The 144,179-nt window shown below is 37.9% G+C and overlaps 2 protein-coding genes across 5 annotated transcripts; one reads left to right on the top strand and one right to left on the bottom strand.

Moving 5' to 3' along the window:
* The first annotated feature begins 26,996 nt into the window (after positions 1–26,996).
* On the top strand, positions 26,997–28,187 carry LOC106905024 (rhodopsin). Its single transcript, XM_014969613.2, has one exon. The coding sequence runs from the start codon at positions 27,078–27,080 to the stop codon at positions 28,140–28,142; it is 1,065 nt and encodes a 354-aa protein (XP_014825099.1). The 5' UTR covers positions 26,997–27,077; the 3' UTR covers positions 28,143–28,187.
* A 1,388-nt stretch (positions 28,188–29,575) lies between these two features.
* LOC106905023 (membrane-associated guanylate kinase, WW and PDZ domain-containing protein 1-like) lies at positions 29,576–135,916 on the bottom strand. 4 transcript variants are annotated; one of them, XM_088007265.1, is made up of 23 exons: positions 134,395–135,916; positions 104,400–104,516; positions 71,148–71,267; positions 67,709–67,897; positions 66,094–66,316; positions 65,398–65,480; positions 64,803–64,841; positions 62,157–62,214; positions 61,829–61,941; positions 60,145–60,267; positions 59,451–59,636; positions 58,652–59,263; positions 49,279–49,313; positions 46,194–46,449; positions 43,075–43,166; positions 42,133–42,328; positions 41,690–41,992; positions 38,979–39,182; positions 37,422–37,506; positions 37,247–37,304; positions 35,727–35,870; positions 35,457–35,595; positions 29,576–33,541 (listed from the first exon to the last, which is right to left on the bottom strand). In XM_088007265.1, exons 1-23 carry the CDS (start codon positions 134,690–134,692, stop codon positions 32,442–32,444), a joined length of 4,773 nt encoding a protein of 1,590 aa, XP_087863391.1. In that variant the 5' UTR covers positions 134,693–135,916; the 3' UTR covers positions 29,576–32,441. The 4 variants fall into 4 exon arrangements, with proteins under 4 accessions (XP_087863391.1, XP_087863393.1, XP_087863392.1 ...); XM_088007267.1 differs by having other exon boundaries at positions 38,979–39,146; XM_088007266.1 differs by having other exon boundaries at positions 61,847–61,941.
* Positions 135,917–144,179: the final 8,263 nt, after the last annotated feature.

The raw sequence follows: 144,179 nt of genomic DNA, 5'->3' as shown, positions 1-144,179 counted from the left end.
GTTATTATGTTAAGTTACTTTTTCGCATATATAAAGGTTGCTTTGGACAGCTTTTTTTTTAAATGAAATCATAATTTGAATAATGTGTTTTGTATTTACCCCATGTTACCTTTAATGATCTGAAATATCTGACAATGACAAAAGCAAAAGGAAGCAAATACTTTTCACAGCACAGTATGTATGAGTACTCCAAATTAGTCAGAATCATAAAAATCAACCGAACTTTTCAGAAATTGTTTGAGGACAGTTTATTATTTCATTTGAATGAAATACAGTATTTCATTTTAACAATACTCTGAGGTAACTGCACAAGCGGGTTTTGTGTTGTTGATGGGAGTTGTGTAACATCTGACTGAGCCACCTGAACTCTCAGCATATCAGGACCATAAAAGCAGCTCAGGAGCAAAAATGTACTGTGAGAGCACCGCATGGGGCAGAGCAAGCAGCAAGAGCTCAGAGACACCCGCCCACCCTTCCTGAATCAGCCGTTTCTGTGGCGACCGGAGCGGAGAGGGGTGGAGGGAGGCGCGCGGCGAGATCGAGGAGACAAACATTTTAAAACCTGGTGGGAGAAACATGGAGGAGTGGATGGACTGATGGCGTGGAGGTGGTGGGGTGTTAAATTGAAGGGTGGGGGACCAGCGGGGAGCTAGGGTCGAGTCCTCAGCATCACAATCTGTGACAGATTGACAGTCAAAGGCAAAACAACAGCAGCATTCAGTGAAAGACACAAACACCTCAGGGATTTTTTTTTTTTTTCCCTGTCAAAGGCGGCTCAGGCCATGGCCATGGCTCAGGGGGGTTAAATGTCTTTCTGTATAATCTCAAACAGCAACTCGCTTCTTTTAAAACCTTCACTTTGAAGAAATTATGAAGTGCTATAAATAATGGCAGCATGGGACTTACTTTCAGATTTCAAACAAAAGTGAACTCAACAAGTGGTATGTCACAGGATTCTGAAGTAAACACAGAGCTGCCATTAAACCCACTGAGATTACGCAGCAAACAACATGGAGGAAAAGGTGCTAAATCAGAGCACAGGTTTTTATTATGCGCGCAAACGAGTGCTATGACGCATAGAAAGGGTTAGTTTTTGACATACGTTCAGAAAAGCAATCTTTTGTTTAAATTAGTTATTTAATAGTTATTACATAATAGCCTCAGCAATGATTTTAGTCTTGTACCACCTTGTCTTCTGACTGTGTCAAAGCCACACCAGTTAAGAATGACTGCAGAAGATCTCTTGCGCAGTTTGTACCAAAAGCTTCCACTAAGCTCAGGAAAAACAGTGAAAAACGCAAAAGCCTGTGGCTCCTCCTGACAGTTGTCGCTAAACTCCACGCAGACCCACTGCGGGCTGCTCAATCTGCATTCCAGCAGATACTGTAGTCTGCCTTAAGCACGGCAGCTGAGACGCCACTGTTTACATTGTGTTTTCTCGTGTTTGTCTGCTTCTGAGAACCGGTGAGAGATCAGTGTGGGAGCCAGAACATGTTCCCTGTAAACCCAGTCACACACATGGATTCACACATGGTAAAAAATAAGGATGAAATATGAACATTTCAACTCAGGAGGGTGCAACACTTCCCTCCAAGTCTGAGCGATCATGCACATGTAAAAAATAAAAAATAAGAAAAAAAGAAAGAAAGAAAGAAACACCCACACCTGTCACATCAACGTGCACAACAAAGGTAGATACACCTCATTTTATAGCAAGTGTCAGCAGTCAGTCGTGGAATTGGTTGCAAACAGTCAAAATAATCAGAAAATATATAAACAATAATAATGAATCATCGCCTGAAGCAGCTCATTGCTTAAATCTGATTTCATCCCGACTTACCTGCTTGTGATGCTGATGTCAGACTCCTGGTGGTGTGTGAGAGTGTGTGTGTGAGAGAGAGAGAGGCTGCTCAGACAGTGGCAGAAGTGCGCAGAGACTAGGCTGAGTTGGTCACACCGGCATGAACCAGAAGACTGACTGGTTTCTGCTCTGCACCTCGCAGTTCACTCCTCTTCCCTCCGCGCCTCAGAGACAAACAGCAGCTCTTCCTCCGCTGCCTCTCCCTCCCTTCGTCTTTCACACAGACTGTGGAGCAGCAGCAGAGTGAAGGAAGGAAAGGAGGAAAGGTTGGGGGGCTGCAGATTCTCTGATCAGTCTCTCTTCCTCCCTCTCCTGTAGGCAGTATCTCTCCCCAAGTATGGCTAAAGACAACAATAGCTGAGGGAATGAAGTATTGGGGATGGGGGGGGAAGGGTTAGAAGTGGTTTTATATATTAAGTTGCAGGTACTTGTGTTGTGTATTGTGATGCGAGAAACGGCGTGCTCCATCAACAACACTGCGCACCAGTGCCCATGCAGGCGTATGTGGTGGTGGTGGTGGTGGGGGGGGCTTCACTCCCACCTTCTGCTCCCCCTTTTCACAACCGCCTACCCATCCCTCTTCTTGCCAGCCCCACACCAGCCTGTTGAAATGAGTCATCAGCCGTCAGCCAATCAAACGGTGGCACACAGCTCGAAGATTAGAATAACAGGAGTATTTATGCACTCCCATAAGGAGATGAAAATGAAATGGAGAATTGTCCAGGAGGACCTGACATTCTTGGTGAAGTGATCGAAGCAAACAGTAACAGACTCGTTTTAAATTAAGTGTGTCAGCGCTGCACTGTGAATGTAATTTAATTTTAGTTTGATGTCATACCTGGTGAGCAACAATTGTTTTATTTGGTCAAACATTTCTTAAAGCCGCATATTTGCATATGTATGTATTTGGAAATGTGCGGTGTTGATCGCTACATGACTTGGAAAGCGTGACTCACTGGTATGTGATTCATTCAATCAGACCCTCAGCCACTTTTGAGTAAAACTTTGGCCTAACCCCCCATACATGCCCTAAAAACTGAAGGTAACTGGGGCCTGTAATCTTAGGCTGCTGTGTAATTTAGACCTACGCAATAAATCACAGAGATGTGCGTGTGCTGGGAAGTAGGAGGTATTATTTAGAGCATAAAAAGAACCAGAAGTTAAATTTACTGCTTCCACTTAAACAGGGATTGATGAATGGGACTTTGTCTGAAACCCATTTTCTACCTATTTAATGCTTCTCAGTCATGAGATTACAGTTTAATTTGTTCTCAATTGTTCTTTTCCAGCAATAAGAAGCAATTGTCAGATTTACATTCTGGTTGGTTCATTTGAAGAATAACAAAGATTTAAAAAAAAGTCATAGGTAGAAATGATGAAAAAATAATAAAATAATTACTTGGGGACTGATGTCTTAACTTTCCAAAATAAAAAATAAAAAATCCCAAAGCAAGAACATTGAAAACTGTCTTTGGTAGACAAAATAATATTCCAGTCAGTGGTTTTGGTGAACTATTTTATCTTATTTTATTTTTAACAATTCAAATAATTAAAACAAATCAAAAGGTAATATAATCATAATGCTTTCTATACACAAAAATCAACTTTAGTTAAATTAAATGCACAATCCACAATAGAGATGTGTGGAACAAAGAAAAAGCATAGAGCTGCTTAATTGGCCATAATGCATTAAGCAGCAGGATACAATGTCCACAAAAGGTCACCGAGATAATACCTTGGTGGACACTTTTTCATTATCTTTCACTAACCTCAGCGTTTTCTCTGAGATAAAGAGCAGACCCACTGGGTATCATGGTAGGCCACTGCTAATTAGGACTTTAGGGACATTTTTTTTACACTCTTGGGTTTTGTCTGTTTGCTGTGTAAAATAAGTTATTTCTTATTTCTAATGTGAATGCAGAAAAAACAAACCTGGTGGCTGGCACATTTCCCCATTGCATCCACATGAACGCACAAATGTAGATGTTCTGCACATGATGTTACAAAATAAAAATAACTGTTAACATCACTGGTTATAAAATCATGATTGTTTGAGACGGATTTATTTTGAGTCAAAACTTCAGGGATTTTGGTACGCCTGTGAAGTGTACAGTAAATTACACAATGACTGTAAGCTAATAACCATAATCCCCCAAAATAACTCTTCAACAATTGTGAGCCCTATAAGCTGTGGTGGCCTATTGTCAGGGACACATGTCTTCTGTCCAGCAGGAGAAACAATTTCAGCCTAAAGTGAGAGGGTGGGAATGAATATTAACAAGATCAATAACTGTGAACAGAACAGCAGGAAATGGGAAACATCAGAGGAAGAAAAAAACAGAGGCTGTTTGTCTCTCGAAGGAAAGCTGCTCTGTATCATTTTAAGTAATTTCTTTGGTCACAGACTCAGAACGGCCTTGCAATCCTATGCAAATTATGATGAATATCAACTGTTTCTCAGCAAAGCTATCGCATACTTGGAAAATCTATTATTATTATTATTTTTTTTTTATCCTCAGTTGATGCAGAGGGCGGGTCGGAATGTTCTATTTGTCATAGTTGTTACAGCGTCATTGCATGTTTATATGGACTTTGCAAAGATCCACGTCTGCTCTGTGCAGGTAAAACTGAACACAGAAATCTGAACAAAGTGGGTTATTTTTTTAATAATTATTCTATGTTGCTTGATTCAAATTGAATCTGTCATAGAACCGCATGACTGCAGTCTGCAAGTGAACAAAAGTTTAGTGGTTCAGATTAGTTCCCTTCTAGATGTGTTTATTTTCATCGGTGCAGAGAAAATGTTTGCATTGTGTTGCATGATATTAGCTATTGTTCCTATCAAGTCATTTGAGTAGAATACACTGTAGAGCATGTGCATTTTGTCTAGTGTCAGATATTTGGTGCTGTAACGCTACAACATTTTTCATTATTTGAAAATGGTTTGTGGCAGAATAGGAAATAATCTCAAACAAACGATAAGGCAATGGCAGAATGCTATTTATTTGAAACTCCATCGTCTAAAACACCTTTGCAAAACTAGATATATGCACAATAGTATGATGGTGCATGCTGTTACATCTGAATAGAAGGGAACCAGAGTACTGTGATAAAACCTTAGGTAATACAAAAGCAAAATACTGGATGTCGTCAGCCTGTTTGCTGCACAGCAGAGGGAATTCTTTAAACAAAACTCTGGAAAGCATCGAGAAAAGACAAAAACATTTGCTGTTTAATTTAATCCTCATTTTCAAAATATAAATTATCTGAGTGCACTTTAGAAAATATTTAGGAAGATTATTTCAATGAAATTTAAAGTATGAGCAGTACTGAAGTAATGTAGAATACATAAGGCTTAGGGTTAAAAAAAAACATGCAGAGCAAGATATTAGCCTTGAAGTCTGATGCAAAATTGCAAGAGGGCTCTGCTTATTCTACCACAACACAGGACCTTGTAAGTGCAGCTCTATCCAACAGATAGAGAAAGATGGCATGACAACCACATAATAACTGTGCTTGACATTTACATCGGAGACTTGAAAATATCAGCCGAGATGTGAAGACATTACTCATCCCTCCGGATTGCCTAATATTAATGGAGTATTGTTTCTCACATCTATGACATACAAAAACTTTTGTCAAGTAAATGTCTCAGAAAAATGTCAGGCAGTCTTAGATGTTCCAGATTATTTATTTATTTATTTATTTGTAAGCAGGATTAAAAAGCATTACATAAGGCAGAAATGTGTTTTAAAGCAGATCGTTGCGCCACTCTACATTAAAGGTAGAGGCACTCTTCTTTTGAAACGCTCTAGTTCACAATGATGTCTCAATTAGTGGCAATTGAAAACCCAAATTAGCACACTTGTATCAGTTACTTTGGCAGATTTATTAAATTATTAGCAGATTTATTTTGAATAATCTGCAATGTTGTTTCTGTGACTTTTTATTTTATAACAACATGACTTAAAAAAAAGAAGAAAAAAATAACATATCCAAAGTGTGTGTGTGTTTCCAGGTATTCAGTCTTCATGTGGGACTCTTCTCTCTTTGTCTCAGTTTTTTAACCAAAGAGGATGTTTTTCTTTTTTTTTTTTTGCTCCCCCTGAGGAACACCAAGGCTGATACCATCTTAAAAGGGGAAAAGCTCTGTCCTACATCACTGCTTTCTGCTGGTGAGGAATGACTCAGTGGCTCTGGAGGAGTGTGACACAAGGTTTTATCCCTTGGATCAGTGTGTGGTGACAGGAATGACATAGATGAAGGGAACGGACCCCCAGAAGGCTTTCTGTTAAGGTGTAACCGAGTGTGGGTTTGTAGGTGCCGGTGCCTGTTCCAGCGACACGTATGTGTGTACAATGTATATGTTTTGGCTGCATTTTAAGAGAAATATTTGCATTTTAATGATCCATGTTACTGGGTGAGCACTGAGGTCATGAGGTCAATAGAGGAAGGATATAATGAGAATGATGGTGAAATGTTGCTACAGTGTGTGTTAGCCTGCTTCCTGTTTGATTTGAGCACACAGGTTTCTCAGTCTGATAAATATGATTTCCCAGACTCTGTGTCAGCATGGAAACAAGGTACAAAAACAAAACGTTCTCTAAATGAGAAGCAATGCATATGACAGGCTAAATATTATCAACAATTTTTAAAAAATATGCAAGTGTGCTGGAAATAAGACAAAAGTTTAGGAAAAAATGACAATGAACTTCCATTTTCAGGATAAGAAATACCTTTGCAGTAGTAAGCTCCAACTTTATTTTTGTTTAAGTGATGGAGATGAAAGCTATCTGAAGTAAAGAGGAAAACCATAGCACAGAATAGCAAAGAATCCTACCAGGGCAACACTTTAAAAATAATCGGTGACATTGCAATCCGTGAACAGATCCTCTTTTTCTTAAGCTGCTGATATACTTTTTCTCATCTTGACAAGAATGGTGTTTCTAAAAACCTGTGCTATGTGCGTCTTGAATGTGAAAGAATGAAGTTTGTCTGTATTTTCCAGGACAGACGTTTACTGCGATGAGCGGCGTAAGTGGTCCACTTTGTATTGATTTTTATCCAAATAAGTATCTTTGAATAATTCATTTTTCTAACATCGACTATATGAAGATATCGATCATATTCGCAGCCCTAGTTCTGGGTTATTGGTGCAACATTTTAGGTGTCTTCAAGTTCCAAAGCTCATCCCAAAGAATTCGTTAACAGGTCAAAATAAATTTTTAGCGCCCTCTGTTAGAAAAGTTTTGAAACTTGACATATGTGAACAGCAACTCAGAAAGAAATCCTGACCAAATCCACAGACTGCAGGCGATGACGCAACTTTTTAAGGAAAGTTTTTAAACTCTTCAGTGTTAAGATCTGATTCAGTGCTTACATTTAGAAAAGAGAATACCTTAGAGAATAGAGATGACTGCTAGCCAAAGGAGAACTGCTGCAGATCCTGTCCTTTTCTGACCTTTATGGTTTTGCTTTTAAAATGTTTTAATGTTGTTGCATATTGGCAGGTAAGGCAGCAGTAACATCTTTCTAGCCATAATGTATTGCATTTTTGTTGATGATAGAAATCACTGTAGACATTAAAAACTGATTGCTAAAACACTATTTTTGGACATAATAAAATGACTGCTGGCAGGTAACGTCATTCGCATGCTTAGTTTCTGCTGAATAACTGGTCAGTTGTGACTCATAATTTTCACAACTTACCTCATTGTTCATAGGTTAGACAGCAACAAGATGAGTGATTAAACAAGTGAAGACTTTCTTTTTTTCTGAAGAGACAAGAACAGATCCGAAAGAACCAGAAAACTGCTTTGATTAGCCTTGATTATCTCAGTGGCTCATCATTGTTTCATGAACAAATGCTGAGCAACATCTGTGCTCAAAATCCTAGAACAACAAACACACGGCTTGGTATTAAGAATTATCACAATGTAAACAGCTGCTTAGTGTAAAAGTAGAAATGTATAAAGATAAATGATACAGGATTTGCCCAAAATGAAGAGAGAGAGAAAAAAACACAATTTAAATCTGAGTTATTTTTCTTTCATACAGTTGTTAGATCCAGCAGCCAGCCCTCACTGTAAAGGAGAAAAATTATATACTTTCAAACCTTGTAAAAAAAAAAAGTGCTTACTGCTGTACTTTTTAAATGAGATAATCTAAAACCCTAGAATTTAAATAGTGTATGTCTTTTTTCATCACTACTGTACCATTATAATTTGTTATGTTACCTATGACAAAACCTGCTTTTATTACTAACTGGAAAAAAAAAATGTGTTTGTTGAAACTGTAATAATCATTCCTGGGTACCAAAATGAGGACAAAAATAAACTAGCAAATAAATAAATAATATCCTTCCTCTATTCAGCTGAGACCAGCTGTAATTCACACTATGTTCAAAGGGTGAAAGGCCTGCCATTGCTATAGCAAAAAAAATAAAACGAAAACACAGTACACATACAAAGATACTGGAAAAAACACACATCTCCTTTGCGTAAAACAGACACGCTGTGCTCATCATGCGTTTGTTTGACTCTTCTTTTAATAGATGACCCTCAACATCACATAGTATGTTCCTGCCTGCTCTATTTTGTGATGAGAAAGTGTGAACATTTACAAACTAAAATGGACCTGTGTCCCAGTGTCCCTTTTCCAATTACCGCACCAGTTTTCTATCCCATGATAATTTCTAGGTGTGTGGCCTGGTGTTTTCTTCAAGCTAATAGCCAGAGGTGCATTTCCTTTCCAACGACTGCACAACTGTAAAACCACAAACAGATAAAGCAGACTTTACATTTCCAATGCAGGATTTCACAAAAACACGATGTTTTTAAGAAGTGTAATGTAATCGAGTCATTTTTATAAATAGCCTGTAAGTATAAACACATGTCATATGTTGGACTTTGGCCCTGTCCAGGATGTACCTTACCTCTCAACCAATCACTAACGGAGATAGGTGCCAGCTCTCCCACAACTTCCTATAAAGCTCAGACAACTAGTTAGAAATTATTATTATTATCAGGTCACTGTGCTTGCGCCCCTTCGAGCCGCATGCATTGCTCAGTGTTAGAATTTTGCTTTGCGTTTTACAAAGACCTAGCACAAGTGAAGGAGCTTAAAGGGTTAATTCTCTGTGATATCTATTGATGCTGAAGACCATTAGGACATGAGCCATCGATCCCTGCTGGCTAAATGCACAACTGCACGGCAACAATAAAAGACGAGACGAGTCGCCGAGAGGGCAGATAATCTACTTTTATGGGCCCAAAAGAAACACAGGATGAAAACTTCAGGTGAATCAGATTCTTTTTGCAGTAAAACGAAGAATGCATTTTCAATAACCAAAATAGATATTACACAAACTTCGTTTTGCTCTATGAATATTATCAAGCACCTAGATTTTATATGTATAGCACATTTCAGGAACAAGGATGTTCAAAGTGCTTTACATCATAAAAACACAAATATCAACAATTGAAACATTATATTTTTCAAAGTGCCGTCATTATACATCAAAATCTTGGTTAGCAACCCCATATAGGCAAGTGTTTAGATTTAAAGGAACTCAGTGTTTCGACTGTTTTACAATTTTCTGGAAGTTTTTTCCAGATTTGTGGTGCACAGAAGCTGAATGCTTCTTCTCCATGTTTGGCTCTAGTTCTGGAAATGCAGAGGATACTAGTAGCTTCTTCTTACTTATCAATGTCTGTCCATTGTTTTCATTCATTCCCATGTGGTGTGACATAGTCTATATATGTCACACCAGTCTATATATGAGCACACTGAAAAATAGTGATTCGCTAACTTGAAATAAAAAGTGTGTAATAAAGCAGATTCAGGATATTAAACAGGCTGTTTTCCACAGCTTGAAATTTTAAGAGCTATAGCTGTTTTCAGCAGAAAAAAAAAACATCAGGTAGAGATATGTAATTCTGGGAAGCTACACTTGAAACAAATAATGGTGTATAATCAATCAATCAATCAATCAAATTTTATTTGTATAGCACATTTCAGCAGCAAGGCATTTCAAAGTGCTTTACATAATTTTAAACAGTGAGAAAGAAAAAGAAAGTAATAAAAAGATAAAAAGAAAAGATAAAATCACAGCCTAACAGGACAAGGCCTCCAGCCTTGCAGCACCAGGCTCCGTCCGCCTGTTTCGCGAAAATTTTGCGCTAGGACTTTCGCTGTCCTACGCGGATTTTGTGCATTAATTGGTTACCTGTTAGTCTAGAATTTACAGGGTTAAACAGTGAGAAAGAAAAAGAAAGTAATAAAAAGATAATAAAATCACAGCCTAACAGGACAAGGCCTCCAGCCTTGCAGCACCAGGCTCCGTCCGCCTGTTTCGCAAAAATTTTGCGCTAGGACTTTCGCTGTCCTACGCGGATTTTGTGCATTAATTGGTTACCTGTTAGTCTAGAATTTACAGGGTTTTATATACGCGCAATGACTCCCAGTCACTCGCAAATACATAGAAGGCATCAATTGCCATAAGCAACTGTAAACAGGTGGGTTTTAAGTTGAGATTTAAAGGCACCCAGTGTTTCAGCTGTTTTACAGTTTTCTGGAAGTTTGTTCCAAATCCGTGGTGCATAGAAACTGAATGCTGCTTCTCCTCGTTTGGTTCTGGTTCTGGGGATGCAGAGCAGACCAGAACCAGAAGATCTGAGGGGTCTAGATGGTTGGTACAGCAATAACAGATCTTTAATGTATTGTGGTGCTAAACCGTTCAGTGATTTATAAACTAACAACAGTATTTTAAAGTCTATTCTTTGAGCTACAGGGAGCCAGTGTAGGGACTTTAGAACTGGTGTTATGTGCTCTATCTTCCTGGTTCTAGTGAGAACGCGAGCAGCAGCGTTCTGGATCAGCTGCAGCTGTTTGATTGATTTATTAGTCAGACCTGTGAAGACGCTGTTGCAGTAATCAATACGGCTAAAGATAAACGCATGGATGAGTTTCTCTAGATCGTGCTGAGACATTAGTCCTCTAATCCTGGAGATGTTCTTCAGGTGATAGAAGGCCGACTTTGTGACTGTCTTTATGTGGCTCTGAAGGTTCAAGTCAGAGTCCATCACTACTCCCAGGTTTCGGGCCTGATCCCTGGTTTTCAGTTGTAATAACTGAAGCTGAGCATTGATTCTAGTTCGTTCCTCTTTAGGTCCAAAGATAATAACTTCAGTTTTGTTTCTGTTCAGCTGGAGAAAGTTTTGGCACATCCACACATTTATCTGATCTAAGCATCTGTTCAGTGATTGGATGGGTTCAGAGTCACCTGGTGACATCGTGATGTAGAGCTGTGTATCATCCGCATAGTTATGGTAGCTAATCCTATTTCCTGCTATAACCTGAGCCAGCGGGAGCATATAAATATTGAAAAGAAGGGGTCCTAGGATTGAGCCTTGGGGTACCCCACATGTGACCTTTGACCTCTCTGATGAGAAGTTTCCAACTGAAACAAAGAAATTCCTGTTCTTTATGTAAGATTCAAACCAGTTGAGCACTGGACCAGAGAGTCCGACCCAACTCTCCAGTCGATTCAGTAAAATGTCATGGTCAACAGTGTCGAAAGCTGCACTGAGGTCCAACAGAACCAGCACTGTGGTTCTCCCACAGTCTGTGTTTATATGGATGTCATTGAACACTTTTACAAGGGCCGTCTCCGTGCTGTGGTGAGCACGAAAACCAGACTGGAAGGAGTCAAAGCGATTCATTATTGTTAAGAAGTTATTTAATTGTTTAAAAACTGCTTTTTCAATAACTTTGCTGATGAATGGGAGGTTGGAGATCGGCCTGTAATTCTGCAGTAGTGATTTGTCTAGATTGTTCTTTTTTATCAGTGGTTTGATAACTGCTGTTTTCAAAGTCTGGGGGAAAACACCTGAAGACAACGATGTGTTTACTATATGGAGCAGATCATTAGCAACGACAGGCAGGACTTTCTTAAAGAAATGTGTGGGTAGGACATCCAGACAGCAGGAACTGGAGCTTAATTGACTTATAATTTCTTCTAGGGTTTTATAATGAAGTAGTTGAAATTGGGTCATTTTTCCTGCATTCGTTTTGTTTGGGCACAGCATTGGTACTGGCTTTGGAGTGGATGTGCAGATTAATCCTCTGATCTTTTGAATTTTCTCTGAAAAGAAACTGGAAAACTTGTTGCAGGCGGCATTAGATTGAAGTTCAGGTGGCAGCATCACAGGAGGATTTGTGAGCCTGTCAACAGTATCAAATAAAGCTCGGGCGTTGTTAGTGTTTTTGTTTATGACATCTGCAAAGAAAGCCTCTCTTGCAAGTTTTAGTGTTGTGTGATAGTTACGTAGTCTTTCCTTGTAGATGTCATAATAAACGTGTAGTTGAGTTTTACGCCATTTCCGTTCGGCTCTACGGCAGAGTTGTCTTGCAGACAGAACTGTTTGTGCATTTCTCCATGGAGATTTCTTCCTACCAGACACAACCTTCACTTTAATGGGTGCAATGTAATCAATGATATCTGAAAGTTTGCACTGAAAATCATCTACCAACTTATCTACGTTATTATAGCTTAAGGGCGAGGAAGAAGAGTAGATTTGATTAAATGTTTCTGCTGTGTTTTCTGTGAAAGTACGTTTTGTGATAGTAGCTGTTTGTCCAAGTGGGTTAATGGATAAAGAACTTTCAAAGATAACAGCAAAGTGGTCCGACAGGGCGACATCAGTTACAGAGACATTGGAAATATTCACACCCTTACTGATAACCAGGTCCAGTGTGTGTCCATGAGTGTGTGTTGCTTGTTTGACATGTTGTGTTAAACCAAAACTCTCTAATATATCAAATAGCTTTTTTGCCCCTCGGTCTTGGGGGTTGTCAACATGAATGTTGAAATCACCGACAATTATCAAACAATCGTAGTCAATGCATATGAGAGATAGAAGTTCATTGAAGTCCATAAAGAAATTTTCCACATATGTTGGAGTTTTGTATAAGGTTAGTATCAAAGTTCTTTTGTGGCCTTTTACCTCAATTCCAAGATACTCAAAAGACATAAAATGACCCAGAGAGATTTTGCCACAGTTCATGGTATTTGTAAATATTGAAGCCACGCCTCCTCCTTTTTTATGTTTTCTATTCTCACTTAAAAAATTGTATGTAGGAGGCGCTGATTCAATTAGTACGATTGCTTCATTATTGTCATTCAGCCATGTTTCTGTCAGAAATAAAACATCAATATTATGCTCGGTGATGAAATCATTAATTAATAGAGCTTTAGCACAAAGAGATCTGGTATTTAAAAGAGCCAGTTTAAGTGACTTGGAGGCTGAAAGTTCTTCAGTCTGAGGTTCCTGTATGCAGGGGATCAGTTTGAGGTTTGAATTAAGACCGCTGCTTTTTGTATTTCTGTTTTTTCTAACTTTTCTTCTAGTGATCCGGACAGGTAATGTCCTGCTATGAAATGTCGGGGGGCCAGACACATTCTGGTGGAAGACTGTTGTAAAAATAATATCTGGACCCCGGTCTCAGACCTCAGAAACGCAGAGTGCTGGATCCTCAGGGAGGTCAGAGGCAGGTGGCTTAGATGAAGTGAGGTCTGCTATGTTAGCGCTAAGGAGAGTCGTGCCGAGGCGAACCTGTTGATCTATTCCAGCCTGCTGAGAGGAGAAAGAGTCCGTCCGCCTTCCTTTCTGACCCGTGTCCTCCACCAGCATCTTCAGGCGGCTCAGGTGCAGCCCGACTCTCTTTAGTGATTGACTTCCTGGGAAACTTTGTTCTTGTGAGTGAGTAAAGGAGCAGAGAGGAATGGGGGATGGAGGAGGGGAACCGGTCAATCTGTCACCAGTCGATGTTTTATCAGTTTGTATTGGAATAGTTTGTTCTTGATAAGCGGAGGGTTCCATCAAAAAAAAGACCTTGGAGGTATAAACCTCCAAGGTCTTTTTTTTTTTTCTCTCAAAAGCTCTGGTTGTCTAATCTACCGCTACTTCCATTCTGTAATTTATATGTTTCAGTTTAACTATAACTGCAGCTGAATGATACTTCCCATAACTACTGTTTTAAAAAAAAAGAAACAGAAAAACACAATGACTGAATTCTCAACATCGAACAGCCACATGTCTTGTATTGTGTGTCCACAGACACCTTTAGAAAAACATTTGGGTGAGCACTGAGGAGACCCTCTGCATCTTTATTTTACTTTACTGTGGTTAAAAACAATGGCTAAAGACAATTGAAAACAGTGTAGATTTCTATGCCATAAATTGCCACAAGTGCTGGATTATTATATATCTAACAAAGACACAGGCAAAAAAATAAAAATAAAACTTCTGTACTTAAGCTGTAAATATTTGAATTATTCTACATACAGAATATGTAGAATTCTGTACGTATTCTACGTACGTTTGAATTATTCTACGTACAGCTAAATAAGCATAATTCATATTTCTATACAGTGCCGAATAAAGTCTCTCTGCAGCAGAGTGCTGTAATAGAAGGAGCCACATCTGAGGATTAGATTGCTTATTTTATAATACAGCAATTTGGTTGTTAGCGAGGGCAATAAATCTTCTCTGATTGGTTCTCACATACAGAATGAGCTCCGAGACTGCAACTCAAAACCCTCCAATCCACTCGAGGCGCGATTCTGAGTGGAAAGGCCAACAAAATATCTGTAAACATTTGTGCATTGTGCAGCTGAACCTGTCTGTACTTATGTTTACAGACTTTTCTATGCTTATGTAATTGATAAACTTGGCATAGTTTTATGAATATTTTATAAGGGACAAATGAAGAAACCTTAGCTAATTCACCTGCCCTTAGTCATTAAGGACTGGAAAATTTTTCATTTATACAAAATTTATATTTTGTAAATGACCAGTTAAACTATTATATTACAAATTATATACTACTTATAAAATTCTACTGGAAAGTAATTTTTTTCTATAGAAGAAGAAGAACCATGATTTAGGACCTAAGTAATTAACAAATAATGATTTTATCATTAATTAAAACAGAATATTGTATTCCTTATAGAGTATTGTATGTTCAGACATCAATATAATTAAAAACACCTCTGCTAAGAACGATTAAAAAAAAATCAGTCATAATAAAAAGCGGTGAACTCTGCCTCATGTTTTAGATTTAATTGTCATCACTTTATCATTAAATAATCATCACTTTCAAAGCATTTACTCAAGAGAGGGATGAGGTTAAGTGGATTATCCGTTTTTTCCCCAATTCATTTCTTTCTTTCTTTTACATTTAATGTACCATAAATATTCATGAACTACTTTTCATTAGAATTAGAATTTATTCAAGGATTAATTAATTAATAGGTAATTGTAATTTCTTTTTAGTCCCCGATTTGTCCACCTAATAAGTTCCTTATTTGTTCCCATATAACAAAGCTCTTTCTGTGGCTCAGTTGTAGTGTTTCACACTCTTTACTTTATAATAGGAGAAAGAAAACTGTAATACCTGCATGCTATTTATCTCATGTCTATGGCTGTCAGATATTAAAGCACCAAGTTACTTTACAAGCAGACAGATCAGGTTGCCCTAACCTTGTTAGAGCAATTCTTCATTGGTCATTTTTATATGGAATATACAAGTCCATTTTCTTTTCAGTTGGGTTGTTTCATGGTCCCCATCTTGTTACCACCTCCTTTTCCCCACAAAGACCAGAACAATCCATAGCTCATATCTGTCAAACCAAACACGTCCTATTTTGAGAATGGCTTGAAAAGGAGCCTAAAATTACATACAGTGTCATACAAACTATCACAGACTATATCATTTCTCTTACCTTACAAGAAGACTTCATATTTTTATATTTTTGTTTTTGACAAATACTGTTTGAATGTCTCTAAATGTCAGCAGATGAGATAATCTACAGCTGAAGACTTTGCCAAAAATTGAAGCGCAGATGTTTTATCAAGTTGCTGTTTTAGTTTAAAACTGCCTTTCTCATTTTATTTATTAATAATAATGCAATCTTTAAAATCTAAAAATGTTGCATACATTCTTGTAAGATTTATTTTAACTGTTTAAACCACTATCATGTGTATATAAAACATTTATCTGGAAGTCTGCAGCCTAACTAGAGGTGCGATACTATCTTCTGATAATAAAATAAATCGCACCACAGTTAATAAAAAAACTGTGCCATCCCTTCATCACGACAATAAAGTTTACATTTGAATAACTATATAATTACTTGTACAGTTCCCTTAGGTAAGGTTGAAAGAGCTTATGTTGAAGACAAATCAAAGAATAGACCAGCTTTCAGTTTTCTCTCTACCCCTTCTTCTCTTTTTTTAACTTAAGGAAAATATCATTCTCATGTCGGTGTGTTTGAGATCTTTTACTAATGTGAACAAAGTCATAACCAAAGGAATAGTGAGCTGTTTTATATTCTTTTCTTAAATCATTATATTTTAGTGTTCAGCCGAACACATTGAAATTATACACACAGACTCATCACAAATTGAACATAATGAATGAGCCCGACGTTTGCAGTTGAAGGCCCATTGAAAGCCAGGATAAGGCACGAGTTGAGTCTGTGCTGCTGCCAAGAGCTGAGATGCTGGATTTTTGGAGTGTTTAACTGGGCAGAATGGCACAATGTAGAACCAAGAGATCAGCAGACATTAGCGCCCAAAGATCTGTGACACACACACACACGCACACGCACACACACACACACACACACCCCCACACACACACACACACACACACACACACACACACACACACAGCAGACAGTGACTAGCTTTTTCTCCTAAATGATCAAAAGAACTTTGTGGAGGTGTTGTGTCAGCTGGTTATGAAAGAAGTGAGAAAAAGAAAGAAAAAAAAACATTTAAGTACATTTAATGATTAATAGTGTGGTTGACCAAGATGTTGGGAATCCAAATTTTCAGCTATGTATTTATTAATATTTATAATTAACAGTTTATTATTAATGGAATTATTATTAAAGTTCAAGTTTCTTTAGTTGAATCCAGGCGCCATCGAGTATCTTTGGAGTCACAAGTCAAACTTGTCAGTCTCCCATGAAAGAATGAACTAAGAATCACAGACAGAAGAAACTTTTCATACAACAAGCCATAATCACTGACACACTTATTTCTAATTAAGTTTTTATGGACAAAAACTTAATTATGAACAAAATAGCCCAACTTTGCAGCTGATTTACCCCACAAATAACCTTTTTTCTCTAACTATTAACATGCAGCCAACGACTGATGGAAAAGACAAATGTTTTGTCGTCGGCTGCAATAAATAATGCACATGCACATTTACCCACTCTCGTGGAACAGAATTACTTGGCCCTATTTTGCTTTTCAATAGTAACGTCCCAGTCACATTGCCAAATAAAATTGTAGTTTGTTATGCTCGGGTGACAGGCATGTGTTGTGGGGGTGCCGTCAATTTTCTAAACCACAAAATATTTGACAGCGCTAAGCCCTTCCTCCTGGCTCTGATTGGTTGTTTCACACAAAGCTGTGATATTCTGCAGACAGCCGTAGGACCACAATGAGATCTAGATAAAATTTTAAATAACTTAATAGATCAAAACTGAACTAGGTCATGTCAAAGATTATTTAGCAAAGTTTGAAATTCATGAAATCTTCAATTTATTTGTGAAAATACCAAAAAGAAAAAGTTAAAAAATATTCACATTACAGCCACAATAAAATAGGATAATTTATGAACTAATCAAACCTGAACAACAGCAGTAAACATTTATTAGATTGAACTGTAATCAGTTGTCACCCTCACAGAGGAGGGACTCTGCAATCGGCGGCTTTCAAACCCATGTAAAGAGTACCTGAAAATGAAAGCTGCATGACATCCTAGATATAATAAGCATCATCAGCTTTATGGCGGATGATTGAAGTATGTGCTTTTGTGCGTCACTAGTTTGTTTCACTAAAAATCTTCTGCTTCACTAAAGGAGGTTTAGGACGTCTGATTTTATTGCTAAATGTTAACCTTAACACATAAACAGGTTCAGAGGATATTTCTGCTTTCCTACTCTGTCCTCTGTCAACACGCTGTAGAAATGAATAACTTAGAAAGTCTTGCGTCAACACCGGACCATTTATAGCCATGAGTGCCTTCATGTTTGGACCTGGTGTCAGAGAGAAGCAAAGGTAACATAACAGCAGTCTCATGCTATTGACACATGGCAAGTACACAATGTACAAGCTGAGAAATATTATTAGATGAATGAGTTATCAGAAACTGAAATGGAGGGAAAGTGGTCAGAGAGGTGAAAGTGTGGTAAGTGTGGTAGAAAAACAGCCAGAAGCAGGAGTTCTTATGACCAGCAACTCGAGTTCTTCAGATTTTATACCTTTTAACTAAATTAGAATAAAGATAAGAAAACTAATGCTAGTTTAATGATCAGAAATGAAGATCGGGGTCTCATCTTTGCTTTTAGGAAGTGGAGGCATAATAGGGTTTCGACCCTAAAGCCCAACTGGATTTAGTTTTTGAAACTTTTGGCTACAAAATTGTGTGTGATGGCAGGGTGAATGCTTCTGCCATGTTTTCCATGATAACTTCAGAGTTTAGAGTCTAGTATGTAAATGAGAGCAGTTGTTTTAGGTAATTAGCCTTTAGAAAATATTTTTGATGTCCAAAGATCAGACAGACAGACAGACAGACAGACAGAGAGAAAAATAAACGGTTTGGGTTAAATTTAATTAATTGGCACAGAAAACTGACAGCTAATGTCCACAGATCTACATAACAAATGTTGGCAGATGTTTGATCTATAAATCAAGGTCATGTGAAGAATTTTCTATAATATTCAAGGCTCCCAAGCAGATGGGGTGCAAAGCCTTTCTTGTCTATTCCCAGTCTCATCCCTCAGGAGCCTAATCCATCATCTTCTGCTCTGTCCTGGCCCCGCCTTCTCATTAGGAGGGACATGTTTGAAACTCTATCCCCCTCTTCACTTCTCGAAACTAGAAACAACACTTGACAAATTTGGAGAGTCAACTCCTCTGATGTGCTTTCTCGTTAAATGTTTTTATCGTCTCTTTCTCTCTGCTAATCATGCTGAATTATATCGACTTGATAATTAATGGCTTCAAAATGTACAAGTATGCCAGCTCATGAAAAACTAATCTTTGGTGGAAAATTGGACTGAATTGTGGCAAGCTGTTGAACAGAGCTGCATTAAGTATTTTGCTGCATGTTTAAGGTTGTTGTGTTTGTGAGTGTCAGCTTATGATCCTGTGTTAAGTTATGTTCAGACCTGCTTTGGTTCGTTTTCCTTTCTTTCTTCTGCTTAGACCTGGTGTTAATTTAGTTGGAAGTTTCCAGTTTTTCTTTGTCACATCCTTGTTATTGTCGTCAGTTCTGCTCCTTCTGTTGTTATGTGTCGTTGTTTGAGGTTGGCATTGGATTTCTTTTATCAGTTTTTCCTGCCAAACTTCAAGTGGCCCAGTTATTTGCGTAGGTTCTGTTATAGCATCATTTCCATCACGACTAAAAAAACATTTCGTCATGGAGATCAGGAAAAAAAAATGATGAGATTAATGGCTATAGGAAAAGCACCTGAGCAGATAGTCCAACTATTTAATAAACTATTTTTTTATATATATATTTTTGGTCTAAGATTTTGAAAAAAAGCACTTTTAACACTTTTGTTGGCAGTATGTTCTGTATGACTGTTGTCTATGCTTCATAACCAGAATGAAATTAAATGTTTCCTATAAAAGTTGTTATAGCTGTACTTTTATTATTTTATATCAGAAAGAAATGCTGTCTGACTTTTGTTTTTTTTTTTTAAAATGTCTTAGCAGCATGATATCATAAAACTATAGTATTTTTACTCAAGCAAATAATTCTTTGTGAATTCCATATTAGCTCCTACTCACTTTAGATAAAATAATATATGAATCTTAGTTTGGGTTTTGACCACCATTTCCACGACTTCTACAGTGCAGATCCCTGTTTGCTTTGGAGTCAAATTTGTAAAAAAAAAAAAAAAAACGTCACTTGGCTGAATGGCAAAACAAAAACAAAAGAGAGAGAGAGAGAGCGAGAGAGAGAGAGAGAGAAAATGTCTATGGAAGCTTAAGATCATGGAGTCAGGGCAAAATTGGAGTAAAGCCTAAACAAAATGACTATTTAACAAGTCAGTTTCCCTCAAAGTCCATAGATTAGCCTATGAAAGATGATAAAAGGAATTTAGACAGGCCCAATGAAAATGTGTGGCTTTGAAGCCGTTGTTGTGTGAACGTGTGCAGATGAGAACGTGGGAGGTGTCTTGTGTGTGGATCTGCGCGTGTGTGTGTATCTGAAAGTGTTTGCTGATGAGGGGGACATTTGTGTGCTCAGTTTGAGGTTCATCCACCAGCATCTGGGATGGCTTTCTTGAAAAACCCTCCAACACTGCCAGCCAGGATCAGCCTGGCAGTGTAGTTACATTCCCTCCACATGTGTAAAAATCAGTGTGAGCGTGTGTGTGCGTGTGCGTGTGCGTGTAGGTGCATGTGCGTGCGTGTGTGTGTGTGTATGTCAAACCGAAGCCATTACTCTTCACACTCTGCAGGATTTCAGTGCTCCGCACATGCACCCCGTATTCATCGCCTTAGCAACCAGTCGATTGAAAGATGATGAATCATGCCAAAGAGTGCTAATTTCTTTGCAGTTGTCAAACATGAACAATAGGTGGTATGAAGTAGCCACAGAAACGCCACGAAAAAACAAAGGAGAAAAAAAGTCAAGGCAGGGTAAATCAAGGCTAATCAAGGAACGTGGCAACAGAAAGGAGCGGGAGCAACCCAGCGAATGTGGTTTATGCAGCTGTTATGTGATTACACACAAAGGGTTCAGCTAGCATGTAAAAATAGGTCCAAGTGCCAAGAATAGTTCGACCACGGAGGTTTCATGTGAGATCAGATGCTGCTGATGCAGAATGATGTGATTTCCTGCACTAAAGGAAACATTAACAACACCTCTGACCTCATCTCCTCCGTACTTAAGAAGACTAAAAGGTCCAACATGTCTTTTCTCGAGAAAGATCGGCGTTTTTTGATGAGGAGTGCCCAAGGGATCCATTTAATACACAGTGTCACCACACAGTAATAGCAGCGGTGTGAAGGATACTGATTTAGAAACACAGACATGCATCAGATACAGAACAGCCATTGCTCAGCTGAGGCTCGGCATCCTTGACCATGTGAATAATGCATTACAAGAGAGCCAGCTGGACAGCCACACGTACCCTAGATGGGCTGGTACTAATTCAGCAACAAGATGCAAACATTGCCTCAGTTGATTCCTGTGGAATCGATAATGAAGCAGAATGTTGACAGAGAATTTTAATGGGGGAGTGCTGAAGGCAAACAGCGCCCACTGCTGGTATGTATGCAGAAGTTTGTGCAACAATGGATATGTTTGATTTTCAAGACTTTATTTTCCAGATCTGAAGCAGAACAGGGACAGGTGCAACAATTTTCCAAATAGAGTTTGCGCCTCATCTACTATTTTTCCCTATTGGTTCTTTTATGACCAGAAGTAGTCTTTTTTTCTGGAAAATATGTTCATATACACTTCAAAGTGTTTTATAAGTGTAGCTTGTGACATATAAAACAAGATTCTAAGATAATTTATTTTTAGGGTTATTTTAATACTAAAAATAAAATCCTTCTTTTGGAGACACAGGATCAGATATGCATGCCTCTGTTGAAGTAACAGTGTCACTGGTGTGTTTGTGAACACTCAAATGCAGACAGATGAGGTCGCAAAAATATTTAATGAAAAGAAAACCTAAATTCAAGGTCCAAAATTCTAAGCAAGACATTCAGTCCAGAAAAATGCAGGCAAATCCAAAGAACCATGGGCAGAAAGATGGAAAACTGAATTAACCAATAAATTAGAGAATATTATTTTAACTGTGTTTAATATTCACTTATTAAACACACTGTGTTTAATAAGGTCAGCTTATTACCTTCACTTTTGCAGCCCTGTGTGATGTCCTCCACCCAATACACACCACGTCAAATTAGGTTTTCGGATTTTTTGCACAATTTTCAGAAAGTGTTGAACCTTTTTTAAGATCATTGTATGGAAATGCATACCTTATCTTTTTATCATGACAGTACAGGTCCTTTTGTCTTGTAAAAGACAGAGCTCCTATGCCATTGATAAGTGTACAAAATGTTGTTTATTCACTAGAACTTTTAATGTACTCCTAATCAATTTGTTTTAGCCTAAGCTTTGTGCTGTCCTTCAACTTTACAAAACTCCTTAGTGATTCTGAGAAACTACTCCCAAGCTAAATAGAAGTTCAGCTCATTTCATTTCTCCGTAGGCTGAAAGAAAATCTGATCTGAAAATTTGATAATCAGTGCTTCCTCAGGAGCAAGCGAAACATCTTGTGGATGATTTGTTTATTTAAAAATTTACTGCATACAGCTTATATCTGTATTTTTTTTTTCATGCCCCACAAAGGGCCACTCTAAATGAAGGACCCGATCTCAACATGGCTGCCTTGCGCTTAAAACTAAGCAGCAGTGAAATCTGTCTACTGACACGTCTGATAAGTTATATTTCATGAAACCAATCAAAAACATGTTTTAAATGAAAGAATGTGAAAAAAAGGTAAGAGACTGTGATTTTACCGCAGTTTGGAAACAATGGACTCAAATAATTTAGTCACTGATTAAAATACTTAATATTAAATATTTAAATAAAGTAGACCTGATTATTTTTGGGTGACTGTGTAAATATTGTCTTTTTGTCTTTGCTTAAATGAATATTTAAACAAAGTTAGAATAATTAATTTAAATCATGATCAATGCTGATCAAATCATATTTTCCTTCGAACATAAAACTGATCTCAAGATGCTGGACATTGTCTGATGTTATTTTTGCTCTTACGGGCCTGATGATGTCTAACTCCGCGGTGTGAACTGTATGTGGGAGCTGGAGGTGCAGAATGTGCCATGTCCTGGTCACAGTGTTCCCTCCTCTCTACCGGTCACTCAGCAAGAGAGTTCCTGTGGGCAGAGTGAGAGAGCTTCACACTCTGCCCACTCGTTTGTCCTCTAAAAACCACAGTCATCTTTAACAGCCAGCCAGCTTGTGCCAACGTTTGTCAAAGTTTCTCCAGCAAAATATGGGTAAGATAAATTGTAGGTCTGAGTGAAAGACAACCCTGAAAGTGATACTGACATATCTGAGAAACTTGTGAGTTCTGCCAGCTACATTGTTGTCAGTTTTTACACAACTTTCTTCTAGATCTTGTAATGTTTTCAATTGATCAAACTCAACTTTTGCGGTCTTCTGTCAATTTACAGGTAATAAGATTGCATGCATGTTAAAGGATTTTTAGTAGGATCATGATCCTCCATTAAAATTCTATGAATTGAAAATTTCACAATGTTAAAGAACAGATTAGTCCTCAGGAGATTCCATAGTATTAACAAATGGAGAAAACAGAAAAGTGGTGAATGAAATAGATGTTCTATCAAAACTACTCTAAAAGACATCCAGGTCATAAAATATAAACTATGGCGTCTACTACAGAGTTCCAAGGTGAAAACCAAATAGCCCACAAAAGCCAGTCTTAACATTTGTCAGAAAACATCTCAATGATCCCTGAAAGTTTTGAAAATATTCTGTGGGCTGGCTAAAGAGGAATTTTGGAAGACCTGGACACTTTTGGGACACAAGAAAAAAGCAAATAAAGTTTTGTCCTTGTCAAAGTCCAGATTAACATCTAATTGAGAGGCAGTGCATGACCTTAACCAAGCTGTTCACGCTGCAAACCCCTCTGCTGTTGCTAAATTAAAACAATTTTGTAAAAACAGAAAATCTGTCGAGATTCCTCCACAAATTAAAAAGACTTGTTTCCTGTCATCAACACTGGCACAATTAGGTTGAGAGTGGAATCACTTTTTAACATAAAACCATAATGTTTGGTGATGAATTCTAAATCCTTGCAATTACTTTAACGTCCAGAGGGGGGCAGTAGAGCACCTCTTTCTCTGCATAACGTCTAAGTTAATCTTCGTGGCTTTGTGGCTATAAAAAAAAATCACAGATGCCAACTGCAGCCCCCACTAACATTAATATTAACATTTGTTTTATTTTCCTTACTAATTTCTATCACACTATAAAATGATTGTTAAAGTTCATATTAAGATATCAGTAATCCTCAACTCCAACTTTATTTCCCTTTGATGAAAACAGCATTATAGCATTTAATCATTAAAAATGATTACTAGTTTGTTATTCTGCAGTGGAACAAAAGGTTCTCAAGAGGGAAATATTCAAGTCAGCAAGTCTGCCTTGGGATCTGACTGTTCAGTCCTGAGAAAAGTTACACCTGAGAATCTTCCAGCCACTTTCACAGTTTGAATAGACTACTGACACTTAAGATGTCCAACTTGCATCTGGACCAACAAATTCCAGACCAAAGACCATTTACATGACTGATGAAAGTGGAGATGTTTGCTCACATTGTTACATATTTTGAATTTACATTTTGACAGTAATGTTAAACAAAAACCAGGATTTTAACTGTGAAAACAAGTTGTTTGTGGGTGACTTTAGTGTGTGAACTTGTAACATACTTAGTGAAATATTTGTATTCGTGAAAGAGAAATCAGATTGATTAATATTTACCTGATCTTACGTCGTATGTCCATGTTGTTTTGACTGTGCATAATATTCAACAACAGTTTTCTTCTCCAAATTTCTTACAGAGCACTTTGGTCAAAGTCAATTGTTTTAGAAGTGCATCATGAATTAATTTGAATTGAGTTATGAAGACATGAGATGACTTGCTATAGTCAAGCAAATAATGTTTTTTATAGAACCTGATAATAAAAAAATTATTTGGAGACTATCAGTTTCACTTAATATTCACCACAGAGCACATTTTTCATTTGGTCTCTTGTTTTGGTGCTTTTGGTGTTTTATTTTTAAAGATCAGCAGAGACATTAAACAATGCTCAATCTTGAGGGCAAAACAGCAAAGTGAAAAAGATAAATGCTTTGTTTACGGTTTATCCTTTTATAAAAACAAGTTCACAAGCAGTTTTTATAACCTTTTAACTTTCCCATAAAGAAAGGAAACACGCGTTAAACAAACCAAGAAGAAAAACATAATAACAGGTGGTTTTCTGCAATTCTTTGCATTTGCAAAAGCAATTGGAATGACTTTAGGGAGAGAGACTATTCAGTCTGGCATATTTAATATAGCAACCATTGCATCTGAGTGTAAAACAGAGTTTGTTTGCTTTTTTTCTACAATGACAGTCATAGCTGACATATCAAGTATCAAATGCTCATTACACTGTTTTAATATATTACCTGTTGGTATTCAACATCTCAGTACAGTTCTAAATTCATTTTCTTTACATTACAAATGAGCAAATGATATTCATGTTTCTTGAGAATTAATAAACATAAACAAGCATTTTCAGAATAAAAAGAAAATGGCTAACCCAGTGTGTAATCCAAGAATTACATTTTACAGTCAAAATATCTTTTTAGAGACATTGAACAAATGTTTTGTTTTGCTTCTGGAAAAACTAACACATAAAGAAGAACAAGGCAAAGACGGTATATCGTCTTGAGAAGCTTGCATCCTACAAAGCGAGAGTGACCCTTTGCACTATTAAATCCATTACAGGCTTGTGAAAGGAATACAGTCATAAGCTCCAAATCTCTTTAATACAACACCCATTAGGAAAGTGCTGAGCTCTTTACCAACAGCTAAGCAACACTCTGGCCTCTGCTCTACATTCAGTGGAATACAGGGAACCTCTGATAACAGTCCGCTTGGTTTAGCTGAGTTCAGTAACAACATGAACATATTTTTTAAATGGTACAGAAAACAAAATATAACTATTATCTAAAGATGATGCTTGATGTTTTAAACGGTCACAACAGAAGGAGCTGAAATATCTCCCATTATATGATGTGTATGATGTATTGTTATGTTATTATTATACTATAATAATATGATATAGGACAACATTGGTGCAGTTAGTGCAGTTACTGCCTGCAACTTTTTTTTTTTGCATGTTGTCCCTGTACATGCTTGGGTTCTAAAATGTACTTACGTATGAGTGTGTATCTCACTGTGTGTTTTTTTATAGTCTCTATTGATTAAGGGTGTTTCCTGACGCTGAAGACAGGCCTGAAGTCAGGCACAGCAACCTCCAAATTTTTGTTAATCACCAACTACAATGCCCTCAGCTTATCCAAAATGTTTAAAAAATGTCAAACACGATTGTTTAAGAAAGTGTAAGTGGGGCTCTGACTTCCTTAGGAGTATTTAAGTACACAATTATTGGGCAACAATTATAGTTCAGAATTATTACAACACAACTAAATAAAAAAATACACTTTTTCGCATCTTACTTTTATTATTTGTATCTGTTTAAGAGAGAATTATGAACACACAACTTAAACCTTTCCGATAAACATAACAGACTTTAAAAAATCAGTGACTAATGTAGCCATGGTTCTTTTCTTCCATTCATGGAGTCTATGAGTTTACTGATCTGTTGATGACCAACTTATTGTGCAGCAGCAATCACAGCCTCCCAGACACTGTTCAGAGAGGAGGACTGTTTTTTCACTAAAAGACTCCCATTTGAAAACTACGTATTTTCATGTTTAACTCCTTTATCAGCTAGTCATACATATGAGTACTTCAATGCATTAAGGAACATTGCCCTGCATAATAATAATGATTTTTTTTTTACATATATTTTTGAACAAATACGCAAATTATTTTTACCAAACACATTAAAGATTTTTAGGAAATCGTCCAGTTGGTGCTTAGGATGTATAATTTACCTTCTAGGGACAGGATATCTGAAGTGACAATTTAAATCATCATGTCAACTCAAACTGGTTGTTTACCGTTTATTTCTGTGGACAATATAGCTGGTTTCCAATCAAGGTTTGTAGTAGGTATCTATTGAACAGCTCCAAGACAGGCATGAGCAGCTGTAATCTTAATATCTTGATGAGTGGTCAATTATGTTTGCAGTGACGGCTGGATTAGATATTAACTGTGGCCTAAATCAATTTGTGCTGACAGATTTGGAAACTGATAATCCACGATGGGGCTTTTAAAAGCCCAGCTGAGGCCACCAGATCCATTTGTAGCAAGGTCCATCTCCATCGTAATCTCCAACAGCCAGAAGAAACACCACCAAGGGGCTGAGAGCAACCACAAGCCGCAACCATGAACGGCACAGAGGGACCCTATTTTTATGTCCCTATGGTTAATACCACTGGTATTGTCCGGAGTCCCTATGAATATCCTCAGTACTACCTTGTCAGCCCAGCAGCCTACGCCTGTCTGGGTGCCTACATGTTTTTCCTCATTCTCGTCGGCTTCCCCATCAACTTCCTCACCCTCTATGTCACCATCGAACACAAGAAGCTGCGAACCCCTCTAAACTACATCCTGCTCAACCTTGCTGTGGCTGACCTTTTCATGGTGTTTGGAGGATTCACCACAACGATCTACACCTCTATGCATGGCTACTTTGTCCTCGGGCGCCTTGGCTGCAATCTGGAAGGATACTTTGCTACCCTGGGTGGTGAAATCGGTCTCTGGTCACTGGTTGTTCTGGCTGTTGAAAGGTGGCTGGTTGTCTGCAAGCCCATCAGCAACTTCCGCTTTGGTGAGAATCATGCTATTATGGGTCTGGTCTTCACCTGGATCATGGCCAATGCCTGTGCTGCCCCCCCTCTTGTCGGCTGGTCTCGTTACATCCCAGAGGGCATGCAGTGCTCATGCGGAATCGACTACTATACCCGTGCAGAGGGTTTCAACAATGAGTCCTTTGTTATCTACATGTTCATCTGCCACTTCTGCATTCCTCTTGTCATTGTGTTCTTCTGCTACGGCCGTCTGCTCTGTGCCGTCAAGGAGGCTGCTGCCGCCCAGCAGGAGTCCGAGACCACCCAGAGAGCTGAGAGGGAAGTCACCCGCATGGTCATTATCATGGTCATCGGCTTCCTGATTTGCTGGACACCGTACGCCAGTGTGGCCTGGTACATCTTCACACATCAGGGTTCTGAGTTTGGACCTCTTTTTATGACCATCCCAGCTTTCTTTGCCAAGACAGCCTCCATTTACAACCCAATGATCTACATCTGCTTGAACAAGCAGTTCCGCCACTGCATGATCACCACCTTGTGCTGCGGAAAGAATCCCTTCGAAGAGGAGGAGGGAGCATCCACCACTGCCTCCAAAACCGAGGCCTCCTCTGTGTCCTCCAGCTCCGTGTCTCCTGCATAAATGGAGCAACAGGCACAGGCTTCATAATCCACTATCCAAGAAGAAGACTTCCGCTCCCCCAGGGAAACGACTGAAGACTAACGTCTACAGAAATAACTTCCTCTTTTTTATTTGTACAAACGACTTGGTTCAACCTAAAGACAGTTGCAGGAAAGGTCAGCCCATAACAGAGTTGTTCCTGTATGTACAGAATATCCAACTTACCAGTCTACGAGTATTTATTTCCTCAGAATAAAGGGGAAAAAAATGTTATTCTCTATCAGTTGGATCCTATATGATACTGGCTTATTTTTGAATGTAGAGGCATGTAATCAAGGCAACGTAAAATAAATCGCACTTTGCAAATGACTCATCCTGTTTATGTTTTAATTATAACTTGGGTGGAAAAGTTCATATGACTGTAGTATATTTATTCAAATAAATAAATGTCAATGACCTATTCAAAATGCATTTATGTCTGGAGTCAATTTCTACTTTATTTTTAGCCGGCTTTGGTGATGTCTACCTCATAAATATATTATATTAAATTTTTAAATAACATTTAAAATATTCTTTATGTGGTGCCTCCAAAGCTAATATAATCTAATTTCAGTCTCAGGTCACCTTGGATTTAGATTCTAGCAGAATAAAGGGATTAAGATATTAATCTTAACAAGGATACATATAAATATAAATGGACATGACACAACATGGTTTATCTGATTATGAACGCTGCCTTAGAAATAAAAGGTTAATAAAGATTAAGGATTAATACTTATTTATATTACCAAAAGAGACCTTCAAACAAAGGTTATGCATGTGGAGAAATACAAACGGTGCACAGAAGAATATACTGATATTATAACTAAAATGATACACCAGAAAACTAAAGAAGAGTAAAGAATGGATCATAATTTAACAGATAGTTTTAGACAACAAGAATAAAAATGAAATCATTACTAAAATATGAGCTCATTGCTCTGGGATTACACATGCATAAATTATTTATTCATAGATTAATATTCTTTTTATTCCCTGCATGAATTTTCAACGAGAGGACTTAAAGTAAAACAGAACCTTCAGATCCAAAGAGTTATTGTGAGAATGAATCATTGCTTATCATTTTACACAATTCAAATGTGGGAACTGCATAAAGTTTCTCTTTAACAAAAATTCTATATATGATAAGTGTTGGGTATGATACATCCATTTGAAAGTAAATGTGATGCTTTCAGCAGCAACCCCCCCCCAAAAAAACTACACAAATAGAAGAAAAAGGTTTTCAATGTTGAAGTAATTTCTTCTCAATGGGACAAATTTCTTCCAATAAGACAAATGGATGGCACATTTCATGTTGAAATTTAGTGTGCTTTTTTTTTTTTTTTTTACAGAAAGAGACAAAGAAAATAAAAACGCTTATGTATAGCAAGCAGCTATGTAGAGAACTGAATTCCTTTTGAATTTGTATGCAAAACTTTATTTGATAATAAAAATAGCATCCACAGACTTCTTTTGATAGCTACATATACATTGTAATCCATCTGAAGGAAAAGAAGCTGGATAAGTCCACATCTACTTTTACTTTGACTAATGTTATGTATAGCTTCATGGGTCAAATAAAGCTATGGACAATGTAGTATTTATATATGCATAGTTATATAAAAAAAGATTGGCCCATATACATGTACTGCTTTTATCAACACAGAGACAGCATTATGTCTGGAGCACACTGCAAGAAATAATGCTTGAAGAACACGGACTGCATACAAGTGCTTTATAATACAAAGGCAGGCTAACCATAGAGAGATTCAAACCATTTAACAGCTGTTGATTGACCAAATACAGTCTTTCATTTCTAAAATGTCTTTATATACCCGACCCAGAGTAAATCAACATATTTACCATAAATTGTCAGGTCCATTTCAGAGATATAAACACAATATCACATTCCTCACTGCAGAGGTTCTTCATAAATTTCTGTTTTGTGCAAGAAAAAGGCAACATTTTATTCCTTGACAAGTTCCTAGTAGTTACATTGGGAGAGAAAATCTCTTTACAGGTGATGACCAACCTCCTAACTGTGACTCTCTCTCTCTCTCTCATTTTTTGTTTGGTTTTGTATTTTTATTGAATACAGTACCATAGTGACACCGGTGATGAAACAATGCATTTGTTGTGGTTCATCCAATATATAGTTCTAGTTTTCAAACAAAACATAAAACGGAGAATAATCACATAAAATCGAAAACATGAAAAAGCAGCAGTCAGACTTCAGTGGCGTGACAGTGTGGCTCAGAGTGGCAGAAGTGGTTGTCTCGTCCAGCAGGACTCACTGTACGTTACCGTGCCAACAAACCTCATCAGCTCAATGTGTCAGGGCCCAGAGGATGGACAATGGGTGTGATAAATATGAGAACTGGGCTAGAAATAAGTGTTGAGGATTACAGTGTTTCTTTAGGCCTAACAAGGTTGTTACACTACATTTTAACTTACACATGCATCTTGCACAGGGGTAATTATTTATTTATTTTTTTTGGCATATCTGAACAAACGTACTTTGTGGCAGCTTCAGCTGGCAGTATGGCAAAAATGCAGACTTTTCTAAATTACTACACAGGATTTTTTGAGAAATTTGGGAAACTCACTCTGTCATGAACAGATTTGGATGTAGTTGAAAGAGGCTGATTCAGTTTAGAGAAGGGCAAAACTAGTTATTTGGTTTAAACAAAAAGTCTCAGGCCCCAGCTATACTACTCTAGATATTTTCAGTGCTTTCGTCGTTAAAAAAAGCCTATCTGTATTCAGTAGTACAACTTTTAAATGTTGCAATAACTGTGCTTCGCCAACAGGTGGTGATAATACTAGCATTAATGACCATTTAAAAAAAATTTTAATCCTGGTTAAAGTGGTGCTAGGGGTAAAGATTCTTTTAAAACAACTGGCGTCATATTTCCTTTCACTGAGTTTGTCCTTTGCCCTCAGATCTTCTTCAGCTTATATTTGAAGCTGAATGAGAGGAGAGTTTGGACAAATCAAGAGCAATGTGGGAATAATTACTCCACTGTTACAGTTTGTAGCACAGAAAGGAAGAGCAGGCAATTACAAAGTCAGATGTTAAGTCACAATTTTGGTTAATCACCACATATCCAGTAAACACATTTATAGCACACATTGACTTTTATTTTATATATATTCTTCACTTTCTTTTACCAAAAACTCAACTCCAAACTAAACCTCTCTAGATATATTAAAAATTGATGGGAATAAATAGATCTACTGTGAGATATAAGGTTGAACACATTTGAAAAAGAAAAGCTGTAAAAATTAGTAAATATGTTCTTTAACTTCAGCCTTCTTTTGAAGAAAAGAAAAATTTAATTGGCTCTATTGATGCCGTGGTTTCTAGCAAAGAAATGTGCATCAGGTCTATGAAAAGTGTTTCTCTAGGTCATTGTTTCCTATATAATCTTCGGACATCCAGTGAAGAGGAAGTTTTTTTTTAACCAATCTTCGCTTCAGAGTGCTTTTTTATATGTATTTTTTAATCGGAAACTCTGTGGATGGTAGGTGGAAGCACAGCAGAAAACATCTGTGTTAGTGTAGAAAGGGCCTCAGAGTCACTGAAAATATTAATATGGGCTGTCAAACAATGATGCAACACAAGTTGAAGTACAGCATGCTTACACTTCTACCTCAGCCCTTAAAAGATTTAATTAAGCTCACTCAAGATGTGAGTGAAATTCAAAATAAATAGAGCAAAATTAGAAATTTCATATATTATTACTATTTATAATTTAACACTCTAGTTTCACCATCCAATTTAAATGTAGAGCTTTGCTTTACTCCCACAGTTCTTGTGAACCATCAGTAGCTATAGTGTCAGTAACTCAGGAGCAAAAAGGACACCTAAAATCATTTCAAAAACAAGCTCAGGACTTAGGATTTACCACAAATGGAAGCATTATTCAGACCTCTGAAGGGAACAAATATTTAAAGTCAACAATGCCTACAAAAAGCAATATTACTGATTTCATATGCAGGCACATACAATACCTTTACTACAGTACAACAACCTCTGTTATGCTCAAAATAACAAGAACAATGACAACACAACCAGTATAAACTGATAGAGGGATTGTACTCCTGCTGTTTTTATAAATCTCTAGATGGGACCACAAGTAGTTTAGTCAATCAAATCAATTCATAAACAATTCAACCAAATAAAGAATAAGAGTTAGTATTGTTACAAGTCCAATTCCAGTGTATGTTACGTAGTTTGCACGGACAGAGGAGAGAGCAGCGAGGGTACTCTTCCTCCCTCTAGATACTGAGGTCTTTAGAATTTTCTTTGTACAGCCTTCTCTTGGGCTCAGGGATCTGGTTTGAGCTGCGGCCTCCGGCGATATTGATGGGTCCTGTCTTGTTGTAGGTAGCATTGTTGTGTGCAGCGTTGTTCTTCATCATGCTGTAGTAGTCCTTCAGTCTGGGCGCTGCTGCATAGTTCAGCTCATCCCGGCTATAGTTGCTGTCAGGGGAAGAGTCCCGCTCCGATCTGTATCGCCTCTCCATTGTCCCGTTCATCCGGTGCCTCTCCTCCTTCCTCTCCGAGGAAGAGTCTCTCAGAAGATTGTCGTTCTTGGTAGCTTTCTCATACGCACGGCCTCTGGGGAGAGAATCCCCTCTGTTGTTGACGCGCTCCGGGGTGGACGACTCGCTCACTCGTCCAGCTACCTGGGACTCCTTGAGGAGCTTCCGTTCAAATAGTTTCCGCTCAGGGGTGACCGAGAGGAACCCTCCATCATCGTACTCCTTCTCAGGTGTGTGGTCCCGGTGCGCACGCTCTGCCCTGCGGTCCATGGATTTTGCCCGCCGACGATCTGGAGACGAGTTGCGCTTCCTGGTTGGTGAGCGATCGAGGGAGCCACGACGGTGCAACTGAAACTTTCTGTCCAAGGTAGAACTGCTGCTCGAGAGCTCTCGACCCCGCAGTTTTTCGGCAGCAGCAGCCTTCTTTCCCGAGTTGTCCTTCCTCAGAGTTTTCAGGAGCTTGGAGATACCACTCTCCGATTCAGACTTCTTGACTTTGTGGCCTCGGCTCTTCTTGTTGCCAGCGCTGCTGTCGTTGTTGTTGTCGGGAGACTGCTGTCGGAGGGTACTTTGACTGTGACTGTTATTCCAGGTGTGATGATGATGGGGATTAAACTGCCGGCCGTGGAAGTCCATCAGATCCGAGCCAGCCCAGTCCCTGTTTTTGTCCATACCTCGGCCACGTGCAGCCTCCTCCAGGCGTGATGGTTTGTGAAGGTCTGGTGGATAACTGGACTCCAATGAGGTGTGGTATCGGCTTTTTGGTGGCAACGTTCTCACTTCCGGAGTGTTTTGTGCCCTGGGTGTGGGAGGGTGCCCGTCACTGCTGCCGTCTGCAGGAAAGGAAAAAAGGGAGACGGATTTGATGAATGCAAATAGATTTGAGTTACATTTACTGCATCTTGCACAGATGACTTTTCTGTTGCATTATGTGATTTCTTGCACTGGCACAACACATATCAATGCAGCTATGAATATCATGCAAAGATGCGTTCTTTTAATATGCTGCATGTTTTCCAAATAAACAAGCAGCCTTTTCTAAATTTATATGTTAGATTCAAATTTAAATCTTTGCAAGAATAATAATAATAATTAAAAAAAAAAACACAAATCTTCTCTGGGACTTGAGTTTACATGTTTAAACGGGTTACATCAGCAAAAGCAGGAGCAACACATCAGCAAGTGAAGGGCAGCGGTTATCAATGACACAGCAGGCACCTAGGAGGTCATTCCAAACAGTATGACAAAGGCACACCAAAACAAACCAAAACCAAATTTAAAATGTGCATTTGGCTGAATGTCTGCCAAATAACACAGGTTGCTATGGCAGCAGCATGTGATGAGTGGTGGCATTAAGTTAGTTCCATGAAAAAAAAAAAAAGAAGGTTTTCTTTAAGTGGCAGGAGGGTACTGTTTATATGGACTGACAGAAGCCACATAAGTACAGTTTAATTCAAGCGTGACGAGACATAAAATATGTCTACAGTGTAAACACATCCGCACACAAACACAAACAAAGTAGGATGCAGGTCAGGATGAGCTGGAAGGCTGTATAAAAACTCAAAGTGAGGCGAGGGGAGATGACAGGGAAAGTGAACTGGGACAGAGTTGTCGTTGTTTTTTTGTTTTTTTTTTTACTACAAACCGTTGTCTGATTTTGGCCCATTAGGTAGAAACAGGGCTCTCCCATCTTGTCATTCCTCAATGTACCAACAGCGAGATGAGGAGCCATCATCGCTGGAGAGAGGAGGAAGAGCCCAGCAACAAGAGACGATCAGAGAGAAGGAAGGAGGAGGAGGCGAGAGAAGAAGACAAATAGAACAGACAAGCTGTTTTACAGTACATCCGTTGAGAGAAGACGGGCTTTGGTGTGAAAGACAAAAATATTCTTCATTTCAATTTTTAAAAATTATCCCCAACAACATAAACTTCTGGATTGCTATGAGAAATAATACAACAGTAGAGAACAGAGCTACGAAGAGCAAAGGCATTGTTGAACCTATGGAGCATCTTTACTCTCCAGCTTCCTGTATAAATCCCACTATATATGTTTTAGTCATTCTTTTATCAATACAGATCTCCTCACTTATTGGCTTTAACTTAAAGGTAAAAAGGTAGTGACAATTTGTATTAATCTTTCTGAAATCTCAATCCTTTCTTGAATACATTTATTCAACAATAAGAAAAATGAGAATTCTAAAGAAATATGGATTAGAAGGTTAATCTAGACACACAGTTCAGGTGTGTCTCAATGAGTGCATGGCAAAATAAACTAGAGATACAAGATGATCTTGATTTTAACATGAAATTTCAGTAGTCTCAGATCAACATTGATTTTTGTTTTGTTTTGTTGTTGTTTTTTTAAAGTAATGATCTAGAAAACATACCAAATCAACACATAAAAGGCTTGACAGAGACAAAATCCACCTTCTTTCATGGTCATCTATGCAAGTCCTCAACCAAAAACTGAAGCTGAAGAGAAGAGTGCATAAAAATTCTGGCCAGATCTCTAAAGACTGCAAAAAGAAATGGAAAAATATTCCTAAAAAGCTGGATTTTTCAAGTTTTCTACATGGGGCCGATACAACAAAATATGCATTTATTATCCTGAAATATTGTTAAATATACAATAAAGATGTATCTGTTCAAGGAAATACATATTCTATTCCACTGAGTTTACTACATGAAAAAAAATATCAGACTTCTTTACTGGAGGAGGAGAAAAGCATCTGCTGCATGTTAACCTACCATATTCAGGTACAGATCCATCGCCTCTCTTCAGGACAAGCCGCGCCCTCCGACCTCCGTTCTTGATCAGTTCAATGGCTCGTGAATGCTTCATGTTCTTTGTGCTCTCACCGTTAATCTCCAGAATCTCATCTCCCACCTACAACAGAGAAGGTAAGTAACTGAGACAGCTAAGTGATAAAGTGGCCTCATAAATAATGCGAAAAGAGGAAATTTGGCCTGGCAAAATGTTCTTAGCAGAGAATCAGAGGGAACTTGTGAGTTTCATACCCTCATCTTGCCGTTTCTGACAGCAGCCCCATCCTCGGCTAGTCTCAGCACGTAAAGGTCCATGTTGTACTCCCGGCCTCCTCTTAGGCTGAAGCCAAATCCTTTGCTGTCCCTCTCAAGGTCCACAGAATAGTACTCGGCATCCTGTGGTGTAAGAAAAAGTACATATCTACACACAAGAAACACTAGGAAACAGTGACTTGTTCATTGTGATGAGGACAGCGAGGGACAAGTCCAAACTTCAGAACTAATCAAGTTGTGTTCCACAAAAAAAAAAAAAAAAAAACTCAAAATGGCAATGGCAGTACAGTACAGTGGAATGCATGAATAATTAATGCAGAAGTACATATGAGCAGGGTACAGATCACCAAGCAAGGGCAGCACAAGGGCTGCACCCCAAAGTTTCCACACTCATCCAAAGTTTGCTTCAAACACAAGATTTCTGTGTGAGAACATAATTAGACTAGTCAACAAAATGTTAGAGAAAAGTTCATACCAATGTGGGTATATTTAACGATATCACTATATTCCTTTCCATCTTTTCTTTGATAAAAGCAAAACTCTTTCAGTTCGTTAATAAAGGAACCAAAAAGAATGACTGAGCTGACTTTGAAATGCCATCACTGTGCAATGCAGTAACAAAGTCACACATATTTAATGTTTTCTCTGACATCAGTTGTACCGGTGTGCAAAAACAATGGAATAACTGCTCTCACTTATCAGGCATTTTAACACCTGTTAAATATAAAAACTACAATCTATGTTTTTTTTTTTGTGAATCCAAACAAATGTAAAAAAAAAAAAAAAAGTAGTTTAATTTATGTTGCTGCTAAATAATAAATAAATCATGTCAGTTTCCCCTACAGCTCACTGCCAAGCCTTTATGTGCACATTATGCCTTTTTTTATAATGCTGCTAAAAAGGAAATGAAATGAAATGAAAAGTTCAACTCAACCCGTGGTTTAATTTGCATTCTTAGCCTTCAACTAACACACGTCCATCTCTCGGTGTGTTACTGCCCCCTACTGATTAGTAAAATAAACTGTGGTTGAAAAGGTCTAAGAATATCTATGTCTTCTTTTACCCAGTCCCTTTTTTAAATTACAGATGGACTACGCAAAAGTTATGCTCTTCTCAAGAGACTCACTGTTGTTGTCATAAATCAATTTGTATTTGTTTAGAGAGGTGACAATTCACAAATTTCCTCACCACAAGAAAGATAAACATTATTTGAGTGTTAGATTGGCAAAATATCGCAAAACTAAACAAATTTATACAAAACCAATATAAAAACAGCACCCTTACAAACCAAATTAAACAGTTTATAACCAAAAATAGGTTATTTGGGCTTAGACACACTATAACTAGTTTTGAATGTTTTTCCCAGAACACTTAAATGATTCAACACATTTGTTATAGTTTTAGGCAGACGTACACCACGACTTCATGTACGTCTTAACATATACATGGCAATCACAAGTATAACATCAGTTAACTGCATTGAAAATACTGACACTTACCTGCATTTGAGTTTGTGAAGGAGGTGGTGGAGGAGCACCTTTTGACTTCGAATGATTCCTTTCAGAAAGAAAACAAAAAGATTTCACATGTGGCAATGTACAGTATTTTATGCCACATTAAGCTTTATTATTATTACCTATGAAATTTGAAAATTAAAAATGTATCACCACCTACCTTGACTCTGTGGTCTGAGGTGTGTGTGTGGTGGTGATGGTAGCTATTTTCTCTGCATTAGTCAGCAGAGAAGCATTGGAAGATTCTGAAAATAGGGGGAAAAAGAAGTTAAATTAAGTGGGTGTTTTTATTAAATGCCTCAGCCCGGAGCGATGTCTCAAAAAGGCTCTGTGCTGAACCAAATGTTCAAAAGAGTTTCTTAAATCACCCTTAGGCAGCTGTATTGATCTGATGCTAACTGTGTGTGATGATGTCATCTGCTATTTTGCTCACTGACAACACTGGACCCTTTTGCATGGATCAGAAAACAACACAAATGTAACCAAAGGCTCCCTCTCATTGTTTTGTGTTATTATGACCAGCTTAAGATGCAACATTTTAAAAAGGCTACAGTCTAATAATACTTTCAGTTGGAAGGAGTATAGCTCTAAACTATCAGCCTGTTTCATACAGTGACATGACATACAGTGATTTGCAAAACTATTCAAACCTCACTAACCTTTTCCATATTATGTCATGATGAAAACCCAAACTTCAGTGCATTATGTTGGATTTTTGTCTGATAAACCAATACAATGTGATATATTGTTTTGAAGTGAAAGGAAAGGAAAAAGAAAAAAGAAAAATGTGAGATGATTATGTATTCAGGCCCTCTCTCCCTTATACACCTGCATACAATCCAGTACAAGTCGTCTTTAGCTTTAATGTGCACTAAGTTTATGATCAGCTGTTTTACATAGATTTGTTATAAACAATAGTGCACAAACAACATAATGTTTGTGCTCTACAGGATGTTGTAGTGCATCCTGTAGTGCACAACATCCTGTAGTGTAGTTGTTCTTGATCTGAAGTTGACCAAGAAAAACTTCAGATAATTCAGGGATAATGATTAAAGTAGAGTTAGATTGTAAACTAAAACAGAAAGAGCATTAGTCAGAGAAGGAGCCAGGACACCAATAGAGAAGCTCTAAACTAGTTATAGATATCAACTTCTCACATAGGATAATATAGATAAAAGTGTATTCCTGTGATTCAATGGCCTAGTCAAAATCCAGACCAAAATCCAGTTGAGAATATGAAACCAGACTACAGAATAATAGTTCTCACACTGGCCCTGCATCCAGTCTGACTGTATTTAAACTGTTTTTCAAAGAACAGTTTGTAGTTGTACATTGACAAAATGTTGTTACGTTTAACAGCCGTTAAAACACCTGCAGGAAACACGCAGCTTTGGGAAGTTGACTGCTTGTGCTGAGATATTGTATTACATTCAGTAGTAAAAGTTGGTGAAATTTAGCACCAGAAGAAAAAGTGTTGGTGTTCAATCCAGAAACTAAATGGACAAAAAGCAGAGAAAAGGGAGAATTTACTTTGCTTTACTCCTACATAGTGATTTTGCTTCTTACACAAGGCTCCACACCCTGATAAAAAAAAAAAAAAAAGTTCTCATGTCTCTGAAAAGCATCGGTGCCCTTTACCTCCTACTACAACCATGAATAAGTCACATCGTGATGCATTATCAAACATCCGTGTGATGTCGAAAGATGAGAGCCTTACCATCGCCCGGAATGATCCTGAGTGAGACGGTGTTGCCAGCCTCCTTGATCAGGTTGACAATGTCCGAGTGCGACTTGTTCGTGATGGAGCAACCGTTAACGGCCAGAATCCGGTCCCCGACCTTCAGCTTCCCGCAGCGGTCCGCCGGGCTGCCCTCTATGATGCGGCCTATTTTGTGGGGCATTGCCACACAAGCATTTCCAGCTTTTTATGTTAGATGTTTGTGTTTATGTATTTTTTTTTTCATGTTAAAGACAGTGTGCGGTATAGATTTGTTTGATTGAGATGATTATTTGTGTTGATTTGCATTTAGTGTAAGTGGGAAACAAGGAGAAAACATAATGGAAGAAAGAAAAAGGAGGGTAGATTAATTATTCAAATCACAAAGTCCCAAGTTCACCAAATGAAAGTGAGAAACTATTGGAGTTTGCACACAAATTACTAATTCTTTGATAAAAAATAAATAAAAAAAACAGAAAAGAGAAGTCAAGCTATAATTGATGTACTCCTTAATAAAAATGCAAAGGTTGTCCTCTTGTCCCACAACTTGACATGTTAATTAAAGATCTGTGAATCTGATGTATCATTGGATCAATGGGTATTTATACAATCTGAGCTGTGGTGCCTTGGCTGAGATAATGATAAGAATTTAAAGGGAAAGTTCAAAAGTTTTTAAGTGAGCTTGTGTTAAAATATCATAAGTAGCTCATATCTAACCCACCGTAACATCATACGAAGTACATTTCTAACACTGTACTCCTCAGGACTTCTACTGTTTAAAAACAACTCTGATCTCAGACATTTGCTTAGATAAGTCTGAACGTGACCATTTGTTGCTGCAGCTTTAATCAGATGAAAATAAACTTATGGTTTCAACAGGTGTTTGTTTCAGAAGTAGCCAAAGTGAAAAAGGATTATTTCTGTAATCAAATGATTATTTTCCATCTGTTGCCAACAGACAAGGCATCAAGAGAAATGTGACTGAAGAATCTAAATTTAAAGCAAGCACCGAACGTGCAACAAGTGTATTCTTTTATCTTTGTAAACAAAAGCTCAGAGAGGAAAATCAGAGCTACTGTACCATCAGAGACGAAACGTCCATCTAAAAATACTATCCCTACAGCTGAAAGCAGATAGATCAGATATAATTTCAGGTATGAGAAATAAGAGGTAATAGCCATCTTTCCATTGCTAACAACATTGATAACCAAAGCAAGAACAATATATAACTTAAAAATTGCCAGTTCAGAATTACGTAATTTAAATTCAAAAACAGCAAGTTAATAGTAAACCATATTCAATTTTATCTCTGTTATCCATCCTTTGAAGTGGAGTTGATGAGCAAACGTTGATTTAATCTGTATTTTGTGCAAGACACCATTTGTTTTTTTAGGTGTGATGGTCTGGAAGCTGTAAACAACAATTTGGGTTATTGATAGATTGTAGATTTCTTGTGAGAAAGTTAAACACTGCACATGTGATACAAACTGCTTATAACCTTTTCACAGAACCTCACCATATTCTGAGCTATCCCTTTAAGACTTTATGTCAGACTAGTCAGGTGGGCACCGAAAACATGACAGGACATTGTTGAATCAAAATGAGCTCAGGACTCCTGATGGTAACTTAGGGAAAATCCCTGCTCTCTCCAGTTGTCCTTCTCCTCCTGTTTCACTTTCTCCATCTCTCCTACCGCTTTCACTCAGCAATCTGTGCAGCATCCATATTAATTACATAACCTTTCTTCACATTCACCTCTCCTCTGCCTCGATTGAAAATGCACTTGTATGCTGTCACTTTATTTAAATAATGAGTTATGGGACATTACAGGGCTTGACAAGGATTTAACACCCAATCTGCTAAGCACAACACCAGCTCTGGGTCATGGAGCGAGGGGATCAGCTGGGGGGATGGGTTTTGATAGACTTAAGGGAAAATGGTTTTTGTCCGACACTTACAGGGATCTCAATCAGACGAAACTGCTTTTGTTTTTCGCAGAACTGACAGGCATTAAGAAATCCTGAAGGAACGCTCAGAGTAATGTCACTTGTTAAAAATGAATTCTTGATTTCAGCCCGTGTCCCACACGGTTACAACAAATTAGAGGAGCGAATGCAGGGCGCTATAGCAGCAGCCTTAGTCACGCCAAGCAATAAAGGAGGAGCAAAGACACTAAAACACAAAGGAGAAGAAGGAAAAACAGAAACCGGCTAAAGCCTGAAGAAGATCAGACAAGGTCGTTTTCCAGGACTGTCATTGTTAATAACACATTAATTCTAAAATTGCATTCTGGAAAGCAACACCATTAGCTCCTGGGATCAGTGGAACCTCCTCAGGACACTTAGTGTGGCTAGGGTATCGTCCAGTCTCGTCTTTCACCTATGACACATCGCATTACATCACCGTAACAGCTAAATACACAAGGGTCCTTGATATGACATCTGTGTTCATCACTCAGAGCTTTATACTGAATTTGTTCAAGGACAGTTTGTGCAATTTCTCCTCAAAGCCTGACCGACTTTACCGAATGCATGTCTGGTGTGTTGCTGCGATGCATAAAAGTTTAAGATTGCCATAAGTGGGATTGAGAATGTGGTGGAAATATTGCTGAGGGCCAGGATGAGGAGTACATCTGTGAGAGAGCAGCGTACTTTACAGAATTCTGGCTTTTCTACAGGGTAAACAAATTTCATAGACCTGTAATCACCTACCGAATGTGGTGCCAGCATCAGGCCTGGAGACGGACGACACAATCACAAAACCGAAACCTTCGTTTTCTCCCCGCTGGATCTCCACGTCGTAAGGCTGCAGAGAGGCCGGAATCACAGCGCTCCCGCTGCCGCCTCCACCGCCACTGCCTATGCCGCTGGTAGATCCACTGCCAGAACTGACTGTGTTCAGTGAGTTCTGACTCCCCTGAGGGGTCCGCTTGCCTTCTGTTAGGCTGGGAGCCTGGGTGCTGCTGTGGTGTGAGGAGGCCGGCGATGGGGGAACGTCACCTTCTCCCTTTGACACTGGGGATAAAGAGGGTGAGAGCACAGTGGTCAGATAAATGAACTAAGAAGCAACTGGCAACAATATGTTTACATAACACAAATGTGACCGTGCATGACACATAGATAGATGTACATGTTTAACGAGAAACTTTCATCACCTCCGTATCCGGCGGTCTTGCGTCTGACCGTGAGGTTGACATGACCCTGTTTGGCAGCCTGCTGCATCAGCTGAACCACCAGCTGGTGTGACTTTCCCACTACCGCTGTGCCGTCCACACAGATGAGCTCATCACCAGACCGCAAGCGGCCATCTTCATCTGCAGCCCCGTACTTCACTATGTGCCCAATGTAGATCTGGAGAAAGACAGAAATGTTTCACTCAAGAGACTTTTTACAAGTAAAATAGGAAGTTGAGAATCTCAATGTCCAGAAGCCAACTAAAACAAGGAGTTTAGTTGCATTATTTCACTGTGTTTATGAGTGAAAGGAGAATTTTCTTTGGATTCAGTATTGCAGAGCTTCCACTTATGCCCTCCCCGCAAAGTACTGCTTAACTCAACATGCTAACCTCCTCGGCCTAGGATATACCAATCTGCCGACTGAGCCCAGACTGCTCTGGTCTGGCCCATCATATCAAAGCAGACTTTCTGTTTGTGAAGTGTTTGTGGACCAATCAACAAACCAACTTCCTGTGAGGCAGGCTTGAAACTTTCTACCACTTTACTTTATCCAATTGCAAGCTTTCTGTCATTCTTCAACTTGCTTTCCCTTTCAAGACAAATATATGATGCACAACAGCACAAGGATCGGAGGATACGGCCTTTGCTTCTCCTAACAAGCTGTCTGTAAGGTTCTCTAGAGAGCAACAGCTCCAGTAGGGAGTGGGAGTAATTTGTTAAGACTTTGTGCTATTCTGGTGTAAAGGCAGACAGAACTGAAAAGACAGGAGGGGGAGAAAAACTAATGAAGCAAGCAGCCTCAAACTGAGGAGCATTCAGAAAAGTATTGTTACTTGATGTAAGCATTTATCTACACAGTTCTCTATTAATTTGTAAGCATTTACGGTAAATAATGAGATTTAAAGGTGAAGAGACACTTACAGGTTCCCCAGGCTCATTTCCTCCCAAAATGCGGAAGCCAAAACCAGTATCCTTTCGCCACAGGAAAATGTCTTGCTCCTGGCAATCTGGCACTGAAACATACATAAAAGAATCAGTGAGATGTCTCCTTATTGATCCATTACAAACCTAGAAGTTAACATGTTTGCTAACTTCAACCAGTGCATCATTGTTCATTGTGTCTTGTCCTTTTTTCCTTTTTGCAAAGGCACTGTCATGGAAATATCCAACATACATTTGTGCTTTTTCTTTGCCTTACTTTCTTATAGAGAGTACAACAGGCCCAGTACTTTTTGTTTTTAGTCCTTTCCTTCCTGGAGGAAGTCAATAAAGGAGTCTCAACTAACTCCCTTTCAACCCTTTTTTCCTTTTTACATAGAAAATACACAGTCTGGTTAAGAGCTTCTATCCGTTTGATCTGTGTCTGCTTCTCAACATTTTCACAGTATTGTCAATTTCTTCATATTTTTTAATTATTATTACTAATTTGAACATTATTTAAGTTTTAGGTTTTCATTCTGACTTTTATTTTATCTCTTCTATTCTCACATGCAATTTAGAAAGCTGTTTGCAAATGAACCATTGTTGGCCTTCTGTTTTACACCAAATACATTTTTTTATTGAAAGTCAAAACATACCTAATTCTATTTAAGAACTCATTGGTCAGTTTAGTAACATTATGGTGTGTGATTGGTTGCTTCTATCGTCTTGTGCATGTTCTGTTCAAGATGACCTCAATGAAAACCTAAAAACTCACCTGAAGGAGATGCACTATTAATTTGTATTTACAACACAAATCTGAACTGCACAGATTGATTTTTTTTCTTCCATTTCTGTGTCTTCTCTGCTTTACATCTTACTCAAACATGTGCAGTGTCCCACACGTTCGCATCTTGCCACAGAGTAAGCAGACTGTGGAGGAGGACGCAGGCAGTTCAGTGTCAGTCTGTTCAGCCCACAGGGCCAGCATGCACAGGAGGCACAAGGCCTCTTTTAATGCACCGCCTGCTGTCAGCACGGCTGCCTCTCGAGGCTCGCAGTGAACCCGAGTCCCTCGCCTTCATGGTTAGTGGTTAGTTTGGATTAAAGTCACTGCTGGGGTTCTAATTAACCCTCAGTCCACCTGTGAGGAGTAGTGATCAAAGCTTTGTGTATATATTTTAAAGAGAGAAGCAGCTGGACTTTCTCTTGGTTTCTTTATGAGAAGCCATTGCTTTTCCATTTCCATGGGTCAGAACTAAGGCAGCTTCTTGGTTGAGAAGTGAAAAGAGGTGGGGTATGCCTTGGGCAGGTCACCAATCCATCACAGGACACAAAATACGCAACACAGGACAAACACTCACAAGAAAGGGGCACTAAGCGAAACCAATTAACCTGGCAGTCAGGTCTTCGGACTAGAGGAGAAGGCTGGAGCAGCAGGAGGGAAAGCACTCTTACACAGGGAGATACACAGCAGGAACAAGCAAACTCCTTGAAGAAAGATCCCAGACTGATGTTGACCGTGCAACCTTACTGAGAAAATAATTAATTAATTAATCTTTTAGTATAGGAGCAGGGACACATCTAAAATCCTGAGGGTTTGCTCCACTTGCCCTTACAACTTTCACCAGTTTTTGCTTTTTTTTGACACACATTAGTGTTCAAGATGCAACAGGACACTAATGGAAATCATAACAGCAGGTCCACCTCTAATTTCATCAGAAAAAAGAAAGCTTGGAATGGTCTAGTCAAAGTTCATACAGTGATTGAAATGCTGTGACATAACCTTATGCTGGTTTTGACGCAAACAAACTGCACACTATGGCAGAATTAAAACGATTCTGTAAAAAAAGGCCAACACTTGTATCTGTTTGTCCCTACTGACCATGTCAATCGTTTTCTTTTCATGAGAAACGTCAAAAAGAAGCCAAGCGGTTTTCTCTTTCTGCTCTTAGGATTCACCCTTCCATCACACTCTCCTTCACTGCAACAGTGCTTTTCAAGTGCATACAGTGGATGCACAAATGCATCTGCTGACGAACTCGAGCAGTGGTGGCTGGGATGGGGCAGGACGAACAGCATGGAAATGGAGTCAGGAAATCTAGGGCTGTTAGTAATTCTGTTTTCCCTCTTTCTTGTTTCATTGTGTCTCCTCTTGCTCCCCCGCTGAATCAAAAAAGGGGCTGTAGCTTCTTCAGAGGTTATCAAACATATACACCAATCATCTGCAGCTTAAAGCAACCCTCTCAAGACCCAGTTAATATTTAATTAGCAGCAGTCCTGGTTTCTTCTTGCTGACATTCTTATTAAGCAACTCTGCAACATGCGGCTGGTGCACAACTAGCGCATCTGGCCAAGAACAGTAATTCGACAAGCCAACAACAAACTTGCCGCGCACATCATCCCACTCTGATTACATAATGGCTTTTTGTTGCGACATGAAGCAGGATTTGAGACTTTATAGCACTGCATACTTTTCTGACATATCACCCACAGTGGGTGAAGGTCTGAATGATTTAGATCACACAGACTCTCCTTCTCATCACAATTTCAGTGTTTCTCCATGAATATTGCAGGAACAAGCCATGGACTAGACGGGATATAAAAGAGCTTTATAGCTGTAATCTGAGGTATCAATTGTGTTTTGTTTTTTTTAGTTTGCCATCTGACTAAACTTTTCAATGCATGAGACAATCTCTTTTGCTTCGTCTGACAAGATTATGTTTTATCTTCCAACATGATGTGCGTCCACCTTTGAATTTGTGATCTTTCATTTAAAATATTTGCATGTCAGATTTTGAAGAGGAAGGTATTGACGGTGTGTGTATACATGGTAAATTAAAACATATTACACGCCTTTTGACTAGCTTGCTCCCAAGGACACTTCTCCCTCGAGGCTGCTTTTGTCACAGAATCGGATGTGACGATGAGCAAAAGCTTGAAGCAAGCACAAAAAACTCCTAATATGCGACACGCACATGCCTGAAACCTTTCAGATAAGTTTTCTTGTAGATTTTTGACTCAAACTCGTTAGACCGCACAGCAATGTGTGGTTGCTTTTAAGAAGAAACCTTCATGGAAGATTTATCATGCCTCCAACAGGACCAAAGAAATGTACTCACGTCGACTTTCATACATGCTCCTGGACTGGGCCCAGATCTTGAAAGGGTCTGGCTTCTTCTGGAGGGTGAGAGTGCCATCTGCGGGGTCCTGGGGGGGCAAGACCGGCAGAGGCTGTGTGGGAGCTGCTGGAGTTGGGACCACCGCCTCACTGGGCATGGCAGAGGGTGGGTGGCTAGGAGAGTCGGTGTGGGCGCTGCGATGGCTGCACACGCTGTGCTGGGAGCTGCTCTGACTGTCCTTTCTCTCCAACTGGTGCTGGATGGATGAGGGAAAAAAAGAGAGACGTCTTTGAGTGTAAAAGAACCAGGTGGTGGAAGGAGGGGGGTGAACTTATAGGCATAAGATTAAGAAATAGTGGAGAAAGAGGAGAAAAAAGTAAACAAATCGAAGACAGGAGTGAAAACAGAGGACAGAGAGAGAAAGGAAGACTGTTCAAGGTCATCTTTTTTAGATATTGCTGCAGAACATTTCTCACTAAAAATGTCTACTGAGGTAAAAGGAGGGATGGCATGGTTTCCATGGATGCAGGACAAAGACAGGTTGAAATAAAGTGAAAGAGATGTTGCTTTTTTTTTTCTGAATTTCATTTCTCTTTATTGCAGAAGATAAAAATTTTCTTCCATCTCCAGTACAGAAAAGCAACCAAGATGCAGAATTTACTCAGTGTCACTGCTATGCTTTAAAAGTTTTTTGTACTTTTTTTTTTATAAGCGTCCCCTTTTTTCCATGTGTTTAACCTCCACAGAAACTGGAGTATGTACAGATTACTGTGTTAATATTTGTTGACCTGGCCTAAAAAACACTTTCCAGACATATAGCAATAAGTCCTACTCAGAAAATGTGATTATGACAGTGAAATGGGGGCAGCTCTGACAACCGAATCACTCTTTATTTATTGTAACTAATAAGATGGGGCTTGAAATAGTGGAGAAGTTATTCCACTCATCACACTTTATGAGATGAAGGGTCAAATTCCCATAATGCTTCATAATGAGGACAACAGCCACACAAAATTGACTTTTCATTCAATCACGGGAGACTTGATAATGAGGCGGCGTAGCAGAGAGTCTCTCCTGCATATGGGAGTTTACTGCAAGCATCTACGCAGGTTCTGGACTGAAGGCAAAGAGGATGTTCCTGGCAAATGGAAAGTCACATGCAGCGTGACATTTCACTGACATAACACAGGGGAGAAATCTGGCTTTTCCTTAGACAGACACTAATCTGGAGTGACACTCAGCCATGGCCACTGTTGGCACTCGACCCCCAAACAGAGTCTAGCCCCCTTCTCAGACTGCAACACCATGTGACCTGAAAAGGTAACTTCCATATCCCTGATGGATACCAAACTAATCCTAATCCTAATATCCAGTCAGGTCAGATGGATGCTTTGAATGTCAGTTAAGGGAGAGTGTTTCTTCTGTCTGAGTTGGAGAGAAATGAACTTGTCCCTTACCTCTTCTATAGGCACGGACAAAATCTGACACACACATTAAATAAAGAATACAACTTTCAGTCATTGTTTCTGCCATTACCACTGGTGATACAGACATTGACACACTTGCTTAGCCTTGATTTATAATATTTCAGAAGGTTGGCACATAGTCAAAGGGGGCTCTTTAAGCATTCCCGTTTGCACAGTATCTACATTGTCTAGTGTTCTCTTCAGTTCAGCTTAGGACTGGGATAGACATGTAAGAAGGCTGATTTTGAGTCAGGTGAACCACACTGACATTTATTTGACTAAATGTTTGGTCCATTCCACTGCTGACAGATCCATTAAACATAAACCGCTCATGTTTCTGTTTAATGGTAATATGCGCCAAAATCCATTTCATTAATGCCGTGGTATTTTAAAGAGTTCATACTGTTCTGCACTCCAAAAAGGCCCCAACAGGCCCACAGTTTCATTGATTATCCACCATACGTGGGAATCAGATGGTCTTCAACATATTTATTGTTTGTGTGACAGAAACCACTTTAAAGAGCTTCGTCATGTGTCACCAAAGAAAATTATTTATTTTAAAGTCCCAGCAGCTTTGAGGATACACCGCACGTTGACGTTTGTTATAGTAGGAGAGAAACATTTTTTTTTGTGGCATCATTCCTATAACTTCACTTCTGGCTAATGCATATCACTAGAAAGTTGAAAAGAAGTCTTGGTTACTCCACTATACCATTCAGTTCTCCAACCTATTATATATTTTTTAATCTCTTTTACCATCCTGGTCACTGCGTAGTTTTAAAATAAACAAGACCCCTCATGCAGTCTAGTGGCCATGTGGCTTTATTCCACGTCTTATTTGTACTCTAGAAAAACAGAAATTTATAGATTGACAATTAGCTGCTACAAACTCTGATCAACTTTAACAGAATTCATTGCACAAATTCTTAAATTGTCACTATCACTTTAATTGTGTCACCACTGATTTTGTTTAAAATAAGTGTTTTTTAGTGGTCACATGGTAATGAAAGAAATGTCCTTAAATTAAAGATGAAATTGACAATTGCCCTTGAAGAATTGCCTTGCTGATTCTTTCTCAGATTTTCTCCACCGCCGTTTTTTGCAAACCCCAATTTTCGAGAATGACATTGTTTCTCCTCTTTCTCTCTGTCAGTGTTCCCTCTGTAACTGTGGGTGATCTGGGTGACTCACAGCTGTGTTTCCCTTCCTTACTCTCTTCCCTTTTTATCCCAATCTTCTCTTGTTGCCTCTTTCTCTGAGCTGTGGCTGTCTGCCCTCCTCAACAGCTGGTCACAGTTACACTACTCTGCCCAGGCTACGCTACGCTCAATCAGTCACAGAGTGGCAGCATTTCAGGAAGGGTGGGATGCTAAGACAAAGTAAAGAGGATATAAAACAAAGAAAAGTGACAGAAACAAGATCAGAGATTAAAAAATAAGGATCACACAAAGCTCGGCACAAAGCTTGGCTGGTAATGAAGAAGAGGCGTAGATTTCTGAAGCTTAAGATCTCAGTCACATCTCACAAGTCTGCGCCTTCTGTTCTTAAAATAGCACTTGTTTCGGTGAGGAGCGTGCAGTGGTATGCACACAAAGAGGAGAGTTGAAGACAGTACTCACCACCAGCTTTGGGCTTCTCTTGGCTGGCACCACGCCTGCAAAACATCGACACAAAGACAGGGAGAGCATTAATGACCTGCGGTGCTCTTCCTCAGTCCCTTCTGGTCAGATCCTCCTCAGGACGAATGGATGAACCTTCAGGTTCGTGCTGCAGACTAGAAGGCGACTGGCCTGCTCCTCCTCCCCGTTCTGCCTCCTCTCCTCTCTCTAACTGAGCAACACACTGCGCCGGGCTGCTCGCTGATCTAAGTGATCTCCGCCCCCTTTTTCTATATCCCGCTCCAGTCCGCGCTCCCAGCCGTGCTAACAGAGGAGCGTCACCAATCTGATTGCGTTACACAGGCTGGCCGATGCAGCAGGAGCAGCTACAGGTCTCTCTCACACCACTTCTCCAGGTGGAGTCTCAACTCTTTCTTGCACTGAAGAAGCAACATAAAAAGGGAAAACCTGTCTGTGTGCATCTTCTGAGTGACTCCAGAGCTGCTGCTTCCTCCACTCCCAACTCCACTGCTTTGCTCAGGGCTTACATTGAGAAGCTGATCTTCTCCTTCTGCGCCCCTCTCCTCGCTGCTCCCTCCCCCCTTCTCTTCTACTGTGCACCGTGCCTCGCTGTGCCTTTATCTCTCTCTCTCCATCTCGCTCCTACAACATACTGTAAAGAGTAACCAAGAAGATCAACCTCATTTGTGCCTATAAAATATTAATGCTCTCAGCCAGATGTCAGGGGAGATGACAAGCAGCATATCATTGTAGGGAATAACACACATGCCATTTAACCTTTCCAAATATCTCTCATTATTTAAGGTAAAGCATCTTCTACCTCAAATATTAGGTCTACTGAAATATAACCTGGCTGTTTAACCCACACAGGACTCTTTCATCTTTTCCCAAGGCGACTCTACATCAAGCTTTTTTCTTGGCACAGAACATGGAGACAAAAATAGACAAATGAATGCATGAACGACGTGAGACGGGATAGGGAAGAGGGCTTGCCGTTTCCAAGGTGATCAGGTAGTTTTGTTTTGTTGAGCGGGGGGTGAGGGGGTATAAATAGAACATCGTTTTAATATTAACTGTAGACCTTTCATATAGTGCATCCTGCTTTGTCTTCATGTTTGCTATAAAGAAGTAGTTGCAGATTTTCTTTCCCCCGGGGGTGTACACCGAGTGTAGAGGGAATCTACCATTGACATCACTACACATCACGCAAACATCCATCCCAGGCTCCTTCTGCTGCATTGGCAAAAAAATCATTAAATGTTAAAACTCTCTGTTGCTGCAAAGCCCCTCTCCACTCAATTCATAATTTATTGCCATCTTTTTTTTTTTCTGTTGCACGTTCTCTCCATCTCTCAGATTATGGTGTGCCTCTTACTGGACCAAATGGATAATCTCGCCCACTGAGCAGAGGCTTAAAGCTTTTTTTTCTTTTCTTTTCACAGGCCAAAATTCATGCAGATGTGCTTGTGGGTGCGGCTGACACAGGAAGGACGTCCATCACTGGGTCAAATGTCATGTCAATGTAATTGTTTCCTATAACACCGACTGGTTATGTGACCCATGCATTCTACACTTGACAAAGTGGAAGGTCAAAGTAAAAGACACTCCTACAAGGCAAATATATTGTTGAAGAAGAAAACCTAAAGATCACAACAGTCAAGTCAAAAGAAGAAGAAATGGCTCAAGCAGGAAGTTAACAGTCAGACCAGTGAGGTGTTGTTTGTGAACATAAAGTTGAGAAAAAAAAGCTTTCTTTAACAGCAGTTAATTCTTCTGTATTTCCACAGATCGTCTTATTAAATAAATCAATAACAACTGTAAACAAAGATTCTGCCAGCATGTTTATCCACAATAATCAGCTGTAGCAGCATTCGTTTTTCTCTGTGATTGAGCTAAATAAACCATGATATTGGTTTAGTCAGCCATGAATCAGCTGACTAAATCATTTGTGAGCGCTGAAGCTCAGAAAGATAAATCCAAGAACTGCATCATGCTACTTCATTCAGCTCTGAAGAAGTTGCCATGAACTGATTTATGCAATAGATTTGTGACATCGGCATGTCTTTTTTATGCATGAACAAATAACAGTCCAACAGTTCAATAAAACTACAGTATTTGACTATGTTGCAGCTGCTCACATTAAAAAAAATCTTATCAAAGATCTGATTTTGTCAGAACACAGGTAAGGAATCATGGTGCATTGACCAGGGGTGGAGCATAAAAAAATCACCACAGGAGAAATGGTTGGAGTCTTCTCCACACAAACGTGGGATCTTTTTTTTTTTTTTTTTTTTTCTATGAATTTCCACCAGTCAAATTTGGGGCCAGCAGCTCCAGGGAGGATCAGAATGAGTCAAAAATATTGTATATTGCATTAGCATGTAGCATAAGATTCTCACATGATAATTTAAAGTAAAAATAATGGTTTTACTATGTCATATGTACACCAAAATATTAAACAAAACATATATAACATATTCTAACTGCTTTTATTTAAAACATAGCAACACATTAGCTAACTCTTGTTAAAAATTATACTGTGCAAACAAAAATATTTTGTTCAACATACAGCAAAGACCAGATATCGTCAGGTCTGGAGTTGGTTTGGGATGGCTTCTAGTTTTGATCACTGTCTTCGATTTCCTTAGGCTCATTCTTTGATTAGATAAGCCTCGTTTCCGTTTTACTCTCTTAACCACTCTAGTTTAATTATATTCCTTATACAATATCTGCTTATTATGTCTTAGTATTAGATTCATTTTCCTAGTTACCCTGTTTATTTTCCCTTGTCCCCTGTGCGATTTTATTTCTTTTTCTACTCAGCCTGCCTTCTGCTCTCTTCCCTCACACCTACAACTCGTTAGCTATCAGCCCCGGTCTTTTGATCCAGCATTCATCCCTCACGGTATTTAAAAAGTTTGTAATTTTGAAACTGTAAGGTTTTTAAACTTTGGTATGCCTTTATATTGGTGTGTACAGGAACATTTACTGCAGAGATATGCCTTTTTAGGCTTGTTTGTTTTTGTAGAGATAACCGTAGGGATGTTTTAAATAACGCACTTGTCAAAATGATTGTTGCTACGTAATCCAACACAGCCCTTGCTGACTACGGAGTAAAACTTCATATCAGTTTTATAGGGAATAAAACTGATTTGAAGTAAATATCAGTTTTATTCCCCATCTGTTTCCCAAAAAATGAAGATGATGTTCTACATTTTAACTTCCTGGCTTTCTAAAATTCAGTATTGCAGAAGAGGTGCTGGGATTCTTAGACATGATCTAAATCTAACTGTGGTGAAGAAACAGAGCGGGTTCATGCTTTAGGGGCTGAATTTAATGTCAATCAAGCTGTAAATATAAGTTTTGAATGTAGGTTCAGCTGTCACCCATCTTTGTTGCCTAGCTACAGAAACCTTGACAATTGTTGGCACCACTAAGATGTGGAACAGGGCCTGAAAGAAGTACTTATTATGGAGACTTAGTAGTAACCAAAAGATGTCACGATTTAGAAAATTTGTCTTGCTTTATGTCGCATGTCTAGGTGTTTAAACTCTTTTAATTATGGCTATGAAGTACTTTAGATAGTAGGTGTAGATACTTTTCTGACTTACTAGAATAAAATGTCTTATTTTGAAGGGAGACTAAGTATATCATATTCTAATTCATCCATACTTCCTTTGTCAATGCAAATATTGATTATTATAGACAACTGACAACATTTTTTTTCTGGACACTGATAAACTTTGAAAAGTAAAAAACAAACAAAAAAAATAATTGCAAGATTAGAACACCGAAATAAAAGATTGCAGGTTTTTGCAGGTTTACACGGGGAGTTGAACAGTGTGGCGTGAACTGCACTTTGAAAATGCAGGTACAAACAAACACAAACACATCCTGCAATGGAAATATTTTTTGAGGAATATTGTGGATAATAACTACAGTTTAAACTATTGAGCAACTCATGCTGGTTCTATTAGAATGAGAAATGTAACGTCAAGCAGTTCTGCAGCCTAAGATACTAAACAAAATACCAACAAAAACAGAAAACTGGACACTTGCATAAAGGCTTTTTAATCAAAGTATTCACAAACCTGACAAGGCAAATGTGTGAAACGAAGATTGTTTAGAGACCAATGCTGTGCGGATCTATTTGTTGTAAAGGTGGGGAGAAAAACTACAAAAAATATCTGCATTCATGCTGACGACAGAGGAGGATCCTCTTTATTTCACAGAATGAAAATGTTATTCGTAAAATAGTAGGGAGATGTGTCTGAAACACTAAGGAATTATAGCATACGCAGCATATAACTGTTTTGACAATGCTTTTGATGTAGCATAGAGTAAGGTTCATTTTTATAATGCTTTTTTTTTTCCAGGAATTTATTACCATCTTTCAAGTAATGTCAGAAAAAGATGACATTAATTGATTGTTTTTTCTTATCTCTAAAAAACAAGTTTTTTTATTTTCATTCATAAGTGGCGAAAACGTTAAATATTCAGGCCAAACAACATATAGATGTTGTTGAGTGGGCACAAACGATGTACGCAGGTTTATCATTCTTTCATCCTTTTCAAAGTGAATCTGCAGCAGCTTGAATGAACCTTACTTCTCTGAGCTACTGAGGCTGTGGCCTTGGTGACTCCAAGCTGAGCCCACACGAATTGAGTGAATAGTCCTTCCTCCAGGTTTTCTATCAATTTTGTTAGAGGAAAGAAAAAAAGTCAGTAATGATTTGGTTTATTAAATAAAGCCCGTCAACCATTGTCCTTGCTCTCCATACAAGATTGTCCCAGTATCCTGCTGTCCTTTCCATTCATCTGCTCTAAATTATTTGGTCTTGTTAAGCTGTCGTAACAGTTCATTCCTCCACATTCATTTCCTCTTGATTTTATTCCCCTTCCTTTTGCTTTTTTTTTATTTTCTCTCCTCTTTTTCTCCTTTTCTCTGGGGACAGAAGCACTCTGCAAGATTGTCATAGCAACAACGACAGAAAGGCAAGATGGAGGAGTTATAGCTGGCCTGCCCTCCTTTACAGGGAAGCGCCTAAGTGGGTGAGAACACTTGATGCAATCTTTAATGCTGTAGGTGATGAAACAATTATTTAATAAAAAGAAACTACTCATAATTTATCATTTTATTTTTAATGGAGAAAAAAATAATTGGAATAAAAATCTATCCACTGGTGCAGATTTGCATTTTCTGCAATTAAATAATTTCTAAAGACATATTCAATGATATAAAAAAACCCGAATTTTAAATAGATCAGCATTTTGAAAAGTGTTTATCTTTCAAAAGAAGTCAGCTAAGCTATACACATTAGCCTAATTAAATGTCATTGATTTGCTAAGGTACAATCTGGTGAAGTTAATCCAGAAAAGTGAACATAACTTCTGGTGTCTAAAACTACCACTGTGCGAAAGATGTGAGAAAGAATTTATAGACTGTGATTAAAGCATAAAACAGAAACAAATAGTAGATTATTGATACAGGCAGTCGGGCGACCCCTTCAGGGCATAATGACCTGGGGCGGGGGTCTGCAACCTCGATCTTTCACAGTAGCTCTGGCTAAAATGTAGATTTTAGCTATTTTTACATGGACTAATTAGTTTGAATGACATTAAAAGTACCAGTAATATTTTTAAATCTATTTTTTCTGAAGGTAGGTGCCTTAATTTGTTTTTACCAATATCACCCTTGCATTATATAAAATGTATCCGTTCTCCTTTTGTTATGTTTTTCTTTTTTCTTTAAACCTAAAATCAGAGGTAAAATCATTTTTTAGATTGACAACATATTCCCCATTGTAGCTATTCATTAAACACTAGAAGTTGTCTTTTTAAAAGGATGTAGGATGCAGTTCTTGTGACGAAACCCCATCAGCAGCCAGCTGAAACTGATCTACACACTATAACGTACGATCGATCGGCATTTCATTTCTATTTTTGATTTATATTGCTGAGTTCTTAATACTTAACTTTTTAACTCACTGTTTGTTTGTTTGTTTTTTTTAAACACAGCTACCCAGACATGATTGCAAAACATTCAGGCATCCCTGTTCCTTTATCGTTCCATGATCTATATCAGTTAGTCTTTTTTATTTATTTATTTTTTTTTGCAGAATAATTTTCAGCTCCTGCTCTATTTGTATAAAGTATCGAAGTTCACTTTAGAATGATGCCGTCAAAGTGACAAGGATAGACAGAAATGAATCACAGAGGATGTTTTTAACCTGCTGTGAATCTTTGAAAAAAAATCTTTAACTTATGTGAAGTTCAGGTTTTAAGCATCTCCTCACCAAGTAGAGCTATAGTAGCATGTGTACCTCATATTTTGTATAGACAGCTGTCACCTAAAAAAAATAAAATAAAAAATAAAAAAAAATCTTGCATTTTGTAGTCTTTTTTTCCTCTTAAAAGCTGAGTCTGCTCACTCTGAGTCAGACAGCAGAGATTGATGAATTGCTGATAAACAGATTAGGGCTTTTTCTTCTCTCGATGGAAGCCTACCTTATTCCTCCTCCTCCTCCTCATCCTCTTTCTCCCCCTGCTATCTGTCTCCTGTACATCTCCGAAACCAATCCTCTCATACACGCTTCCCTTTGGTGAACTTCCCGCTCTGCTCAGCAAATCTCACCCTCTCTCTTCTCTAATCCTCCCCCTCCACTCCTTCAAAGCATGATCCCTGCTCCTCTTATTCCCATGCACTCCTCTTACAACTCTGTTTTTAGCTACAGTTGACCAACACACCAGCTCTGGAGTGAGAATAAACTCACAGATGCATCCTCAACCGTAAAGTCAACCAGAAATCTCATTGGCAGGAGCTTTCAGAGAGTTTCATTAAATACAGCAGAAGTTTCTTCTATGATAAATTTATTATTTACAATTATTTTTCTGCTCATGCAATTTACTGTTACTACATATCTAAAGCTGCTGTCTCATCATGTATATTAAGTGTATCAGAAAACACATTTTATGTAGGTCTAAACATGAAGAAATAAAGTTTATTTTGTAAATTGGTTTCCTAGAGTTGTCAAGTTATAGTGAAGGAAATTAATATGGAAACATATCTGAATGCCCTATCATGTACTTCCGGTATTCAGCATGATGAGGTGAGTGAATCTATAGACAAAGCATCTAAATTACACAATGAGAGGTCGTTGCTGTGCCTGCTGAGTAACTTTTGCATATGTCGTGCATATGTTCCACGGCATCTCAGACGCAACACGTGTGCTACATTACAAAAAAGAAAAAAAAGAAAAAAAAAGGGAAAAGGCAGCCTGCTTTGGCTTCAGATCTATTCATAATCATATGTGGCAGGAGTGTGAATTACTTTGAACTGAGTAGTTCTGCACATTACTGAAATACAAAGGCATAAGCAAAGACACAATAGTGTAACAGGAATTATTCAGAGTTACTTATATCTGTAAAGTAATTAAGCTAAGAGGAAAATGGCATGTATGGAGAAAAAAAAAGTATCCCAATGAAAATGAAAACTCTCCACTGCATTTTTTATTTAGTTCTTTATTATTGTGGACACTAGCTAAATTTTTGCCTGATAATTACAGCACCTTACTAACTGATAATCAACTGCTTTCACAATCTGTTTTGGTCTTTATGGCTCTGCAGTTTTTCTGTCATTAGTATTACACAGACCAGAATTGATGGAATTAGCATTAGCAATCCCATCAGTTCAATCCTTCAATCCAATAACTTTGTCTACAAGTTGTAGTTTCATCTATAATTTATAGACAAAGTACACATGGATAGGTTGGAAATTAAACATTTCTGGAAAAACCCACAAAAAATGTCACTGAAAATTTGCACAAAAAGCCCTGCCAGATTAGTTGCTTATTTCTTATATTTGAAATTGAAAGGATCCAAACAAACACTTGGAAATAGGAGTGTCTCCACCCCGACCTCCCGCTTACCCCTAGAAGGGTACTGTGTGTCCCTTATCACCTAGTCACTCACCTGAACACACAGTTATTACAGGTTGGTGTTAAAGCCAGCAGATATGATCTACGAACCTGCCAGTCACCCTGCCAGCTGCGGTGACTTCTGGAGCCTCCAACCCATTTATCCTCTCATTTATTCCCTCTGTGCTTTTGCCCTCAGAGCTTGCTTCTGTACTATTCGTCTTCTCTATCCTTCACACACACCCACACACAGAGGTTCGTAATGATGCTGACATTTAACACAATACAGCAGTTATTCCAGCAGCAGTGCACAAGGTCAACTCATTAGATCTCATAATTGATGTGTGGTGCATATCCCAAGCTGCCTTCAATACAGCAATCACGTGGTTAGAAATTTAACGTAGAGGAATCTGAGGAACCTTGCATGCTTGTGTCTGTTTGAATACTTTATTCTTTAGCTCATGTTTTTTTTTTACTTTTTTGACATCTTCTAGAGAAGAACAAGTGTACTGATTGAACAGGCAAGAAGTACAGTTTGTAGAAACTAGGAGTCTATTTATAAGCCTGGAAATGAAGGCCTTTCCGAAAGCTCCATACATTAAAGTGCCTTACCTCTTGAATGTTTTCAGGTTCTCACGTTAGGGGCACAACTTTAACACATTTTACTAGGATTCTATGCGACCCGTGAACAAACAATAGTGCATAATTGTTAAGTAGAAGAAAGAAAATAGGGAGGATTTTTTTGTTTGTTTAACAAATAAAAGTCTGAAAAGTGGAGCACGAATCCTGTATTCATCCCTTGAGTCAATGCTTTTTTCAGAACCACCTTTTGCTGTTATTGAAGCTGAAAAACTTTTGAGATGTGGCTCAAAGCCTGAAGATTTTCTCTCTTTACTTTTGTAAGACACTGTTATATGTGATTTCAATAGTGAATATAACATGAACCATTATGTGGAAAGCACATTAATCCACAAACGATGAAGACAAAGCTTGATCCACTCTACTTCATGTCAGGTAGTGATTAGGTGTGGAAACATGTGAAACACATCCAACTATTGCAGGGGCAGTTTAAGGTGACAAACATTTACCAGTGATCTATGAGCCTCTGACCTAATGTGCAGCAATTTTCTCCCCATCATTCATCCATCTTGACTCTTTACCCTTCCTCCCACTCTTTCTCACACTCCTGTACCCCCACCCTCATCTCATCCTGCTGCCTCTGTACCTTTCCCCCTCCCATCCTATCCAGTCTGAGCGTTTTCATCCTGCAGCCCACTCTCTTTCTCTCTCTTCTCCATTTCATTGTGTCACTCTCTACTTGCCAACTATTCAGACAGTTGTCTATTCAGCAGATTAAGCTATTGTTCTCTTGTGCACTTCATCTCGCGGCATGTCATGTCAAAACTTCACTTCCTGCAGACATTCATCATCTTCATACACTGAGATGTCACACGTACCTCTTTGCACTAACATGGTGACTTCGCTGCCTCTCGGACATTTGCTGAGCAGATCCACCACTTGGTTGTGGCTCATATTCTGGACATTTCTCTTGTTGACCTCCATCAGGATGTCCCCCTCTTTCAGGCCACGGCACCGTGGATAGTCCACGATCTGCTTGACCCTCTGTCCGCCTCCCGTCAGACTGTCAGCGATGGTGAACCCAAACCCTTTGTCTCCCTTCTCCATGTGGATGGTGATCAGTTCTGGCTGGGTGGCAATGGCTGAAGCCAGGGTGACCACATCACTGGAGTAGCCGTGTGAACCATTGGAGGCTACCTCGGCCAGGGGGCTGTGCGGCCGTGGCTCTCGCATTCCATTGATGGGTCCGGCCTGGTTGGTGGGTGCGTCAAAAGTCTCTTGTCCATTGACAATGATCGGCTCTTTGTCCAAGATCGCCACGGATGTCACTAGGCTGGTGTTGGGGTCATCGGGGTCAAACGGCAGCGGATAGCCACGGCATAAGGATAGGTCCACCATTGAGCCGATAGGGATGGACTGGAAAATCTTCACCACCTGTGCATGAGTGTAGCCCAGCACGATGGTGTCATTCACACTGACGATCACGTCGCCTGCGAAAAGGAAGACGGCATCTTCAGCAATGTTTCTATTGGCCAGTAAAAACTCATTTGTAACTGTTTGTTACATCTCCTATTAGTTACACAGTAGTGACATTTCAAAGGTAAGTTGTTCAAAAACACCTTTGTGGGTTTCTGAATGAAAGCAGTGCCCTCTTTTGATGAAGGCTGTGTACTACACCTGTCTCCATTTTGCCATCCACAGCTGCAGGCCCGTCCAGGACCAGACTTTTGATCTGCAGGAACTCATCAGGCTCGTCACCTCCAACTACCGTGAAGCCGAATCCACGGCGGCTTTTCTTCAGCTTGGTATTGATGAAGGTTCCTTTCAGCTCTGCAGGATTTCTGGTGAAGAAAGGTTTCCCTCCTGGAGAAAGCAAACAACAACTCATAAACTCTGGGTCCAAAGAGCACAAAACTGCATATAATCAACAATAAATTACATAGGGAGCACAAAGTATTTATGAGAGACAATAGAAATTGACTACAATATGGAGGAAGAAGGAAGTTATGATTAATTATGAGTGGAAAAAACATAAATGTATGGAAATGTGTAGTAGTGATGTTGGTTTAAAGGACTGAAGAAAAGCTCAAGGTAGCCATAATATACATATATCCTGATAAGAATGGTGAAATTAAGATAAATTAAGAAAAAAAAAAGTATAAATATAAATAAATATAATAAAACAGCATAAAACAAATAAGCATAGACGATGATTCAAAATCCGATTAAAGAAAAAAAATATGTAAAATATTCTACTGCTAGGTTATATAATTTCATTTGCTGGACAAAACCAAGTAGCACTATAAAAAGTAACCTGTCACACATGCCACGTTAGTAAAATCAAGTAGAAATATCTACAAGTAAGACTCACTCTTAACTCCAACCGGGCCAGGAGGTAGAGCTGGTGGGACTTGTGGTTCCCTGTAGGTCTCCAGGTGGTTTGGAGCATAACTTGCCAGTGGAGCTGCTGCTGATGAGTGTTCCTCTATCCACTCTGCACACACATCGATCATTCCCACTTTAATCCCATACTTACCGTACGCGTGCTGAATTTATTTATATGTAACATGAACACACATAAACAGCACACAATAAACACAGAGCTTAAAGCAAACTCTGCATGTATCCATTTATTCAAGTAACTATTTAAAAAAGTGAAACTTGTATAGGTTCGTTACACGTAGAATTATTTCAAGTGCTTAACTGATTAATTTTGATGATTATGGCTTATAGCTCAATTTTTTCTGAAAAATGTAAACATCACAAAGTCCTCTTTTTAGATGGATGTAAATGTTGCATTTGATCTCACAGTAACAGGGGACGTTTCAACAGTCAGCAATGCTTTGGGAATCACGGTACGTGGTGTTGTTGGTCCAACGTGCTTTAATAAGTCCAAAGTCAGCACAGCTGTTAACAAGAAATGCAAGACAACTTCATGCTGATTAATTTTCCCAACAGGACGTGGCACCTGCCAAATCTTGACAAAAGTAAAAACTGAGTAGAGAGAAACTAAGTATCATGATCCAGAAGCAGATGAGAGTCACCAGAATCCACAGTGCAGATGAACTGAGTGCTGCTGGTAAAGCAACCAGAGTTTCTTCAACAACTCAGCAGAATCACAGGCTAACAGCCTCCATCCCACACCTCACTGATGCAGGAATTCATACACTAGGAGACCTGACAGCGTAATGAATGCACGTCCTGTAGAGGAAATGGATGTACTTTTCAGTAGGCGGCCACTTTTGAATTAAACAAATGAAGTTTTGTTCTCATTTATTTTTTTTAAATTTCTTTGTGGCACTAGTGGCTTTATTGGCATTTACCAAAGAGAAAAGATCTCAGGTTGGGAATTGAACCCAAAGCGGCCATGTCCACTACAACACCAGGGTCCCATTTCTGTTTATCTACATTTTTCATCACATTTAATTCTATAAGCCATTATCATCAAAATAAGCAAAAACAAAAATCACAAATGTCTCTTTTTGAATCCAATTATTGAAATTAGTGACCTTTTTGTAATACTCTAATTTATATACAATAATTACTTTCATTATGACCGAAATTTTACAAAAATTGGAGAGATAAAAAAAGGTATTTTTCACAGGCATACACTAAAATTACATTCACTAGAATTATAAGTACGAGTAGTATTCAGTTCAAACATCACAGTTTTACAACAACAGAGATAAAGTGAACATCCCCCCTTTGTTTATAATGATGTGATACTATGATGATCAAATACAAAATGGTATTTATGGCTAAAAAACACATAAATTAAAACCTGAACTTTAAAGACAACACTAGGACTTGGGCCAGCTTAATTTTGGTAAAACCACAAGTAGCAAAATTTGGAAAACCTTATTATTTTTTTTGTTTTTATTATTATTATTTGGAGAGAACAGGTTAAAAACAACACCAACAAAAAGAAAAAAAAACAAAAAACAGAACAATGAGGAATAATAAATTCTGGCCCAACTCCTGGCAAACACCAGACGAACAAGAAGGACATGACACTGACAGACATGAAGAAAGAAAGAAATGGGCAGGAAACGAACCTCGGATATACCGCTCACCTTCTGGAGGCTGCGGCGGTTGCTGCTGTTCCAGGATTTTTTGACGCCGCGCCTCCAACACTGGGTTCTCATACTGGGTCTTCCTGTTTATATGGCTTTGGAAGACAAACATAGGATAAAGAAAGAAATCACAGTGATATAAAACATAATTGTACCTGTAATGTCAGAAAAAAAAAAGAAAAAGAAAAAAAAAAGCTCCACCAGTATGTTTTTATGGAAAAGAATGACCAGATTTGCAAGAGGACTTTAAAAGTGGCAGAACCCACGTTTGTATTTATGAAGTGATGTGTTAATGAGGTGATTAACTTACTCCACATAATACACTCCATACACCGGGTCATCTATTCTCTCCCATCCTGGAGGCAGCTCTGGAATACAGAGAGCACACAGCATTAGACATAAACACTCCTTTCTCAGTCATTAGCACAGATGAGATAAGACCAGTGGTTGGTTTAGAGTGATCTTTATTTGTCTTTTTTTCTGCTTCCAGCATAGTTTGTCAGAACATGTTTTTTTTTTTAATCGAAGTTGAAATAGTCCAAAATATGACCTCAAAATTACAACCAGTAACAACAAATTACTCTACAACCATTTTACTACTGTATTTTATGAGATCATAGCAAGAACTGATTGGACGCCAAGAACTCTTACAACTTTTAATGGATCCATGTTTTACTTTTATTAGTTCAGTTAAATACACCCCATTTGTTTAAGGACCATTATGTTCTTTATGGCTACAATAATTATTTTCATTATAGCCAAAATTTTACAAAAAACAGAGAGATAAAAAAGGTATTTTACATAGGCATGAACATTGCAGAACAAATAAAGAGCTGGACAAATTATAGAAGATTTGCTTTACTTCAGGGTGAGCATCCTTCAATTTTGATGTGACTTTTTAAACTATGCTTAAATGCTTTATGAGATGTTCAGCTGGAATTTCCCAGTAGCTGCTTAGTATTTTTAACAATTGAGGTGCGTCTTTCCAAGGAACATAAAACCAAAAAATAGTGAGGATGTGGGAAAATATTTGAGCCCACTTGTACAATTTTTGACTCTGTGGTTTTAATCAAAACCAGAATGAGTTAAAACTAATTATTAATTTATTTTTTAACAACTTCAGTGTTGTGTTGTTTTAAGATTCTGCTGAAAGAATATTTGTTCAAATCAGTCATCAAAAGTCCAACATCAAGCTAACATTCATTCAAATTATAAACATATGTAAACCTCTGACCCTGAAATTTCTTTAAAGGTTAACTTATTCACATTTTTTCCCTCAGTCTTCCTCGTTAGAGCACATTGTCCTGACCAGCTGTTCAAGTTTACCCCTGCTATGCACCATACTTATATCTATTGTATCTGTGGCCACACGAGGTGATTCAAAATAATACATAAACTTAGCACACGAAGTAAGGAAATTTGTGTTTTCTTGACTTTTTCTTGGTAGTAAAAATGGTTCTTGGTGTCAAATTATATACCGTTACAAGACATGTTTAATTCAAATGATGCCACAATTGAGAGGTATATCCCTTTGTACTTTAAGTAGCAGGTTTGAGCATGTGTGTTGCATCCTTAAAAAAAAAAAAAAAAAAAAAAAAATGGTGAAATACTTTCTCTCAAAGCCACACAGCTTTTGGTTGAAGCAGTGCGATGTGTGGGGTGGAATCTCCCTCCCTTACAATAAGACAAGTTGTCAATGTTGAAAATGTCAATGCAGATAAATATCAGGATGAGATTCTGTAATCAGTGGCAATCATTGGCTTTATTCTCAGTAACTGAACTAAATATTTTAAGATCCCAATGGCTGCCCCTACAGGTCAGTATTTATCTCAAAGATCCTCCAGAATTTGGGAGTGGGGAGGATGGAACGGCCTGCCTGCAGTCCTGACTTCCACCATGCTGAACACTCCTGGGGTCAGATTGAGCACGCCGTTTGCACAAGACTAACCAACACGACCACATTAGATGACTTGTGACTTTCTACACCTGGTATGATGTTCCGTTTAGCTGTAACACCGTCCTGGAAGGAGCCATTAACTGAGACAATGCTGCCAACAGCTAAATGTTCTCCCTCTTCTGCTAGTAGCTTTTTACTTTTCATTAACATAAGTAGTCCTGTGGTAGTTTTTCTGTTTCTTTTTTGCACATTCTGCTTTGTCTTCTCAAACCACCAGTTGGTTGTAGCAGATGGCTGATCGTACTGAGCCAGGATCTGCTGGAAGTTTCTTTCTATTAAAGTGGAATTTATCCTCTCCACTGTCACTGCATGCATGCACAGTATGAAGGATTACTTTAAAGTCCTCGACAGTGCAAGCGATTGTATACTGTCACTACATGGTAGTCCAGGAGGAGTGAATACTTCAAGTCAATGACTCGATGCAACCAGTTGTGTTCCCTTGAATTGGAAAATGGTTTTCTTTGTCAAATTAAATCACAAACTAAACTTGACTGTGCATGAGGACACTGTACACAACTGTTGTCTTCTAGTGATGCTAATACTTGTTAAATGCATAATCTGGTAATTTGTCAATGAGCTCTGTTTCTTCAAACATCCATATTCACCACCAAACAACAATCAGTAGCAGAATATGCAAAAAAAATGCAGTTTTTCCATAAGTGCAACCTCCAAGCAGATGTTCAACCCACTAATACATTTCCTTACAATTGTGGCACTATTTAAGGTGACTAAAGTAGGTTTTTCATTTATATGAAAAGATTTATTACAACACGTATTAATACAACAAAGAAATAAATCAATCAAACAAAAATGTGCTTTTTGTGTGAAGATTATACGTCACAACAATGTCTCGAAGAACAAAAATACATAAGGAAATAACAGATTACAAAAAAGACAAGAGTTTTAATGACTGCGATTTTTCTATTTCATCTACCTGAATAAGGAAAAGAAATCCTGTGTAATATGTTACAGTTTAAACACAAAATCATAAAACCGTACCTAGATCACTCTCCAGGTCTTCCGTATGTATCCCTTCTTCTCCAATATTGAAAGCAGGATGAAACACAGGTGAAAATAAAATGAGGAATAGAAAAAAATATGCATGGAAGAAAAAAAGTTGGTTAGGAATGGAGGAATCGAGAGCAAATAAGGAATGAGGTGACAATCCAGAGAAAGAAAAACAGGGGAACAGGAGACCCTTAGAAATGGGTTAACCTGAAATTTTACAGCAGCCTTTTGGCAATCTAAAGAAGTGATGTGTTTCCTTTTTATTTCACCACTTGATGGTGCAATTTCACAACACTGCACATAACTCAAGTGTCATTTGGATTTCATAAAGCACTTCTTTATTGTTATGAAGGAATATGTCAGTTCCAATGACAGTAGCCACATGAGAAATCTATGACACATTCCCAACACATGAAATGTTGCAAAAGAAACCAAATCAAAGCTCGAAAACATTATTAGAAATCAACAATGGCATCACTCAAAACACAAGAAGAGACCTACAACTGAGAGCCCATAATGTCTTTAAACCACTACACAGAACTGTGCATATACAATGTAACGCTCTAAATAATGTCTGGAGACTTACCATCATCATCACACTCTTCCAGAGGCCGGGGGGCTTTGTCTCTACATCGAGGATCCAGCCAGGATGTGGTCTTTGTGTTGTGGCTGAGAGGAAATAAACAACACAACACAATAATTCAGCAGCAAGCAGACAATCTGTCATATCAAAGCACAGCAGGGGCACCTGAACACATCAATAAAAATTAGACAAAAAAGAAAATATGTCAGCAAGTTTGCAGAAGACAGACGCCGCCTGCTGCAAACACGAAAGAACATTGGGGACACAGGTAAGGAAACCATAAACAACCTGATTTTTTTTTGTCTCTACTGCTAGGTGAAAGCAAATTGTAATTTAGTGATAGCAGAAATGCACATACAAGCTCTGAAAACACACAGCCATGTCCTGGTGGAGAGTCTTTGCCGTGCTGCAGAGGACAGAGAGGTGGAGGTAGTCAGGTAATCAGGATGTGATCTCCTTTTGAGATCGGGACATGCAGGGATTAACAGGAAAGCAGTTGCACCCAGGGGGCTGGGCAAGCCGACAAACCAAATCATTGTGAAAGACAGGCCAATAGGCCAACAAAAGCAGCAAAAGTGGAAATAAAACAGAGTGGAAACACATACAGCAGAGGCTAAAAAGAGAAAGACTTACTCAGGCACTGCCAAGGCTGCGTTCAACAGACACAACTTTTAAACCGTTCAAGATGTGGATACATACTCTATGAAGTACAGTTCCCCGTTCTCGGTGTAGGCCATCTCCCAGTTTTCGGGCAGCGGTCCCAGAGGGTCCTCTGGAGAGACTTGGGGCTCTGCAAGCGTCTGCTGCCCGCTCTCTGCAGTGGAAGTGGCTGCATTGTTCAGACCACAGGGTAGAGCATTATCACGTACGGGGTACGGCCGGAGGATGCCGCTGCGGCTCTCGTCCTGGTCGTTAGGGTTACCTGTGCACAACAAAGGAGAGGGGAACAGACTACGCACTAAGGATCCTGGGTGACACAATGAGCACGACACGGAACAAGAGAAACGGGAGAAAAAAAATCATAGTTTGTTTTGTGCATGCAAGATGGAAGAAACTGACATGCTCACTAATTTCATGCAACTTCAGTCACATCAAACTCCCAGAAATTCCCTTCCCCCAGTTTACCTCTAGATTATTACTAGTGTAAGTAAAGGGGTAACAGGATATGTTAATTCCTACAGCAACAGTCCCTAACTCAATTTGACCCCCACCCATTTTGCCTTCCTAGCAGTAAGTGTTTTTTTTTTTTCTATTTAGGCTAGACCAACCGCTTATTCCCACTTGCTTTTCCCCATTTTGGCTAGATAAACTCCAACACTTCTCCAGGCCTTTCACTGGCTGCTCAAATGCAAATGCAACGCAGGCAGCCCGGCAGGGGGAGAAACTGAGTGAAAAGATTTAAAGCATCAAAGAAGAAAGAAAATAAAAGCAGACGTCCCTCACACTCCAAACAGGTTGAAGACAAGCATGGGAAATACAGTCGTTTGCGAGTGTTTATAAGCCTTGGTCTTTTTTAGATTTTCTCCACATTACAGCGACAAATTTAATACTGGGATTGTATGAAATTTACTATCAAACAAAGTAGAGTATAATTATGAAGTGAACAAATAACATTTTCTACATGTAAAAATCTAATGAATTGGTGTTTCATTTGCACAGCATTTGCTGAATACATTCATTTAAATTGCATTGACAGACAGACTTAATACTTTGTGTTGTCTGTCACATAAAATCCCAATAAACACGAAACGTTTGTGGTTGCAATGTCATAAAATGCAAAAAAAAAAAAAAAGTTGAAAAATTTGGTTTTTAGCAGTTATCTTTGCAATTGATTGCAAGTTTCAGTCTGTAAAACATTAGACATTCTGTTACCAGATGCAGAAATGCAACACATTTAGTCAACTTATTGTGTAGAATTTAGAAAAACACAAAGGTTGGGGCAGAATAAAATCAGAATGAATAAGGACGTGAGTGATGTGGTGTGGAATTCATCTCCACCACAACCTCCTGACAGGCAGATGGCAGTGTTGGGAGGAAAAGATTCTTCATCACAAAAACATGATGTAACTGCCAGACACCCATAATCCCACAACAGAGAAGCAAACCACAAACATACGAACACCGACACTCTCCTTCCGCAGTCCTCATCATGTTCTTGCACATATGCACTTAAAGGACATTCCAAAAGAAGCACGAGTTGTTTAGGAAACTCAGCAGAGATGGAGAACACTACACATGCACAGACCAAGAGAGCCGAACAATCATGCACTTTGACAAACACAAAGAGACAGGAGGGGCGAAGCAATGCCCTCACCTGTAAAACTGTTGTTCATTTCCGTGGCCTGGTCGTCATCGTCGTCGTCAGCAGGCACTACATGGACTTTTTGCATGTCATGGTAGGACTTGGTGCGCTTCGGGGTAGACGGATGGGAGCCCGCATCACTGAGAGTCACTGTCCCAATGATGGGCTGCCTTGGAGGCTTTGGGGTCCCATAATAGTTACCTAGGCAACAAGGAGGACATTAGCATGCTTGAGAGACGGAGAGGGAGAGGGAAGGGGATGAAGAGAAGAAGCCAGGGATAAAAACAGGCAGTGCAGGGGGACAAAGAAAAAGCAGCCAGGGGATCTGCACATAATCTTGTGTGGAGAGTAAGAGACACGAAGCCGGACTACAGTGTGACTACAATCCCGAGACATAAGCAGCTGGTGAGAAACCCAGAGTGTTCCCGCTTGTGTTATGTCTGTACTATGAAAACTCTGAAAGCATTGTGGCTCAACTTACAATATTTAGCTTGATCAAGCTGAAACTTTGGTTATTATTGTTATTGCCTTACAAATTTTATGAATTCAAATTTTATGAATGATCAGACTGCCTCAACCATTTATGTGCATGCATGGCTGTCCTTTCATGCAAGCAGCCATGTGTGAGCTGATTGTGCAAACTTCAAACAGAAAATCCTGCTAATTTATAATTTACTCAGTGGAAAGTAGTCGACATGTTTCAGACACTTTGATATTTCACACATCTGTTGATGGATGACATGACGGTTGCATAGGCCAGAGATATTTACAAGTAATTTATCCAAATTCCAAGCCGCGTCTCTAATGACTGAAATAAATATTTTCTAATCCAACTTAATATTTGGCCACTTTGTTGGAGTCTCACTGCACTTATTACCCACAACTACTTTAGATTTATATTAGAGATGTGCCGATCAGGTTTTTTTCTGCCGATTCCGATTCTGATCACCCATGAGAGCCGATCACCGATACTGATCACATAATTATTATTTTTTTTAATCATAAGCACTACCGGTTACAGTATGTGTGAAAAGGAACCATGAATTCACCTTAATTTAGACAAAAACTTGTTTTTAATAACTTTTTCCAAGAAAAAAACAAAACAAAACAGGCATTGTCCAAATTGTACTGCTATCGGTAATACTATCTGTGACAGACTGAAAACATATGAAGGCTCTGAAGAGGCTAAATAATGCAGAAAAGTCTAAATAAAACCTCTCAACATTGCCAAAAAATTCAAGTATAAAACTTAGCATTCAAAGGCAAATATAGGATTACAATAAACAATCCTGAGTTACTGAATGAAAACTTCCTGATAACATGGTGGCTAGCTGATTACTGCTAGTTCTGATTGGCTGTTTCTGACTGAGCGGAGTAATTATGCAGATCAGGGAGGAGATCGATTATTTTTTCAGAGATTATCTGTCTCATGTTAGGACAGCGAAAGTTTTAATACGTATGTAAAATTTATTTTTTTTAAGTTAGATGCTGCAGCTTTAAGCAGAGGTTCGGTGTGAGAGTCACTACCAGGTGGAGCAGAAGCGAAGCTCCGTCTGTGAAATATTACTACCTGTAGCGTAGCAGCGGTTCAACAGCGAGAGCAGAACCAGCGTCTTACATCGCAGCTCGAAGACTTAAATAATTTTTCGCGTTATTTGTTTAGCTTTCTGACAGTCATGCTAATCCGGGTGAGTGTTTGTAGCTGTGCGCTGCTTTACCTGCTATCTGATCCCCCATATGTCTTTTTTTTACTGCAGTGAGCCTTAATATAGCCAAACTCCGTCAAGTATGGCATTGTTTTTATGCCATGTTAGATTCGTCGTGTTGATGCATTTTGACATGCTTCACCCCACGTGCTTCAAATTTCCGCAGCAACACATAAACTCCTCCATTCACTCAGTGCGTTATAGTTCCACATCGCTTACAGGACTTGTTGCTACACGTTTGCGCAGTGTGAAGGAAAGGGGAGACCAGCTGCACAGGCAGGCTGGGAAATGAGATGCAGGTGATCGGTTTGTGTGATCGGCAACAAGAGACCGTGATCAGCGATCACCGATCATACACTTTTTCACGGAAATCGGCCGATTATGATCGGTAGCCGATCGATTGGCACACCTCTAATTTATATGACTAAGATCCTCAAGGACAGCAATTTCCAGTATTAGTATTAATGTTTGCCAGTACATAAATAGGGTTTTAAACTCTGGCTGTCATTTCAATATTAAATAGTGTCCCTTCGTTGACTCCGAGGTAGAATCATACTTGCTTACTCTGAACACAGTTTATTATTGTCTTTCCCAGTTTAGTTAAAGCCAAATTAGTTGTTACAATGACTTGCACACAGAACCTGCGTGATGGTTGTGAATTTGGTCTCGGTTTACCACCATTCGCTTCTCTCTGTGTTGCTACTTCGCTGAATGAGACCACAGACTCTATTCAGTAGGATTAATCTCTCCCTGCCAAAAAACACCTGATAAAGTACAACATGCAATGCTAATTTTAGGGTAGAGTTTGCAAGACAACCACAGTTTTATCAGCAATGCTTTATTGCAAAGCTACACAGACCGATTATTTGCCCACGCCTAAGAAGCTTTGGTGCATCTGTTCCAAAAAAATATGGTATGACTAGAGTGGTATACAAGGTAAAAGTAATTTTATTTATATAGCGCATTTTCAGCAACAAGGCAATACAAAGTGCTTTACAGGAATTAAAAGGAAATACAAACAAAATAACAAACCAAAGGAAAGAGCATATATATATATATATATATATATATATATATATATATATATATATATATATATATATATATATATATATATATATATATATATATATATATATGCTACCCTACCCTAATATATATCAAAGATCTGTTCTACCCCTGATGTGTGGAGTGCCACGGACTCCTGTGGACAGGTATTTGACATTGTCTGTGTGAAAGAGAGTAACGTGCCAACACACAGCAGAGCCAGTGCCAAGCAGATTAATGTCGTAACATTTTCTCTCTCTCTTTCTCACTTGCTCTCTCTCTCTCTCTCTCTCTCTCTCTCTCTCTCTCTCTCTCTCTCATGCATACACACACACACAAACACACAAATCTGACTTAGCAGTGCATAACGCAGAGCCCAACAAACAATCAGGCATCCACATGTTTTACACACACAGGTTTGTGTCAGTCTGAGACTTAGCCTTGCACAACGCTGTCCTAATCAGAGTGAGAGGGGCAGATGTGGAGAGACCTGCTGTCTCCTGGATGAATCTCCCCCTCCCATCATGCACGGTCTAATCAGAATCAACTGGGTACACTGTCTTACAGCCTGCCTACATGCAGGAAAAAACTAAATATGATGGCTGCTATGCTCGCCAAATCTGTGGAGAATGAGGACACCTGCTCTATCGTGAGTCACATGAAGTGCCACTTTTGATTCTTGTCATCGTTCTCCTCACCGTCATATGTTCCTACTTCCAGTAGTGTGCCACTCTCCTCCAGTTGTAGGAAGTCCTCCACAGATAGGAAGTTGTAATCCAACCCTGGGACCTCTCCGTCTCGAGGGGGACGGGTCGTACCTGAGCAGAGGAGAAAACGGACATTTCTATCAATATGATTCTCAAATGACGATGAAAACAGGATTATTGTTTGAAGAACAACAACACGCTTCCTTAGCGCCTACAGCTGTGATAGTCTGTCGCTACATCCCAAGATTCCTTCGGCTGTCTGAGATGAGTGTGAGCCACCAAGAGGGGCTCTGAAATGAAGACGGTGTGATTGTAATTCAGCACCATCATTGGAAGCACACTGCCTGCGAATATTATGTCAAGAAATTAAATCAAGGATTGCATCTCGAGCAATCGCTTTGTCTCATGGGAAACTGCAGTCTGCCAAGTCCAGGTCCAAGAAAAAGGTCACCTTAAACAATGCACTCATGTTCATTCTGTAAACTTGCTCTTAGTGTAAATGTATGGATTTACTATGAAAACTGTGGTTTTGTTCAAATCTGCTGATCTTGCCGTTATTGGATTAGCTTCGGTATGTAATAATTTCCATGGTGTTTTACTAATTTCACAGTTGGACCATAAACTAAATATAGACATGGATAGTAAATAGTAAATCCTTTCAAAATTCTGATGAGACTGTCAGTCAAGATCACAGTTTCAAATTCCCTCTAAGGTTGTACTGGTTGAACAATTAGTGATTAATAATTAGTGCTCTGTGGTAATTTGCAGTGCAGTCAGAACAATTTGTAGGTGAAAGTTGACACCAAACGGTGGAGACGGGGGATATTATGTCTGTGACATTGGAAAAAAAACAAAAAAAACAATGGCAAGGCAGACGGTTCACATAAATTGGATCACATCTGTAGTCATGGCAGTAGTGCTTAAAGCATAATAGAATACACACAGTCATGCATATATTTCAAATAAACATCAGCTTTAATTCAGACATACCACTGTTTGACAGCTTGAAGAAAAAAACAGACATGCTGGGTTGATGACATTGTTAATTTAGAATAAAAAGAACAGTCTCTCCAAAAAAGAAGTTCTGATAGTTTTTCGTCCAAATTATTACAAAAACAACATATTCACACAAACATTGCATTACTATTAAAGTTATTTCACCACCTTCAGCTTCCCTTGTGGCTTCCGTGATGCTGAAAATATATCTGATGAAATATACATCATCATATTTAACACAGGACATCTGAGAATATGTTTATATATGGATGTAATCTACTAAATCTCCGATAAGTGTTTTTCACTGAGGTGTTGTGTTGGTTCCATCAATAAAATTATTTAAATGGCTGATGGGTAGATCATTTTAACACCTAATGTCACGAAAACCTTGCTATCCTGTATGACTGAAACATTTATGTAGTATTTTCGACAAAATTGATCGACACTAGCAATTGAACATTTTGTGATTGAACTGTTGAAACTTTATATATGCAAATATATAAGCAGTATGATATATAAGCAATATGATTTGCTTTACATTTAGTAGGGGAACATGTCTATAATGTAAAATGTTTAAGATAAAATAGGATTTGACAAAAAATAACATTTATCTTTTTAAAGTAGAACAAATAGAGTGGTGCAAACTAAAAATACGATTGTATTGTCCAAAATGAATTTAGATTTTTTTTTCCTCTAGTTGAGCAGCCTTAAGTTACACTAAATGATCCTATTCATCCTCAGAGTACACATTATATAAAAAATGAATCTTTCACAGTGATGAATTCTTCTATCCACACAGCGCGGGAAGTTATTGAATGGTTTATTGGGCATGAATATATTGTGAATCATGCATCCAGAGGATTTTGAACTCATCAGATCTCCACTAAACAGGAACATCAATGGGGGGGAAACAGACAAATGTTTTAATAACAAAATCGAAATAACAACTGAAGAATTGTATTTGTGAATGTGGTTTCTCGACCAGCAGATAAATGCCAATAGATGTCTAAGCCAAAGAGAACTAAATTTAACACAATTCTCACAGTTCATGAGCTGAATAAGTCTGGAACACATTTAACAAAATTGTATTAAGTAGTATATATATATATATATATATTTTTTTTAGGTTTTGTGGATTCATAATGAAAACTGTTGTCAAAATGTTTCTCAAAAGTACACATTAGGTTATTTTATATAAACATGTCTAAACTTAGTCTAAATGGAAGAAAAAGACTCAAAGTTTTCCGAAACATCAAGTTCTCCAACCTTGAACAATTTGGATTGAGTGTGTGTAGATGAAGGATGAATTGCTGGTGTGCCAGGGCCAAGTGAGTTACTTTTGCCTTCATGTCTCCATAACTAATGACTACCTCTCCATCTGGGGATGAAAGTTTAATACTGTGTACACAGTCTATAATTGCCTATAAATGACCAAATAACTGTAAGCAAACACACCCAAAGAGTAGGCCAGGCTCGCATGCACTTGAAGCCACCTCAAGCTTTTCTGACATGTCACTGAGTGAATCTTAATTAGTGCAGACAAAGCAACTGCATAGTACAGTATGGAATTAAGTGATTTATTATTGGGCCCTTGCTGCAATATTTGCGTACCAGCCCCATAGCAGCGACATGTATGTGCAGTTTGTGTCTCTAAGTTTTAATGTCCACATCACTGTTTTTTTACACGTGCAAAATATTTGCCGCAGATCCCACAAGCTTTAGTATTCGATGTGTAAAAAGAGTATGTTCCAGCACAATGGTGTAACAAAGATATAAAAATGTTAACCTGATGATGGTCTTTGAAGAGAAGTCAAAGAATCAACAAAGCAATAAGGCTCTTTTTTGGGTTCAAGCACTCTCACTATACAATTAAATAATATATTCTCCCCACTGTTGACAGATTACAGATACATACAGACCATAATCTTATACTTTATCTTATTTTTGTAAGGACAAGCTCACTAAGCCTTCTCATGTCTGAATGTTTACCTTAGTCTTGCCAGTATGCCAGCTCACACTGCATCCCTGAAGGTACATCCAGTCCACAAAGTACCATATAATGAGCTAGCTTTTACTAAGCCCTGCTCCATCCCACACCTGCGGTGCTAAGAAAACACAGATATTCTATTTCTGTTCCTATACTTGGAAAATTATACAAAAGGTAAACTGGCAATAGATAATAGATAAACTGACATAGTGCTCAGACTGTGAACAGACACAAATCCCTCACACGAAGAAAACAACATGATAAATCATCTAACAGTCGGTTTACAGCAGCAGCACACAAGCCTAGCACTGCTTTGTATTCACCTCAGCAGAGAGAGATGAGATGAAAGTGAAGGTGTCTGGGAGTTTGAATCATAGGAATGGGAGGTCCCCTGATAAAAGGCACTGTTTTTGAAGCTCAGCGTGCTTTAAAAAGAATGTCTTCTGTTATCGCAGCCATTTTCACCACAAACAGTGTCTCGGAGAGGCAGACTGATTCAAGTGTGCCAATATGAGAAGCTACTGGGCAGTTATTTACATCATCGTCACATCAAGCCATCCATAATGGACTCTCAGCCATTCATACATATCAAATAAATCGATGCAGCAATAAGACCTTCCTGTCTTAAGGCAAAATGTTAAAGGGAAGAAGCCAGAATCATTTTGGTTTCAGAACGTCTTAAACATAGCAGTGATGGGGCGACTATTTGGCATAATCAGTGACCACAATAATCTGCAAACATCACTATTTTTGGTCAGCAGATGATTTCATTGAATTTATCTTTCATTTACCTAAACATAAACAATGAATTTAACAAGGGTCACAAAATTTTCCCTCCAAGTTGCAGAGCATGAGGAGAATCCTCGAGGTACAAAAACAAAAAAAGATTCACATTTTTGTAAGCTATTGAATGCACTTTAAGGATAAAGTTGTCTAACTTTCTTTCTGCAGCGTTTTGTTTTGAATAACTGCTTAACATTTCTATGCACCCTTGATAAGTTAATGAGGTGTCAGCATGAATTAATGTGCAGACTTTGTGCATCCGAATACATTTACATCATACTGTTTTAATCACATTTAATTGTGTAGATAATGTTAATATCTAAATGAATCAGAATTAAACAAGGCAAACTAATAAATAATACATACAGTTAATAAATGCAGGTCATTTGTAATTTACATGGATTCTAAATTCTCAATTATTACAATTTGAATAGGTTTGATAGCAACCAACTATTTTCCCTTTGTAGATGTACCACTTTCATTTAAATCACATTATATTTGACACTGTGAAACCTGATGTTCTTTTTGTTTTGTAATCTGGATTCTTATCATTTTCTAAAATTAAATAATTAAATTATCAATTACTTATGTTATATTCAACTGTCAAAAGGTTTATTCCCTGTAGCTGTAGTTTTGTGAATTGAAAAACCTCAACACCTCAACTTTTACGTATTTCTTTTGCACAAAAGCAAGATGACACACAGCTGACCAGTCTTGCACTGTAATATGTGTAAATAAATATCATTACATCATCTAATGCTGTCCTGCATAATAAAAACCCATAACTTCGTTAAGATATTGTGAAAAATTTCCCTTAAGAGCAAAAGATTATGTTTGCCAGAATCAAACAATTCAAGTTGGGTAGAGACTGTAATCCCAGCTGAATGACAGACAGTCAAAAACCAGAGAGAGCGTCACTTGTTCCAGAGAACAACAGTAACAGTGGGGTCAGGCTCATCTCATCACTATCATTGTGGTGAGTCAATAGAGAAACAATGGCAGGCCACAGTCAGGCCTCGCTCTGATGTACTAACTTACTGCGACAGTCATCAATGTGTGTATTGTTCACTCACAGTTTGAGAAGTGTCTGTGTTTGGACGAATAGAAAATATAACACAAACGCACTTGATCTGTGGCGGTGCTGGAGCGTATGCCCTTTTGTGAGCAAGTTCTGCCATCAGCGTGAGCAGTGCTGCATTTTACAGTGCTGCCACAGATGAACAACATGCTGCAGTTCTTATTTTTGACAGTGGATGCTGCCGTAGGGAAGATCTGTCTGAAATCAACAAGTGGTAGCTGGTTAAGAATCTAAAGGAAGAACATTCCTACCGTTAACTCCACAGTATGATCTAGCGTTTGAAGTTTACAGAAGATTTCAAAACATGTACTCCTTTTGTGGTTACGATCAGCTGTTCACTTTCCCCCTATAAACAAGCAAGCCCTCAGATTGTACCCTGCTGCATTCCAGTTTGGCAAGCGCCACATTGACTGCCTGCAGAAATTTACAAAGCGGGATTGTACACAACAAGATGAATCAACAGAATCCCAATAATGAGAGAGAAATTTTATTTTCTTTAGAAGTTTACATCCATAGTATTTGGGAAACTTTCAGTGAAACTATATTAAGGTTGAATATTTTGGTATCCTTCCTACGCGTTTCTCATAATATTCTCCATTTGTGGATCTTTTCTCCTGACAGTACTGGCGTGCCCGAGTCAGTTTTGTAGGCCGCTTTGTTCACACACCTTTTTAGCTCTGCTCACTGATTTTCCATGGGACTGAAATTCAGATAATAGACTTTGTTATCCATGAACCACTTTGAACTAATTTGGCACTTCACTTAATATCCTTGTTCAATATGGAATAAGTGCCTCAATCTGTACTTCATGATGCCGTCTATTCAGTAATATACACCAGTACCTCCTACAAGCAAATATTTCTCTTTCTTTGATCTTCCCGGAATATTTGATAACCAAATCACTGCAGGGAAATCAGACCATCCCACCCATCTGCATACCTCAAATAAGCTTTTGAAAAGGGGATTTTACATAGTCAAGTGTCAAGTGTGATGAAGTCAGCAGCTGTGACTGTTAAAAAAAAAGCATTTCTTTTTGTTTGGCTGGGGTTAGTAATGCCATATTAGTCGTGATGCTCATGTAGATGTTGCTACTAAAACAGAAGGATGCTAAACAACTTTAGAAGCTCTCCAGGAACACATCACCTTACAGTACAGATATTAAGTTGAAGAGGCTGCATGTCTTGTTCTTGCAGACTATAGCTTCACCACATACTATTCTGTCTCACTTGAGCCATCACAGACACTCTCTGTAGAGTGATGATCTAATCATTGGTCAAAAATCCTGCACATGTCTAAGCCTACACAAATGATTAGAAAAAGCACTCTCCCAGGGTATTTAATCTATTTATCTTTGTCCATTATTTTGTTAAGGTTGTTCAAGCTGCTGCTAGAGCTCACAAGTTTGCAAAAAAAGCTGTGCATGATGGAATAAAATCCTTAAACGTATCACTGAAATGGCATTATACAGCATATGGAAAAAAAGTCGGGAACAATGAAAAAATATGTATTCAAACAGAAATATTTTTAATGAACACATTCATTTATATTGCAAGATGATAAAAAGGGATACCCAAGCTCACTATTAATCATGATGGTGAAAAAAAAATTAAAATTAAATTTTACTGAAAACAATCTACAAGCATTTCCTGCTGAGCTGTTCCATTTAGGACCACAAACCACAATTTATATAGAGGTCAGTGTAAAGTGCTTTCGCTGCTAGAGCTCTGAAGTCCAGCATGTTTTGTGAAGTAAACAGTGAATCTTGTATCTGGGCAGAAGACTGCAGGGTTGTGTCTGGTAGTAGGAAACAATCAAGATACCTATTAACTAATAGGTATCATTTGCGAAAGCTGTCTGTGGTACAGGGCTGCACAGTGGCGCAGTTGGTAGAGCTGTTGCCTTGCAGCAAGAAGGTTCTGGGTTCGATTCCCAGCCCCGGTCTTTCTGCATGGAGTTTGCATGTTCTCCCTGTGCATGCGTGGGTTTTCTCCGGGTTCTCCGGTTTCCTCCCACAGTCCAAAAACATGACTGTCAGGTTAATTGGCCTTTCCAAATTGCCCCTAGGTGTGAGTGTGTGTGTGCATGGTTGTTTGTCCTGTGTGTCTCTGTGTTGCCCTGCGACAGACTGGCGACCTGTCCAGGGTGTACCCCACCTCTTGCCCGGAACGTGAGCTGGAGATAGGCACCAGCACCCCTCCCGACCCCACTGAGGGACAAGGGTGACAGAAAATGGATGGATGGATGGATGTCTGTGGTACAGTCAGGAAAAGGTACGCCAATGATGGCATCATGGGCATTTTGTTTAACACCTTATCAAAGCAAAGAAACAGTTCTCTGCACCATCTGTCTCTGGCAATACAGCTGGATCTCAGCACTCCTGTAAACGTTGTTGCAAGACAACTGAGGCTGTCAGACACATGGGAATTTTTAGGTATGATATACAAAAGCAGAGGCAGCAAGAAGCAAAGGTAGCTGTGTGAAGTAAATGTAGCTGTGTGCATCAGTGACCAGGAACATTTGGTGAATATTTTAAAATGAGATAAAGCAACGTTTTATGTCCTGGTGACATTATTTCAGAGCAATATGTCCTGGAAGCACCAACCAGTCACAGTTATATGTGAACTGCTGCAAAATGTAACAACATTTCTGGCTAAGATCAGTTACTGGCCACATGCTGTGCATGACAACAGTAGTTTTCAACCTACTTTCTTTTTTGTTGTTATTCCTTTGCAGTGTTTTTTTTTTTTTACGAATATTATTAATTCTGTTCATGTAATCGTTTATTTATAATCGTTATTTTTTTAAATAAATCAGACAGAAAGACAACTTGCAAGTGCAAAGAAATCTCAATATAAATATGCGCTTTCAAGAATATCAGAGTTCAGTCATCTGCTTGTGGATTGCTTTTACTTAAAGAATGATTTTATATTACCCTGAGCTTTTATGAAATATAACTAGGCCGGCCAAGGCAAAATAATCAATTTACTTCAGTGTGTTATTGCAATGTTTGATGTTACCAATTCCAAGTCAGGCTGTATTATTAAAAAACACAATCTTTTTGCAAGTAAGAACTACCATTTCTGACTTTTGTAAACCGGGAATCATGCACTTAGCAATGCTGGTAGTGAACATCAGATTAGAAATCTCAAGGATAAAACAAATGTTTTTACTGTAGGATCTCAAGTGCACATCAAGTTCAGGAGGTTTTGTGTTGAACAGGATGCATAGCTTTGGTTTATTATCGTGTTTTTAGCTTAAAATAACTTAACACTTGTTTAATAAGGAACATAAATATCTTTATTGTAATTTTAACACCAAAAAATATTCAAAATATTATCCTGATTGGGTGCAGGGGTCTATAAAAATATAAGAGGTAAATATAATGCCAAGAATTTTGCCAATCAAGGCACAAATTCTAGCAGCTTTTGGCAAACAAAAAATTGACACTTGCCAAAAAAAAAAAAAAATGTACGTGACTATTCCTTGAGTTGGTTCCTTTTCAAAGGGAAATCTGCTGAAAGAACTTTAACACTTATAACCAAAGATGCAAAATCACATATCCTGTAGATGCTGAACTTGTACCAATTTATTTAATTTTCAAAACAAACATCAAAGTTCTTGACAGAAACTTGAAAAGGAAAGAAATTACCACTGATGCACTTCACTGAATGCAGTATCCGCCTGCGTGCTTCTTACAAACACCCAAGCGTCAACCAATATCTGAAAGAAGTAGCAGAAGTGAAAATATTTTTAAAAGGATCAGAAAAAATTATAAATTACAATGATGATGTACTCAAACATCCCAAAATCAAATTAAAACCTAAATTTGTTTAAATTTTATTGACTCTAATGTTGGTAAAGGTAGATTTTCTGTTTGAACTTCTGTCTGTCAAGAAAAAAAAAAAATCTTACAACTTATTAGGGAATTACAGGCTCATTTTTCTGTGTAGAAAATGCTTGCACCTTTGTGTGTTCTCCCAAACTGAAAGATTAGAGCCAGGAAAGATGAAGCTTCTGTCTCAACATCCCAGCAAGGTTCAGTTCAGCTGAAGTATTCAACAAACAAAGGGCTCTTTCATAGAAAGCAGCTAGTGTTTAAACCAAAAAGGACCCACAGCACAAACCCAGATGAAAGCCAAAAGATTATTTTTCATCAGTCAAATAAAAAGGGTAAAAAGCACAAAACCTCTACACATTTTACAAGTCAAAACTGTAACTCAAGCTAGATTTAAAAATATAAACACAAAACTTCACTTTGGATTGTATGAGATACTTTTACATTGCTTATGGTTAAAATACAGAACATGTATTGGATGGATGGATGGATGGATGGATGGACAGATGTGTAGATTAGTATAACAGAGTAGTGGCCTGTTCAGGGTGTACTCTGTCTTTTTCTCACTCTAAACAAATACCTAATATGCAAAAAATAAATGAGACATTATGATAAAAGTGTTTCTACGTATTTGAAGAATCATTTCATCAAGTACTTTTTACTCTTATGTTATTGAGTAAGAATACCTATATAAGATCGTAGCTTAAGTCTCGACCCCAATAGATTTTTGATACACAATAGATATTATTTCTAGAATTGTAACAGTCAATGCGTCTCATCAGTTTAACAGAGAAGGAATAATTATTTTTATTCTATTTTACGTAAAAGTAATTTCATTTTGCGGTGACTTTTTTTTAAATTATAATAACATACTTAAACACAGTAAAAACGGTATTTTTACTCTAGGCTATGAAAGACTGAGACTCTAATATCAGAACAAGCCTAAGCTTAATTTCTAGTAGTTTACAAGCTTTGTAACACAGTACTGCTTAGACTTCTGTGGCCTAACTGTCCATTATGTGACAATTACAATTATAAAATGGAAAAGGGCGGTGGGAGGAATTAAGATTTTTGAGTTCAGTTTATGATGAAGACATACTCCTGATTTCTGGATCTATTAAGCCGTTTAAGAAAATGTATTGAGATCCTCCCATGCACTGTATCTATATTATAAGAAAATAACCTTCCGTTTTTGGAGACTTTGCTTTTCAGTGAAATGCAGAGACATGATTCACATTATTTGACCACTGTTGTTGTGCCACCTTTTCCCACATAGTAAGGAAGTAATTTAATATATCTGACATATTCCAGGATTTATAGCAGGCAAATACAGGAGACGGTTTTGAGGAGTGGCAAGGTTTACACAACAAAACAGATGTTTTCCACGCATGATTGAGTTCGAAGCCTAAACATCAACATGAATCCATTCCTAGAGGCATGGAGGGAGATGTGACAGGGTGCATCTGCCAAATGGTGGAATAGGATAAAAAAGGAGATGGAGAGGAAGAAAGAGGATGAAAGAAGGACAGACACATGACAGACAAAAAAAAAAAAAATCACGTAATGGTCACTTGAAATCTCTGACTAACTCACACGTTCTACCCCACTGTCTCCTCTTAACGAAGAAATAAAAACTGAGGAGCAAAACATGCAAACGACCCCGGTGGCTGGTTACGTGGCACTTTCTCTGCTTTTTATGTTATCAGGTTATTGTGGGAATCAAATCCCACAATTTGAACGTGAAACAAAAAAAATAAGTCGGGACATGTTTACAAATGTTTGCGCGAGTGCAGTATTGATCTGAGCACTGCTAAAAGGATAAAGGGTTTCAGGAGAGCCTGGCTTTGTCTCTGTCATGTCACCAACATTGTCTTTACAGTATGTCCATGTGTCTTCTTTACAGCTACCCCGTCTAAAGCTTTGCAAAAATAGTAACGCTAAAGCAAGTAGTCAAAATGGGGTCAGCAGACAGTCTGACAAATTTGCAGCACTTTGAGAGAAAAACTGCTGCTTTTAGTAAACTCAAATGTTTTTGTAGCTGCTTTTCTCTGTAACATCATTAAAGCAGATTAAGATTATTTGAAATACTAATACACTAATGACAGCTTAACTATATGGCTGTATATCAATTCACCTGTGTTGAAATACAACCATGTTCCTATCAACTCAGATCAGCTTCTCAGTCTCTCCTGAAGGAAAGCACGTTTCCACAACATGATACCACCACCACCATGTTTCATGTTGGGGGTGGTATAAGCAATGTGACATGCAGCGGTAGTTTTACCGCACACACAGCATGTAGGCCAATAGGTTCAACCATGGGCGGAAAATGATCTAATCGAAGTATCCAGAGGGAAAACATATGCACAGGGAGAACAGGGAAACTCCATGAGGAAAAAAGAACCGTGGCCAGGATTTAAATCTAGAACCTTCTCGCTGCAACACAATAGTGCAACAAATCGTGCCACTGTGCCACCATTCATGTAAAAAGAACATTTGGTAACACTTTATTTGAAGGGGGGTGAATAAGACTGTCATGACAGTCATAAACATGACATAACACCTGTCATGAACATGAATAAGCCTTCATGAATATTTATGAATGTTGTCATAAAGCGTCATTCGGTGAATTATGACACTTTTAATACGAAGTTGACATTATTCAAAATGTCTTTGTTATGACAACTTGACATTAACCAGGAAATCATCACTGTTTAAACTTTACCTTTAATAACATAAAGTTACCTCATTTTTAAAGTGCAATCATTAATTCTTTTATAACACATTTATATCAGTAATGATTTCTTGGTTAATGTCAAGTTGTCATAACAAAGACATTTTGAATAATGTCAACTTTGTATTAAAAGTGTCATAATTTACCGAATGACGCTTTATGACAACAGTCATAAATATTCATGAAGGCTTATTCATGTTCATGACAGGTGTTATGTCATGTTTATGACGGTGTCATGACAGTCTTATTCAACCCCCCTTCAAATAAAGTGTTACCGAACATTTATACAAACCTTGAATGATTTTCATATATGAGAAGGTTTTCAAATTAGGCAGAAGAGAGGAGGGGTCAGGGGGTTTAAGAAAGCTACTCTAGACTCAACTGTTGGAGCAACAACAATGGTTGTTAAAATACAACCTTATCATAGCAGGAAGCTACAACTGAGGTAAAGTTTGCTTATCGTCCCCTTGGTTCTCTGTCCTAAATTTAGCCAACTTGTATAGCATTTACAGTAAACACACACGGAATGCACAGCACAAAATCAACAGTCGTGGAGATAAAGAACAAAAAAGCAGAAGTGTAAACACACATACAGCATACTGTAGTCTGTTAGGAGTGTGAACTATAAATATAAGGTTAGTAAGGATAGGATCTGTCCTCATTGGCAGTTCATAAAAAGATTCAGAGGCAGGGGACCTGTGTCCCTCAAGTAGCCTGTTTGAGTGCCTGCTATGACCCACATCCTACCTCCTAATACTGGGCCACTTACACACTGTGACTGAACATGTACCATAAGCTGCAGGAACATCAGAACAGCCCTAAGATATTAATTACACACCTTGAAGTTGCACACAGAATGAAATAGGATCCCTATGGAGTAACTCAGGATGTGACTCTTGATAGCCATTTAACAGCTTCAGTTCAGAAACACACACACACAAAAAATTTCATATAGAAAATAAATAAAATTGCATTTAATAATACTGGGACTGCATGAGATTAAAACTTCCTGCTCAAAACTAAATTATGTTTAGATAAAATATACACATTAGATTGCTTTAGTTTTTATCTGAGCATTCTTCATACAAGATATCAAAAATAAGAGGAAACACAAGAAATAAATCCTGACATACACATGTTTAATCAAATGCTTTAAAAGTTAACTTTGAAACTGAATACACAAAGAAAAATCTCTCTTTTTGTGTTAATTTTTTTTAGTATTTTATCACCAGAAAACAGACGTTTATCAAAGATAAACATGATTTTACAAGTGTTGAACATATCCTGTTAGTACATATAGCAGAAAGATAATTCACATTTCTTAAGCCTCTTAAGTTACAAGTTCACACAAGCTCAGCAGATTTAAACTGAGAGGTGAGGTGTTATCTGGGTAGCCTGACAAAATATTTTATTACTAATGAATGACATAAGTTAGCCAAACCAGACCAGTCAAATATATCCATAGGCATCATGAGATCATTTAAGATGTTCTGATGCATCAGTCATTCTAGTTAAGCCAACAAGCATTTTTAAATTGAATGTCTGCATTCATTTTTTGCAAGAATAATTAAATTAGTTCATGAAATTTATGAAAATGAACACAATGTTTTGCTACTACTTTATTAAATCTTTTTTATGTAAAATCTCTTTCTACTCATGCACCCTAAAAATAATTTTCTAATTTCCTTCCATGTTTCTGAGCATATTTCTCAGGCTAAAAGTTGAGAAAGAGAAGAATACATGTAGAAGCCATTAAACAGGATAAGATGGCCTAACCTCAGAGCTGACATGTTGAACCACTGCAAATTAAATTGGTAACACTTTATTTGAAGGGGTGTGCACAAGACTGACATGACACTTTCATAAACATGACATAAAACCTGTCATGAACATAAAGAAGTCTTTATGAATGTTAATGACAGTTGTCATGAAGTGTCATTCGGTAAAAAATAATGACACTTTTAATGCAAAGTTGCTCTAAAAGTTGCATTGAAAGTCCATTAAAAATGCCAACTGTGCATTAAATTATCATAATGTCCAAAATCATGCAAAGTTGGCAGTTCAAATAAAGTGTTACCATTAAATTTTATCCATACAAATTAGCTTAACCAAAACATCCAACAAAGTTGAATTTAATTTTATTTCTAATACTATAATAAGAAGAAAAATCTATAGCACAAACAAACAAAAACAGCACCATATCTCAGTCCATCACCTCATGGGACACACCAAATAGTAAAAGGCTGAACAGGTTCTGAAAAGGTTTATCTTTTAAAAATCAACATCGCAGCAATGCTTCGCTGTGGACAAGCATTAGATAGATGAAACCAAAGTATAAACAACATTCATTCAAAATCATAACCTCTAGCAAACCTTCAAGCATGATGGTGATAGGTTCATTTTTGGGTTTGTTTCACTGTGACATGACTTTGGCACAGTGAAGTAATTAAGTAAACCACGAACTCCATTGTGTTTAAAAGTATTCCTAAATGAAATATAAGGCCACCCGCCAACAGATGAAGCTTGTTTGATTAAAGGTATCAAGAAATAGACAGCAGAGTCACTTAACAGTAACAAACCTACTGTTAAGTGTTATTACAGATGAATGTCAAACCAGGCCAATCAAACATATCCATAGACATCATAGATATAATTTAACCCCTACGTTAGAAACAATCAAGGAATTAAAGCAGCAGTGTGTAACTATTACAAAGAATAACTACACACTGCTTTTTACATATTTGTTAAAGATGTCACCACAACATAGTGACAGTTTCAACAAATACATACAAAGCATATTAAAAATTTTATGAAGGTTACATAGTGCAGCTTTGAGTTTGAATACAGTCCCTGCATCTCATCTTAGAGGTAGAGCCTAATAAACTAGAATATTATCAAAAATATTTTAGGAAAATGAATTAAAAAAGGTAAAACACACATTATGTACATCTACACAAAATTGTAAAGGAAAAATAAAAATAGGCTTTTTAATGAAGAAATGCTATGGGTTGTTTCTAACATGGACAACCTCCAAAAAAGAGTAAGACACAAAACAATATTTGCTAAAGAAGCTGGTTTTAATGAATGCTGTATCTAAAAATTCTAATGGAAAGTTGAGAGGAAGGAAAAGGTGTGGACCCGGACTAGAGACAACCACAGTCTTTATCTGCTTGTGTAGCAAAGCCCTTCACTCTGAATTGAAGAGTACACTTCAGCACAACAAGAGTCTGACATGGAGGTCTTACTTGTTATTCAACATCCTAACTTTTCAGAAGAAATACAATTTTGCAATGCAGTTGGAAATTGAGGTCCCAGACTCTAGAGAAGGAGTGAGTGCTACAACCATCTAGCATAAAATTTTAGAGCAGCTCATGCTTCCTTCTGCTGACAAGCTTTAAGGAGATGCTAATTTTATTCTCCAGTCACACTTGGAATCTGCACACACTGCCAAAAGGACCAAATACCTGCTTTAATAACCTTAGTATATGTGCTCATATGGCCAGTAAATTTAACTGACCTACATCCTTCTCTATAGAGAATTATTCGAGTATTGTCAAAAGGAAAATGACAGACACCAGATCCAACAATTCAGATGGCCTAAAGGTCACTATTAAAGCAACCTGAGATTCCCGGACACCTCAGCAGAGCTGCAGGCTGATCATCAGTGCTGTCACCTCTGCACGCTGGTGAGACCCGAGGAGCCTGTGGGGATTTATCTTATGAATATGTAAATATTTTTTATGTCCCACCAACTACAGAGGTACAGTAAAGGGCTCTGAATTGTGTTCTGTTTTTTCTCCCGGGAACTAAAAGAGAAAATGTTGCAACATTTCAGATGTTACACATGCAGATCCTTTATCTTTTCCCTCCATGGCTTTTAGACTTATATTACGCAATGATGGGTCGAGTTTTATTTCGAAAGCAGGAAAATTATTTTCACTCTTGAATGACAATGGATGGGATGATTAGAGTTAAACTATTATTTCTATGTATGTGTTTTACAAGTAAAATGAACATGTAAAAGGCTACAAATTATGAAATGGTGCATTGGATGTTCAATGCACCAAGTCAAAAATAATAACCAAGTGAGATCAATTTCTCCATTTGCTCCCTTTTACTAAGCTCCAATGGTGACAATGAAAGCTAATATTATATCTACTTTAACTGAGACAGAAACCTGTCCCTAATTTAAATACCAACAACAATCACATCCTTATATCCAGGTGAAAACTGCCCTCCAGAGTATTAACAATAGACATTGCGCTGACAGCACTATGTTGCCATCTAATACCCTTCATCACCTTCCTGCTGTTGATGGTCTGGGGAGCTTCCACTTATTGTCTAACACTGACACACACACTTGCAGTCACACACAAACACATGCAACATCTGCTGTTTTTAACCCCCGCTGCTTTTTATGTGTGAGCATGGCAGGGAGTGCATACGAGAACAAGAACTGACCAGAGAGTGAGATTAACCTTAGATGAAGGGATTGGAACTAATGTAAGAAAATTGGTGTTTTCCTTATGAGGGGAAAAAAAAGCCAAGCAGTTTTAGGTAAATAACAGAAACAGCAAGAGGTCTGCACTGGACAAACATTTTAGTGCGTAACTACAAAGGAGTAACATGCTGTGTATTTAAAATAGGGTATTAAAATCGTAACTCCAGCACAAACCAGAATTTGTTTCCAGAATAAACAGAAGCTTTGCGTTGATGCGGAACATGTGTTGTGAAAACAGAAAACAAACTGAAAATACATGAACATCTTTGGGCAAGACAGCTGAACAGGAGCAGAGACGGCAAACAGCCGCAGAGGGAGTTAGCAGGGAACTCTCCTGGGCCTTTAAGCCAATTATCAGAGCTACATTGATTGAAGCAGCACTTTAAGGCCTCGTCTACACAAGCAGCCCTTTAATACACTGGTCAAGAGAAGAGAGTGTCTCAACCACAAATTATGCAAAGATGGCAATTTCCGCCCATTATGGTGTCACAGGGACAAATCCTTTTGGACATGCTCATGTAAATATCTTTTTTTTTTTTTTTTTTTTTTTTTTCAAATTGAAAGATTTCAAATATTATAATATAAAGGCACTGGTCAAGAAAGGGGCTGGTTTATTGATTCCAGAGCAAAAACATGACATGTTTGGATCGAGCACATTTTATGAAATAGCCGCAAAAAGATAATTAGCAGATGTAATATAAAAATGCATTTGAAGCCTGAAGTGGGCATTGGAGTTACAAATGTGAGTAATGAAGAAGAACCTGATTCAGTAGCTTTTCCACCTGGTCTTTGCACTTACCGAACTTCATTTTTACCCTTCAAATTCAGGTGTAGCTGAATTTGGAGCTTTTCATCGTTGATATGACTTTTAGTTTTCTACAAACTCAATTAGTCAATTCAAAGCAAAGGAGCCACTAATAATAAAAAAAACTTGGAGAAAAATCAGATATCAATCTTTAAGGCTCATATGTTGACTGAAGTTGCATGTAAGTGAGAAAAACAAAGATCTGTGACCTGATTTGAACTCAAGACTCAAGAATTCATTTGAAGTCATGCTCTTAAGACTTAAAACATGACTCATGTAACGGTGAAGGAAAATCCTAGGTTTATACATTGTTCTATTTTTGAGGTTGTTCAATTAAAAGTAATATGTGGAAAAAGTGGCATTATAAGATTATATTCAGAATAAATACACAGATAAACAAAATAAGTAAATGCTCTAACAGGAATGTATATCATATATTCTCCTGTGAAAATGTCAATTTAATAAGACAAAGGAGTACATGATTGGATGGTGGACTACACAACATTTATTAAATGAGAGTTATTAAAGACTTACAAGATAAACTGGAAAAGATGACTTGTGAAAATCTTTTGTTTAGCTAACAAAGCTTCATATGGCAAAAAAATATATATATATATATTTTTTTTTTTCCCCAACACTAAGGCAATGATTTTCTCTTTAAAAGCTGAATCTTGTGTCAAAAAATAAATTAAACATTAATTTAAATCCACTTTGTACAAACCTTTGATTTACATGAAACCTTGACGGACCTTGGGATCTTACTAAATATTACGCTTTGACAGCTTTCCTTCAATTAGTACTTCCATAAAACTTTAAAGGGAATGCTGGCCTATAATGATTTATGAAGAGAATAATGAGTGAATCAATGTAGTAAAAGCCCTTAGAAAATGATTAAGCAAATAGCCACTCCGCTCCAGATCCTGCCCATGGTTAAAGGTGCAGTTAGAAGCACACCGTGCTGAATTAGGCCCAGTTAACTAAAACTGGGTTAGGGGAAGCTTCAACACCAATCTGTAATGCCTTATTGTGTTTCAAAACGTCTCTTTTACTACAATTTCTGGTGGCACAAAAACTTATCTATGAACAGCACATACAACTTTCAGTTTAACACATTTTCATAAATAAAAATCTGGAGTAAAATGAGGTTTAACTTATTTTACTCTGAGTAAAATCTAAGCACTGCTATTGAGGACATATTGCTCACATAACAATAGTTATTATCTTGGAAGGAATACTTTAAATGAAAACACTGCATGCTGTCCTTACCCATTTGCCCCTTACACTCCAGCGCACCTGTTGTGTTATTTGTGGTCACTATTCTTGAAGGGAAAAGTGGGGATATTCAGTTGGTTGTAGTTTGCCATTTGAGCTTCAGCATCCTACTACCTGAACCAAGCTAAATGTCTTCTCCAGGTATCAATGCAACACATACAACAATATAAATGTTTTTGTCTGTCTGAAACTCTGGTATACATTATTTTCTCTGTGAGAGAATATTTTATTTACGGTTAAACAACAATACAACTACAGTTGTGTTGCATTTGAAATATACCAGATAGTTAATTCTTCTACTCACGCAAGTAATTTTCCACAGGCCCTTAAAACCTTAGTAACTAAGCTAGGACTGCAGCTAGTGATTATGTTAGTAATCGCTAGCTATAAATAAAACTGACACATTCTGCAGATTTTTTACTTACCGCTTAAGTTTATATTACACAATATTAGAAATGTATATGAAAATGCAAATAAATAAATAATTCAAAGTATAAATAAATATTTTCTTCCCTAAAATGTAATAACATAGCATTTCTTTAGTGAATGTTTGAACATTTGTTGCAAAGGATGAATCTGCAGCTAAAAATACTGTAACACCAATATGTGAAAAGCTCAACCCTTTCTGCTTGACTTAGCATCAACTTAATGTAGCGGGGATCAAATGATTATCTTTTTCAATTCACTGATTATTAATTGCATAACAAAAGGTGCTAAGAAGGAGATTTATTTATTTATTTTTTTTTTTACAGAAGTTGCACCAGGTGAAACTGAAACTATGCCACTTGAGGAGTTCTGTGGAATTGGTTGAAATCTTAATTAGCAGAACAGGGCTACTTTGCTTCATTTGGCAATTATTAATCTAATCAAACAAAGGTCTGGGGTTCCTCAAGGCTCCATTTTCTGGCCATTTTTTTGTACATCTATTTGTTCCCTCTAACTATGTTTTCTTTCAGTGAAACCACATGGATGAACACTTATGAAGCCCATATCAAGAAGTTAATGAGTCATAATTTCCACCAGCCTAATGCATAAAAATCAGAAGCTATTTTTTACAGTCACAAAATTATAAGATTAGATATCAGAACTCAACTGGACTAAAACAGCTGAAAAGCAAATGAGGAAGAAACCTGCCATTATGGAATCAAATAAAATTTTATCATGTAACTAAATCTGCTTACTACTCACTTAAAACATTGTCAGAGTATCTTATCGACATAAGATGCACACACACACACACACACACACATCCACGCGCACACGCACTAAACTGCATGCTTTTGTTTTTTACATTACTTTTTAAATAATGATAATAATAATCAGGTGGCTGCAGCTCCCCCAGAGTTCTGGATCATATTACACTAGTCACCAGTCTTACACCAGTCTAAGTCTTTGTAATATTATACATTTTAAATACATGTCAGATTTATTGAGCAGGTGCGACCCTTAGACCTCTGAGGTTATAGGATAACTGTTCCCTCTTATGTTCTCAGGTTTGGAACTAATCAAAGCGAGGCATCATTTAGTTTCCATGCTCTTAAATTATGGAACAAACTCCCTGAAAGTCTAAGAGGTGCAGAAACCTTTGCCAAGACATAAACATATCATTTACTTTACCAGATTAACTTGTAGACATATTCTGGCAAATGTTTTTCTTGCTTTGAATCAGTGTTGTGTTCAAGACCACCTAACCCGAGACCAAGACGAGACCAAGACCAGAGTGTATCGAGACCGAGACAAGACCAAGACTTTTAGGGTCCGAGACCAAGTCAAGACCAAGACCGATGAAAGACGAGACCGAGTCAAGACCAAGACCAGCGGTCCACGCTACATGATACAATAAAATGCAAAATATGATCGAAATTGCTTCTCAAAATAATCTGAAAGATCCATATTCCCATAAAAAACACCTAGATATTAAATACTTAATACATTTTACCAATATTAAATATTCCATTTCTGTGTTACAATGTGTGATGGTCTCGTGCCATCCCTAAAAACATAACACCCTGGGCATTTGCCCATATTGCTCATGTAAGAAACCACCACTGTCTGCACCATTAAACATAGCAATTGAGGCAATGCCCTGACGGTAAATAACGCTCCACTATGAACACTGACCAAGGAGCAACAAGCAAGAAGTAACCAAACAGAAGGCGCTCACCGTGACTGTTTTCACTCTCTATCCCAGTACATGAAGCCAGGTAGTCTGACACCATGGCAGACATTACAGCTGCCACTTTGAACAAAAACAATCAAAGAGTGCATGCTCTGCATGCTCTTTCTTTCTTGTGTTTTAGTTATTTGTTAATTTAAATATCAACGTACATAATTAAATAAAATAATGATGTAGTGTACAGAGAGCATTACAAGAACAAAGAACGGGTGTTCTGTCAGGTCAGATCGTCATACACTTAGCACAAACTCATGGTGTTTTGTCAGATCAGCATACGTTGTCAGATAGTCGTACGCTTAGCTCAAACATGCATACGCTGTTATTACCATATGATTTTATTTAATCAGCAACATAGAATCATGACGTAGATCATTATTAACAGTTATTAACTGTTGTATGGCATCCAGCTGCAGCCAGACCTGCTTTAAATACACTTTGAAACCATGACAACGCATGTATATCTATCTAGTTATCATATTATGTCATATTATAAACAATTTAATTACTTATTTTCGTCATAACTTGTTGCGTATGCTGAACTGACAACTCCACTGACGGTCGAACTTCTTAAGGCGCATGCGTTGGCATGGTACTCACTGCATGTATGCTAGCAACATAGAATCATGACGTAGATCGTCATACACTTTGTTATTAACAGTTGTATGGCGTCCTGACTTAGCGGTTAAGTGAGTTTTACACGGGCCTGTGTTGTAGCTGACTCCAGCAGCAGCCAGACCTGCTTTAAATACACTTTGAAACCATGCCAACACATGTATATCTATATAGTTATCATCGAAAACAATTTAATGACTTATTTTCGTCATAACTTGTTGCATGTGGTGAACTGACAACTCCTCTGACTGTCGGACTTCTTAATGCGCATGCGCAGGCATGGTACTCACTGCATGTATGCTATTCTGACAGCGTATGGCTATCTGATAGAACAACGGCTCTCAGTGAGTGACACTCCAGTCCTATCTATAAGTAAAGAGCAGTGGAGAAGAATCGACTGTTTCTGAATGTCACATCACTATATTGCAGACTTTTGGACATAGGGTTGTCCCATATATGCGACAAGACAGTCAACATCTCCGCACAATAACTCAGACAGTGAGTGACTTTTTTCATCACAATGCTTATGTGTCTCTGCAGCTAGCTTTGCTAACATCACGTTAACGGAGCTTACCTTCTTTGAGCTACTTTTCTAAGTGACGAAAATAGTTAGACGTTGTCCCCACCGTCTGTGAAAGCGAAGCGCTGCTGAGTTAGCTGTGGCCATCGGATTTCTTACTATTTATGCAGCGCTATTATATTACTGACGATTAGACAAACATTTTCTGCCGCTGAGAGAAAACCACTGCGCATGTCCTGGAGCGCCGCGCGCGAGTGAAAGGTGGGGAGGGGGAGGAGGGAGGAGGGAGTAGCGCAGCGCGCGAGTGAAAGGTGGGAAGGGGAGGAGGGGGGAGTAACAGAAACACGTAGTTGCTTGGATTTTAATCGGTGTGTTTTGCATCCACTGAAAACAAAGATGTTAACAAATAAACTGGACAGTATGCTGTACGTTTAGTGATATTTTCACAGTTGCGGTCTCGACTGGTCTTGAAATAAAATGCCGAGTCCTCAGAGCCCGAGACCGAGACAAGACCGAGACCAAATGCGGTCGAGTCCGAGACGAGACCGAGACCATCAGAAAACGGTCTTAAGACCGGTATCGAGACCAAGACCGATCTCGAGTACCACAACACTGCTTTGAATTAAATTTTCTCTATATGTGTATACAATTTTTTTTTGTTTGGAAAAGCACTTTGAATTACCTTGTGTATGACTGTATAAACTGGCCTAGACTAAAAGAAAAAAAAATGTTTGTGAAATTGAGAAAAATGTTTCTCAACTTAAGTTGTTCAGCTGAATGTAATTTGTTAGGATTTATTTCTGGGGTATTTTATTGGCACAATAATTAAACATTACCCAGGTCTCTGATAAGGGAAAGTCTGGCGTTCTTTCTCATGTAACCTGTTTTATATGTTTTGTTTTGTTTTTTACAACTCTAGCAGGTTGCTTGTTGTGATTCTTTGAATTAAAAGATGATGGAGTTGCCCACTAAAGAGGAGGATAGAAAGGGAGAGAAAACCCAGATACAAAATGCTGCTACTGCCCAACACAACAGGCTATTCTTTCAGCTCGCGCCACAACACTCCTTATAGCTGAGTCCAGTCGCTATTCTCCTGCTGTTCTCACTGCTCCCTCCTTTCAATATGGGGGAAAAGAATGAGGGGGAGGGAGGGGGGTCAAACTGAATAGTGGTCAAGCACATGCAATCTGAAGCATCGTTAGCTAGGAATCTTGTGCAACGGCACAAAAGATAGAAAGACTTTTAATTTAACATCTTTATAGAAAAGACTATTTGTTGGGGAAATCTAAGGCTGAGAAGGAGGAAGAAGAGGGTTACTCAAGGAGATACAAATGTAGGGTAGATGGGGAGGAAAAATAAAGAAAAAGATGCTGCTGCAGGAGCTAATGACAGGGAAAAAAATGTCCTCCAACAGCAGGCAAGTGTGTCAACACATCAGGGTTTAAATTCAGCCCATCTAACCATCTCTGATGATGAGATCCCTCATCATCACAGAAGCACACAGCAACACATCGAAACATATGAATACTAAATCACAATCTGCGTAAGCACCGATTCCAGCCGTCTCTACACCTGAATGTATTCCTGCATCTCTGCATCCGTATATTCTCCCCACCCACATCGGTACCAATCTAATCCCGGAAGCCAAGGCATCACTCCCATGAGAAGAAGCGAAATGTCAGAATTACCTCTAAAACGCCACTGTTTCTGCTCTCTTCCTCTCTGCACGCTAATCCACGGAATATTTCAAAACGATAAATCCGAGCAGGCTGACTCCGGCTTTTCCTTCCCCATCCAAAACCATCCATGGATCATGCAGCTGTCTCTCCACCCGTACGGGCTTCCAGTTTACAGGCTCATTCAGGCTGGTGGTGAGTCGGCAGCTGCCGTTTTTCTTCAAAGCTCCACAAGCACAGCAAATTAGAGGTCCAGCCCAGCTTAGAGGCTAAGCCAATGTGTGCTATTCACACTCCGGTTCCTGTCTGAGGCCAATGGCTGCAGCCTCACAACCCCCTGCATACTCCCGCCCACTGCCTCCCTCCCTCCTACTCTTGTTCTCTTTCCTTCCTCTCTTCTGTCTTTTCCTTCATCTCCTACTTTCTTAGTCATAAATATAGACTCTTGACATTACCTAACACATGGTCTGTTTAGACAAACAATGAGCAGTGTGCAGGTCTCCACAATAATAAAATAAATAAATAAATAAATAAAAACCTCGAGGGGTGAGAGCAGGGTTAAAGAGGGGAGCAAAGGGCATAAAAAAGGGGCTCACACAATAGACATGGACTGTGCAACAGATGGTAAGAAAAGGACAGTGCAAGACAACACAAGATACACATTCCTATTAATCTAGTACTAAGCACTGAAAACTGGTGGCCAATGTCTGGCATTCACCACAATTTGTTGAAACCAGAGATTCAGAACCTGCTGCATATAGTCGAAGAAAGCTTGCAATCAGAAAGTGAAGGCCGGTAACTGCAAGAGCATAAGATGGAACCCAGACAGTCTCTTTATAAAACTCAAGACTTGTTGTTAGAGAAGCAAGTCACACAATGACATGTAATTTATTTGTCCTCATTGTCATATTGATCAAACTAAACAAAGTAAACTGCAAGGACATTGCTGAAATTAATCAATAGATATATATGAGTTAGATGAAACTAAGAATGCTGGATGGTGTGTTTTTTAAAGGCAGATGCAATAAAATGCATACCATAACCAGCTGCTTATACAGCCAAACTATGTAATGATGAGATAGATACCCTAATGATTACTTGGACTATAGTTGGGGACAAATAGCTCAATTAAAAAAACTGTCAGAACTATATGTAACACAGGTCATAATAAAAGTAAATATATTTGTTTACTATTGAAAAACTAAGTCATACTCCTTGGAGATTTAGATGTAAACTGTTTCATCCAACCTGGTTTCTTTTATTAGAAAGTAATATTTACAACGTAAAAGGAGCATCAACTTTGAGATTTCAGATTTTTTATTTATTTTTTTTACTTTTTATTTAATTTAAAAATTGCATTTTGAAAAGTACTAGCATCCATCTCAACAATTAATGCAAAAGGCTTAATCAGCAGTACACCCATTCAACCCTTCTTATAATCACTGAGCAGATTTCTGTAAGTTTCTTCTGGTACTATTCAGTATTAGTGATGAGCTCCAACTCATCACTTATATAAGAATTAAATCTTATAGCTTTTTTATTATAGCTTTAATTCAGTACTGGCTTGGCAGCTTTACTGTGTTTGAGTAATAAAACTTTTGATAAAAAAATTTCCTTCAGATCGCAAAGTGTTCATTTACAATCTGCAACAATGAAAGTATCAATTTAAAATTAAGTTGCATAATATATAACAATTCTGCTCATAATCACATTTTTAATAAGAGCAACACTGAAATATCAAAGACTGCAAAGAGACAATGTTTAGTTATGTCAAGGGCCATGCAAGCAGATTCTGAATGTGAAAAATATATTTGGCCTGTTGGATGGACTTTCACTGCTATCGGTTATTATACTTAATGCATATATTAATGACTTTGGTGCTAAAGCTTATAAATAGAACTAAGATGATCATTTTAATCAATATTGTTATTGCAATATTCAATAAAAGCATCGTAATTATAGATTTTCCTGATATTGTGCAGCCCTATATATCACAGACTGTCAAAGTGGGAATAGTAGCTCCATTTTGTCCTCACTATTAACCTTTAAGTCACTAGAAAAATCTCATTGAGATTAAAAAATGTCTTTTGCAACAGAATCCTGACTAAAACTGGCAGCAGCATAGAGAGTTTATAAAACTCTGCATACGAAACAACCAAAACTACACAGGTATACTTCTAGGCTCAGGTAAACCTGAAAGTACTGATTGATTGATTCTGAAGGCAGGAATTTGGAGACGCAATCATGTTTTCCTTACACTAGGTAATTATTAGCTTAAATCGTCAGTTTTCCAAAACATCCCCAAAATAACTGTGAAATGGTGCACAGTGAGTCTAAAATAAGCCACTCTTTTTATATCTGGAAAAGTTGATTACAACATGATTAAAACTTTTAAATGCAGATTCTCATTGGAACCAACTATAGGTTAGAAACCATAAATATAATCAGCAAGTGCTGATTTTTTTCTCTTGGAAAAAAAAATCTGTAAGTTAATCATAAAGCTGATTTGCAGATTACCTAAGGTTAGCCTACAAATCTGGAGCATGGGGCGCTACACTTTTAATGTTTCCTTGATATTTTGTTAGCTCTGTATCTACTCAAAGCAAAAAAATCAAACTGTTCTCCTAAATCAAGCAGTACTGCCAATGTTATGGTAAATTTTATTAACTCTGGCTTTAGTTTCAGCTTTTAGAGGTCAATGTGGAGCCAAAAAAGCCCCAAGAGAAAATAAAACAAAAAACTATTAATCAACAGGAGTGGGAGTGATTTAAAATCAGACACAGCAGCAACACGAACACAAATGTCAGCAAAGAAAGCTAAACCATATCTAATGAGGCAGCATCACTTCTCGCTTGGAGGCACTCAGGCTAGCTAAAATGCAAGTTAGCTGCTCGTCCCTAGAACAGCATAAGCACATCCAAATCATCACAAGACCCTCACACTCAAGTCTGGACCATAACAGAGGATCTTTGTGCACTCAGCACTTAATTTCTTCAATCTCCCAAAGAGGGCCATCATCAGCATCAACATTAACAGGCTAAAATAAAATTAGCTAAGGAAGCTAACAGTAAGAAAATGAGCAGAGAGCAAAATTTAGTCCTATTTTAACTGTTTAATCAGTTAGATCAGCTCCCTTGCTGTATATTGAACTCACATTAGCTCATCTCTGCTGTGAGTATGCAGGGGCTGCAGTCTGATGGTTTTAAGTTGACCTTAGTAACCGGGGAGAGCCTGTCAACCATCTATACATCCTCACTTGAGCATTAACGAAATCAAAGGACGATCATCCCAGAAACGCTTGACGAAGCACAGTGAATAAGGATGATCTATTACATCAACATTACTGTGAGCTACATTTTGTACGCATAATCACGGTGGGTCGGCATCAAGATTAATTAAGTTGATTTGCAGAAACTGGGGCGAGGGTGCAGTTTTGTCCTAAACTCCAGGTGCACAAGCACAGGAAGAGGTTGTGGAGGATTTACCTCCAAATACCTTTCAAGTGGGATTGGAATAAGATTGGCAATATCAAAACAACATCAGAGACTACCGCCTCCATGGCAGGCTGCCAACTGACAAGCCAACCTCACAGATGAAGAAAGAAAAAGGAAAATTTCTGTCTATAATGGCCTATATATATTCTGTGAATAATTTTAATAGTGGCAGGTGATGTTCCTTTGTGTATATATCCGCAAACAATGATAGATATTGCTCGACAATCACCCTATTCATAAAACATGAACCTCTCACACACACACGTAAACACATACAGAGAAAGTCTGCACCTGTCTTCATACACCATTGCTATGTAAAACACTGCTTGCCCAGCCTTTCTCTGCAAGCCAAAATGCTTCTGTTTTTTCACTGTTGACAGAGCAAACTGTGTGTTATTTGGTTACATGAGCAAAAATATGAACTGTGCATGTTTTGAAAAGCAGGGGAACAGAAGCTGGGGCCCACTCATCCGTTACTAGAATGAATGGCCATCATTAGCATGAGGCTCCTCAGCAGCACCCTGCAATGCAGCGACACACAATGGCGAGTGCCACGCTTCCCCCTCAGAGAAGCCCTTTTGTTTGGGCAGCATCTGGACCTGACCTCCCTGCATTCAAGGCTGATGACCCCCCTCTCATGTCTTCCCTTCTTCTCTCCAATCTTAAAACCTTCCCTGCCTCTGCTTGCTAGCCCTTCTTCCAGCTAAGGAGAGCGGCCATGTCTTGCTTCTTGAAAAGAATGTCTGTGTATTAGTGAAGCTTATACAAAGCCTGCAGGGTGAATCAGAAAAGCAAAAAGGAAAAAGCACCAGGGCTATTGGCCATCTGTCCCTCTGGGTTGGACGTGCCTGCTCCGAGCGTGCATGCCCCCCTTCACCTCCCCCCTCACATAATTCCCCCCTCACATAATTCCCACCCCTACTCCCACCATTCCTGATTCCCTAGCCTATATACACAGCATCAACCACACACACACACACACACACACACACACACACCTACACACATGCACACACACACACACACACACACACACACACACACGCGCACACACACACACACACACACACAAACACTCTTTGCCAATGCATACACCACAGCATGATGGTGGATGATGGCGAGAGCATCAGAAAGAAGAAAGAGAGAGAGAGAGAGAAAGAAAGAGAGAGACAGAGAGAGAGAGAGAAGAATACAATAAGGAGCTGCCACTTGCCTGGATGCTGAAAAGAGCCTGGAGCCGGAAAAAAAAAATCAACCAGTAATCCCTTACTTTGTGTGAACGGCAAACAGAAATTTGTCTCCCACAATGATTTCCCCGAGATCGGCAATGGAGTGGAAAACAAGGAAGCGAGGGAGTGAAAGACAGCAAGAAGGGGAGGGGAGGATGAGAGAAAGAGAGAGAGAGCGGTGGTGATGAAGAGTAAGAACAGCAGAGGCAGGGAGACAGCGGGAGCAGCTAGAGTGTGACAGAGAGAGACGGAGAAAGGCAACCACCACCGCCGAGCCACAGGGACGCTGACACTCGCTTGGAGGATTTGAAGTGAAGAAGAGAGGAGAGCGACAGAGGGAGGGATCAGGTGGGGGGAGGGAGGACTGGTTCACTCTGTGGTTCAAACCCTGGGATAACGCAGAGATAACCCTCATCTACAAGCAGCAGCTGTAGACGTGAGAAGGAAATGAATCCCAAGAGAGAAAGAGAAAGAGAGAGAGAGAGAGACTTCCCTATCATTTGTGACATTTGCTCCACATGATAACAATGGCCATCTGTAGCAACAAGCCAAAGAAAAGGAGAGGAGGGTGAGTGCTCTACTAGGATGTCCTTCATATAAACACTACATTCATGGACATGCTTAGGCGAAATTGACAACAACAACAAAAAAAAAAGTATCTATATCAGCTGATGGTGCAGGGAAAAGCACCTGTTTGAGTCAAGCACTGCAAGAGAGAACAACAGATGCACTCAGGAGAGGGGGAGGAGACACAAAGAGTCGGAGACAAAGAAAACACAGGCCAGAGACGTGTGGCTTTTATTTGACTACTTTTGTCATTCTGCCTTGTCATGCTAAGAACAAATTTGCATGCGTCTGTGTGTTTGAAGAAAAGAAAAAAAGACACAACAAAAGCACTGATTGTAGGTCACCAAGAAAGGAAAAAGGGTGGAATGTAAAACGTATTTTGTAAAAAAAAAAAAAGAAAAAGAAAAAAAGATTGAGGTCAAGTTAAAGCACAATAATAAAGAGAAACTCCATATAAGTCAATATAAGCTGAGATAATTCAGTATACTTTGAAAGAGATAGGATCAGTCCTTTTTTAATCAAAAGAGATTTTCACAATTTTACTTGAATGTGTCTCAATAACTAAGAATGTCAATGAAATGTTTATTTTAGCAATTTAATTCAAAACTCTATATAAAGAGTACGCCCTGATTCAGATGTGGACAAGTAAGCTTCTAACGAACTGCGCTGGAAGAACAAACTTTATAAAATATCTTTCACACCTTCTGGTTTTCATGCTGAAGTATCTGTTATATATAATTGTTGAGCAAAAGATGCCACTATTTGTTGCAGTTCTCCCTAAGTGACGTTTGGAGAAGCTTTTGATCCCACCTACCATTTTCTCCACTGAAAGTACTCCTCCAGCTTTGACTCCACTTGTTTTAATCTATTTAATTACTACTTGTGAATCAGATATGTTTGTTTTGGAAAGTTTCTTGAGAAGGCCACTCACTGTGAATGTGTGCTATGAACATCAACTGAACTGAAAACTAAAATCATTACTGTGATTATGGGCCAGTTTCTTGTCTTGCAGCAACATCCTAACTTATGAAGATCAAAACTCATCTGCCTGACTTAAGAAGGATGTTCTTTCGTATTTCCCATTTTAAAGACGGTAAAAGAAATGAAACCCAACAATATATTTTATATACGTTAGGTAAATGCGACACCAATTACAAATACACTCAGATGTTCGAAACGAAAGATACAAATTCTTCTGTCGTATTTATTTAATATCAATTTTAAGAGGATCAAATATTGTGTTTCCAAAGATTGAGTTGAAAAAGCTTTTATTTCTAAAAGTTCTACAAAAATAATAGATTAATTTATTTTTAACAAGCTGTAGCAGGAGGGTCAATAAATGTGGCAGGCAATGTACAAATATGGCAGAGTAAAAATCTGCCTGATAAAATTAAATACTTTGCTAGCAGTTGCTAAGACACAAATTTGCTGTTTTTAGCTGACCCAACATCTTAAACCTAAAGAAACATAGCAGGAAAAATTTTTTTGCAGAACTGCTTTTATTTAACCACAATCAAAGGCTTTTGGTGATAAACTGCAATTTTTAGGCAGCACCACAACATCTCAGTCATGTTTTACTTGGGGCTCTAACTCAGTCAAAATCGTTTTTGATTTGATTTTTAATCATCAAAATATGAACTTGCTGGTGCTTTTATAACCAAAGTGACAAAGTTGTACCAAGCCGCACTGCTGCAACCAAGAGAAAAATTCAACTGTTTAAGAAATGTTTGACCAAAGACCCAAGAGTGAGATGTATTTATGCAACGCAATGCCGAACTAATAGAATTGAACAAAAATGTCAAAATTTGAATGAAAAATGGAACATTATTGTGCCATGCCTACAATTTTGTACAGTTTTGGGATGACACAAATACAATGTGTGTGCATTTTTTTATTTTTCAGTTTGGTTTCCTTGACAATTCTATGGTGAAGTCAAATATTAACTATTTATTTCTGAAAGGCCCATTGACATTCTTTATAAGAATCTATTTGTTGTTCAGGCTAGGGATAACAAAAATCCTGAGAGGTAGAGTAAAGCATCAACCTTTTTCATGGGAATACCACATAATGAAGTCCTGTCTAACAATTTACAGCATGTTTAAGTACAGAGTCCACTCAGATGTCCAACAGTTCATTCAGAAACAAGGAAGCTTTAAACGTGCATATTTAATAAGTAACAACTATCAAGTTGATTATTAAATGTTTCTTCTGTTAGATTTCTACAACCTTAATGAGCAGCAGGGACTGCAAATGTTCTCCAATTGTTTTCTTTTTAATTCTTCAAAATGAATTGCTTTCAAGCCTATGTCTTGTTGACTCCATAGTTTGTCCTCAGCATGTAGGAAACTATCTGTCAAATTGCAACCTTTGCAAGAGCCTGAGTTGTTTATCACATAATCAGGCAGGAATCTATTTTCAATATATCAGAACATCATAATCCGAGGCAGGGCACCGAGGGAGGCTCACACAGAGGCGGATTTAAGAGTCACATGGCAGAGCGCAAAAGAAGCACAGAGACTGAGAGTGAAAAAGCCTCGATCAAGAGCGAGGTAAAGTAAAACTGGATCTATTTGCAAACTATATTTTCCTAAGGTGCAGTCTTATCCAGATACATGCAAAACAGCAAACAAATCGTATTTTAAATAGAGAAGAGAACTGAGTTGATCACTTCATTTGCTTGGTTAGATCATAACAACTTGATTGGTTAGAAAATTAAAACATTTGATTACTATTGGTACTAATTAATACAACAATGGCAACATAAAAGTGTTGTGATCCGTAGTTTTCTGTGTTTATTTTGGGGTTTTTTCTGTGTTTATTGTGATCCTGTTCCCTGTGAGTCTCTGTGATGTCCTGTCCTCCCTCTCTTGATTGATCCCAGCTGTGTCTCGTTCCTGTGATTACCCTCCCAGTGTATTTAGTCCCACCTGTTGTCTGTGTTCCTCCAGATCCTCGTCTAACGTTGTACGTCAAGCTCTCCAGTCGCACTGTTTTCACGTCCTGGTTAGCCTTAGCTCCTGTATTCAGTCACCTTGTTGTCAGTTGCTACCGGTTATTAGCTGTGTGCTATTGTTCCCACTGTGCTGTTTGATTGGACTGTTTTTGAGCAACATTCATCATTAAATTCATCATCATCATCTTCATCTGGGTCTCCTGCGTTCATTCTCACCACCACCGACCACACCACATGACAAAAAGGTCCAAAGAAATTAAGATGATCCTCAACCCTCCTAGCATGTTCATTTCTGAGGAGAAGCAGTGAAGTCCCTGGGTCAATTTGACCTTGGACATTTTTTAATATACAGTAGTGTCAAGAGTTCAAACGTTTCTCCCAAAACATTTTGGTATATTATCATTAACTCCATGACTAACAATTTCAGTCAATATTTAGTGCAATGATGTTCTTTTCCTCCAAGATATAAATAAAGAATGAGAATAATTCAACTTGTTTTTCACAAAAATAAAACCATTTTGATTTTTTTAATGTCTACAAGGAAAATCTAGACTGAAAAATCAATGGTTATGCATGAAAATTATATTGTACCCTAATTATTCTCCGGAGCTCCTAAAGCTATTTAGCTGCTTGGAAGACGTATATTGCCAGAATGAGGACCCCCTCCCTCAAATATGCATGAAAATGTATTTTATCCAACCTCTATTCTCTCCTTAAATAGACCTTCTTTCTAGGTTAGTCATTTCAAGGAAGATTCTTTATTGAATTGGGCAAGAGTAGCTCAATAGCTGACTTGATTTCTTTGGCACGAGTTACTACTGTACCAGTAGGCCCTAGTACTGTCTTTATTACATTTTCAGCCCAGAGTCTTGTTGGTGTGTACTTTACGTCATTTGTTTCATAATCAGACTAGTCAGACTTAGAATTGATCTCAATAGTGATGGCTGCAGCACATACCTTCTCACAGTTTACTAATCAGGTAAAGAGAGAAGGAAAAGGGTGTGCACTTGTGTGTCTGAGCACCAATCCAGTTAAAACATTATCATGTCAAGTTTTATTTGCCTAAAAATGTATGCTGATTAACAAGGGGTGTGCTGACAAAAATCAAGTTGGTCTAAAATAGCCCAAAAATTATCTCATATTAATAGTCACTCACCTCAGATCCCCGCATATAGAATCCAGGTTACATGTTGTATCACACAAGTAATCCTGACTGCTAACTCTTAAGGGGTAAAAGGCATCATATGGCTTTATAGGAGTTGGATGTCAAATCATAGCAGTCACAGTGCTGTTGGCATGCCAGTGGTTTTAGGCTGGGCCATAAATACTTTCTAAGCTGGAGAATATTAATCTTTTAATGTTGTTTTCTGGGAGTGCTTTTTCCCCAATGTTGGTGCTCTTATTAGTACTGAAATCTTTATTTTTCAGTGCAAGTGCTTTTACAAAGATGCCTATGTTTCATTTGGTTTTTGTTTTCATTTGTAAACTATCAGCATCAATGTTAGTTCATTCAGAGTTAAACTGGATTTTAAGGTGAGTGAGGATTTAGCATCGACTTAGCAAGTAAAACACCTAGAAATACTCTAGAAAAAAACACTTAGAATTACTGGACTTTTCACCCAGATCCAAGTATTAGACAGCTGGGGAGTCTGGCTGGTTTCTAAATATTTGGTATAAAGCAACTCTTTATGTATTTAATCACTCAGCTTAAGGAACTGCTCCAGCTCCGTCAACAGGACAATGTTTTTATGGTCTGTATTAACAAAACTTTCAGACAGTGCTTAGAATTTTTTTCCTTTAAAAGTACTAAAGATTATTTTTAGTGATGAAAGCAAAATTAATCAGAACAAGATGATTTTTCACTACAAAATTAAATAATTGTATTTGAAAGTCAGAGATGAAACAAATAGGAAAGAAGCCAAAGAAGCATAACAATGTGGAAATTATGATCGTGTAATGCTAAATGATTTTCCTTCTCCACTCTGATGTTTTTGTTTAAAGCATGATGTTAGATATTTTACTCACAAGGCACAGCATGACGATATAAATTGGCTCGGATAGTCTTCTGCAACTCATGGTCAGGTGATGTTTTCTGAAACCTCAGGCTCAAGAAGTGCTTCAGATCCTTGTTGAGCTTGTGACCTGGAAAAAGGAATCAGAAAAAAAACAATTGAAGTAAAAAAAACAACAACTTTGATTAATAAGGTAATTGGATAAAATGTTATTTTGCTAAAAGATTACAGCAATGGACTGTAATAATACAGTCAGATTTTTTTTTACCTATTAGTGTCTGTAAGCAATTCCCTGTTCTTTGAACTTTTTGCACAAGTGTAAATAATTAAACCTTTTTAAAGTTTGTATGATGTATGCTGTAATTCTTACAATATTAAACATTAATATTTTTGCACACTCATCAATATTCATGATTTTAGGAAAACATCAGAGCAGAACAAACAAAAAGCCCAAAAATGTGTCACTGCTAAAATCCCAGATAAAAAAAAATAATAAAAAAAACTATGTTCAGCGTTTGAGCCTTGCATCAATAAGACACACACTATGCAACAGGATGGTTCACTCACTGGAACAGGTTGCAGCGACTCACTAAAGGTTACTCTGATTGGATAAAACTGTACAGCACACCCAGAATTTATCCAATCATATGTGTGTTTGCTGGTGACTGAGTTTGAACAGAGCTCTGGTGCTCACAATGGGGCCAGATGGCCAGAGCTCGCTCTCACGCCAGGGTCTCATTTAGGACCATTTAATGATCTCCAAATATATCACCATGTCTGCCAGAGCTGGCAGACAGTTCTTGGGGGAGGTGCCATGTCCCCTTGTCAGCCTTGGATCCTAGCAGAAGAGTTTCCTCTGGTTTCTGTGCTTCAGGATAACAGAGTCCCCTCAGCTTCCTCATTGGAAGGTTAGTGATGGCTTTCCAATTTCTAAACTTCTCTTACCAAAGGAAAAATTGCATAACAGAAGAATCTGAGCTTCTTTTTCTTAATTTTTCTGCATTACAACCTTGAATCTATTTCAGTGGTATTTTGTATAATAGAAAAAGTAGCACAAAATTATGGAGGACATTTCCATACAAATAAATCTGAAAATTGTGCCATGTATTTATAATACATCTCCCCAAGTCTATTTATTGAACAGATTTTGATTTTTCTTACTTACTTACTTGCTTCCTTCATTTAGATAAACACAGTAAATTTTTGTAAACGACTAAGAAAAAATGTGCATCCATATGGCAGGATGCAGCAACGCACTGTGGCACATAAAGCACTTAGCCTGGTATGGGTTGGCAACAGAAGTGAAACAGTAATGAAGACGAACGTCATTCAGTTAACTGGTGATAAATGTAAGAAACGCTAGCTAGCTAGCGTTTCTTACGCTAGCTAGCTAGCGTAAGAAACGCTAGCTAGCGTTTCTTACGCAACAAGCCAGTAACAAGTACTGGCTTGTTACTGTTACAAGCCAGTAACAAGTAACTAGCTTGTTACTGGTACCCTCAACCATCTTGAGTCGCAGAAGGCATTGAAGAAGTCTGAATGTGACTCAAACTTTTACATGACAGAAACATCCAGGAAAAAAGAAAAAAAAAAAAACCTAAATGGAATCTACAAGATTAAATAGTCCTGGCATAGTCCTGGCCACCACGGTGTAAACAATAACAAAATTCTGGATGAGATTTAGCCAGAATTGCAAAAATATGGTTCATCACTGGGTTCAAACTCAAATCTCCTCCTGCTTTGAAATATTTCTGCCCAGATGTCGAGACACTGCTTGGTATTCTACATTGCTACATTTTTCTATTCCTAAACACACTCTCTAACACACACACACACACACACACACACACATACAGCCCACTGTGTGTAATTCAGTGCAAGCAAAGCACAGTCAGGTAATTGTTACCTAGCAACCAGCCAGTGCTGACGACCATGATTACGGTCCCTGCTAGGCAAGCAGAAGTCAAATTGTTAAAGGAAAAACAGATACAACAGCACTCTCTCTCGTTCCCTTTCACTCTTTACTGCAAACACACACGCATAGTTACACACTTAATTAACATAAATAAACATCTCGATTATGTTTCTATAAGTGCATTCTCTGCTGCTTCCTTTTGATTTATACAACCCACACACAAGTAAGGATATGTAGCTCATATGTTAGCATTTGTACTCATCTTCTTGTCAGATTTGCTGGCTCAGACATTTTCCCAGAGATAAAGACCCTTGTCAGGAACGACCTCCTCCTGCAGGCACGTACGGTGAGCATTGACTGGGCCGCCCAGGTGTCATGCTCCATCAATGAGAAAGTCATCAAATATTCAATATTTATGTGGATTAAGACTGTGGGGATCACGTAATACAATCACCCCACTGTGTTGCGACTGTGCTTTCTTTTTTTGGTTGTGAAAACAAAGGCTTATGTAAATCTGATCCATTTACATTGCTCTTAGATATGCCTAAAGATTAGTTTTAATTTGAATTTATTATAACACTAAACTTTACAAAAGCTCCACCAGAATCCTATTTGACACAGTCGGAACCAAAAAAATCCATGACAGTCTTATCATCTGTTTTCCATGTTCATCAGTGAGGATCCTTTTCCTGATATATATGATGATTTCTATTGATCTTCCAACAAGGAATACTTGGGTGACACAGGTATGCCATTAATTAGCTCAAAGGTTGCATTTAAAAAGCCTTAGGAATCTTATAAAGCAAATACATTATTGGTGCATTCCCAAATAGATGAAAAGCAAAAATCTGATTCATCATTGGGTTCAATTTCCAGATGGAAAGTTTACTCTGACAGTGAACAAAAAAAGAAAGTGTGTGACTTTTTATACACTGTATGCAAACATCTAGCTTAGTTCTGACACAGAACCCTGAGGGACTTCACTTGACAGGCTGATTGAATCTGACGTGATCGGGTTGGCATGAACACTGAAGGCTTTGTTTGAAAGGTAAGACGTACAGCATTGAAAAGATGACCCAGATATCCTAATTAGATTTTGCAGCCTATTTATTAAGGCATTTTGATCAACGGTGTCAGAACTGAGGTACAATCTTACAAAAGTCTGCAGCCATCAATATCACTTGATATTCTTTGTGGAAGAGTTTAGGATAATCTTGTCTGAAAATTATAAACAAATAGGTGAGTTGTAGTATCAGATGTGAAGGAAAGTGATGGTGAAGCGTTTTTGACATATTTTCCCATGTTTCTGAAAAGCAAGGCAGACACACAACCATGTAATGTAAATAAGAGACTGGAGGGTAATTTCAATATGCTATGTTGAATGAGCAAGCAAAAAAAAAAAAAAAAACAAACACTTATTGAAGTGAAATAGTCATGTTTAACATTTTTGGTATTGGCAAGTAGAACAGTAGAACTGCAACAGAAAAGAGAAAAATACAACGTTCAATTTCTAGCTTTGGTCCTTTGGTCAGTCAATGCATGTTTTGTTTTTTGTTTTTTTTTAAGTTTATCTTAAAACATAATATTCCTACAGAAGACTGTTCACGGAGAAAAGATGTGAAACCTGACAGAGATTCATCTGTGCTCTCATAACACAATACTTTATAATAGAGGCTGACAATGAACTAAAAACTCTAAAATTCCTCCACCAGAAGGCTATAATGCACCAGAGACATTAATGCATTGTGAGATGGTTCCTAAGAACTAAGATGTATTTGCAGCAAGCTGGTGAAATACGGCATGTGGCAGGGATTGGTGCTTTTCAGGCTTGATGATGCAGAATGGAGCTGTGTGAGGATGTGAGGCCGCTGTCCCCTTACAGATATACATGATGAGAGAGAAAGAGAGAGAGGCATGGATTTAACCCAAATAGGAGTGGATTATACACATCCTCCATGCTTCCAGTCAGCATTACATAACCTTAAATCTAGTTATGCATCGCTGTCTCATTTTAGAAGAGGGGTTGGAGGGAGCTGAATGCAATCAAACATCTGAACACAAACAGTTACACATTTCCTCCCACATAAACATGCACAAAACGCATCCATGTGATGAAGCTCCGGTTTTAATTGGATGGGATTTCATAATGGACAAAATTGACATTTTGACAGGAAGTAAACAACAAAAAAGGTGATTATAAAAAGCAAGAGAGCTCAAGCATATGTGAGTAGCTGCCTCAAACATCAGCAGCTGCAGTCTGTAGTACCACACAGCAGCTGTTCTCAAGTCATCGCTGCTGCCTCTCCATCATGACTGGAGAAATAAACCTGCACGTGACTGTATGTAAAAGAAACGGCTTAAAAAAAAGTGGCTTTCATTTTGGCGAAACGTCCACATCTACGTGTGCTGGCTGTGTGTGTATGCTTAGTGTGTGTAAAACTCTTTTCAGCTGCTAATTGGGATTCTTCTGCCGTCCTCAAGCTCAACACTGCCCTCTGTGTCTTTAAGCCTCATGACTGAGAGGTCTGCTTCATGTAGACGAGTATCTATGGCAACACAGAGCCAGCCAATGACTGTCTCAAGCTGTGTGGTCATAATTGTGTGCTGCCCCCTAGTGGCTGAGTTCACTGTTAATTCAAAACCTAAACTTTCTGAGGTTTCTTTGAATGGAACGACAAGGAAGAAGGATTCACTTGGAGTACATATGAAAATAAAATATTGCTTTAAGATGTTCATGAAAATGTTTTTTTGTTTTGTTTTTATTGGATTTACTTTTTAATATTTTTGGTGAAAATAAAATCTGTATCCCAATAAATATGAATATTTTATTTCATTAATTTAATTCATAAAGTAAAAATCATAGAATATATCTTTATTCATTGCACATAGAGTAATATATTTCAAATATTTTCTTAATGTTAATGGCTTAAAGCTAAAGAAAACATGAAATTAGGTTTCTTCAAAAATGCCATTGCATATACAGTAAGATCAATAAAGGACCATTTTAAACCCAGAAATATTTTATTTTTCATGGCCTGTCGACAGACAGTCATTGAGAGTAGGAGGGTAAGACACAGAAGGTTACTGCTGAAGCTGCTGGTTTTTCACAGAATGCTGAATCCAAGCACATTATGGACAGACAAGTGGAAGAAAAAAAAAGTGTGGTAGAAAAAGTTGCACAAGTTACGGCAACAGTGAAAGGGGTCATGAAGCAAAGCCTTTGTAAGAGGCTGACGGAGCTCCACAAGGCGTGGACTGCAGGTGGAGTCAGAGCTGACACACAGACATATTAAGAACACACTCTGTTAACGCCTTTTTGTTCAGCAATGTTCTCTAACAAACTTCCCAGGCCTTTGCAGAACAGATGGATTCAAAATGATTAAATATATAGTGATGCAATTTATTTCTTAGGTGACTTTTGAAATTTATTGGTTTTACTGTATTTTATTTAGGGCCGTGATTGTTAAGGTTTGCTAAGAGAACTCTGAAATCTTGTATCTTGTGGCTGGAAGAAAGAAGAGTCATATTACTTTTTTTGTTTGTGAGTTCTTACAGTCTGTTCTTGACATATTATCTTAGCATAGCATGGATTATGATCTCTATTCAAGACCTTCCAGGAGGTGAACTACAAATGCATACTACACATTTCAGATTTGCCATTTAAAAAGTGCTATAATGCATGTATTCCTTGCATATATTTTGTTTTGCTGTTGTTTTTTTTTCTTTTTCTTAAATTTAGTGTCACATTCACTTTCTTGTATTTGACCTTCCCGACTGCCAGGTCTGGCTCAGATTAAACCCTGGTTCAAATATTAGTAAAAGCAAAATTCAACCAGAATGTAAAGGCCCAGATATTTCACAAGCCTGTCTGTTATCACTTTCTGATTAGGTGGGCTCCTCAGTGTCTGTGTCCTTCAGTCCGTTGAGGCACAGTAGGGTTGTTTCAAATTAAAATCAAAGCTTTTCAGTCCCAGTTCACATGCACTAAACCTTTTATAAAACAAAACTTATCACACCTCATGTTCAAAGTTCCAAATAAGGACAAACGTTCAGAACAATGAGTGGTGAACATTCCCATTTATTATATTTGTTTACTTTATGTTAGTTGTTTGTGGACACTTTCGATTTTTATGCATTTAATGAAAAATAAACTAATAATTTCAGATTTATTTAGAATGTAATTGAATAAAATTATGATAAAACATAATAAAAATGTATTTAGATTTATTTAACCTAGTTATCAATCAGAGCTCATGAAGGAATCAATCATGTAAGTTTAGATCAATCTTTAAATAATACGAATAGTCAATTTAGTCTTGCATAATTATGCATTTTGTTCTAATTCTGAACATTATTGCTCAGTATTTTTAACTGAGTATGTTAGTTATTTTTTGTAGCTATCCTTTCAAATCTGAAATTTGAAAATTTATTTTTGACTTTATTAATTTGATTATCTATCAGGGTTTTTTTTCTTTTCTTTTTACAGCATGCTCATTTTATATGCCTAACCCTCACTACTGTTCGAGGACAAATGTATACATATGAGCTTAAACCGAGAACAAAGAAAAGGAATTTCCTTCAGGGGACAAATAGTATTGTATTTCCTTGGGCTGATTTCAAATAATAGGAACCGAGAAGGAACTGGAAATGCTGGTTCTTAAAACAGTAAATTCCATTGTTTCTGCAGCTTCCTGTGGTTCTCAGGACATCCTGTCAGTCTACACGGAACGCTACAGTTACAGATGAGAGCATTTAACTCTGCATTATCCAGTAATGTAAGGAGGGGCCGTCTGAGAGAGGTGAAGATCAAGATGGAGGCAGGAGGTGATTTAATCAAAAGCCGCTGTTCTCTCTGAAAGGCTTCACTCTGCACTCTCAGGCTGATAAAGTAGCTACAATCTCCTGCTATTACACAGTCATTACTCAAATTGAGAGATTTTGTGACAGCTGATTCAGAAGATATGACAGTAATGATATTAAACATGGTGCTTACTTATGTCAATTATAAATTAAATCGCTGTGTTTCTGTTAAACACATAGACCTGCTCGCACATACAAATTGTAGATAGAGGAGTGGTGTGCTTAGCATCACCTGCACATGCTCACCCCTAGCAGGCGCTGTCTTTGCTACTGTTTTAGAGCCCTGCAATCAGAGTTGAAATAATCACAGAGTGCCTCAGTATAAAGCTCTGGACCACATCTCTCCTGCCTCCTGCTATAATTACCTCTACGCAGCCACACCCAGAACGCCTTTCATGTTGTTTTTACCGAGATCCCGCTTTTACGTGAGGCTGGGGTGCATATAGAAAACAGGCACGTTATCATCCGACATGCTTGTGTTCAGCAGAACTAAAAATTAGCATACATTTGATGTTACTTGAAGCAAAAATAAACATGAAATTGAAGTTTTACTATAACAGAAAAGTTTGGACTTTTAAAGGCCAATTATCGTCATGTTTCAAAGCCAATTAAGTATGAAACACAATTGGTGTTTTTGTTCTTCAAAGTGAACAAGCAGTTCCTAAACACATTTTTTGACACAAAAGGTGCCTTCTGAGTAACACTCTCAGATTCTGAAATGTATTTCCACAGATCGATGAACACATAGCATCTGTAATGGCAAAATCTTGAATCTAGTCACTGTCTATGATTGTAAACATAGAATGAGCCGCTTTAATTGAATGGATGTGTGGCCACTTTGGGCGACACAGAAAAGATTAAATTAGCACTTTTATTAGGAAGAACATCTGTGCAGTGAAAGTGGAGAGCCACTGCAGATGTACACAAGTTAAAAAAGGATACATTTCATTCAGATTCCATGGACACTGTGAAGTAAGACTCCCAAGAGTCGGTACAAGACTGTTTGAAAACATTTTCTATGTATAATCTAATAGTCAATAATAATATGGGAAGGAAAGTATTTTTAAACTGATCAAGTTAGTCCAAAAGAAGTAGTGGTGAAAATGTCAGAATACATACAGAAACAAATTATAAAGGCACAAGTTAAATTGAATATAAAATAATAAAAAAAAAAGTATCAACCCTTAAAGCTTTAAATTGTATGGATAGTATCTAAAATTCACACCTCTTAAAAACAACAAATAAAATTTAGCAAAGACCTGATACGACACCTGAGGGATGAATCTTTGTCAAACTGTTCCATTTACTGCTCAGTGATGTTTCATTTGAAATTACTTCAACATAAGGGACAACCTAGAAGCAATCTTGAAGGTAGAAAACTGTGCTTGACAAATCCTGAATACCTGGGCTACAAATTACGTCTGTACGTTTAAGTTGAGGACACGATTCTTTACAGTCGAAGATGAAAGGGAATCTGTTTTTTTTTTTTTTTTTGTCACAACCTCTTTTATTTTTAACAGATTATGAACGGTTCTGGTTGCAGTGGCATGTTCAGGACAGTTCTGACCCGGTTCTGCTGTGCTGCTGAGTCAGTGTCAGCAAAGCATGATGGAAAAACATGTTTGATGGAAGAGTCACAGACAAAAGCATCATCAGACAGACAGAAGCATGCACAAAGGCAAGCGGAGGAAGTATGTTTCGCTCCAGTGCGCTGCATCTGTTCATTGCTAAATATATCCAAAGGAACCCAGGCTGTACAATCTCTTTTCTCCATGTTGCAAGCTGACTAGGCCAAATGTTAAAGGAAGAAAAAAGAAAGGCAAGAACAAAGAAGGCTAGTGCAGTTTTTAAACACTTAAAGAAGCAACGCAAGCCTCTAGGTTGAATAATTTGGAAACCATCCTAAACAAACACAGAAATTAAACCAGACAAAAAAAAAAGGAAACATATTCATGTCCAAAACAGCAATGCCAAACTCAACATCTTCCAAATACTGTAACAGGATCTCAATTTATAGCCACGGGGATCGCTTTTAAAAGTGTGGAAAAACAGCTCTTGCGCCATGTTTCCAAAGAAAATGCAAACAAAGACCTATTTTTACAGTGTCCATTGTGTTAATTTTTCTCCCAGGGTCAACACGTGCAAGAACACTGAAGCTTCCAGCAAGCTGAATCCTTCCTGTCACTGATGGAAAACATAGAGCTACAGCTGATGCGTGAGAGTGCCATCATTTTTTAACTGGCTGCCTCTGTTAAATGTCACTGCCTGCCTGGCTGTCACACAGAAAAGGCCCTGCTGTCATTAAAGCACTCCTCTTCAGAGGTTCCGACGTCCACAAGCAAGGAGAAGGGATCCACCTCGCCCTTCCCAAGCAATTCTTCTCTATGGAAAAACTTCTACCTTAGGCTTTAAAGTGTCGTCATCAGCTAACTAATATGATGAAACACAATAAAGACACGAGACATGATTATTATCCCATTACAGTTGAGCTATGGTTTATATGCATTTGGATGAAGGATGGAAAAGGAAGCATAGGTCCACAGGGGACGCTAATTGTGGGTTGTGATCGAAGAAGATCTGAATGATGCCAATGCAGTTCGCAAACAAACCAGCGGAGTTAAAAGGCTAGTTTAGTGGTAGTGCATATCTGAGGCCTGTATGTTGTTAAAACTATAATAACAGGATATGGAACACCATGGTTAGGTAGTCGTTTGAAACGTGAAGCCATCCATCAGATATAAAGAGCCACGTGCAAGGAGAGAGCTAACAAACAAGAGACCAAAAGGGGAATTTATTAAATCAGTCCGTCATGTGAAGAGCCTTAGCATGCTGCCTAATAGAAGTTGAAATTGAATTTTGTCTCAAGAAAATAAGCATTATTTTAGAATGCCAACTAAGCAATATTGTTAGAAATAAAAAGCCAAAAAACCTTTGGGCAGAAAGAGAGGGTAATAATTTCTATGCATTTCCATACAGTTTAAAAGAGATGGAGCACAGACAGATAGAACTGAATTGCAAATGCATCCTCGTGAGGATTATATTGTGGATCCCAACAGGGCTAATGTGTATAACTAAAACTGAAATGAATAATAAAAAGGATTATGCTAAGCAATGTTTTTTTACTGTACCAGATTCTGGAGTATTGTTTTCATACAAAAATGAAATCCTCAGACAAGAAAACTACAGTGTGATGAGGTTTTTATTAAGATTCTTGGCAATTCTTAGAGAAGAGATGAAGTAGAAAGTAGAAAACAAAGACAGAAACTCATCGTATTTTCATTCTATTGTAACAACTACTCCTCATTACAGATTGTTGCTCCAGCAGCATAATGATCCCTTCTCTTCTTAAATGACCTCACTGTTCTTTCTCCTCTTATGGTCTGTGCCCGTGTTCCTCATTTAATGACATATCAGATGTCTTCCAAGCTACAAAGGGAAATCTGTGGTTTGCTACGTTTTAAAGAACATATATTTTAAGCTGATGATTGCTTTTTCATGGGTTCATCATAGGAATGTGAATAGACATTATATCTTTGTGTATTAATCTTAAGTCTGAAATTGTGGATCCATGTGAAGTTGAAATGGCTCCTGTTAGGGATTTAGTAAATATTTGAAAGCAGTTTCTCAACAGAACTTGAACAGATGAGACAACATGAAACCTGTCCAAGATGTGTTTTAACTTCATTAAATATGAGATTGTTTACCATTTGTTTGACAGTCATTGGTCAAGATGCAGGATCAGGATACACCCTAAGTCTGATCAGTGCAGCTGTACTCAATAGAATCCTGTCTTTTTATGACTCTCTCTCCAATCTTCTCTATGTTGCTTTCCAGATGTCAGTGTATTGTGTTTTCACTCTATCCGCAGTCAGTTTTGATGAAAACTGAGATGTGGGCTTCACTGTAAGTGAATTAGACACTCTGTATGCAGACACTCTGTATGCACAAATGAAAACTCACTCATTTCATTGTGTCAAATTCTGTTTTCTGAAGTATTCAGCCAACAACATACAAAATTACATATATAGGGTTTTAAATTCCAGACATAGCTTCATTTTTTTTTTACATTCTGACACCAAAAAACATGTTTAGATGCACTAAAATAAGAAATGCAACAGCAGCTTTAACAAGATTTTTTTGTAGGATTTAGTAGCATCAAGCTTTTGTTATATTCACCAATACTTTTACAGCTGTGGCTACATGAATGTTAAAACCGATTAATTATCCCCTTCCTTACATCCTACATACCAGTAGCAAGAAATCCACCCGATCCGCCAGTACACATCAAAATAAATGGATCATTTCCAATGCTTACTGAGCCATTTTCAAATCAGCAACCAGGACAAGATCCAACAGAGGAAAAGTGTATTTATTGAAACCAGAAACATTTACCTTGTGCTATTTTTAAATTGTTCCTCTTGAAACCACTATAAACAAGCCTCAAGGAAGCTGCAAAATAGGAAACAGACTTTTTGACCAAACATTCAATACAAAATTAAACCCCAAAGCAAACCAGAACACCACAAAAGACCTACACAGTCACTGGGAAAATGCTGACTGATTGACACTTTCCACAAGGGGAATAAGCCACAAAAGGTTGTTACTACAAAAGATGGTCAATCACAGAGTTCTCTATCCAAGCATGTTAAAGGGGAATTATGGGAAAGGAAAAAGACTGAGGTTCCTTTTTTGTTGTTTAGAAGTAACACTATAAAGAAACTAAACCCTGAACCACAGAACCAACAGCAAATCACAGGCATCACAATGTGTGCAAGAAGTTTAAGAGACAAGTTTCTCTTTTTCATTTGAATTACTGAAATGAATACATTTTTCAACAATTTTACATTTTATTGAGATTAACCTGCATACGTGCACAACTAGTGCATATGTCAACAAGGCACCTGACAATTTGAACCACACTTTAAGATGGCCACCAGGTTTAGGGGGGATTTGAGCAGTCACAAATTTCACTATAATGTGAAATTTGCATCTCTGACCACACTTGTCCAGAGCTCCATGTTTGTGTTGCTTTTTCTGTTATTTTCGCTCTCTTTTTATATATGTTTTAATTCTTTTTACCCATTGGCAACGATTGTCGCCTTGTATTAAAAACATTTTCACTGACATAAATAACTTACCTTGCAAGATAAGATATCCTTGGGATAAAACAAGTCAACATCATAGTTAGTTATTCATTAGATGGTTGTAACACAGATTACTGTTATCAAAATTGAAGGAAGAACTAAATCCACTCTGCTAAACTGAATGTGTTTATATGTCAGTGAAACCATCTGATGCAAAAGATGCACTATATAATACAAAAATAAAAAATAATGCTTCATGCAAATGCTGTTTAGTCTTTACACAGAATTTCTTCTCCATTAAATAATCCCTCTTTCAAGTTTTGCCCTTGTCCTCTGTGTTGTCCCCACTTCCCCAAGACCCCCTACTCCCATCAAAACAGCCAGATGCTGCAAACTTCAGATAAACAGCTGCAGCTCGAGGTCAGTCCCTCCCCCAAAGAGCCAGAGGCATAATGTCCCACAGTCCCATCCCATGTGGTTATGTTCTGTATATCAGTTGTAACTCTGACAAACAGCAGAAACAGAGACGTACCTTTCAACATCTTCTAACACTGCCTAAAAATACTTTTTGCGCCTGCCCTTCTTTTTAAAAATCAGTCATCTGGAGATATTTTGGTCAGAATGCTCTATTTGCAGTGACACAGTAGTGATTAAACACACTGATGTACTATCTACAACTTCAGACTGAATCTCTATATTAGGAACAGGGCTAAATATAAAATACTACTATTCCTTTTTTCTCTCTATTTCAGAGAGCTCGATGTGTTTAAGTTGTTTTAGTTTGAGTATGTAAAGGCACAACAAAGATGTCGAGCCAGTTGAACAAGGCATGTTTGAAAAGTCAAAACGAACAACAGCTACAGGAGAGCAGTTTTAATTATCGTAACTTTATGCCACAACAGGTGAGAAATGGAAAATGACTACTGTTAATTAAAGTAATTAACTAAAAAATAGACTTTTAGCTTGTACGAAGGCCTAAATAGAGCTACATACTGGTCATCACCAGAACGGTAATTTAGACTGATATGATTATCTTTATGAGATGTGTTCTCATCCTTTGGAGTGTTTTAGGACACCTTTACCAATAGTGAATCAATTAAATAAAACACATTTTACTACATGAAGTAAGCTATGAAAAAAAAATCTAAAATGAGAACCATTATTCACAGGCAAAGACAACATGGAACAGTGGTTAGCTATCCTAAGAGTGGTCGGCTTACTAAAATACACAAAAGAAGCAAGATCATCTAAAGCAGGGGTGTCAAACTCAATTTCACCGAGGGCCACTTCAGCATATTGGCCCCCCTCAACGGGCCACATTGACAGTACAAATCAGGAGTTCATCCCTGCTAAAACACTCCCCAGACAAAAGGTTGACTTCCCTCATTCAGTTCTGTAGAGGCTTATAATGAGTCAATGGTCCAGGTGTGTTACAGAAGGAATCCATCTAAAGTTGCAGATGGTAGCTCTGGAAAACTAGAATTGGGCACCTCTAGCATAAATGTATAAAAATACAATGTTAAAAATAAATTAAGCACCACCTCATATTGTTAAATAACTGATTTTATGTATTGAAGTTTTAAATATTACATTTAAGTTTCCATGGATGTAAAATTACTGCTCAGTTTAAAAATTACAATATTTAAATCAGTGTTTAAAGGTAAGCAAACAAATAATAAAAACAAGTCACATGGGCAGACATTATAGACTTTATGCAAAGATTTAGTCTCAGAGGCAACTGAAATCAATTAATTTAAAAAAAAAATTATTTCTGAATATCATCTCAATGTCTCTGAACTAATTGCGTCTTTCTGACCGGGAGCTGACAGCGTGTTGAAGAGTTATGGACCAGACGCTTTGGAGCGTCTGGTTAGGAAGCGCATTACAAACCTTTGGTTGAAATGTAGTTTGTAGTCAATTTGTGCTCAAAACCTATTTTAAGTCAATCATTTGCCTATAAAATGCTGGGGGGCCACATGTGGCCGGCGGGCCTTGAGTTTGACACATGTGCATTACGCCATAGAACTGCCAATTGGTAATTGAAGTAAAGTAGCTTCGATTTCAAAGAAGCCTACATTGAAGTCGATTGGCAAATGAACCATCACAAAAGAGGAAGGCTCTTGTTGTCTCACTGCACCCCAAGAGATGCATAACCTACAAAAACCATTTCTGGTTTTGAACCAGAGACCTTTAGCGTGTTAAGCAAACGTGATAACCACTACACTACAGGAACTGAACTTCTCTGCTTTGTTTCAGTTTGAGGTTCCAAAGTTGATGATGTGAGATGCAACGCATGAAAATTTCAACTGAGGTTTGCACTCAGATGCCTGGATTCAGAGTACAGACCATGACACCACAGAACCCTTGTTGACCTTTAGTGAACACCTGTGATGAATAGAACATGCAAAATCTGTTTCTGTCTGGTTTCGAACCAGAAACCTTTTGCATGTAAAGCCAACGTGATAACCACTACACTACAGAAACTCATGCTCTTTGGAGTGTTCCTGGTAGATGATCCACATTTTGTTAGAGACTAATGTCAATGATGGGCATGGAACAATGTCAAAAACTTATACCACAGATCCTCTCAGAGAGCACAGTAACTTGGTGAACAAACTGTCAGACTTATAACTGTGCCCAATTTCACATTACAGTCCATAAACTAAGCCTGGGATCAAAGAAATGTATTAAAGATGTCATTAGCAGAGACAAATGGTTCTACAGAGAATTGGTTAAATGGCTAAAAAATAAAATCAATACTTACAAATAAAAAATGGTTCAAAAATAAAATTAAGACATTAAATAAAAAAATATATCTGAAATACAATCACTTGAAAATTAAAAATGGTTCAAAAACAATATCAAAATACAAAATCTCTGGAAAATAAAATATTATGTATGTTGTTTTGAAAAACATTGGAATATAAGCACTTTTATCAAATCTCCATTGGGTAAGATCATGTGAGTTCTTCTTAAATCCATGGAAACTCAACAGTTTGTAAGGTAGGTGAGTTAGCTCAGCAGGTTAGAGCACCGTGCTGGTAATGCTGAGGTCATCGGTTCAAACCCCGTATGGGGCAATTCATGTGCAAGGTCTTTCAGATAATCAACACTTCAAAATAAATAAGGGTTCAAAAATAAAAACACTTCAAAATAAATAAGGTTTCAAAAATAACATCAACACTTTACAATTAAAAAAATGGTTCAAAAATAAAATCAACACTTTAAAATAAAAAATGGTTCAAAAATAAAATCAACACTTCAAAATAAACAAGGTTTCAAAAATAAAATCAACACTTTACAATTAAAAAAATGGTTCAAAAATAAAATCAATAGTTCAAACTGTATAATGGTAACTGTTTCTGTCTGTTCAGTCCATAAACTAAGCCTGTGATCAAAAAATGTATTGAAGATGTCATTAGCAGAGACAGAGGCTTTGCTAAAAAATAAAATCAATACTTCCAAATAAAAAATGGTTAGGAAGCGCATTACAAACCTTTGGTTGAAATGGCATGTTAAATTCAAGTCTCCATTACAGACCAGAGAAAACTAAAGAGTATGCAACGTTGTGTTAATCCATTTGAGGAGCCAGTAGTTTATCTGGAGGAAATAAATGACGATGCAAAAGTTAATTAGACTGTAACATGCACAGTCCGCAGCTCAACCACTGCAGACGTGGCTCCACCGCTGCGAAGATTTAGAAACCGCTGGGAGAAACTCATCCAGCAGATTTAACAAATGGAGCCTTCTTGGTGCACTTTACCCAGGAGAGCGGCGGACGCAACATCTGTCCGTTTCGGAGAAGCGAAACCACGCAAAATAAATAAATAAATAAATAATCCTGGTAAAAGCGCACACCGGAACGCACAGGGTAAAACACTCACAGAGTTCAGTTGATCTGTTTGGATCAGACAGATCCAACTGACTGATGAATTAGCGCAGATTTTTCTGCAGATGGGAACCAGGAGGAAGTGCATTCAGACCCCAGCGGGTGAAGTGATGCTAATTTAAGTGAAGTCGCTTAATTTAATTTATTAAAAGTTATTGGGGTGGTTTCTGTCACTACGAGAAAAATGTAGATGCATTTATTTGCTTAATTTGTGATGGGATCTGAATTCACGGTGAATAAAACTAAAATAAAATAAAAACTAAAATAAAACTAAACCGCATGAAATGCGACTAAATAGTCGATGTTAATATGATTGTAATTTCACGGATAAAATAGTACAAGACCGATTTTTTTTTTTTTTTTATGTTGTCGGTCAAGATGACGTCTAGCGTGACCTGCCGCCCTGACACCAACTCACACACATCTTCATTCACAGTCTTACTTGGACGTTTTGATGTTAGCTTGTCGATGTCTCAGTTTTATTCGCTGGGAAAATCAATAAGCAGCTTGAGGTGACTCTGCTGCTCTCTAGTGGCGAGAAACCGTAATGTTAGCTGGTAACAATCGGAATGCATTGTGGGAGATGTAGTTTGTAGTCAATTCGTGCTCAAAACCTATTGTAAGTCAATGTCGGCCTATGAAATGCTGCGGGGGCCACATAAAATGACATGGCGTGCCACATGTGGCCCGCGGGCCTTGAGTTTGACACATGTGATCTAAAGGCCCCACTTGCTTCAATTAGGGTCAGAGTTTGTGGTTTAAGGACGGGCTGGGGAGCAATGGAAGAAGCCATTAGCTTAGCCTTGTTTGTCATTCAAAATATTTCTGCAGTCAAGTCTGGTCTTTGACAAAGGATGTTTCTGTGATGGGGATTGAAACAAGAAAAATGTACACTAACAGAAATAACTGTGGGAAAAATGTTTTTTTTATTATTATTATTTTATCATGAACACAAATAAAAATAATAATTAAGGCTGCACAACATAGTTGGACAGAATCTGATGGCAGCAGATACTCAACTGGACACAAAAACAACTTGCCAAAATGCTAAAGGTCACAGAGAGATGGAAGCAATGATGAGAAAGAGAAGAAGAAAATTCACATATCATGACTGATATTGCGATGCCAACATTATTGCCAACTCAATATTGTGCAGCCCTAGTATTAATAAAATATCACATCCTCTTTGAAGCTGTATACAATTCTTACATTTACCAGATTAAACCTAGACTTGGACTAGGTTATTACCTCAAAGCTGTTTTGCAATGTGGCTCTGTGTTCAAACAGAACAAAAATATGTAATAGTGTCAAAAAACAAAAGAACCAGTGAACAAGTAACTATCCTCTGGGTGATCCTTGCTAAGATACCAAACACATGGATTTTGCTGAGAGATGCATTCTTTATATTTCCTCTGTATTTGAAAATACATAGATGTACGTTTGACTGAAACATCTGCAAAACACCGCTGGTCTTTAAACCTCTTTACACCACCTCAGTCATTCAGTGCTGGGATCTTCTTTCCTTACACACTGTGGCTAATTGAGAACACCAGAAATGGAGCAGACTTCAAATATCTTAACAGTGACGAGAATAACAAATGGGGAAAGGTGGTTCCTGCAAAGCTGCTTTGATTTAGATAAGGCTTTCTTCCATCTGACGAAACCTGCAAATTTATGACCTAGAATAGAGGAGCCAATGTGGGCACTGGGACAAATCCCAAACACACTGTTACACAGAGTTAATAAGGGCGTTTGACCGTTTGTCTTCACCTGTTCAGTCATCAGTCCTGTGGTGGGATTTCACTTTTTCACCACGTTTAAAGTGAAAAAGGGGGAAAGATTCTGCAGATCCAAAGTTGGCACCTATACATATATATGTGTGTGTGTGTGTGTATATATATATATATATATTTTTTTTTTTTCTTTTTTCTTTTTTTTTGTTAGCAGCACTACAAACATAACTTACACAAGGGTTTAAAAGAGGATATATATATATATATATATATATATATATATATATATATATATATATATATATATATATATATATATATATATATATATATATATATATATATATATATAACTATTTTAATATAATTAATTCAATAAAATAACATCTTGTTTTAGAAACAATGCATCAGCTTCAAACTATAATTGTCAGTGAAGGATTTTTTCATAAAAATGAACAAAACAATCCATATTGTTTTGTATCATTAAAGGAGATGATAGATTTCAAGATAAACAGGGTTAGGTCAAACACTATTTCTACCACAGGAGAAATAGTGTTTGCAGCAACAAGATGCAGATTTTCTATCATTCTGTTGTGAAGAGTGCAATCTCTTTTCCCCATCATCTGTCGGAGCAGCAGCATCAGAGCCAGGGACTTAAGCAACCTGATAAAGTCCGGTTCTGTTCTAGCGACTATTCTTTAACATCTGGAGATAATTGTCCAAAAAAAACTGATTCTTCATGAAATCAAGAGAATCCGGCACAACCCTGTGCATCACTTCACGACACTGTTATACAACAAGACAAAGTCTTCTATCAGAGGCTTCTACAGATTCACTGTAATACAGGCTGCTATAGAAAATCCTTCCTGTCCACAGATTTCAGAATCTACAGCTTTTTGGAGCAAATTGCATAATATGAGTTACAGCAACATTTCATTTGAATTTGTGGCACACTGGTTTAATTCCACCATTTAAATCAGGTGTGTTGTAATTTGTAATTATGTATTTTTTCACAATTGGAAACAAAACAAAGAAGAGATTAAACAATTCATAATATTTTATTTAAGATGCACCAGATGTGGGAATAGAAGAGAATGAAAAAGGAGGTAAATTGAATGAGAAAAGATACGTGTCCTAAAAGGTTATAACACAACAGTGAGGGTAACATAGCCTGGCCATTAACCCTGAGGAAGGAAGAGCTGACCAAGCTAAATTACTGACAATGAAGGTTGTGGGTTGTGGGTTTAATAATGACCTAGCTCTGATGGGAAAACATCCTAATGAGAAGCATCAGTGCAGACAAACAAACTGTTAAACATTATTCTTCACTTGAACAGATAGGTTACCATAACAACAATTTGATCAAATATCCACCAGACTAAATACACTTTGTTAGCAACCTATCAATGCTAATACAATGATTAATTTGAAAAATGATTGATTTTTTTCTCTCTGGTCTCCAACTGATTTTATGGTCTTCAATCAGCAGTATTATCTGGCCTGGACTCTGCAGCACAATCGCTGTTTCATATGCTATTTTAAACAAGTGGAAGCCCATGTAAGTTAACTGTGAGGTAGACATAAAGATGAATCCACCATTTATTTTTAGATGACGTACAAAAAAAAGGATTTAGTGTTTGTTTGTAGGTAGAGCCAATCAACAGGTCATTCACCTTTCCATCTGAATTTTACTAAGAACGTTTTTGTATCACAGTTCACTTAACTGTTTTTTTTTTTTCACTTCTCAACAAACTAGTCTATTTTATGTTCCTTTAAAACTGTTTTAGTCATTAACTCAACACTTATTTCTCTCGGATCACAATTATCATATCCATTGAAAGCAAAACTCAATAAAACCTTCAATAAAATTTCAAATGGATTTTACTGATAGCATTCCTTTTATTATCCAAAAGGCACACCAATCAGGCATAACATTACGGCAGCTGAACTAATTAGCACATATCATCTTTATCTTGGTAATTGTTTTGGTGGTGTATGTTAGGCAGCAAGAGGATCGTTTTCAGAGTTTTTAAATAGAACCAAACGAATAGAATAGAAATCCTTTAATATGCTTTACTAAATAAATGAACTGGGAAGAATCTGATCTGGACCAACTGAACAGATTTTCTTTTAAACCATGTAGATGGCCGAGTGTATTTGCACATATTGCCAGGATGTAACATGTGTACCAGATAAATAAACATTGTTGCAGATAATGTACACCCTATCAAGGAAATACTGTTTGTTGACATGTGGCCTTTTCAGCAGAATCATACGCTCTGGAACAAAGAAATGGTCAGAAGCACAGCAACAACTTTGAACCCCCACACACTGACCGTATGTGGGACAGGCAAGTCAGATCCATGGAGGACACGTCTCATTTTACAGAATTTAAAATGCTTAAGAAAGGTGGCAAACATCTTGGCGCCAAATACCACAGCACATCTTCTGGAAACTCGTGGGGGTCCAAATCTTGACAGATCTGGTTGGTTTCAGCAACAAAACAGAGACCGCCCACTGGAGTAGTGGAGGTCATCAAGTTTTGCCTGATCAGTCTATTTGGATTAAATTAATTGTTTTTAGTAGTATGAATACTAATAATAATAATATCACAATTTCACAACCTGAAACAGAACGTTTGCCTCCATAGTTCACAAGGACACCATGCTTAAAAGCAACAGAAGAAAATAACATATTAAACTACATTTTATCTTGCAACATCATCAACAAACTATTTAATAATATACTATTTTACAACATAGTATCTACCTATGTTATATAAAAGCAGTCAAAATGGAATCAGACTTTTATGGCCACATTAAAGATCAGTAGTTAATTTATCTGCACTAGAAATGCTTTAATGTCCCCCTGCGCAGTTCTAACCTGACCAGTGTTTACAAAACCAAATCACAACCTAAGCTTTGTGTACTGGAGCAGATATGACTAACAGTTCTCCGAGGATGTTCCAGAACAAAAGTGCCTCATGTCAGATCGCATCATGCCCCTAAATTTCATCTCCAACTTTATGTGTATTTATTACAGCATTTCCTCCTCATGCTAGACTTTCTCTTCATCCTCTGCTTCCCTGCTATTTTTTTTTTCCATAAAGTAAGCCGTGATCCTGCCAGAGAAATGTAGACATTAGAGGCTTTTACAGTCTGAGCAAATTAATCTCTTGCAGCACTGTAGCAACAGCCTGGCAACTCATTAAATATTAACAAGCCATGTCCTGCCAATAGAAAGTCTTCACAGCCTCATGCACTTTTAACAGCATGAGTGGTGTGCTGTGTAAGAACAACAAGGGATAAGTAAAAGTAAAGTGGCTTTTCTGTAGCACTTACTGCACCGTTGTATGACATTAGCAACATTAACACACTGGCTGAAGCTGGGTTGTAACAGCCGAATGTTTTACATACAGTAAGCATGCTTACAGATTAAACAGCAGGCTGTGTAAACATTAGTCTCAGAATATCAGCTGATGATGGTGCATAAAATGTTTTACATACCGTTAGATCCCGCCAGGTCGGGTCAGCCTTAAGAGCTTATGAGTAACCTATAAATGTCAAGATTTAGAAGCTAAGGGTAGGAGGTATAGCTAGAGATGAGAAATCCTTATGTGAACATTTTATGCTCATATAATGAGCGCAGTCTGATGAGGATTAATAAGACAAAATTACTTTAAAAAAACCGTTTGAAGCTTGAGAACACTTTTATATTCATGATAAGGTGCCTGAAAACCACTACAAAAGACCCAAACTAAAACTGGAATTATGATTAATATGTATAAGAGGAAGTCTGTAATGATCTGAAATGTTCTCCAGATGTGAGACATTAGGAAGTTTGAGATTTGCATGACTATTTATAGCTAGTGACTTGCGAGTATTCTTAATATTCTTTCAACACCAAAATATTGCACATGAAGAAGTTTAAAAGCCTCTGGAAGCTGCACTTCCAAGATCTCACTAGTTCAGAATGTTTCACATGAATAAGTTTGTTGAATATCAGTCTTCAATCAGACAGCTGCAGTTGGTCCAGAAAACTGCTCACGTTCTCAATAAAACTAGGAAAATAGAGGGCATCATTCCAGTTCTGAAGACCTTACACTTACTCCCTGTAGCTCAGAGAATAGACTTTACAGTGTAACTACCCTAACCCTCCAAATCAACTTTTACTTTTTATTTTTTTACTTATAAGCCATCTATGTAGGTTTCTATCTATATGTATACCACAGATGTATGTTCTGTACGAATTTTGATATTTTTTTTATGTAAAGTTGTTTAGTTAGCAGTTGAATTCTCCTATTGCTTAAAATGGCATGGCTTCATCTCATGCAGTACAGTGTTTGTCACACAGTTCGAGTATAAAAGCCTCTCAGAAACAACAGAACCCAGAGGCCAACCAGGAGTTGGAATATGAGCATGGTCAAGGTGAGCATTGATAGATAGAATTGCTCAGCTTCACAAATATGTGAACTATTTGCAATGTGAAGAGGGGTCTCCTCTGCTCTATCAGCGACGATATACTGCAGGACGGACAACTGTCAGACTGACTGCGGTGCTTGGGAAGAAGGAGATCACAGTAGCACTCACGGCCTTGCTTAGGACTAAGCAGGGTGGCAGTTGAGCCGCACAGAGTTGACACCATAAAAGTCTCTAAAAACAGAAAAAAAATAAATAAATAAATCGCTAGATTTGTCAGTTGTTGACGTTCTGATATAAAGTCACTAGAGATATCTGGAAAGCCACAGCTCCGCTTACACCTCCCTGTCTCTTGGCTCCGCCCACTTTGCAGTAAGTTTTCAAAATTTGTCAGGGACCGGGGTAGTGCTTTAACATTTTAAAATTAAAAATATTTGACCAGTGCTTTTTGTAAGGAATAGGCCTGTTAGTTGCACAACTAAAGTAATCCAGCTTCAGGCAAACAAATGCATGTAAACTCTGGTTTAATATTAACCTAGACCATCAATTTGTTCCAGTTTCAGGTCTACTAAAACAGTGTTTTCCCAGCCGTGGCCCTCAGGGCACACTGCCCTGCCTGTTTTAGATGTTTATCTGCTTCTCCACTCCTGATTCAGATGATTGCAATGCAGCAAAACCCTGTTAATCAGTTATGAGGGAAACATCTAAAACATGCAGGCACTGAAAAATGTACTTCAAAAATGAGGAAGACCATTAAGTGACTTATTATAATTGTGAGTGGACATGGGTGAATTTATTTGACAAGCATTTTTTTTAAAACAGACATGTTCTTTCCTAGAGAGGAACAGAGACCAAGATAAATTGATTTCTGAGGCTCCACTGCAACTCAATATCTTCTCAGTTTTCACGAGGAATCTTTGGTTATTGTAATCAAAGGTGAAGTAAGTCCATAAGTGTAAATCACTTCAGTAAATTATTCATTTCATCCCCTCCGAGTCACAGTAAACGTTCAGTTGTCTACCGTTTTTCCAACATTGCTGAAATTCCATCTCGCCTGATGCTCATAAATCAAATAACATTTATCATCTCATCTTGTGAGCTGGCTGTTTAGTCCCATCTCATGACTTAAGCAAGCAGAGAGAAAAACCTTGTAGTATTCTTATCAAGTCTTTGACACAGCTTGTGTCAAAGACTTGACACAAGTCACAAGGCAGCTACTGCCTGCTCGCACTGTAACTGCAAGCAGGCAGTTACAGTGGCGACTAATATGCTTTCAGGAACAGGTCCGCTACAGAAAAGATCTAAAAGGTTTTCATATGATCTGCCTTATATAACTCAAAAACACCCCCCCAAAGTTACTGATTTAACATAAGAACACCTGGAAGAAATTGCATACATCACTCAAATGTATCTAGTCTGAAAACACTAAAATAATTGAAACTATAGCTCTATAGCTTTAACTACAGATCATTACAACCAGTCAAAATAAAATTAGACTTGTGTCACCTTTCAAAGTCCAAGTGGAATTTTCTTGACTCTGTTTTTATTTTATCCACTGAGAGCCACCCCAATTATTTTCTTGCATTAAATACAATGATGATACAATGATGTAAGATCTCCATGGAAAATATTCAGTTAATGATTCCACTGAGCAACATGCATCCTTACATAAAACCCAGACTCTATATAGGAACCTCATTGTTAAATATTAGGTAGGCTTGAGATAAATGTTCCTAGGCAACTGAAAAATTTAGTTAAAACAGATCATTTCTCACTTCCTTACATCTTAACTTTAGACAAAATTAATGTTAGCATTTGATTATTATTACTAACAGCGATAACAAATCTATTTTTCCCATATGTCAATAATCCTATTAATGATTAATCCCTTCCCTTCAGGGTCAGCTTTTTAGTGACCCCAAGGTTGGGGTGCACTTTGAGTCGCCCTTAGCAGGATAAATGCTTACACTCCTAAAATCTTGAATTATTAAAGGGATGCTGTTAAGAATCAATTCTCAAACCTCTCCCCTAGGAGTAAGGAAGATGACAAAAACCAAGAAAATTGTGGCATGAGTAAGGGGAAAAGGCAGACACAACCAAGGATTGTTTGTGTAAATTCTACTCTGTATCATCAGTGAACGCCCCAACTCTCAGGAATCCATGGTATGCAAAGAGCTGGCCTGGTTTCCTTTATTTGAGTTTGGGTTCAAGGCGGGACTCAGGATGTCAAATCATCTATTTGTCACAAAGAAGAGAAAAACTCCTGGATGGAAGTTTCCAAAGTAATTTAATGACTAAAGAAAAGTTTCAACAGTGGATCTTTTCAAACTTACATGTTTTTACATTTTTGTGAGACCTTTCAGTTTTAAGAGCACACACTGTTTATGTCAATAAGTATATGCACCATGGAATGCTACCTGCTGCACAACTTTCACACCTCAATAAAAACCACGAAACGTCAAAGGCAATAATAAAAGTTTCACCTGAAACTGATTTAATCATGATAAAGAAAAAGAGTCAACATGTTTCATAACACTCCCTCTTTGGACTTTGACCTGACTGTCATGAATTTGGCCTGTGTGAATACAATAAAATGATTTGATTAAATGTGGCAGAAGATATTCTATCATATTTTAAGTTAGCCATTAAATATTTCTTTACGTTTTTATTTTTTCCCAAAATAAAGGAGTGATATTAATCAAAAAGAAAGCAATAAAAGACCATGTTTTTACGCAATGTATTTTTTTTCTAGAGAATCTCACAGCAGTCCATTCCTAGAGGAGTGTCCTAGTGACAGAAAAGAAAATATTGTATGTGTCAGAAACTGCCATTGCACCACGAAATCTTTGAAGAGTTGAGTTATAATAGTAGTTTGGTCATTCATTTTTGTCGATAACTCACACCTCATATTCAAAGCAATTTGTTTCAGAAGGTATAAAAAATGGAGTCTGAATCCTGAACAGAAGACTTCAACATAAAATCCATAAACCGATCAGGTGGCAGAACTATCTTATTTTCTCTATATATAATCAAAGTCACAACTATGGAACCAATCTGAATATGTGGTCAAACTACAAACATGCAACAAATCTCAAAATATTAAAGTCAGTACAACAAGGCCACACAATTCTACGTCGCTTTCCAGTCTGCATTTATCTTTTGAAGAAACACACCTGTGAAGCACCACAGCACTAAGCGGCCTACTTGCACACACTGATACCATTTACACCTACAGCAGTCAAGTGGTGCAGGCCAATGTAACATGAGCCACATCTGTTTGGAAAAGAAAGGATAGCAATCACATCAGTCTCGCCGATCTGTCATCTGGTCTGGGACGGCTTGGATAGTTAAACCCTTCCTGGTTGTGCATGGGAGCCTCGCAGATTGCCAAGCACAAAGGAGGTCTTGTGAGCCGCTCATACAGTCAAAGCATATCCCCCTCCTTTAATTAGAGAAGGAAAATCTGCTGACTCATGCAAGAAACTGATGACAGATGGACAAGGATATCCTTTATGTCACTGCTCAGAGCTTTGCTGCTTTCTTGGGAAGGTTTTCAGTTGAAGGAAAGAATATTTAGACAACTGCAAGTGGATACTAACTTAAAACAATGCTACTAGCTTGGTCTGGATAAATGGTACAATCATGCAATAGTGTTAGTTTGACATTTTGGGGACAGGTGGCGAAACTTCAGTTCCAGAGGTCAAATATTCTTTGTGGCCATGACATACAAAGACAAAGATGTTGCACTGACTGTAAACAGCAGTTATATAACGTGGTTAATGATTTTCCACCATAGGAGGCACTGCTTGCCTTATCAAACACAGCAAAGGTTCCTGTGAGAAATTCAATTGGAATAAGTACAACACACCAGTGAAATACTGAAAACAGAAAGCTTAAGCAGTAAAGTTGTTCAACAGACTTTTCAGCATATAATTAATCAAACTCCCTTTAAATAAAGGTCATCATTGATAAAACAGATTACCTTCATCTGTTTTTCTGTTTGTCCTGGTAACTTGTTGTGACATTCAGATTTAATCGAGATGAAGTCTACAGTCATGAACAAATTTCAACTCCCAAAAATCATATTATCCATAAGGAGACTAATTCAATTTGTTTTAAATACGTTGTTCTTTTAGATTTGTATTTTTCTTGTTTTATCCCTGTATTTTGACATTTTTTTAATCAAATTTTGCCTTCCTTATGGAGTCTTCTGCCTTAAAGCAGTTGAACTCTCGTTATCACAAATCTTACAAAATTGTTTCCACCAAATTTGAATGAAAGCATATAGACATGTTAATGCTTTCAAGTAAGATACTTTTAAGCGACAGCATTGTTTCCTGCAGACATGCAGTACCACCCACTTCTTCAGAAAAACATTATGAAAATAACTGGGAGAGAGAGAGTTACAAGTCCATAGATATGAACAAAACTGAACAAGAATTAAAAATTAAAACTGGAGAAATAAACAGATACAGTTCTACAGTGTCACTGTGCATTTCTGCTTCACTTGCCTTGATTTTTTGGTTGCTAGAAACCCAAACCAAATACAACCAACAGAACTGAGGGGAAAACTGACATCTAGAATGCACATAATGTACTGAATACTGAGGAGGAATGGTTAAGAAACACAAAATATTAATTCACAGCCCTAACTGCAATATAAAGGGCCTCTGATAGGTGGCTATCCTGTGTTCCATGTGCTATGCAATAAAACTGCTGACAAAAAATACATCTGTCTACCCTTTATGCCATTTATAGGGTCAGTATTAAATATGAATTAGTTTCCATTTAAATTTCTATTGTATTTGTCGATGCCTTCTTAGTTCAAAAACAAAACAATTTACAGAAAAGGCAACATGTGGCTGGGTTCTTGCAAGCAAGCACTTCCGACTTGATTCTTTGAAAAAAAAAAAAAAAAAAAACTTAATTTCTTGCAAAAACATAGACAAAACAATTACTAAAAATCTCTTACTACTTAGTTGAAAACGGGGGTTAACTTCGTTACATTATTATTAAATAACACTATTGGAATGTTATACTTTTCTCAACTTCTTCAGCCTTTCTTAGATGAGTAAGAGGTGTGTGCTGCAGCTGTATGAGAAGCAAATTGAGGAGCTGAGGGAAATTTTACCAAATTGATGCAGAACGAAAAGAGAAAGGATGCGAGGGGACTAGAGAAAAAGAAGAGCAATATCAGTCCACAGCAAACCGTAATCCACTTCGCATACAGAACTAACAAAATGACACAAGACAGTTTGACAGATCACGACATCACCACACAGAAGAAAATCCATTTTGGTTCAAGGTTCATTGGAGTCAACTCTGGTTCAAATCACATAACGCTGAAGCCCTTGCAACTGAAAAACAACTTGAATATTTCAGATCTCTCAGAAATCTCTTCTCCGCTATAACATTTACCAACAGCAGATTGTTGGCTCAATCTTTGACCCTTTTGTGATGCAACTGACCCAAATACACACAAAGAAAATGTTTTAATCTTTTTCTTCAGAGCGCTTTTTTAACAACTATATGTTTATAAAATTGTGCAGTGGAAACCCACACTTCCTTACCACACTGTGTTTTACAATCAGTGCACATTTTTCTAGTGGAAACAAAGGCACACATAGACCACAGGATAGTATCTTTAAGGCTGTCTTGCTCTCCCTCTGGGCATCTAACAGACAGATGCACATGCAGCAGGCTGGAAGCAATAGGTCAAGCTACCTCAATACACAAGCAGGAACTGCACAATAATAACTACCCCCCAGTTAGACGTGTCTTGCTGTGATGGGCAACAGTTTACCCTCACATCATGCAGCAAAAACAAAAAAAAAGTTAAAAGTTCCAAGCAAAACCCAGCTCTGAGCAGGCCATCTATTGAAGACAACATTCATAGATGTCACTAAAATTGACTGATACTTCGAAACGCATGCAACACCAGAAAATAAGATTAAAGCTTTTGGTCCAAATGACACAAACTGCACAAAAAACACATATTCTGTAACATGCTGTCAGCCACTGGCAAGGAAATTTCCAGATACCCATGGTCTGTCTTAAATCACAAATCACTGCGGTGAATTGCTTCGACACAATTATTGCTTTAATAATGGAGTAAGCGGTCTAAGCTGTAACCCTTTAAGTACGACCCACTGTGGCTTTGGCAATGTTGAACAAATGAGGGCAGGATGACTGTCAGAGCAGCTTCATGTCAAAGCTTATTTACTCCAGGCTGCCATGGAGGGAGGAGCAGCAGCAGTAGCACTTCTCTGCTTCACTCACACCATAAACAGTTTGTAAATTACAATGCTGTGCTATTTGCAACAACGCAACCAAAAAACATATTCCCTAAGGATTTCACAGCTATTATGTGTGACTGCCTCTGGGCCAGGAAGAGCAATGAATTGCAAGAGATACAATTCATTTAGATGCAATGCTACAAATTAGGATGAAGCAAGAGAATGAGGATTTGCAAGTGCACTAGAACAAATAAACTAAAAGCAACTAATACAAGATGTTACAACCAAAAATGTATGATGATGTAGTGTCAGTAACATCTGGAAGTCTGTCATGGGATTCACAGAGCAGATTGCTACAAAAATAATTTCAACAGGAATATGTGAAATGGTTATGCTTCTTGGCAGCAGAACAGCAACTAAGTAAAAACTTATACCTCACTCCTACCCGACAGAAAACATCAATGAGCTCTGTGAACGTAGTCGGGAGTAAGGATGTTGGCTTCTCTTTCATACTTTCTCATTTGATACATTTTTGTCCTAAGAATACAAAATAATACAGAAATATTAAGCTTAATGGCATGCTAGTATCAGCAGTTTGCATTAAGACGGTAACCTTCCTTTGTAGCCATTCCCCAGGAATGTTTTGTGACAATAAGTAGTTTTAGCTACTATTTTTCCTCTGTGTCTGAGTCAAATGAAGATAAGTGATTGTTTTAGGTGCAATCCAAAAGTAGATCAGCATTTTCTTTCGTCTTACATTTCCAATGTCTATGCCATTAGTCTTAGTTAATGAAATTAACTGTAAAAGTATAAGTGACTGCACAGATGTCTTCAGAAAATTGTTCTGTCTGTGACATTACTGTAGTGCAGTCAGACACTCACCAGTGAAACAGACTTGTTATGTGGAAAAAAGTGAGTCTTACATAGCTATTCTATGGCTCTTAACATAAAGCAGCCTATTCTGATTTAAAGAGTTATGCTTGTGCATGTCTCTGCACATTCTTGTAACAATGTTCAGCTGAAATAGAGAAGTAGTTGAATGCTGCAAAATCGAAGTGCAACAAATTATAGTTTTTATTGCAACTTGCAAGTTTTGTTACTTGCAACTTTGTGATTCACAGGAATGACTGGCTTGTCACAAAGCACTTTTAAATCCCTCCATATGGTGCCAATTTATTAGATCTCCAACACATTGTATAAATCTCTTAAATTTGAGCTTTAGACTTTGTGATCACTCATGTCCTCTTGGCTGGACATTGTGTTATGCAATGATGCCAGATATCAGCACTCCAGACATAACATCATCATTAATTGGGAACTTTAGGCCACATTCTGGGAAGTTTTTAGTGCTGTTTTTATTGCCATTTCTTGATTATGGCCATGGAAGGGAAAATTACCTACCATGAGCTACCTCCTTGAAGACATTAGAAGAAGAAGAGTTTTCAAAAGTTGCGTAAAAACAGATAGATTGATTTTTTTGTTTGTTTGTTTTAAGTAGGACCTAGATCAAGGGTGGGCAATGCTGGTCCTCAAGGGCCGGTGTCCTGCATCTCCTAGATGTCGGTCCAACACACTTGAATGAAACAGCTGAATCACCTCCTAAGTGCAGTCAAGTTTTCCAGAGTCCTGTTAATGACCTCATTATTTGACAGGTGTGTTGAAGTAGAGATACATCTAAACATTGCAGGAGACTGACCCTCAAGCCCTGGAGTTGCCCACCCTCGACAGAGATTATAAGCAATATATGAAACATATGCTTCCTAAATGCTAGGTGGCTTTTGATTTACATTTGTCACCAAAAGATTTGGTCCCCATCAAAACTTTCTGGAGGCGTCCCTGGATTCATGCCGGTGACTTTTACGTCAGGACTTACCTTGTCGAACAGTTTTTAACCTGACAGGTCCTTTGCAGCAGTTGATTACAGTGTAGATGTCATAAAGAGGTAATCCAGACACTGACAGCCCCTCAACTTCAAGAAGCAGTTCTCCCTCAGACAGTTTCCCGTCCTGATAAACCACAGCATCCTCTCTGATCTGTCCAATGTATGCAAACTCTCCATTCTCCGCTCCACCGTGCAGCTCCACATTCAGCTCCCCATTCTCGTCCCGGATGACCGCGCACTCGTTCACTTTTGTTATCCAGTGGTTCTTTTTCTGAATGACTTTTGACATGGTGGTTAGGCTCCAAAGAAAACCGGTAAATCCCGAGGAGTGGAAAGAGAATGAGTCGATTCATAGCACGGAGGACATCCCACGCAAAAAAACTTCATGTCCTTTGAGTCCAACTTCGAACATGTTTACTCTTAAACTTGGACATGCTGCTCCTCGCTCACGAATACATCCTGCATGGATCAAAATCCAGACTTCGACAGCTTCTGTAGTTTCCGCATCTTTACCAGCAGCACACGCTCTTATTCCTCGTAATTGGATCTAATCCCTCCCCGTAGAATTATTTCTAGATTTATCTCACAGTTCCGCCTCTTTCATTAGTATAACGCAATGTTTGTTTTCCTTTTAAAACTTTCTGTTTTAGGGGGAGATGAGGAAAGAACCTCTATCACTAAGCTTCTGTGTATGACAGCCAGCGGCGCCTTTAAGCAGGTAACGCTTCAAGTGCCCTCAGTGCGGTGGGGATGGAGAAACAAGGGGGGGAAGGCGCATGCGTCACGCTAAGACTCCACGAGGAAAACTCCAAGCCAACCCCAAACCTGCCGGGTCCTGAAGCTCCTCCCGCCGGCCAGCTCTCGTTTCAGGGCGGATTACTGAGATCCGTGCGTTTAATCCTACGGGAACTCCGGCAGGCTGTTGTCCTGACCCGCAAAATATGGAAACGCGGACACCAAGCGCCTTCCTCCGTGCGCGCGAGCTGCTGCTTTATGGAGGTTGCTAAGGTGCAAACTCCAAACCCGCCCATTTAGTCCAGCACCGTCATGAAGTGAGTCATAAACAACAATTACTTTTCATCCGGGAAAGATAAGCTTCAGAGAACATCCAGGGGATCCCGGGGTGGAACTCTAAATTATGAATATTTTTAAGATAATTTCTAAATTGGGTTTTAAAAAAATCTGAAAAATTATTTTTGGTTTAGTCATTTAGAATTTTTCACTGTTTTTTTTTTTTTTTTTTTTTTAAGAGTTGTTTTTGAAAGAGCAGATCTCTAAAAAAATAATTAAACTGATTGAAATGTAATATTTTTCAATTAAAATAGTAGTAGTGTCAGTTACATTGCGTGAGTTCATTAGAACTTATATTAATTACTATAATTTATTATTACTACGATTAACTTGGGCTGAATATTTTCACTTCTGGTGGAGAGAAACAAACTTAAAATCCACCCAATGCACAGCTTAGTTAATGCATGCAGCTGACATATCAGAATGTCACCATGACATTGTATCACACATTTAATTTAAATTGAAGCAGAAGATGCATGAAAACTGCATCTTGATTACCAGTCTTGCAGCAGCAGTTTGGATAATCCATAAGCAGGATGGCCTAATAAGGAATAAAGAGTCAGATCAGCCCAGTATGATGAAAGAATGAACAGCTGATTCTAACAGCTAATAAGATGGCATTGGTGTATTTTGCAATAATGTCTTTGAAAATAGCTGTATGGAACAAAGTAAATTTCATATTTTTGTTGTTTATCAAAAAAATATAAATTTTCTCGCTTTATATGTATAAAAGCTTAACTTTATAAAAGTCCAATCGATCATCAACAGAGGAGGGTTAATGGTTCTTCACGGAAACCTTTCTCCACCGTGGAAGAACAGGATTAACCAAAGAGAGGAAATCATCCACAAACAAAGAGACAGGCATAGTACAGGCATGAATCACAGTTTCCTTTTCCCAACAGGTCTGAAAAACACACACAGAGCTCTCAAGATTATTGAACCATTACATATTTTTTTAATTTGAGTTTAAAATAGCCAATACCCTCCTCCCCCTTCGAAGAAACAAAGCCTTGAAGTGGAGTTCAAATTTTAAAGGTCAATTAGTTTTTTTTTGTTTTGTTTTGTTTTTTCTGTTTTTCTTTTTCTGACCAGTCCAATTTAATTGTGGACAAAAAAAAATTCCTTGCCATTGGCAAGCAATAATTATCCAGAGCAGTGCAAATAACAAGTCTGTGTTGTCTGGACAGAGCCAGGAGGGATCAGGTGAGAAACACATGCCACTGCAAAGGAAAACAGGCTTTGTGTGTGCTTCCTGCCAGTTCAGATAAAGTACAGTAACTGGCACTCTACCACTGTGAGGGCGGTGACCTGGATAACAGAACATAAAATGAACCTTTCCATCCCATTTCACAGAGAACTTTTAGTATAATTCCACTCTGATCATCTTACACCTCCCGGGAAACTATTTCTTTGAGTTTATTTTTTATTCTTTTAAACATCAGATTTACACCAGGTTCATTTTAGCTCTACATCTATGTCCAGCCTTTTTTTTTTTTTTTTTACAACAAGGACACCATTCTCTTATTTGCTCTGTGCTGCAAAGTGGGCTTTGTTGCCTGTCACATCACATGACATTTTTGTTGAGCAAAAGTAATGGCTGCAGGCCAGTGAACGTCACACTAATGCTGGACACTGATGTACTCTGACTGATGAGATGCAGACTCTTTCCAAGACAGAAGCCTGCTAACACCTAAAAATTTAACATGCAAAAATTGCTTTCATCTTTCAAATTGCAATAATACACAGAGATCTATGACTTAGTAATTATAACTTAATTTATTAATTTTCTCTTTGAAAACTTGATTATTGCAGATACATAATTTATGTTTTAAGTTGATGTCTATAATAGTTAAGATGGAACAAGTTTTAAATTATGTAAACAATAAAGAATATCAATGACAATAGAGAAAGAAAGAAAAAAAACGTATGGAGAAACAATTGAAACACAAAAATATTTTACATTCACAAAAATATTTCATTCAAATCAAACTCATATTTTTAAAATAATGAAATAACTTAAAACATAAAAGCTCTCTGCACATGCTCACACTAAATATGTTGTCTAATTAATCAGATTATTTTTTTAAATCAACTGAAAACAACTATCTTTTTCTTTAAAATAAGTCTGTCAGTTAATCCGTCCTATGGAAAATAGCTATCAGAAATTTGTTGTCATAGAACCGACATATTAGTTAATGACTATAAATAATTTTTTGATCATTTTAGTACCCCTCAAATTCAAAGATCAAAACAAGAAAAACTGTAATGTGACCAATAAATAATACATCTACTGTTTATACATTTTCATGTGTTCCACAATATTACATTCAAGAGAGGAATGCTGTTCCTGAGCCTCTTTGCTATAATAAATGAGATAATAACTCTGCACTCAATGATATTTAAAGGCCGCTCTGCAGAAATGATTCTTAGATCAACAAATACAAAACATCAAGTACCGTATGACGAGGCCTGTGCTTGTTCTCATGAGCTGCGGTTATTGAGCTGCAAAATTTCAGGAATGCCATCAGTTCACAGTATCAACACAGCAGGTAAATATTAACCAGCAACTCAAACACTTGATTCTTATCATGCATGCTGCAGTACAGCTTTCAGGGTGGTGACGAGCACAACACAGTGAAAGTGGTTTCACTGATTCTTATTATTCACTTTGAAACCATTTTTTTATTTCTAGTGATTAGTCAGTTATGAGTCCACTTCTAAATTGTAGAGGACATTTATGTAAAATACTTGTTTCTATAATGTTTCATAAGTTGTGTCACATGCCATGAATGTGCACGTCATATTTAGATTGCATTTGTACAAAATCTTAAAAAAAAAAAACGAAACTATTCTGCAAAGGTAAATCGGACTTTTAAGTTAATACATCATTGCTATTGTTCAAATCAAACAACAAAATATTTCTTAACTTTACTGGGCCCGTCTGTTTGTTTCACATATACAGCCCCCTTTGTGGTATCATCGGCCTACTGTATAGCAGATGAGAAGAGACAGCGTTTTAAAGAAATAAATGCAAATTGCTGATCATTTTCTAATTTTAAGTTAGTACATGAGGTATCTGCCAGCAGAGCTGTGAGCTGAGTCTTTCGAAAGCAAAGGGACTTCACTGAAATTTGATCTGATCTTGTGAGGAATGTGCCTGGAAAAACTAACACGAAGACTTTTTGTTGAAAACAGGTACTCCCAGTAAAACAAGCAAAAGAAAAGATTCATTTTGTATTCATTGGTAGATTAACAAGTTATGCTTTTCATTTGAAATAAAACTAATATTACAACAGCTATTTGTCATAAAATATTATGCCTAAATTATTAAACATTTCTTAAGCTTTTTATGTCAAAAGTGAAGTTTTATTTAACAAGAACTCTTATCGAGGAAGTATTTTCAATCTGACTATCGATAAACTTCCTCCAGTACTTAAATGCAGATAGAGGAGACAGGGAACAAGCAGACAAAAGACATAGAAATAGCTAAGTGCAAATAAAAATGTGTCTATCCAAAGTAAATGTCTTTCATCCAGTGAAGTGACAAATGAACGCTCATCTATCCAGACTGACATGAAGAATCCAAAGGCTTATTGTTTGACAGTTTTGCCCCACTGCAGGGAAAAAACAGGCAAAGAAGTGGGAGAAACAAGATGACATATTAGCATTAAGCATGCTCGATTTTGGGAAAACATGCAGTTTCCTCACTTTTTCTTCATCCCTTCCTGTCAGCATGATGTTCTAACAACCCTCCAAGATGTCTATCATCTCTGATTATAAAACTTTCTCCATGGGGTTTGCATCTTCTCCCTGTGTAGGCATGTGTTTTCTCTGGGTTCTCCATCTTCCTTCCACAGTCCAAAAACATAGTTGCTAGGTTACATGATCACCTGTACTTAGGTGTGAGTGTGTGTGGATGGTTGTTTGTCCTGTGTTGCCTTACGATACCGACCAGTTCATAATGTAGCTCTCCTCTTGCCCAAAGGCAACATAACAAAAAACTATGAAAACACTAACCTACAGTGAACTTTTCATTTCAAGCCATATTTCTGGGAAAACTGGCAAACATAATGTACAATTCATTTCAGCTCCTTTGGGAAATATTTGGGTTTTAACTCGTCCCTCGAGTTTATCCTTTGTCTGCCTACCATTATGAGAGGTCAGCTGTCTGATGCCTGCTTATGCATGTGATCGAGATTATTTCAGTTCATTTGAATGACTTCAAAAAGACCTGAAGTTACTAATGCAAAAAAAGATGTCCACAAATCAACAGGTTGTTGAAATTTATTGTTCCTATCTGTCCAAACACAAATATTTAAGCAACCTCCAAAAAGCTCATAAGTAGTACATTTACAAACAAATGAAGACAAATGTTTTCGTTATTATTTTGAGAAACTTTGAGAAAGGTGTAATGGATGCATGCACAACTGAAAAAGGCTAGGTGGCTGCATGTTGTACTAAATAATACAGTTACAAACTGAACATTCATATTTTATATGTCTCATTGCATACAAGGTTTCAATTTTCTCTCTAAACAGGTGGTATCAACTTTTTTGAGCTTTATATTATGTCATAATGTTATTGTCAGTTAACACCTGGTAAAACTGCTTGTCAGATACTACACAGTCCAACGCTCATGAGAAAGGTTGTAAATGGCATAATGAGAAGCATTCTTTTGATGATGTCCTGAAGGCGACGTGTCAGAAATAGTACAAGCTTCTCAAAGACACAGAGGCCTAAATTCAAGGCAGAGTCAAATTTCTTTGAAGTCATGTGTGATATGCACTGCATTTTTATAACACCTAAGGTAACATACTGACTGTGCTATCAATGACACTATGAGCCTGGAAAATGCACCTCTTTCAGCAAAACCCTCTCTTTACGTTTTAATAAGAACAAATATAATTTTCACACCAGCAATGTACAACAGTGTTAGAGAGAACTGGGCTCAGACCGTAGATCAGATATCACACCTGGCTGGTTTGTTTAGGTTAGAAGTTTTACGACCTTTGTTGTTCTTCCTGACTGCCCCTTTTGGCTGTTCTGCTTGGACAATAAAACAGGGGCTCGCGTGGAAGGAGATCAGAACTCTCTGTGAACGGCTTGGAGAAGTTGTTGATGGAGATTTCTCCTTTTGCAAAAGCTTTGTCATAAAATTCATATACGTTGTCTGTGGTTCTTTTATATAGGTTCGAGAAAAAGTACCTATCAAACAGAGTTTTATCAAATTAAATCTACACATTTATAGATTTATACACTTAATAAACCCACATTTTAGAGGCACAAAGTCATCAAAATTCTAATTATGCTTGGAAAAAAAGCCAAAGTAATTGGTTGGTGTTAACATGGGAAAGATAAGGTTTAAGCAAATTTGCACGTTAAAAATCCGATCTGTTTGTAGAATACCATCAACCAGTAATTAAAACTTAGGCCATTCTTAAGCTTGGGGACCCTCTGGACTGCAAGTGTGGATAAGTGAGAGCCTCGATGACGAGGCAACATAAGTTAATTTGCAGTGGATGATGTGTTTTGGTCATCCAACCCCCACCGTTACATAAGAGTTGCACGCTTGGCTGCCGGCGTAGAAAACAAGCCGTGTCCCCATGCATTGAGCTTTCCCCTTCACTGGTTCTTAACCATGCAGCACAGAACAAGAGCAGACAGTGAGCAATATTGAATTATTCAAGCACAGACAATGTTTCAGCAGAAGCGGGCTTTTTGTAAATAATCTGAAAAATAGAGGAGGAAATATGGATTATGTATTCAGGAAAATGTTAAATTGAGGTTTTTCACTGAAAGTTCCTTTTTAATTAAATGTACAGATAATTCAATTCAGTTACCTTCAATTCACTTTATTTATCTACTGTCAGTTCATGTCTCAAGGCTCTCTACCAAAATGTGGATTTCAGCAGCTGTAAAATTCTAATCAGCCTCAATATGTTGGTACAAAACTACCTTCTCTATCAATACCAAAACAGTTTAATATAAGAAAATAAAAGAGAACATGTATTTTCCAAATGATTGATTTGTTCTTAAAAAGTTGCAATTCAATCTATGAAATTCATGCTTTCTTATTTAAATTAGGGAATTACATATGTTTAATGGCATAAAGTATGCAACAAAGAAACTGCATTCGCACAATAATCTTATTTTCTCTTTTGATTTAAATTACAAATAAAACTCAGTTTCACCTCAGATTTATTTTTTGAACAAGCTCTAAAACAAAAGCATCACATAAAAAAACATTATTAATTATTTTCTCTTCTCCTCTGTGAAAATAATTATATATTAAAAATATTTACATAAAAATGTAAAACATTTCTTTATATTTTCTTTAGAAACTTGAAGTTTTTATAGCTAAGGCTGATTTGCTTGTGTAGCACAATAAATATGTTCCATTTTATTTCAATAAACTGTTATGTGTTTGTTATTGATCATTAAAAAAATTATAAACTTCTTGCTCATTTAATGTTTCACTGCTAACTAACTAGCTAACTGTTTTTCCACGAGATACCTTAAGAACTTTTAAGATTTTAAATCTATTGATCACACATATCTGACAGATAATCTCTCTGCAGGTTTGAGTTTATTTATTGTTGCTTTGAAGCTTGTCTCAATTTCATATGGTTCTAATGTTCAGTAAAAATGCTTTTTTGTATGTATTTTCAAGAGTAAATGTAGGATTGACAAGAACAGAACTGTAATTGATCAAATCTTAGTACAGGGTTAAATAATCCAGTTGAGATCTCACCAATCTAAACATTTTTAAACTACAGAAACACCCTTGTTAAGAAAACAAAACAAACAAACAAACAAAAAAAAGCCCACCAAAAAATCCTTTCGATTTAGCTTTCATTCCCATTGGCAGGTAATACAAATTAGCAATAGAGATGGAATTTGTTGCACAAAAGACAGATAACTTTTTTTGTGTGCTATTGGACTCTAGCTTCCTCCCATAGTCCAAACCTGTGATTGTTAGGTTAACTGGCTTCAAATTGCCCTTAGACGATTGTGTTTGTATTTTCATTGTTGTTTGTCCTTTGTGTTTCTGTGTTGCCTGTCCAAGGTGTTCGCCACCTCTTCCATACTGACCACTGGATTGTTGGGATAAACAGGTATAGACAATTAATGGATGGAAACAAAAGGAAGAAAACTGTTTTCAGTGTAACGTTTTCTGAGTTTGTCTTGTAGATTTTGCGAGGCTGTTACTGTGAACGAAACACACAGGATACGTGGTGGGTTTGAAGAATGTGGATGCTTGAAGTCCAGGAAGTCACAAAGGCAGGCAATTAGGGGAGGATGTCTTTCCTTTTTTTTTTTTTAATGAGGATATCCTCCACACATAATCACCAAAATGTCATGTGGTCCACTCTTCTTTATTGTATCACACCAGGTTTATCTTAAGGCTTGGTGCCTTGTTTCCTTTCACTCTTCATTTTTTTACAAGTTGCTTTATAGCAGACCACTTAAGAATCAGACCAAGGTGGTATTACAGCCTTCATATTTCTGAAGTGTTCACAAACAAGTCTCAGTAGTAACATCCCTGAATCTTTGTTATAAAAGAATTGATATACTGACACTATACACGATACTAGTGTTTGACATGCTCTTCTTCAGACTGCCATTGTGAACGTTCCTGGTGTGTTTGAGTATTTTTTTTTTTTTTTTGATGATTATCAGATTTTTGAGACTTATCTGGCCTTCTGATATAAACAGAGGATTTTCACCATCAGAGTCCTGAAGGACTTGATTAGCCCACTCACAGATCAACCCATTGTCCACTAACCACCACAGTATCACTAACATCTGTTCGATCTTATCCACGGCTAATCATGTTTTTGAATTCTGCATAAACACAACTTGTTTTACAATAACTACTTATGACAGGATACGTGAGGGAAATCAGGTTTATTTATTTAGAAATTCATTATTTCTCATTTGTCAGCCCACTCCCTGTGTTCTGGCTTTTTCCAACAGAACAGAAAGTATGACCAAGTACAAGTCAGTTGTTTATTCGTTGTTGTCCTGTCTAAGGTTACTGTTGCATTTTGTCCACTTCCCACTGATGACAGATGGATGGACACAATGAGTGTCTTTTAGAAAGATCTTTTAGATCTCCAAAAGGATCTAAAACCCCAAGAAACAATTTGAAATCCGAACTTAAAGAATCCAGTTTCCCTATCAGTACCGATCAATTTCTAATCCGGATTGATGATGGTTTCATAGTAGCTATGTGTCACACAAGAAGTATCTATTGATTTGCATAAGCTAAGAGCTATTGCGACCTTATTGAGTCAGTGCTTCTTGCTTGATTTCAGTGAGAGTATCTAAAAATAATCAGAAGAGACGTGCAAGAGCTGCAGAGAGACCAGGAATTGCCAAGTATTTCAAAGCCAATCTGGAACCTATGGACAACTCCATGTGCTATTAATTTCCAGCCCTTTCATTAATAAGCTCCTGGGCCCCACAATGAAATGTTGTCTGAGCAATGAAATTACAGAATATCTTATGAAACTATATTTAAATGCCTCTGAAATGCTGTTTGCCTTTTGCAGCTTGTTCCACATAATGCTCAGTTTAGCGGATCTTTCTCTTAGCGTTGATCTGACTATCAGCTGACTGGATAGCTGTTGTTTTTGACGCTCAGCTTTGAAGTGCAGAAAAATCGACTTCACAAAGCTTTGAGACGCTTGACTCTGTCATTT

This window comes from Poecilia mexicana, unplaced genomic scaffold, assembly GCF_051168715.1.
Source record: "Poecilia mexicana isolate PSO_F unplaced genomic scaffold, ASM5116871v1 scaffold_7, whole genome shotgun sequence".
NCBI classification, from domain to species: Eukaryota; Metazoa; Chordata; class Actinopteri; order Cyprinodontiformes; family Poeciliidae; genus Poecilia; species Poecilia mexicana.
This window is presented reverse-complemented; position numbering and strand designations above follow the sequence as displayed.

Bases quoted from the DNA above. Each gene is read 5' to 3' on its own strand.
- LOC106905024 (XM_014969613.2), top strand. From the start codon at position 27,078: ATGAACGGCACAGAGGGACCCTATTTTTATGTCCCTATGGTTAATACC.
- LOC106905023 (XM_088007265.1), bottom strand. From the start codon at position 134,692: ATGTCAAAAGTCATTCAGAAAAAGAACCACTGGATAACAAAAGTGAAC. The intron at 43,167-46,193 runs GTGAGTACATTT...TGTATGTTTCAG, and splicing joins GAGCATGTATGAAAGTCGAC to TGCCAGATTGCCAGGAGCAA. The intron at 37,305-37,421 runs GTAGGTGGTGAT...TCTTTCTGAAAG, and splicing joins CCTCAGACCACAGAGTCAAG to GAATCATTCGAAGTCAAAAG.